General features: G+C 44.0%; 2 protein-coding genes and 1 pseudogene across 3 annotated transcripts; all 3 read right to left on the reverse strand.

The window, feature by feature from the left end:
* Positions 1–7,042: 7,042 nt before the first annotated feature.
* LOC307055642 (spermatogenesis-associated protein 31A6-like) lies at positions 7,043–11,132 on the reverse strand (the record flags this gene model as incomplete). The annotated part of the gene is given in 5 exon segments (XM_079707835.1): positions 7,043–7,549; positions 7,553–9,062; positions 9,291–9,351; positions 9,794–9,986; positions 10,950–11,132. Coding segments are annotated over 5 exon segments (2,454 nt in total).
* A 12,405-nt stretch (positions 11,133–23,537) lies between these two features.
* Positions 23,538–51,227, reverse strand: LOC307055643 (centrosomal protein of 78 kDa-like; annotated as a pseudogene). Its single transcript has 14 exons — positions 51,204–51,227; positions 50,807–50,879; positions 49,640–49,749; positions 47,234–47,408; positions 45,122–45,235; positions 43,019–43,132; positions 40,020–40,214; positions 38,782–38,831; positions 37,238–37,368; positions 27,900–27,977; positions 26,264–26,430; positions 25,032–25,203; positions 24,662–24,709; positions 23,538–24,123 (listed from the first exon to the last, which is right to left on the reverse strand). The product of its transcript is annotated as a centrosomal protein of 78 kDa-like (transcript).
* Positions 51,079–93,744, reverse strand: LOC307055467 (BCL-6 corepressor-like). Its single transcript, XM_079707704.1, is given in 23 exon segments — positions 51,079–51,571; positions 53,002–53,158; positions 53,317–53,394; positions 53,838–53,983; positions 55,134–55,300; positions 60,191–60,445; positions 60,673–60,854; positions 61,435–61,698; positions 61,701–61,778; positions 62,101–62,346; positions 67,729–67,915; positions 68,387–68,440; positions 69,090–69,604; positions 69,607–69,724; positions 69,728–69,834; positions 69,837–71,862; positions 71,864–71,920; positions 72,872–72,950; positions 74,272–74,400; positions 76,548–76,611; positions 76,885–76,962; positions 77,480–77,611; positions 93,300–93,744. Coding segments are annotated over 19 exon segments (5,058 nt in total). The 5' UTR covers positions 74,361–74,400; positions 76,548–76,611; positions 76,885–76,962; positions 77,480–77,611; positions 93,300–93,744; the 3' UTR covers positions 51,079–51,318.
* Positions 93,745–144,179: the final 50,435 nt, after the last annotated feature.

Here is a 144,179-nt window from a genome sequence, read left to right on the forward strand (position 1 = left end):
TTTAATTATCTCTGTATCCTCTCCCTGGTCTCCCTGTGAAATCCAGTCACCTCTTTGCATTAAAGCATTTCTGTGAGAAGCCCTGTAAGGTGCTGGCTATTCTCAATTCTGTCCTGCTGGTTTCTCTGAAGTGCCTAGAAGCTGTCCTCTCCACACACAAACTGTTCTGACAAACTTCATTTGAATGATTTGGATTTTAATTCTCAATTTGCTTCTGTTCCTAAGCCTTAAGGCTTTTTTTTTTTTTTTTTTTTACCAATTCAGAAAAAAGCATCATTAAAAAAAAGACAAGGTTGGGCTTCCCTGGTGGCGCAGTGGTTGAGAGTCCGCCTGCCGATGCAGGGGACACGGGTTCGTGCCCCGGTCCGGGAAGATCCCACATGCCGTGGAGCGGCTGGAGCCGTGAGCCATGACCGCTGAGCCTGCGTGTCCGGAGCCTGTGCTCTGCAACGGGAGAGGCCACAACAGTGAGAGGCCTGCGTACCGAAAAAAAAAAAAAAAAAGACAGGGCTACTCGCAGATCTAACATGTTAAGCTTTAACTTAGTACGTTCTTAGGACTGATGTTTTCCAAGGAACAAACTTTCTTGTTTCCTGTGCAATAATAAAGGTTTGTTATAAAAGTTAAGTACAAAAAGTGAGAAAAAATAAAAATAGTGGTATCTTCACAGTTGAGTTCTTAACATATTTTCTGATATATGTAAAAAGAGAAAAATTGGCAAAATGAGTACCAACATTTTTAAAAATAATAATTAAGCCTAAATCCCTGGATTTACCAATTTTATAAAATAAGAAAGTAACATTTTATAAAATACAATTTTATGAAATATGATTTTATAAAATTTGTTTAGCTAAGTAACAAATGATTTGCCCAAAAAACAGATTTAGCAGGTGGAGTCCAGGGGGCACATTCTACAAAATAAATTTATTGACACTGTAAAGGGTTACTAGCATAAAATTGTGATGGGAATAAAAAGGGCAGTGACCTTCTTCCTGAAGTTTAGGAGTGATCCCTGAATTGAGAGAGATCTGAGTTGAAGTGGTCACTGGAAACAAATGGTAGAGACAAATCACAGAGAGCAGACTGTATCAATTCCAGCTTCTGGACTCAGAGAAGGAAAGAAGAGCTTCAGATTTCATTGCAGAGAATGAGGCTGAGAAACTTTAAAATCAGATGCTTTTTCCCAGATCCAGGGGGCCAGTTAATGCACAAAAATGCTTAAAGCCACATAGGTATGTCACCTTTATTTCCTAGAGAAGATGTTAGCATTTTCTAAATCCTCATCTACCGTGCCTGGCATGCATTATTTTATAGCTTTCTGGGAGTTTCATCAGCACCACTGGTATATCTGTAGTACGATGTGTCTGTGGAGAGTACAGAATGCAGGTCCGGGCTGGGGGCAACGGACTCTTCTAGCTACCACAGTGAGTGGTGCCCCTGCAAACCTGAGTAAGGAAGACAACTTGACTTTGGGTGGGTAGTGTTACAATCTGCATGTCTAGGGGCACAAATGTAAAGACCGACCCTGTTCTGGGAATGATTATGATTCTGACTGACCTCAAAGGGGTAATTATGAAACCCCTGGATCATCAGGATCTGGATGTTCCCTACTTTTTCCATGGTGTGATCATGACAGAAAGTGTGGCTGTAGATATCTGGGAACATTTCCAGAAATGTCCTCCTGTAGGAGTTAATTATAAAGTAAATGTGTATAAAAGAGAAAATAATATTGAAACCTATCAAGGGGAGTAGATCTTAAGGGTTAATATTGTAGATGGATTACTTTGGAAAAAATCTTTTTCCCTTGGAGTATTAAGAAGTCATCGCATAATTGCCATCTCTCCACATTTTGTTCTAGAGTGCCTAGTTTATTGATATCAGTGTGAGACCTGTTTTAAATAAAAATCTATTTGTAAAAATCCAGATCTGTAATATGTTCTAAATATCATTATAGTATCTTTTAACTATAGATTAAAAATCACTTCATTTTCAATAAAATATTTTGATGTAAACATCAAATGTTTTGAAAACAAAAGGGATCTGTTTTTGTTGTTTTCTCTTTTATCTAATTTTTGTATCCATTTTGTCTGGGCATATTAAATGGTAAAAATATTTATAAGATTTGCACTAGGTGAATCTTCTTAAAAAGAAAATACTGAAGGCCACAGAGTCTGGGAATATTAATATCTTTTTAATAGATTGATCCCCCTTGATTTCTTATTCTGGAGTAAAGGTACAAGTTTGTTTTGTTTTTTGTTTTTTGTTTTTTTTTGGCGGTATGTGGGCCTCTCACTGTTGTGGCCTCTCCCGTTGCGGAGCACAGGCTCCGGACGCGCAGGCTCAACGGCCATGGCTCACGGGCCCAGCCGCTCCGCGGCATGTGGGATCCTCCCAGACCGGGGCACGAACCCGTGTCCCCTGCATCGGCAGGCGGACTCTCAACCACTGCGCCACCAGGGAAGCCCAAGGTACAAGTTTTTCCATGAAAATTAGACACACAAATCATCTGACAGAATGTATGACAGATGGAAAATGATTGATGGGAATTTTGCTTTAATGCACATTGTTCATTGTAATTTTGCCCAGCTTAATGAACAGTGAATTAATAATGAGGAGCAACACATTCAACGTATTATAGTAATAAAGTGCTTTTATGGACATTTTTCATGTTTCCAGACTTTCTTGGCCACCCTGAACAATTTTAACTCAAAGGATTAAAAAATAATTGCTTATTTAACTGTGTTAAAATAGTCAACTTTGAAAAGGATATTTTCCTGTATGAACTTTTTCCTAATTGATTCCATTTTGTTCTGATCAGTAAACTTACCTGAGTAAGCTGCACTATTTAAAAAAAAGTGACCTGATAGAGTATTAGATGACATAAATGACCATAGTCCATTGTTTTCTGATTCAATGACATAAGAGAGTAAAGTGAAAAATGAATAATTGTACATTTTTTAATTAGGAGAATAGAAAAACTAAATTTCTTGTAGAAATAAGCCCAAAGAGTCCTCGTGTCAGCCCTGCTCCTCTTAAAAGACCGCGACGCTGTAATACCAATGGATAATCTGGGAGAGAACCAGCTGTCATTAAAATAGATTTTACCAAGGCAAGGACAATAGGTTGCTTATTAGCAGTGAGAAATCAGTAGTCTTTTAGAAGTGTACACTTTGGAAAGTGTGAGCTATATAATAAATGAAAGCCTTTCATTATTCATTGTTATAAGCCAAATGTAGATTAAATGTACACTACCTTCAATTCAGATATTAAGATATCCTTCCCTCAGTAATTTTATGAGGTAACATGTATAATGTCAAGCATAGGCTAAGTCATATATTTTATAATCTTTCAAAAATTTTTAAAGCAATGTGTTAACCCTATAATGAATATAAAATGGATCCTAACTGCATGTCTTAGAAAATGTGCATTTCATAGAATTATTGAAGAATGAGTCCTTAATAGCCCATCTTTTTAAGTATGTTAGCTGAACGTTATGATTGTGTAATATCATTTTAGGGCATTACCACATTTTAAGAAATAAAATAATATTCAGAAGCATAATTTTGCCAGAATGTAAAATTTAAAACCAGAAATTTGACTTGTGAAAAATCCTCACATGATTATTGGCCTGTTAAAAAATAAAGCAAACCCCACAAACCTGATGCAAGCTATTATGTGCAAAATAATGTGCTAGTTACACAGCCCTCTGGGAAGTGAATGTGAGTCCGGATGCTTCTTTCTTGGTTTATTTCATTCCTAGAGTACCTTTGTTGCAGGTTTTTCTTATGTTTCCAAAGGAAACAAGTAAGCCATCTCAAGTTTAAGTTCTGTCCTCAATAAAGTAAAAAATGTGCCAGGTACCATTTGACTGGATGATAACTAAACTGGACAAATATTTTCTCTCACTGGAGACTGACAGTGTTTTAGTTGTGCTTAAAATTTGTGATTATCCTCAAAAAAGGGTACAAATGAAAACTTATGGTTACCAGGAGATAAGGGGGGAAGCATAAATTGGGAGATTGGGATTGACATATACACACTACTATATACAAAATAGGTAATAATAACCTACTGTATAGCACGGGGAACTCTACTCAATACTCTGTAATGGCCTCTATGGGAAAAGAATCTTTAAAAAAAGTGGACATATGTATATGTATAACTGGCTCCCTTTGCTGTACACCTGAAACTAACACAAATTTGTAAATCAACTATACTCCAATAAAAATCTTTTAAAATAAAAAAATAGAGTACTACATGCATTTCTAAGAAATAAACATTATTTTCTTCATTCTTCTCAAATAAATAAAAATAAAATAATGTAATATGTGATTTTCAAGCTAATGAACACCTAAGAATGAAATTTGAAAATCTACATTTGGAATGTATAATTCTTTTGTTCAGAGGCAGTGACATTCCAAAAGAACAAAACTTCTCAAACATTTCCCCATTTAGAGTAATGCTGACAGTGAGTGCCTGGTGGATCTCAGAGGGGCACAACTGATAATATATTTATCATGCTGCCAGTTTGCTAAGTGGTTTCATATTCACTAAGAAAGACTTGTCAATGGATACTGAAGAATAGATGTGAGGTCTCTGTGTGTTGTCTCTGGGTGAGATCTCTGTGTGAAGTCTCTGTATGAGGTCCCTTTGGAAGGTATCTCTGGGAAATCTGTTAAATCTGTGCTAGGTTTCTGTCTGAGGGTCTGTGAAGCAACATGAGGTCCCTGTGTGAGGTCTCAGTATGTGATCTCTGAGAAAGGTGTTTGCGTGAGAAGTCTCTCTTGAGAGGTGTGTCCGTGAAGTCTTTGTGTATTGTCTCTGGGTCTCTCCATTTCTTTTTTTCTTTTGGTCTCTCAATTTCTTGTCTTACTGTACCTTATGGAAGACGGAGCAGCAAGAGAAGGGCAAAGGGACTTGCTTCTTTCTGTTTTCTTGCTGTTCCATCAGCATCACCTGTCTGTGGCACTCTCCCAGCAGGAGCCAGGGGGGTCCAAGTCCAGCTTCCCCATATTCCCAGAACTCACTTCTGGGTGCCCCTGAGAGGACCCAGCAGCAGCCAGGCTCAGGTCCCAGCCCTGTCAACTCTTTCCTCTGGGTACCGACCCCTCCCACAAGTCCTGGCTCCACTCTCACTGCTCTGCCCATTCTGGAGGCTGCCTTGGGAATCGGGGCCCAGAGGTAGGGCCTGGCTCCAGGGAGAAACCAGGGGTGTGAGCAGTCCTGTGCTCACTCTGCCCCCTCCACCCCAGGTCACAGCATTTCCACATGTTGAGGGGCCTGACAGGGATGGGGGATGGGGTCCATTTCTGTTGTCATCTGGATCAGGGGCATCAGCTGGAACAGAAATCTCCACAATGAGAAAGACACCACCTGGAGCTGTGTCCACCATGTGCCCTGCACATGGCAGAAAGCACCAAATCACTCTAGAGGAATTCTTCCTCATCTCCCTGCTTTTCCATATGGATGGGGGTCAGGAGACAAGAAAAGCTGTGCCAGAAGCAGATCAGTGGAACACTCCTGGATTGCACCCTGCCCCATCCACTTTGCACAGGTCACCTCCACACCACCACAAATCCTGTCTGATTGCTTCTTCACCTGCCAGGCTCTGGGGTGATCAAGGACTGGGAGACAGGCAAGGCTTACTACACAATCACAAGCCAGTCCCCACCTCTCTCCTGGAGCAGTCCTTTGGCCATGTGTTTATGTGAAGGTCACCAGACTAGGAGTCACATCCCAAGTTCCCTAGTCCTGGCTTTTACACCTATTGTTAAGTTATCCTTTCTAAAAGTCAAGAGGTGATGATGTGTAAGCTTATTAAATATAGTATTAAGAGATTAACCTTCCCTGATTTGCTTTACTTCTATAAGTTTGACCTTCTGTTTTGACCTAAAGGTGGTTTCTCTAGGTCTGTGATCTTAGAGTTGGAATAGGGTAGAGACCCTGGCGTGGGGCCATGGTGAGCTACTGGACCCTTAACTTTTCCTCCCCTTTAGGCCTTTAGATGGTGGTTGTATGTCAGGGGGCTGCTCTTTCAGAACTGCAATTTATGGGAATCTGGTACCACTTTGCCTCCTTCCTTGGATCCAATGATTTTTCTACACCTACATCCCACCCTAAATTCACAGTGTTTGACCATCAGATAGTTACTACCCACAGTCACACCCCTATTCCATTCATCCAAAACTCCTTCTCTGGGGTTAACATAGAGTGGAAGGTAGGTGACCCATGAACGCAGCCATTCATTTATATGGGACTGGACTCAACACAGCCCTCAGCAGCCTCCCTGATACTCCCCCCACCTACACACACAGAGCTGGAAATGCCATCCTTGCTGCTGCTCTAAAGTGTAGGAAAAACAGAGGTGGGGGAGGGTGATGCTGTACATTTTCTTATGGCTAAGCTAAAAGGGGTTCATAGGGCATATCTCAATCCCAACCTTCATCAGAGAGAGAAGGAACTCTTAAGAGCAGATGTTGTATATTCCCTACCAAGAGATCCAGGGGCAAGATTTCTCCTGTTTCTGAACTCACGAGCCCATACTCTATTCCCCCCAAACTTCCATCCACTTGGCTCTGACACTTCCTGGAGCCTGAATTGGAATGTCCGGCCCTATCGAGTAAACCTATCCACTACAGTTGCATAAAGTTCAAAGTAGCATAGAAGAAGGAGAAAGACTGGTTGAACCAGATCCTTGGGTGTGGGTTTCATAGGTTTTTCCCATCTCATTGTTAGAGTAATTTTGGTTTGTGTAATGACAGTATTATAAGGTGCAATGAAGGGACACGAGACAAGGAGCAAGCTTGTGATGCTACTGTCAACCTCCCTCCATGCCCCTCCCTTCTAGAAGACAAAGTGCACAGCACAGACAGCAGCCATTACACTATGCTTTTATTAGAAAAAAAAAATATATATATATATATATGTATTGGGGAACATTAAATATCTTGGATGTGCTAATGAGAAAATCATTTTCTCTACATGGACTGAATTTTTACTTGGAGACATGTCTTCCTACTAAAGGGAAGACTAAAGAAGGATTTTACTGTCGACCAGGCAAGACACCTCCCCAAAGATGACAATGCCTTGGACAGTGTTGATGGCGGGCTGGGGCACCTGGAATCGTTGGCCCATACTGGCAGGTACTAACTGGAAACAAACTCTTCTTGGGGGGCAAGGATGGGAGGCACCTTAGGCCCAGCTGCTCATCGTCAAACCTTACACTTTTCAAACTATGTTTGTGTCTGACTTTCCTTTCCCTGATAGAACAGCTCTGGCCCTTGGAGGTGGCTTTATGACTGCAGGCTGTATAACCCATCATTCTCCGTTGCTCTGGGTAGGAGGTAAGCCTATGGCCGCAGAAACACCCACATACTGGGACTTGGAATTCCAGTTTGTGTTCATTTAACTTTGTGGCATGAAGTCCATGGTGAATTGCTCTTTTTTCTTCTGGGATCTGTCCAACAGCTGTCATGCGTGCCTGACCCTCAGCAGTCTCACTCTTCAAGATTGATCTGCTTTTGACTGATCCGTGACTCTGGGCAGTGGCTTATATGGGCTTGAATTTTTGCAGAGCATCTCGACCATTGACTTTTTTATTGGGGAAAATCCACTTTAAAAATAGCCTCATCCTTTTTCTGAAGAGGCTTTCTGGAGGGCTATGTTTCTTCTCTGGCATGAGCTGGAGACATCTGCTCCCAATAGAGTCTGTTATTCCCCTGACCTGGGCAGGGTGGCTCATACTTCCAGCTTGAGAGGTCCCTAATTCTTTAAACCTTTCTTCGTGCTCTCCTGGTTTATGCCTCCTACAGTCCTCTCTTTTGTAAGTAGGGGCAATCATCTTGCTCTGGCTCTTCCATGAGTCTTGGAGTTTTGAAGTTTTGGGCTCCTGCTGCCCTAGGTTGCTCCTTTGGGCTTCCATAAGGCCACTTGGCTCCTGGGAAGCTAAACTGTCTCTGGTGGGGACTCTCTGGGGATGGCACTGAGGCACCTGAGAAGCCAAGTTGTCTGCAGCAAGGAACATGTGTTTGGGAAAGTCCTGAATCTGGTTGTCTGACTGTACCTTTACTTTGGAGTTAAACTCACTAGCAACCTCCATGTTAAGGCATGGCTCACCTGGATGTTGGAAAACAGACATTCTAGGTAGTAGGAAACTTTTACTGGCCGCTGGCACCTCTAAACTCCTCATATGTACATTTGTGGTTTGGGATTTTGTCAACCCTTTGGTTTCCAAGATAACACTAGACTGTGGTTGAAGAGCAGGAGACTCCTTGGCCTCCACAGCCTCCCTGGCCTCTTCACCTCTCAAAGATTGGGATCCTAAGTTCACCTCCATCACTGTTACCCTATGGCAGGGGTCTCCTGAGGCCTGACCACCACTCTCCTCTGTTGGCTCATTCCTGACCATTGCTGAACTTGGACCTGGCTCTAGGCTGTCCCTCTTGACCCATTCCCCAGTCTCACTCTTCCAGGTTCTGCCCACAAGGCTGAGTGTGAGGGACTGAGAAGGTGGCCTGCCCTCCTGTCCAGTCAGAGAAGCCTTTGAGGGCCCATGGTAGTCAGCAGATGGAATCGCTCCCAGGGCACTCTGGATTTCCTTACACACAGTTGAGGGGACAAGGAGAGGCCTCTTCAGGGTAGGAACTGACTCTTCTGTTATCACCTTCTCTCCTGAATGAGCCTGAGGAGGTTTCTCCAGGAACTCAGCACACTTGACTGTTGAGTGGGACCCAGACACACAGGTGGCTGAAGGGGAAGAGGCAAACTGCAGGACGGTGGAGGGTTGGAGCTTTTTCAGCTTCAAGAGATTTATGGGCTTGAGGACCTTGAGGGGGAGGGTCCACCTGTGCTTTACCCAAAACCTTCTAATATGTGCTTCCAGCAGCTCTCGAGTGTCTGGATCAAGGAAGGAAGCCCTACAGGAGGTGTTCATGCAGGGTTCCCAACCCTTCAAGCAGTATCTTCCACAGGCTCCAGCAGGCACTGCTTTGCACATCTCACCAGGAGGGTCTTGACATGAGAGCTGATGAAAGTTGCCCTTGCCAGGAAGCCTCCCCAGGCAGCTGTAAGAGAGCAGATGGGGCCAGGATGGCTGGACAGGACAGGCAGGGGTGGGCACCTGTATCCCAAGAACCCTCCTCTGCCCCCACACTGACTTCATAATGCTCCTGCTCTCCCTCACCCTAGGGCTTTAGCCACGCCCTCCCATGGCTCCCCCTCCCAGGGCTGGGGTCACATTATAGGCTCTGGGAGGAAGGACGACCCAGGAGAGAAGGGGAAAGATTCTTTACCTTTGCAGAAGTGAAACCAGGTTGTGAGTCCCCTCCAGTTCTTCCAGGCAATCTCTGCAAGCTGGAAATCAGGAGACTGGGTCATGGTGGTGAAGGCAGAGGCCTAAGAGTCTTTCAGGAGGCTGAGTGCAATGGCCCTTTAAGGGAAATCTTTGGAGGATTAGACTCTGGAGCCCAAGTATCAGTGTCCAAGGCCACATGTCCCTGACAGTGATGGTAAGTCTCACTTGAAAAGAGTTTGTGCTTTGCAAAGTGCCTCCACGTTAATTAACCCCTGTAGCCCTTACAACTGCCGTGTAGGGGAGAAAGGTCAGTGGTCATCACACAGAGGAATCTGAGCAAAGTTAAACAACTTGTCCACAGTTGGACTTGGAGGTCCCACTTCCCAACCCAGGCACCAATGGTCCACCACAGTCCACACACCCCATTTCTAGGTCCTCATGGCTTCATTCTAAGCACAAATTTCTGGGAAGTATCTGGGCTCTGATCTCCTTCCAACGAGCCTTCCCAAGGCTCTGTTTCCTGAAGAATAAGCTCTGCCACTGGCATCCTCAGAGACCGTGAAGCTGGGCCCTCAGGATTAGGAGAGATGGAAGCTAACTCTCGGGGGCGCGCAGGGCTGAACGGCAAAGGCTGACCTTTCAAAGATCCACTTTTCTTCCTACTCCTGCTCCTCCCCTTCAGCTCTACTTGATGCTGAGAGAGAAGAAAAAATGAGGGGCTAACACCCAACTCTCACTGTCATCTATCTAGGCAAGCTGTGTTCATGAACAACATGACTTTCTACATTTAACTAAAACTCTGTGGGTTTTTTTCCCCTTTTACTTATTTTTAAAGTGGATAAAAATATTTTCAGTTTTTCTTCTTTGAAGAGTGCAAAGAAGGATTTTTTTTTTTTTTTTTTGCGGTACGCGGGCCTCTCACTGTTGTGGCCTCTCCCATTGTGGGGCACAGGCTCCGGACGCACAGGCCCAGCGGCCATGGCTCATGGGCCCAGCCGCGCCGCGGCATGTGGGATCCTTCCGGACCGGGGCACGAACCCGCGTCCCCTGCATTGGCAGGCGGACTCTCAACCACTGCACCACCAGGGAAGCCCAAGAAGGATTTTTTAAGTTTTAATCACTATAGATTTCTTCTGTCACTGTTCCTCTGATCAAGAAACACACACATTCTCAGACCTAAATGCCCACGTGAGCTTTGTCAGATAGGATTCTGCTTCCCAAGGCCAGACCTCCACTCCAGCCTCTTCTCTCAGGCTCTCAGGGGCTCAGCATTGCCCTTAGATCAACCCCAACACAGAGGAAGGTCTCACTTGAGACACCCGCTGTGGGAAGGTGGCTGGTGAACCAGGGCTCAGGGGTCAGCCTTCCTGCAGAGATTGAACTCTTAGTAATCCAGTCCTTAACCATTAGTCACTGCACTGGGGACTTGCCCTGGAGCCCTCTACCATACCTGAACTCCTGGTCTACGATCTTAGGCTAGAAATCCTCATGCCCACTCTAACCCCTCTCTGGCCTGGCTTTTCCCTAGAAGGATGATGTTCTATACTTTTCTGAGAGTTCCCATCTCAGGAGTCTCTCTAGGTGGTTTAGAAAAGTGGAAATAAGAATAAGAAAAAAAGAGAGAATCTCTGCTGGGATTAAGCCAAAGGTTTCTTACCTTCCTGATGTTTCTATGTTTCCTAGGTGGTGTTAAGAATGGATTACTCTGGAAGCAGGGGAGTAACATTAGGAAGAGCCCCAGTCCACACAGGAACCCAAGGATGATATCAATCACCCAGGAAGTTGGGCTGGATCTCAGCCAGATAGCACCAATGTTTTTCAAAGAAAAGAGATTCTCCATCTTCTGAACTGCATTGCTGCCCTCAGGCAACAGAGCACTGGGAGTTCACTTGATGGCAGAACCCCAGGCCTGCATCACAGAGCTGTGGCCTTGTCACAAAGGGCTCCTGAGTGTGGGGGAGGGGCAATAAGAGAAAGAGGCTGAATCACTGCCCCTCCTTCCCATCCAGACCCACAGACACCTGCACCCTCCTGGGGCTTCCAGATCCCTCCTTCCAACTACTCTCATCCTGTCAGAGAGACCTTAGCCAATTTTCTGTTCATTCCATCTGGAACCTGGTTCCTTCATCCATTAGAGACCTTTACTTGAGGCCCACCAACTTGATAACTCTTGAACATCTTAAGCTGACCCTGGAAGACTGGCTGTTTCACAGATATTTTTACTCAGGATTTCCTTTGTCCTCAGCTCCAACTTTCCCACATCATGTTTGTGTCTTGTGTAAACCCAGGGATAGAACTTGAATTTTAGTTTTGTGAATTTTGAATAGTGTATGTTTTGCCTCATTTTCTATCAGAGGGAACTACACACAAAAATTAAAATAATTTATTTTTCAAAATTCATAAGTATGAAAGAATTATAAATAGTTATGTAATAGGGAAGAACAAATCTGACTCCACATCAGATCTTTTTTACTTTAATCTTTATGCTTTGTTGCCTGAGCTAACTCTGTCCATCCCTGTGACCCAGGCTGGCTCTGCACTTTTTGTAAAACAATGTTGCCTAGAGCCTGAAATACACAGGATAGCCTATTTCTAAGGCTCTGACTTTTAAGAGCCCATTCATGGAGATAAAAAGCTGCAGAACAGAGAATAATAATTGTTTTGTTGGAGGTTTACGGGAACACGTGACCTGACCAGGATCTGACCCATCTGGCCAGCTGCTAGAACAAAGGATCCAACACCAAGATATTTGCAGCAATTAGCCATGCCCCTCCCTCACCTTGCCTTTAAAAAGGCTTTGCTGAAAGCCTTCAGGGAGTTTGGGGTTTTTCCTGGGCATGAGCCACGTGTCTTCTTGCATGGTACTGTGTAAACCTTTCTCTGCTCCACACTCTGATGTTTCAGTATTTAGCCTCACTGTGCATCAGGCACACAGACTTGCATCTGGTAACAGTTAAACCTTCAAATGATATTTTTGTAAGTTTGTAGTGTTTATAATTCTGGAGTTAGTAAATCTTTAAACTGCACAAAAACTTTTGGGACACACTGCAAACACGCACACACACACGTACTCATTTTCCTTAACCAATCTAGTACTTTCAAATCCAGTAATCCATAATTTTCTACTTAAAAAAAATCTTTCATATGTTGTCTCAACCCAACTTCTTAGTTTGCAACGATAAGACAGTCCCCACTCTCCAGATAAATTTTGAAGTACGTGGTCTTAATCCATTAGGGCTGCTATAACAATATACCATAGACTGGGTAGATGAAAGACAACAGACATTTATTATCACAGTTCTGGAGGCTGGGAAGCCCAAGATCAAGTCACCAGTATGGCCACCTCATAGTGAGAGCTCTCTTCTTGGTTCACAGCTGGAGCCTTCTCTCTGTATCCTCATATGATGGGAGGAGGCTAGAGATATCTCTGGAGTCTCTTTTATAAGGCACTAATCCCATTCATGAAAGCTCATAAGCACTTTTGCATGGCCCCGCCTCCTATCTTTAAGAGGTAGGATTTCAACATGTCAATTTTGAGAGAACATTAACATTCAGACATGTGCACTCATTCTATACCCGGAAGCTAGGAATGGGTTAGGGTGAGCCAAGGTCCTGACCCCAAAGGGCTGTAGGGTGAAGAGTAGGACTAGGGGTCAAACCCTTGGGGCTGAGCCAGGTCTTGAGCAGCCTCTTCAGATATCCCTAGTGTGTTATGTATGTATTCTCTTTTCTGAGTGCGCCTTGCCTTTCCTGCCCCATCCTCCCAGGCCCCTGAAGCTTCAAGTCCAGCCTGAACCATATAGAAAAGGAGCTTTGAGTCTTACACAAAATTCCCTTATGACACCACTTCCTATCCCTTAGCAGTAACACAAGATTCACTGAAGGATTCACATGGTAAATATGTCTTAATGCCCCATGAAGGCTTTAAAATAATGTGTATTCTCTGCTTGTTAGTCATAATTTTATACAGTTTTAGTGGGAACGTGGGCATGTGAGTTTATTTGGCTATATTGCCATGAACGTGCACTTTCACAAACATATCTCCTACATCTACTATTTTTCCTACAGTCTTTTCCTCCCATATGATAGTCTCACCTTAATTCAACCTTTTATCAAAATTTAGACTTAGGTCTGTCACCATGTGGACATGCTTTGTAACAAAATAGCTTCAACCGAGGAGGTCAGTGGAAGGCCTGGACCAGCTATCTTGGTTCCATGATAGTAAGCAAAGGATCGCAAACTCCCATGTTAAGCTTAAGCAGAAAGCAAAGTTTAGTTAAGCATAGGTACACTCTCAGAGAGGGAGAGAGAGAAGGAGAGAGAAAGAGCAGGCTGTTTCTGAGAACAGGCTATTTCAGCGAAGTGAAGCAAGCCCAAAGCAAAGTATATGGAAGCAAAGGTACACTCTCGGGGTGGGGGGGGATGGGTGTACTGTTTCTGCAAATTGAAAGCAGCATTCCTATAAAGGCTTCCGGGCGCTTTTAAGGAGCATTTTGCAGAGAGGTGGGGGTGAGTGACAAGGATCATTATTTGATTGACAGTCCTGAGCTATGGAACAAGTTTTCTGCTGCGCATGCTCTCATCCTTGAATCCCCAAGAAATGCCTACTGGGTGGGGGGAGGGGCAAAACCGCATGTAATTTATTGTAATTATGGTCTAATGAGTCTGGATTTACTATAGGTCATACGCCTGTCTGGTCTGGGCATGCACAGCCTGGAGAAGTCGCCTTGTGTTACTGTGCCTCTCTTTATCAGGATAAGCTGCCCACCACCCGTCCATAGTTTCTCCCGTTCTGGGTGGAGTCAAGGGAGAGTCCCCAGATGGCTGGGTGTGACTCAATTTCTTCTTCTTGTCTTTCTCACCACTGTCACCTCCTTGCTGCTAATGTCTGACTTAACTACCTAACAGGTCTTCTTTGCATTCATATTTGCTCTCTAAATTTTCTCTATTACTTTATTTTCAATATGTTTTGTTTGATGGGGTTTTTTTTTGAAATTTAAAAATCTTATGATAACATTTACCTTGATTTATTTAATTATTGTTCTACTGTTATTGATTTTTGCCATCTTATTTTATGCTTTATTTTCTACATTTTCTTTATTGTTTCTTTTTTTCCCTTCTTTGGCATCTTCCATTTTACAGGTCAAGGGTACTTATGTTTGTTTGACATTTGGGAATTTTAGTATTGTAATGGTTTTATATCTTGAATTATGTTAATTTTCTCCTCAATTTCTTACCCGTGGATGAAAAATGTTCCCTGCCATATCAGTAGACAAAGGATGTTGCAGTCATCAAGTCAGACGTCAAAGCAGGAACCCTCAACTGTGCACCTTGAGGGGATTTGGGATGGAGAAAAACAGGGTACTGGTTCTAGAGTTAAGGTGCATATCAAAGGAATGATTTCACGGAGCCCAGATTCTTTCATCTTTTCATACATAGAAAAGTGCTAAAGTCCTTAACTTGAGAGGTCTAGTTTTCTTTAATTAATAATAATCTTTTGATGTTCTGACTACCTGGTTTTTGTTGACTCCTCCCTTAGGTCTTCTGAGCAGTTCCTCAGAGTGATCTGACAGGCTGTGTTCTGGGCTTAAGTCCTCAGAAAATCTGCCAAATAAAACATAATTCTCCTTTTGGGTTGTGCATATTTTTCAGTCAGCAGTCTTGGCAACCAATGAAGGGGCCCAGAGCAGACTTTTCTTCTTTGCCTGAACTCTATGAGGATCCAGAGTCCTGGCACCAGCAGAGGCTTCTTGGGCCTGTCCGCTTTCTCAGAGAGTCCAGACGAATTTGGGTGAGTATCTCCTGGTTCTTGGATCTCCAGTTTTGGTTGATGATCCTAAGTTTTATTCAGTGGTGTTAAACTCTTCTCTTGAGTAGTAGGTTATCCTTGAAACTTGGTTTCAAGAAGAAGTACCTGGGTCATCCTCAGTGAAAGACACTGGGAAGATTTTTACTCAGTTTAAACACTGAGAGCTTAACCTCGGTAGAAAAACACTGGGAAGACTTTTGCTCAAGTGGGTTAGCCTCACTTAAAAGACACTGGGAAGATCTTGCTCAGTTTAGACACTGCGTGGTTTATCCTCAGTTGAAAGACTGGGGAGACTTTGCTCAGGTGAAAGACACTGAGTAAAAGTTGGACTGGGTAATTAGGTGGAAGACTAACCTGTCTTCCTTGAATTGGCTACTTTAATAGAGTTTGTCAAAATAAAAGTGATCTTCACAAATTGAACTCAGAATGGGGAACTTAGCTTTCAATACAAAAAGAAAAGGAACAACAACAGATTTCCAGCCTCCAACGGATATCCTGGCCAGGTTTATGTCCATACAAAATTTACATTTACAAGTGCTTACTTTCTTGGGACTTAAAGAAAATCTTGCCCTAAAAATGACTAAGATAGGACTCTTTTATTGCATATGCAGTTAAGTTAGAAAAAGCTGGCTTGATAAAAACATCTTTTCAGAATTCTGACTTCAAAAAAACAAAAGGCTTTCTAGGGGAAACTTGCATTTCTCTTCCTGTGTCTTTGAAATGTTAAGTGTTCTGATATTCTTCAGTGTGTGTGTGAGTGTGTGTGTGTGTGTGTGTGTGTGTTTTGAGAACTTGGTCACTACCATCCAAAAGTACTTATATGGTGTACATTTGCCAATTTCCTCACTTCCATTGTGAAAGGAGTTCCCTATTCCTAAGAAAATGGACCTATGTCCGACTGACACAGAAGATGGAGATTTATCCCAGTGCATTTATATATGTATATCTATTAAATTTATGTATATATATATATAATGCCTAATGGAAACATCTCAGATGTTCTCTTTGGTATTTTTCTTTAATTTTACTTATAAAATTGTGACCGTTTTTTAACTCAAAAGAGGAGAACCTTAAAAATTAATTAAGAAGACATCCTCAGTAGTCTAAGGTTCAGAGTGACTTGGCAGAGAAAATTGCTGAATGGTTAGATAATAGTGCTGGTATGCTTGGCTATTGTAACACTTTACATTTGAGTTTCTCTTCCTTGAAATTACAAGAACTATATGACTCAAGACAAAGAATGATAATTAGGAATATTCTGCTTGCTTTATTTTATTTAATTTATTTTTTTTGTTGTTGCGGTACGTGGGCCTCTCACTGCTGCGGCCTCTCCCGTTGCAGAGCACAGGCTCCGGACACGCAGGCCCAGCGGCCATGGCCCACGGGCCCAGCCGCTCCGCGGCATGTGGGATCCTCCCGGACGGGGGCACGAACCCGTGTCCCCTGCATCGGCAGGCGGACTCCCAACCACTGTGCCACCAGGGAAGCCCCTCTGCTTGCTTTTTATATAGCCTATTGAAGAACATTTTAATTATTTGGAGGTCATAGGAAGGAACCTTCATGATCTAAGTTTTGAACAAGTAGTGTTGCAACACAAAGCTATGACTTAAAAAGGAAATTTGAAATGACCTATTTCTTTTGGCATCTCAATCCAGATATCTGTCAGTAAAATGAGTCACTTTTCGGTCAAATGGGTGCTCAGCAATATAATTTTTTATTGGGAAGCTGAAAGGAACCATTGCCAAGCAGAGCACCTGCAGTGTTAACATCTATATTTGAGCATCTTTCGTTTTCCCAAGGGGTGCAAGTGAAGAGAAGGCAGGCAGAGAAATGCACTTGAATAAAGCTTTTCAAGATGGATAGAACAGAGAGCATTCCCAGAGGCAGGTCAAGTTCAACCCAAGAACAACTCTCTCAGTGCTTTCACAACTAGGTAAAATACAAGACCAGTAGTAACTCAGCTCTCAAATGAGTGCTGAAATCCAGCAGAAGGTTGTTAATATTGATACGGTTAACATACATCAAATAGGATTACTGAATTTTCTGAATCCAACTGAACTCCCAGGATTGTTTGGTTTCAAAGGCTGTTGGGCTCAAGATGCATTTGCTTTTAAATAATCCTTCCTAAAATGTTCAGCTTTCAGTCTAATATGATTGAAACCCAGCTTGAGTGTGTCTTATAATACACTGAACTGGAAAGACTATGGGCATTGAATTATTCAAAACATGGCAGGTGAAGGAGTGATATGTGGGGAGGATGTGATCATAGAAATGAGTGAGACTTGATATGTCTTGTTATCTCATTTGATTTACCTGTTAGAATTCTTCCAAATATTAGAGGAAAGAAATCAATATCAATTTTCACCTGTCACGTTCCACACTTCAATGATTAATGAATGTCAAATTTGACCACAGTTTTCTGTACCACCTGCTCTGAAATAATATTTCTGGGCCTTTATTAAAAATGTAAAATTTTCATTGAATTTCCAAATATGATTCTGCAGTGGCTAATTCAGCTTGTTTTATTAGTAAGCAAGTTCTGATGAGTAATACTAATTTAATAAGCCTGCATGTGAGGTTAAAGTGTAAACTATTCCTGCCGAAGGTGATGAGATATGACTGTGATGTGGTGGTAGGGCACTCACCTTCCTGAACGAACCCTGCGAGCACACAGGTCTTGGGAGAAACCAGTACAAATCTGATATCATTTTGCATGTCTCCTGTAGCAGTGGAATGCACACACATACAAACATGATCATGGGTGAAAAAACACACATGCGCACCTTAGAGGCTTACATTAATTTCTGAATATAGTTCTCCGGAAAGAAAAAGCTTTACTGATGATTTGTATTTTTATAGTTTATTGTTTTATCCATACTAAAACACTTCATGAAATCACTTCCTGTTTTGTTGTCCATGGAATCCTTTCAATTTTGAGATGCTAAATATAAATCGAAATAATGATTATAGTCCTTGGCCATGAAAGACTAAGTTACAGAGAACCCGGTGACTGGAGGTCAGAGCTGACACGGAATTATTCTCTGCTCCAGAGGCCATCAGAATATCACTGTGTACCCACTTAAGGATAGAATGCTGCTATTGAGAAACGAGCTCTCTTTTATTTCTACTAAAAGGAGAGAACAGTAGGGGACCTTGGCTGCGCGAGTGTATGAGACTTTCTCTGTTTTAGACAATAAGCCAAAAACAATACATGAAATAGCCTCACGCCTTTTGTCTTTTGTACCCAGCTCCTTCCTGTATTGCTCCTGATCAATTACACTTACATCAACAAGAGTTGCTTGAACATTTTGACAGTTATGTTCCCCATACCCTGAAGCATTTTTAAAGGGTTACTGAGATAAAGCTATTTCAAAAATACTCCCTCCAAATTTTTTCAGGGTGGCATCAATGAAAGTAACTTCTGAGAGGAAAAAAACTTGAGTTCCTGGCCTACCACTCTAAGGCCAGGCAAGCATAAACCTTCATAGCAAAACCTAAGTTTGCTCCCAGTTGAGAATTTGGTTTCCACGGTCTTATATAAAAAGTATATGGAGACTTTAATTCCCTATAAGCCCTTTCCAAAGAGTGAATACAGTTCATCATTCGTAAGAGATGATGGAAGTTACAATTTTGTTGAATAGGTGGAATATATATTACATATAATATACATATTTATTTTTAATATATACATAATATATATATAAAGTTACTATTCAGAGTCCTAAAACGTGGATTTTTCTTACTTATCAAGAATGAACAGTAACTTGATCTCTAAACAATAAAGCACCTGGTCATAACAAAATCATAACAAATATTTGATATCAGAATGAATTCACTGTTCAGGTGTAAAGAGGGAATAGCTTCAGTTTTCCTCTTTCGTGCACCCCATTATTGCATCCTGGACAGAGGGGATTTTCTTGATTTTAATCTAAAGGAGAAATGGTCACTTTTGTTGAGATGGAAATTGACAACCTCAGTAGGCAGAGGCACTTTTTATTTGGCTGAATTCATGTTTCTAGTGATAATGCAAGGTGTAATAGGGTTTTCTCAGCCACTCCAAAATCTGAAAATGATAAGCATCTCACCAGAGTTTCAGGATGGCCCATTACCTATTCTGTGGAAAGGATATTCAAAATACCATGCTTCATCAATGTCTTCTTTGACTTATTAATGAATGGACAACTACTGAGTTAAGACAGTGTCTTATCCTTGCTTCAAAAAAATAAAAACAAAAAACCCCCACAAACACAAAGAAACTGTTAACAATGAAAACTTATTATGCCAGGCCTTAGTATGGCCTGACTTGGAAATTTAGTTTCAGAGGCTTTTGTGAATATACCAAGGAAAGAGGACCTAGGTGTACCTTATTCTCACAGGCCGCCAATAAATATTTGCTTAACGGACAAAAAATTAATATATAGTATAGGAGAGAACCTGACAGATGCTTAACATTATTGAGTGATAGCAATGCCCAAACTCATCTGTGATCAAACACTATGAAAGTATCCTCCTAAGGATAAACTTATTACAAATAAGAAGTGAAAGTTCAATTATGCAGATACTTTCAATGTCAGCTCTGATATGCAAAAAGCATGGAAGTTGTCACTGTATCTTGTCCTTACACGATAATGCTGTACAAAATGAAAATCAGTGACTTTTCTCAGACGTGATTAATAAAACATGTAAGTATGACAGAATTTTCAAACGGTAATTATGTATGTGTATATATGTGTCTCTGAAAAATCTGTGTCAAAGAAAACTGAGGCTATCAGTATAAACTTATTTAACTTCTATCTCTTCTTACCTTTATTTCCTCCCGAACTTACCAGTATCCATCCAGCTCAAAGGATACAAGTGATTTTTATATACTGTGCAAGGTTTTTTTTCTTATTCATATGTCCATGTTTCCCCAATTCTCTAAATTATTATCTACATCTTCAGGATCTCCTTTATTGGTTCCTTCATTTCAACATATAAGTCCTTCTCATTCTAAAAAATTCTTTTTTGCTAATTATTTTCTCTTTTCATCCAAACTCCTTGAGAGTAGCCTATTCCCACTGTCCTCACTAGCCCCGCCTGGCCTGACAGGCAGCCCTACACCCTCAGTTTATTGCCATCTGGCTTTTTGTCCACCACTTCACTGAACTGCTCTAAGGTCACTGGGGACCTAACTGCCCAAATCCAATGGACACTCACATTCTCTGAAGGATGATACTGTCATCTACTTCCTCCTGCTTGAAACTCTATCACCTCTCTCCTTCCCAGAATTCTTTCTCTGCTTATTACTTAAACGTTGTCAGTACTCACAATTCTCTGAAATCTCATCCATTTTCATGATTTTAATGACTGCTGCTATGTGCTGATGACATTCAAATTTTTATCTTTCCATGTCTTCACGTGCATGTCCAGTTATCTACCAGTTTGTCTTCTGAATTCTACAGGTGCTTTAAAATTCTACATGTCCAGAACTAAAGTCTTTTCCCCACTTCAGTTCTTTATCCCCTATTTCCAAACTCAATGATACCACCACCCAACCTTAGTCACACAGATGGGGGTTCAGCCTCCGCCTCCTACTTCTTCCTTACTTCCCAAGGTCAAGTCTTGCTGCTAATTTCCTAAATACAGTTAGAACTTATTTCCTCCCTTCATCTATACCTTATTTCAGACCCCTTTCTTCTTGCTATTACCTGGTCTAGAAGTTACGAAATTGCTGTTTGGTGGAACCACTTGTTAGACATTCTATTAAAAAAGGACTCTAGGGTCAAATAGCTTTGAGGAGGGCTGTGTACCATACGCCTGCTGTGACGATCCAGAATGAACATTAGCCTACAGCAGCCCCGAGAAGCTGTACAGTAAAGGAACCTGATTAACTTTACTTAAGCCAGGTTCTCCCTTCTGCCGGTCTATAAACCTTTCATTAGGGACAGGAGAGGAGGTGGCAGCGTGAAAATCCCACTTGAAAATATAAAGCACTGCTCCTCAGAAGAGTGGGGCATAATTATCTCCAGGCTTCTTCAGATTCCTCATCCATTCTGACGTCAGTGGTCTAAAATGCCACCTGAACTTGTCCTTTCCATTCTTAGCTATTTTCTGAGGAAACCAGCTCCACGCACATGGATGGTTAAGACCTGCTCTCCTCCTCCTCGCTGCCTCCTTTAGGGGCACTTGCCGCTGCCTGGGGACACTGCACTGATCCTCCAGAGCCTGTGCCTGTGGCTCTGTAACACACCCCTCGCACACTCACGGCTCTGGACTTCCGCTGTCCACTCTGCCTTGAGTATCCTTGCCTTTCACCAGCTGACTCACCAGTTTCTCACGAGTCCTTTAAGACTTAGCTTAGGGACTGCCTCTTTTGACGACTTTTCTTTGCCTCACGGCTCCCCCTCTTCTTCCACAAACACTGACTAAACGCCCTGAATATGCCCGTCACAGCATGTCACGTGCAGGATGAGACATCTGCTGTGCGTCTTCCCCTCTCACTCCACTGCTAAAGGGCCAACACTACATCTTGCTCGTTGTTTCACTCCTCTAACACTCAACCCATGACTAAGGAACTAACTAGTACTGTAGTAGCCCTCTTAGTAACAATCAGGCAGGACCTTCTACAAGAAATCTGACACTCCAGCTTTTCTCTGATCTCACCTTTCACTCTGATTGAACTAAAGACTTATCTGTACATGTTTTACCAGGGAGACATCATTTAATCCAGAGATGTGTCATCACATACTCTTACATACTCTGCCATTTAAAAATTCTGCTCACGATGGGGGAAGGGGAAGGAGACAGGTGTGCTTTCTGACAGCCCCACTGTTCTTGCACTTCTAGTGGTCACTGGCTTCTCTCTCAGTGCCTTCCTTAAACCCTTCTTCTCTTAACAAGGAAACAGGATAACAAAGTAATTAAGAGCCTGGTTACAGCCTATGTGTGAACAGAAACATAACCAAGGACATAGAGAATAGACTGGCGGTTGCCAAGGAGGAGGGGGTGGGAGAGGGTTGGATTGGGAGTTTGGGATTAGCAGATGCAAACTGGTGTATATACAGGATGGATAAACAAAAAGGTCCTACATGGGACTTCCCTGGTGGCGCAGTGGTTAAGAATACGCCTGCCAATGCAGAGGACATGGGTTCAAGCCCTGGTCCGGGAAGATCCCACATGCCAGAGAGCAACTAAGCCGGATGTCACAACTACTGAAGTCCAGGCACCTAGAGCCCGTGCTCTGCAACAAGAGAAGCCACCACAATGAGAAGCATGTGCACCTCAACTAGAGGAAGCCCGCGTGCAGCAACAAAGGCCAAACACAGCCAAAAATACATACATACATACATACATACATTTATTTTAAAAGAGTGCATGTATTTAAAAAAAACCCAAAAAGGTCCTACTGTAGAGCACAGGGAACTATATTCTATATCCTGTGATAAACCGTAATGGAAAAGAATATAAAAAAGAATGTACATAAATGTGTAACTGAGTCACTTTCCTGTACAGCAGTAATTAACACAACACTGTAATTCAAGTGTATGTCAATAAAAAATAAAATTAAAAAAAATTGCCAGAAAAATAGTCACATAAGGGGAACTTCCCTGGTGGTCCAGTGGTTAAGACTTTGCCTTCCAATGGAGGGGGTGAGGGTTCAATCCCTGGTCGGGGAGCTAAGATCCCACATGCCTTGAGGCCAAAAAACCAAAATATAAAACAGAAGCAATACTGTAACAAATGCAATAAACACTTTAAAAATGGTTGACATCAGAAAAAATCTTTAAAGAAAAAATTCACATAAATCAGAAACAAATGAAAGATAATAAAGTCCATACATTAAAAAAAAAAAAAAGAGCATGGGTTGGGGTCACATTGCAACTTCCCACTTACTTATAGCTGTGTAATTCTGGGAAACTCACATGTCTCCTCAGACTGTTCATCTATAAAATGGGGATGGTAAGAGTTCCCTACCTCAGAGCGTTGCTGTAATCCATAAACACGGTTAAGTGCCTTGGTAAATGTTTGAGGCTCTCTGGTTATTATGAATTAAAATATGTCAATGGCTTCTGGCCGTGTGATTTATAATAGTTTGATGTTTAACCAAATGGTAAAACTATTCCATTTATTATTCCCATCTCTTTTTAACCCTTAGCCTGCTTTGTTGTTTATGTTTTCTCCCACCACAGAGTGCTAGTTCCAGGAGAGTAAAGGCTTTATTTTGTTCACTGCTGAAAGCAACAGCACCCAGAGAAGTCCTGTACATATGAAGCCCTCAGTAAACACTAGCTGAATGAATGGTGCAAAGTGTTACAAGGAAAAGTACACCCAAACTTTCATTACAATAAAAAAGTGTAGATAAAAAAATCTTTCTCTAATGGCTTCCAGTCAAGTAACTGAAAACACCATATGCTATAATAAAAACATAAGTAATTTATTAAAATTTGAAGGCAAAAACATAATTTTAAAAGATTTAGACCTATGTTAGGCGTGATAGAGTATGGATGCTTTCTTGAAATTCACAATCAGATCCAAGAGTAGCACTTTCAGACTGTTCTAGTAGACTGAGTTTACTTTTAGTTGTCTTTGATGAAACAGTCACTATTCTACTCTCTTTCTTAACAGAAATGTGTTTTTTCGAAGACTCACTTTTAATTGGTTTATTAACCAAAGAATTATTTTGCCCAATTCCTTTGCTTTTCTGCTTTACAGGTGAGTCAGAGCAGGAATGCAGGTCCTTCCCAGGTTGTTTCTTAGCAGAGTAGTTTTTGGTCTATTCACCTGCTTTGCTCATTTTCTCTGAAGAAGACCTGCTATTTCTAGATAATTCCTCGTCTTTTCTTTGACTTCCAGTTCCAGAAATGACGTCTGCTGAAGGAGAACATGTTCTAGCAATGAAATCTTCAAAAGACTCCTGCCGCTGCTCTGTGACTGGGACCCCCAGGTTGTCTTTGGAAGTTTCTAAGGCCTCCTGAGTAGACGCTGGGACACGGAAGGAGTCGAGAGGCAAAGGAATCCTAGCATCACCTGTAATTTTCGGAAAGTGGAGGGGAAGACAAAAGACAAGACAAAAATTCAGTGATGAACAAAGCCAACCATTAAAAAGTAGAGTTCAAAACTTCAATGTTACTCTGTAATCTTATTATTAACACAGTCAATTGATTAATCAGAAGATTTCAGAGCCAGTTTTTTTTGTAATTATATCTTGCCAAGTGATTCTCAGCTTAACCTAGCTATAACCAAGGCTATGTCCGCTACGTTTTCAGACTTTGGTGATTGGGGTAGTTATTACCCATTTCCTTTCCCTCACTAAAAATAAAACCCTATTCTGTAAGATAATTAACTTCTTTTCTATCCTACAGGCACATGTAAACCGTATATAGTTTGTGACCAGACTGTGTTCTCAAGCTGTCAGTTCCCAAGACCACTCTGAGATTGGCTGATGGGGGCTCCAAGTAAGGCTAGAGGAAAAGCTGACAGGTTTTCCCCTCCCATTCCCATAACCAGGTGATTCACTCTAATATGTTACCTATTAGCTATGTCTGGATTACTTATTTTAAAAATTATATCAGTATGTGTACCTTCATTAGTGTTCCTTCATTGTAAGCTGACTGCATACAAATAGAAACCTAGATAAAATATGAACAGAATAGACATTTATACAATTTAAAATCTGGAATATTTTCTCTAATGTCTTCTTTCTTCATTAAGGATAGTTTGCTTTAACTCATAAATTTTCTAAAGAACTTCCAGTCTCCTTATTTACAAAAGTACAGTATCATGAAATGGGCACACATTTACTAATCTCAGATTTGGAAAGGACTCCAGAGTCTTCTAGCTCCCGAGCATGTGAACCATTAGAGACTGATCATTATTGTTTTCTCCCTGACTTGGTCATTTCCTTTTTGCTAATCACTCTTAGAATCATTAAGTGCTGTTCTGTCCATTTACTTGGCTATTTTGCATTTGTTATGGGGCACCCTGTTTTGATTCTGATTTTCCTTCTTCAAGTGCCTTCTTTTCTTCTTTAGGTGGACTACTAACAGTAGAATTCATCTGGGGACGACCTAGTAAATGAAAATCTGACTGATCTATACCAGCCATTGTGGCCAACTGCCCAAGCCTAGACGAGAGGAGGAAAGGAGAAAAGACAAAGGTTATTATAATCACAGAAGAGCAGTTTAGATTTCCCCAGACCTACAATCATGAAATACTTCTACAATCTTTTTTTTTTTTTTTTTTTTTTTGTGGTACGTGGGCCTCTCACTCCTGTGGCCTCTCCCGTTGCGGAGCACAGGCTCCGGACGCGCAGGCTCAGCGGCCATGGCTCACAGGCCCAGCTGCTCCGCGCCATGCAGGATCCTCCCAGACTGGGGCACGAACCCGTAGCCCCTGCATCGGCAGGCGGACTCTCAACCACTCCGCCACCCGGGAAGCCCTACTTCTAAAATCTTAAAAGCCAACATCCTACTCCAGACTACAAGCCTCTCTCTCCCCCAAATCCTCAGCCCTTTCCAGATTCATCCTCTAGGAGACATCCCACTGTCTCACTAGCAGCTTCAATATGTATCATGCACCCTGTCCACTGCCTGTCACACCTCCATTCCCACACTTCTTTACCACCTTTCCTCCAGTTTCCAAGAATGTGTTTGTTCCTTCCTTCCCAACACCAACACCAATTCATTCACTGACAAAACACCACTCCATCAACTATCAATCTCCACTTCCCTCTTTCAGCAAAATTGCTCCCGGTTGAGAACCACTGACCTATATATCTCCCCTGCAGATTAATAATCATTTTTATGTCTAAGGCAAAGATAACTTTAATTCAAACTTATCAAACAAGCAAAATAAGTGAAAGATAGGAAAATTCGTATGCATTCCCGACTATTTTCAATGAAAACTGCCTTTAATTTAGTCTTTACAAAACAACTATACCTACTAATCACTCTGTCTACAGGTTACTCTTTTATAATGGGCTCCCCACTCTACCAAAGCAGGCTTCCCTATTTGCATTTCTTAAAAAATTTAATTCCTCATTTTAAAACGTCAACTATATTACCTATAATTACACTAAATTTGGCTAAATATAGCCACGTAAGTGATGAAAATTGCTCCAGTTCCTCAGCAAACTACCATTATAGTCGCAAAGAGAAGAATGCCATGAAGAGAAATGAACTAACCCAGCATCTTTAAGGAGAACCAGGAAAGCATGGAACTTCTGAAAAGAATTCTCAGTGCTGCCCAAAACACCTTCATCACCCAGGATCATGCTTGTCAATGAGTGGGCATGAAGGGCTTCAGACAAAGAGAAAGTTGAGTTTCTTAACTGGGCATTTTCATGTTCCAGCTATACAAGAAGACTGAAAACGTCTGACATGATTTTTTCTCATTGTCATCAAAAGTAGTCTTGCCTTGGGCTTCCCTGGTGGCACAGTGGTTGCGAGTCCGCCTGCCGATGCAGGGGACACGGGTTCGTGCCCCAGTCCGGGAAGATCCCACATGCTGCGTAGCGGCTGGGCCCGTGAGCCATGGCCGCTGAGCCTGCGCGTCTGGAGCCTGTGCTCCGCAACGGGAGAGGCCACAACAGTGAGAGGCTCACATACCGCAAAAAAAAAACCCAAAAAAACAAAAAACAAACAAACAAAAAGTAGTCTTGCCTAGTTTCAAGGAACAAAACTAAAACACTCAAAATGTAATTAATTTATAATTAATGTAACCCTCCGCCAGTAAAGACAGAGACCATATCACATAATAACCAAAACCCACAGGCACCCAACAAAGTTTCCTATATAACACTTAGGTGGTATATAAATAAACCAAAGTTACCGTTTTATTAATGATCTTTCACAAAAGATCACATTTCTAACTGGTTCAATTCATAATGGAGCCTCATTCCACATTAGAAAATGACCTGCTTTAAGTTTCCCTTAAATTAGAAAGTGAATTATAGAATCTGATTTGAACAAAACATATTACAACTCTGCTGAATGTTAAGAATTAACTTTAGTGAGTAAAATATCTAATGCTTACGTTTAAAAGTCCTAAATCATACCCAACCCAATTTATTAAATGTACGATCACCAGTATTTTCTTTGGCTTCTTGAAAATATTCACCCCCGTGCACTCTTCCCCTTCCGCTCATCATCTACGCACTTAAAACCCCCTGTAAGCTCAACTCTCGTATTTCTCAGAAAGGCCGTTAATGTTCATGATGCCCCTTTTGCCTTACATGAGCAGGTGCTCAACGTTTATTGAATGAGTGTCTGCCAATCCAATGGATGCACTTTCAAAAATTCCTCCCTACACTCACCCTGTGATAAATATTTAGATAGAACTTTTTAGATTATGCCCTGCTTTCATGCACATTACCTAATGTAATTCTCATAGTATATATTTTTATCTTTCATTGCATTCTTGGAAGTTTTCCAATATCTTAAATTTATTTAAATGATTCACTTTCCTAATTCATTGCCAGGAGAGTCTCATCATGTCTTTTATGTTACTGTATATACAATATATGCACAGAAAGTGCCTTCTTGAATCAAAGAATCATGAACAGGAAATAAGCTAATGTCATATAAAAGCACACACACACACACACACACACATACACAAAACCAGATTTTCACATCTTTAAAAACATGCTTTCTGGAATATAGATCATATGATCACTAAATACCAGTAAATGCAAAAGTCCATATGATACAACCAATTTGCATCATATTACAGTTTTAAAGCTTACAAAATATGTGTATATGGCTTAAAATCAAATCAAAATAAAACCAAAACACTCAAAAGCAGATGAAACGTGTTTACCTCACTGACTCGTCTATCAGCCTTCAGTCTTATTACTCTTTCCTCCTTTAACTGCTTTAGGCACTCCTCCAGGGTTTCCTAAACAAACAGAGTCAATATTATAAGTAATTCATAGTATAATATCCAAAAGCCTTTCCAGCTATTGGTCTCATCAGGATTTAGGGGCAGAGCTAGAAGTGAACTCAGATTTTAGTCTGCTACTGGTCATAGCATACCATGCCAGTGAAATGAATGATCAAAATCTATCAAATTTGCAAAGATTTATTTAAATTCCACTCTTTCCAACATAAATCTGTGGCAGCCCACCATAAAAGGCATATGCATATAACATAGTAAGTCAGAAATAAGAAGTTACAACCAAGAAAGAAAAATTCTATTTTTCTTTGTGGGTCTCTTTATAGCAGGAAGTCCTATTAACGAACCTACTTAGCATACCTGAACTGCATAATTGCAGATTCAAAAGCATGTTTTAAAAAAGTAATCACTTTTAAAGCAATTTACAGTCAAGCACTGTTCCTGGAGTTCCCTGGGTATTAAATAATCGAATCATCAAAACCCTAAGAGGGGGCTTCCCTACTGGCACAGTGGTTAAGAATCCGCCTGCCAGTGCAGGGGACACGGGTTCGAGCCCTAGTCCAGGAAGAACCCACATGCCGCAGAGCAACTAAGCCTGTGCGTCACGACTACTGAGCCTACACTCTAGAACCCACGTGCCACAACTACTGAAGCCTGCGCGCCTAGAGCCTGTGCTCCGCAATAAGAGAAGCCACCGCACCGCAATGAAGAGTAGCACCCCGCTCGACGCAACTGGAGAAAGCTGGCCAGCAGCAACGAAGACCCAATGCAGCCAAAAATAAATTTATAAAACAAAAAACCCTACGAGGAAAGAACGATCACTAACTCCATGTTATTTTACAGATGAGGGAAACAGAGGCAGAGAAGTAGAGTAAGTAGAGCAGCACAGCCAAGGTCACACCACTAAGTAGCAGAGCCACACTGTGGACTCAGGAAGCTGGCTGCCATTCCTGCTCACGGAGGTGGTAGTCTTCCCTTCACCAAGGTCACTGAAATAAAATGAACACTGATAAACTATCTTAGGAGTTTTAGGAACTAAGACACTTCGGTCCTTGAAGTGGGGACACTGCTTGCAATAGGCAGAATTCTGACAGAGCCCCCAAGATGACCACTTACTGAAGTACACAAACCTTCACCTTCCACTTATCCAATCAAATTCTAAATGTAGGTGCTGTAGTGAAGGGATTTTGCACATGGAATTAAGGTTCAAAATCAGTTGATCTTTTAAGATAGGGAGATTATTTTAGGTGGATGTGGCCTACTCAGGCACCCCATGAAAAGGACCTGAACTCTTCCTGAATTGAAGTACAAAAGGGACAAGAGGGAGACTCTCCATTGCTGGCTCTGAAGAAGTCCAATGCTGCGGCAGGGAAGGCAAGCGAGAGGCCTCTAGGAGCTGAAACTCTGCCCCGACTGACAGCCAGCAAGGAAATGGGGACCTCTGTCCTGCAACTGCAGAATCTGAATTATGCCAACAAGCCGGAAGAAGCCTGTAGGCATTCTTTCCCAGAGCCTCTGGACGCTAACACAGCCAGACTGACATCTTGATTTCACCTCTGCGGCCCACACAAACTATGGTGAACATCCAACGTTTGGGGCTCAATATCTTACACTTAAACTTCACGTGCTTTAACACTCTCAGGAGGGAACCCACATGTTCCCGTGTGTATCTGAGCAGGAAGCCCAGTCACGCTGTGCCTGGACTTCTGACCTACAGAACTCTGAGCTAGTCAAATAGGTATTGTTTTCAGTCAGTAAGAGTGTAGTAAAAGAATTAATATTCTACTCAACCTCCAGGTTCGTGAACAAAATAAATGATTGTCATTGTTTTAGGCCACTGTTTTGGGGTGGTTTCTTATGCAGTGATAAACAATCATAATACCTATACTTATGAAAACAGTAAGGTATATTTATACATGTTAACTGCTTTGAACAATCACTTAAAGAATGAGGAACTCTATTACCTGCCATCATTGGGAGAGGAGCTGGTATCACTTTCTGGACAGTAGCTTTTGGTACCTAACAACGATCCTACATCAGGAGTTTACCCTAAGGAAATCAAAGATGTGGGCAAAGATTTATCTACCAACATGATGTCATAAGATTGTTGATAACCAAACCCTAGAAGAAAGCTAAGAGCCTCCGAATTGGGACTGGTTTAAATAAAAACAGCTCATCGTCTGAAGGAATGCGCTATGAAGCCACTAAGAATGACAAGAGGTCTCAACCAGAGTTCATGAATGGGCTTCAGGAGTGCTACATTCAAAATGTATCTGTGCGTTTTTCCTGGGAGATGATGCATAAGCTTAATCAAATTCTCTGATGTAGAAGAGTAGTTAGTGACATGGCAAAATATTTCGGATACTTTTTTAAGACAAAAGAGCAGATTAGGTGTGTGTACATGCAGAGGTGGCTTTTATTTCCTTCAAGAAGTTGTTCATTGTTTTCAAACATTTGCTCAATGAACATATATTTTTATATTCAGAACATGTTTAAAAAACTGAGAGTCTAAGAACTTCAAATTCTTTAATGTTTCATTACTAAAGCCAGTCAAGTTTTCAATGGGGAAAAAGGGAAAAAAATTGCAAAATTCCTCTACTTGTTTTTTTTCTTTTTTTTTGGTGGTACGCGGGCCTCTCACTGTTGTGGCCTTTCCCATTGCAGAGCACAGGCTCCAGATGCGCAGGCTCAGCAGCCATGGCTCACGGGCCCAGCCGCTCCGCTGCATGTGGGATCCTCCCGGACCGGGGCACGAACCCGTGTCCCCTGCACCGGCAGGCGGACTCTCAACCACTGCGCCACCAGGGAAGCCCCCCCTCTACTTTTAATATAATGGTTTAATCAATCTTCTAAAACTGATTTCAAAGAAATTCTAAACAAATAAACAAAAAAACAAAAAACCCTCAGCATGGTCAGAGGAAAGTAGACTAAAATTCCTGACTGGTTCTAAATAGCACATCAAAGTGCAATTACATGCAACAGTTTCTCCCTCTAATGGAGGGAATTAGAACACAGTGTTCAATTTTTGTGAAAAAGTGTACCCTCCTCCTACAAAGTATTCACAATTCATGTCCCTTACATGGAAATATGGAACCAAAAACGTTAGAAAGTAAAATTGTTTGATATTCTATTACTTAAGTAAGACTAATGATAAGGCTTTGGAATAATTTTCCTTCCTGCCATCTGCTCTCCTTCCTCCCTTCTGTACACTGGCTAGGGTGATTTTTATGGGACAAAGCTCCCATCATATTGGATATCAAATTTTATGTTCAACTTTTCTCCATTTAACATTGAAATCAATCATTTCTCATATAATCAGGGGATTCATAACCTTGATTTTTTGTGTGGGCTACAAAATATTCCACTGAGTGGGTTTACTGGTTAACCATTTTACACACTTAAATTCTTTCCAACTTTTCAATATTATCAGACAAAATAACCGTTTTTATGCATGAAGGCTTTTTTCCATATTGAGAATAACATTCTTACAATAAATCCATAAAAATGAGTTTGAGATCAAAGCAAATGAACATTTTTAAGGCTCTGAGGTACCTATCTCCAGACTTCTTTCCAAAAGATTTCTGAGATTTTACACTGCCATCAGCGATGTATCACTTGGTATATAACCTCTACTATAACTGTTGGCTTACTTCCTCACTTAGAGTGCAAGTTATTTGAAGATAGGGGGTGTATTTTATTAAGTGTTTATCCCCAGCACCTGTGCCTAGCACAATGTAGACGGTCAATAAATAATTGCTTAATAAGGAAAATCCCTGCCACACACGTACATATAAGATGTACGTGTGTGAAAGACAGACTGTGTGTTTTTCTCTAACTGGATAGATGAAAACTTGTCATCTTCTTTAATGTGCAATTTTTTTGCTTATAATTAGTAATTAAATTTCTCTTTTAGATTATATTGTAAATATTCAGATTCTCTGAGGCAAATGGGCCTGGCACTACCCATTAGCTACATAACCTTGGACAAGTTCTATAACTCTAGGCCTCAACTTCCTCATCTATAAAATGGAGATAAGCTCCCATATTACAGAGCTCTTGTGAGAATTACATGAGTTAAAACACATATAAAATTAAAAGAGTGCTTGGTACATAGAATATGTGCAATTAATGCTGAATGAATGAACATGCGAATGCAAACAGTAGTGAAGGGCTTAAAATGAAACGGTCTCAGCCCACTCCCACATCCAGCACTCAAGAAGCGACCGATTCTTTACGCAGTTTTTAATTGTAAAATACGATATGTGTACTGAGAAGTGCACAGAACAAAACTGTCAATGTGACAAATAAAAAGAGAATACTTACATAAGCACTACTCGAATCTGTCAGCATCGCAAAAACCCCCCATATCCTTTTCTCATCACAAGCTCCTTCCCCTCTTCCCGGTTAAACACCAACCTCACTTCTTGACAGTCATTTCCTTTAACCTGCATGCATCCCTAACAAAAGAGTTTAGTTGTGTCAACATCTAACTTTATGTACAGGATCATAGTATATGAAGTCTTTTCTATCTTATTTCTTTCTCTCAACCTTGGTTTAAAAAATTCATCCACATTGCTGCCTGTAGCTCTAGTTCATTCCATTTTATTGCTGGATAGTTTTCCCACTGTACAAATACACATCATTTATTTAATTTTTGACTCTTAATGGACATTTGGTTTGTTTTCAGTTTGTGCTAATGCAAATCATGGACAGGAATCCTGCTGTACCCATTATTCTGGTGCATTTACATAGGGCAGGGGTGAGGGCTGCTGGCTCACAGGCTATTTATATACCTTCAGTTGATGGAGAGGGCTAAATGCTTTCCAAAGTAGTTGTGTCGATTTATACTCCAGTATAAACAGGGTAGAAGATTCCCATAGTACTTCAGGTCTACAATACCTGATACTACCAGACTTTTTATTTATGTATTTGTCAATCTGATTGACATGTAGTTTCCTTGGTTTTGACTCACTTTTCACTTATTACTTAATGAAGTCGTACACTTTTCTGTGTTTACTGGCTGTATGGATTTCCTTTTTTATGAGGTTTACGTCAAATATTGTTATTTTTTATTATTTTATTATTATTATTTACTTTTGGCTGTATTGGGTCTTCGTTGCTGCGTGCAGGTTTTCGCTAGTTGCGGCGAGCGGGGGCTACTCTTCATTGCGGTGGCTTCTCTTGTTATGAAGCACAGGATCTAGGCGCGCAGGCTTCAGTAGTTGTGGCACATGGGCTCAGTAGTTGTGGCTCACGGGCTCTAGAGCACAGGCTCCATAGTTCTGGTGCACGGGCTTCGCTGCTCCGTGGCATGTGGGATCTTCCCGGACAAGGGCTCGAACCCGTGTCCCCTGCCTTGGGAGGCAGTTTCTTAACCACTGCGCCATCAGGGAGGTCCAACTATTGTTATTTTGAATTCTTCTCCATTTCCAAGTAATACTCTTACATGACTATTTTCTCACTAAATTGGAGGCATTATCTGTTCACTTTCTAACTTACTAATAAGTAAGGGTTTAGTTCCTCTACACTCTTTCCTATGTCCACACTGCTCAGTAAAGTTATGTCAGCATGAGTTATTCCACCGCTCATGATCTCTTTGACTTGTAGTGATATACTTAGAAACCTACATTGTTGATCAACTAGAAACTCTCTCAACGTCACGCTTTGTAAAATGAGGACATTCATACCATCTTCCCTTTTTTCTACCTCCTGTCTACCTTCCAAACCTAGCCGTTACGTTGTCAAAGTTGAAATTTATATTCTGTTCTATGTGCAGTTAAGTCTTCTGTTATTTGAGAGTCAGTACGGAGTAAGGTTTAAGAGAACAGGCAGAGAGCCTAAACTCAAAGCCTTGATCCAACCTTAAATTAGGTACAGCCTGGGCAAGTTCCTTCCCTGTATTAGCTTCCTGTTCTCAAAAGTGGGAATGATATTAGCACCAACCTCATAAGGCTATTCAGAGGATTAAATGAGTTAATATATGCAAAAACACTTAGAGACTAATATATACTAAGTACATACTAGTACACAATACATTTCAGTACATACCAAGTTAATACTAACACATACTAAGTATAGTTTACATTAGATATTTGTGATTACATGCACGTTGACAATAAAAGCTGCAAACCAAGACAGTATTGCCATTATTACAATGAAATTAATATTGCCCACTGCAGATGTACTGTGTGTCTGTGTATAGACTACACCTCGTTCCATACTGTGCCAGTGTCACTGCCCTTGTGCAGGGTGACCACATACCCCAAGCCGCCTTGGGCTGTTCCAGTTTATACCTGTTGTCCTGATGTTACAGCATTAGAGTGCCTCCTTACACTATTGAAGTGTAAGGAGTTTGGACAAGTTCTGGTTTGGACAACAAATTAGATACGTGGTCATTACCCCTGTGTGTCACTGAAAAGGGGGCCATCTACAGTGTCAAGTTGAAGTGGATTCTTCCCTTCCTCACCAATAGTAGCTTAAAAATCAACCATAGTTTAGTGTGCTTCAGGTTTATGTCCGTATAGCCTTTTCTCCTCTGGAGTTCAAGTTCCTTCTCCTCTTCCTCTCCCTCCTCCCTTCCAACAGTGCCTAACACCTAGTAAGTACAATATGCCTCAAGGTGTTTCTATGCTCTCAATCACACAATCAATAGAAGCCTCTCCACTCTAGACTAGCTGCAATCTGCACTGAATCCCCTATTACCTTCCTTCTTGGTTTATTGCCTCATTTGGCTGGATTATGTCTATAAATAGCTTAAGGTGTAGCACAGGAGGTCAATTTTTCAAATTTCTTTCTGTACGAAATATCTTCTTCAGCCTCCACTTATGACTCATAGTTTGGCTGGATACAAACCCCTAGGGTGAAAATTATGTGCCTGAGAAACTTTGGAGGTATCTTTCTAATGCCTTCCAGGATCCATGGTGCTCATGACAAGTATGATAAAGTCAGGTTTTAACCTTTTTTTTTAGGTGACCAGTATTTTTCTCTCTGGAATGGATGTATCCTCTCAGTATTTTATTCTAATTTATTTTTTCAGTATTTTAAAGTTTCACAATGAAGGGTGCCTAGGTATGAGTCTATTCTTGCTCATCTTGCATAACTTTTTTCAATCTGAGGCCTGATGTCTACTTTCAGCTGTGGGGAATTTTGTTGCCCTTTGACAGCTTCCCTCCATTTTTTTTCTGGGTCTGGACTTTCTAATAGTAACATGTGGGATCTCCCAGATGCAGCCTCTCTAACATATTTCTATCACATTTTCCATTGTGTCTTTCTTTTTTATATACTGAGAAATTTTTAAAATTCCTACTGAATTTATTTCAGCAACCATATTTGCATTTCCAGGAGATCTCTCTTGCTTTCTGACCATTCTCCTTTTCATTAATACCCTAGTCTTATTTTATAGTTGCTAGCTCTTTTTAAACCTCTCTCAAGATACTAATTAGGGTTTTTTCTTAAATTATTCTGTTCCCTAAATTGTCCCTGGTCCTACTAGGATATGTTTGCACTCTTTCCCCCTCTCTCATGTTGTAAGCTTTACTCAACTAACAGGCAAATGACAGTTATTTTCTATTTAAGAATGAGCGCAGAAAGCTCCCTGAACTCAACGATTGATTGGCTTCTTATGCAGGAAGAAGCGGGGAGTAACTGTAACAGGATCTCCCCCAAACACAGTTTTCTAGGGTGTAAAAACTCATACGAGCTGCCCCAGTTCTCGCCAGTTTCACTGTTTTCAAAATGAAAGCATCTCATTTCAGGAGCGTGAGGGCGGGGCTGGGAGTCCACTCCCCCAAACACATCCCTTCAATGAGCTCCCCTATTTGTCACACTTTTAACTAACTCCACCCTCTCTCCTACATGCGCACCTGAGCATGGGGCTACTTTTTCAGGTGGGGTCAGAATCCTCCTCAGTTGCACGTGGTCCCTGTGCATATTCTAGGTGATGCTTTTCCTCTGTTCTACTGCTTCAGTTTCACACTCTTCCACCTGTCTTCTGTCTTTCAAAACTATGTTGAAATCTCTTGATTGTTGTGGGCATATATACTTAAACACTTTGATACCATCATTGTAGTGCCCTGTCAAAACAGAGAAGAGCTAAAAGGGTTCTCAGTGCATTCTGAATCTGCTATTCTGTGGTCCCAGTGTTTAAACTTCTTGGACTTCCCCAGTGTCTATTACTGCTTTTACAAATACAATCTCGTGGTCTATTCGTGAAGGAAATGAATACACCACATCTAAAATAACAAAGAATGGGGGTTAGATGCTCTAGGATCTTGTCATACTCTGCCATTTACTAATAAACCACTTACGTTCTACAAATTGTAGGTGCTCATTTATAAAACGAAAGGGAGTAACTCTACATGAACTATAGACTTCTCCTACTCTAACATTTCATAATTTTCTAAGTTCTTTTCTTAAATTTTCTCTATATTATCATTAATTTTAATTAAAAAATAAAAATCTAACTTTCTCTTTTGAAAATCAAAGAGTAATTCCCGTAGTCCTACAATAATGGGATAATCAGTTCTGAAACCTGTCAAGTGTCATGTTTCATATGAAGAGAAAGTCATATTAAATAATTTTAAAAAATTAAACATGGACTTTGTAGCACAAAGACAAGGTCCCCCCCAAATGGAGTTCCTTTATTTACTAGAAATGTTCAGCTCTGCATTAAAGTTGAAATAAAATAAATATATTAATTTTGAGGTGCAAAAATTTCTTATAAAAATCAATTTTTCTTTTCTGTCCATACAAACAAAAGTATGGAATGACATTAGAGGTCAGGTTTATTTGGTAATAGAATGTAGCTTCTTGATATTTTTGATTTTAGGAAAGGAGAATATCAACATCAAAACTTTTTTCAACTTTACTTTTATTTAAAATGAGGCCATATTTTCCTCTTATAAAAAGAGAGTTCAACTAGAACTGTCAATTTTCTCATCTGTAGAACAAGAGCACTGAATCAGCTGACTGTATTCAATCAGAACTCAATTTCCTTATCTTATGATCACTAAGCTTCTCCCTAAATCTAATATACTAAGGTTCTAAGGAAAGGAAAATATATTACTAACGACATGTTTTGATTTTAGTTTCTTAGAGTTCAAATGTCCACCATTCACCTTGGTCTAAGCTTAAGGAACCATTCAAGGGGATACAATGCAGGTGGGAGGAGAAAACAGAACCCTCACACAAGCTGTGCTGTGTTGCAATCAGCCTTCCGTTTGAAAAATAATCTTCTCTATAGCTTTAAAGTGATAACTCTGTACCTGCAATGCTTCTTGTTTCAAACGGATTTTCTCTGGCTCTTCCTGAACACGTTCTGAGGAATCATTGACCTCTTCGATTTCTGAGGAGGAAGGACTCTCTACTCTCACAGTCACAGGAAATTCTGATGGACCTGAGTGTCACAAGAAGAAGATAGGAAACCACAGAGTTGTTAAACTAAAGTGCAAAAAAAGAAGACAAGATTGTATAAAAAACAACACAAGCCAGATACCAAATATCCAAATATTAGAGGACACTTAACAAAAGTGATCTGAGGTATCATTATTTATAAATGTCTCTCACTGCTCTTTAGTGTAAAACAGGCAATGACTAAGTAAAAGTACAGTAACTTATTTTTGCTATGTTACTGTACAGACCTCTGTTGTACGTGGTTAGGATTAGTAATGGGAATTGCCCATATTATTTTATTAAGTTTCTTTCACAGAAGCCAAGTGAAGATCCAAGGTAAACATTTTTTCTCAGATCAACTTTATACTGCAAATGAAAAATTTATTCTTCACCATCAGACAAAAACAGTCTGGAAGAAAATGTAGTTTTTCAGAGGAAAATACATCAGTAAAGGGACTGATGAATAATCAGAAAGTCAACATATCTAAGCTGTGAATAATAGACATTAGAATTTTAAAAAATAAATCACATACACATACACAACTAAAACTGACCCATCAAAAATTTCATCTTCTCACCACCCTTAAGCCAAAACTAGGGCAACAATTCTCCCAGCAAGCTTCACTGCCACTGCAATGTTGTTCAATAGGGCATTTCCAAACATTTAAAAACTGACCTGGCCACAACCCCATAAAAGTCTACAGATCATAAAGAACTGTGCTGGGATTACATAACCACGCAGAAGACAAGTCACTAGGACATAATTTTGACAACAAGCAGCAAACCCTGCAGCATAGGAAAACCCTAACAGGAGAACAAGGTGCACACCCCTCTCTCTGGGAATGCAAGGCCAGGACTGACACCCAAGATGCTCTTCTCTCAACCTCAGCAGTGGTGCCTTTCACAGAGCAACTATGCAGTCTCCCAAGACCACTGGGAAGGAGAATCTGATACTGACAGTATTAGCTTGCCACGAGGCCATAAGCGAGGGAATGTGTGTGGCCTTGGTGAGAGAGCAGAGGTTTGGGAGATGTTGCTTTATATTGGCTTTCAGATCAGGAATTTGTACATATAGCCCGCAAACAACGTTTCTTGAAAACATGTGAACATTCTTGAGTATGACAGCTCCATGTGAGGGGTCAGAAATGGCAGTCAAGTTCGTTTCACTGGGTAACAGCTGATTTGCGGACTGGAAAACAGGCTTCCTTGTTTACAGACATAGCCACAAGGCTGCCAGTTGTGTGCCAAATCCACACAACTACACAGTTGCATTGGGAGAGCGACCAAACATGTTTTACATGGATTTATTTCAGAGAGGGAAATGCTTCTTGTAAGGCTCTGTCAGTTTAAAAAGCAAGAAGAATGACCATCCACCTTTCCCAATTCAAGCCCTATATATCGTAAATATGATAGCTACACACCACCAACTGATTACATACATCAGGAGCTTTGATGAATGGAAAGCCCCTAAAGAGATATCAACAAAACGAAGTTAGATCTTCATGTAAATACATCACCAGTTAAACCCAGTTAATACAACTATTTAGTATTATGTACAGTATCCATACAGAATTGTGTATAAAAATAAATAAGCTCAAAACAAGGACCTGGAGGGCTCTGCTACGGAGAAAACAGAACAGAGTTCAGCCTACTGGCTTGGTAATAACTCTCTGAACTGCTGAGAGGCCCCTTCAGCTCCTATGTTCAGGATGGTTGAGATTTCAGTCTCTCTTCTTTAAATGGTGATATTAATCGTTCTCTAATTTACCCCCCTGTGTGACGAGGATGGACCTGCGATTAAGTGTCTCAGGAAGAAGACAGGAAACCACAGAGCTGTGAAACTCAAGTGCAAACACTGGGGATTCAACACTATAGTTTATGCAACAGCAATTCACATTACCATTTGCAAAAAAGTAGTCGGTTGTCCAGTGGGGATTAGAAACATCCATTTAACATGAGCAACTGAACAGATATTTTACACAGTAACTACTTCAAGTACTATTTAAAATCAATTCTTTGTTTTCTTAAGCAATTGTTAATCCCCAATTTCGTGATTACTGCCAAGTAAGTCACCTGAAGATCATCTAGAGCCATCTATTTCACTTAGCAAGCCTAAAGCTATAATTCAACCATTTTATTTACTGTTCTGTGACAAAAATTACTATGAACAGCTATCCCCTGGATAAGAAATCAGGTAATGCTAGTTTGACTCACTAAATCTGATTTACTGAGTTAATAAGCCAGTTGATTTAGAATAGGTCTAATGCATATTTTTCATGCATTCTGCATTAAACTATTTCCCATGCCTAAAATGTCTTTTTTCCCATTCGTACGTATCCAAATTCCTACTTCTGTGCTGTAGGGCTTCGCTCAACTACACCTGCCTTTAATCAAACTTTTCTCACATGCACAATTGGTGATCATTTTAGTCTCCTCAAGACTCCCACGGAGTTACCTCTGTTGTGACACTTGAGAAACAACTTGAAACTCCCAATTACTTTTAATTTTTCTTCCTTAGAGGGCTCATTAGGCAGAAGCCATGTGTGAGTTACCTTTTTTCCTCTACACAAAGCACCAGAGACCACCCACATAATACAAGGTCCAAAATAAAGAACTCTAAATGACTGAAAAAGACAGGGAATGCAAACAGGTTACCTGTTGCTTTTTGCACTTTCTGCAGGACACAATGGCCGGAAACCAGACACTCCAGGTGGTAGCGGTTCAGGAGGGCAACATTCTTTACCAGCAGAGTGTTTCCTTCCATTACTTACAGGCTTCTTTGAGGCCAAGACTACGTTTGACAAAGCATGAAAAGAAGGAATCAAGATGCACCAAAGGTCTACAGAGCAACTGTCACACGTGCACACGTCGAAAGGAATCAAAAAGGCACTTGACAATGATGCCAAGCCCATTAAAAAGAGGATCGGTTTTGTACAAAGATTGTACATAAGCCAGCATTTTTAAAAAATATAAGTTCTCTACAGTAACAAGTTCTTTTAACTAAAACAAAAGTATTGAGATGTGCAGAAATGCAAAAATAAAGTTTAAAAAAAAATCCCAAAGTATGATACATTTTATGTATCATGCAGAAACACTCAAGTTTCCTGAATCTTAGAACACCTTTGGCATTTCAGAATCTCAAGGACACAGAAACACAGATATACCCATGACTTCTGCCAAACAGAATCTTCAGAAGTAGACCAAAAGTTAAATTGAAGATGAATTTTTCTATGTAAAAACAATACAAGTTATAAGGCTGCAAGTTGCTGGGGGGTAGGTGAGTCAATTTCACCCTCCTATAAGCCTGTCAACCTTCACTGCTCCTTTGATTTCATATAGAAAACACACAAAAAAACAAATGAAACCCACTGGATGAAAGAGTGAAATGTGGAGACTTACCCTATATTTCAGTAGTAAAGAGGCAAGTATCTTTATATGAAACATTTGGTTGCAAACACTAGACCTACGTGTTAATATTTTACTTAGAACAAGCCATATATTAAAATTCACATTTAAATATTTAATTTGAACTTACTGAAAACAAACATCATAGGTTAAAATGGTTATATTTATCCTTCAAAGCTACTATATTTTGTTATTTTATTTATTTATTTTAATAGACCTTGATTGGAGTATAATTGCTTCACAATTCTGTGTTAGTTTCTGTTACACAACAAAGCGAATCAGCCATATGCATACACATGTCCCCATATCCCACCCTCTTGAGCCTCCCTCCCACCCTCCCTATCCCACCCCTCTAGGTCATCGCAAAGCACCAGGCTGATCTCCCTGTGCTATGCTGCTGCTTTCTACTATATTTTAGCAGCATTAGGATGCAGGGTAAAATGGAGTGTATGCGGTAATACAGGACAAATATTTCATAGAGTGTAGCTTATTGATAATCACCACACGATCCTCTGTGATTTACATGCCTCTTAAAAATATATAGGAGCTCAGTTCATTTTGTGCTATTTTATTGTGTTTTTTAACTTAATTGCCATCAAAAAAAATGTTTGTATGCATATGGTTTGTATGTGTATACCCTTCCTTTACTTTCAGAAACTAATGCAAATACATTTGTATTAAAATTTTTTAAAATTACACTTTTCTTGTTAGGAGATTAAAAAATTTCTAATAAAAGTTCCCATCTTTTATTAGGCATACATAAGTACAATATAAATGTGACACAATTCACACCATTATTTCACCCCTATACTCACCTGGATCTAGGTATATACCCAGATACTGATTTGGCTTACCTCTATGTCTCCAAATAACTGAGGCAAATACAAAAAAAAGCCCAAGAAATAAAATTACTCTTAAAACAGCTCAATGAGCTTGTATACTTCAGTTACATTTCCACTTTGTTTAATCATGCTAACTAAAAAAAAATGTTTAACTGTTCTCATTCCGTGATGCCCTATTATTCTGTACAAATTTTACAGAATTCCTAATATGTTTGACATATACATGTTTTATTTATATATATTTCCATTTCTAATATCATAGCAAAAGTCAATGTAGCTATTTTAAGAATGCTTTACATATGATATAAATTTTTAATAATATCTAATTAGTGTGATATCACAAATCTTAACTTCTTTGAATGTACTATTTGATTATTAAAATATCACTCTCTTGAAATAACAATTGGCAGACGATCATAAGCTTTTTTTTGACTTCATAAACACTCTTAACAACTTATTTAATACACTATTGTCCAAGCAAGTTGATGAATAGAGAATCAAAAACATACAACTTTAAGTAGAAAAAAAAAGCTGTATTTATGAAGATGTTTACAATAGTTTATTCGAGGTTATTTCCAATTTTTCACCAATTTAAAAAATTGACCTACTCAATGAAACCTTGTGAATGCAATGTTAAAGTATAACTATGAATCACAGAATTTAAATTTAGTATGAAAAGAATGGCAAATTATATTGAAGCTATGTGGAATTATGTTTATAGACAGCAGAAAGAGAAAATTAAAATGTAAATATTGCTTGATAGGATAATGGGATTAGAGGTGGTCTTTTAAATTTTTCATTTTTATGCTAATACAATACCTTTATAAAACCCAAAAATCTTCAAACAACACATTTTTTAAAAATTGTGGTAAACGACACAAAACAGAAAATTTATAATTTTAACCATTTTAAAGTGGACCGTTCAGTGATATGAAGTCAACAAAGTTTTAAAACTTTCAGAGGGCACCTGAATAAAAGATGTGTTGTCCACTGGTGATTTTAATGTATCTGGTATATAACTAAAGTCACCACAAAACTCTTTCTGGGAAATTGGCAGATCATAAACATAAAAAATTTATTTTGCTTTTTATTAAACCTTATTGTTTTGCTGTTTCAAAATTCAAATTTACTCACAAGAAAGAGTCAGTTTCATATTACATTTGGTTTCACAAATGCTGCTCCTGCTATTCATTCTTATCACCAAAAAAAAAAGACTATTTGTGACTAACGATAATATGTTACAGAAAATAAAAAGTTAAAAGGTTTTCAGTCTGCATATCTGGGAACCTAAATTAAAGCATTACACAACATTTTCAAAAACAGAAAAGCCATTTGATTTGACTAAAATCTTAGTTTTAAGATGGCAGAAAGTACCTTGATAATTTTCTTTTAAGAAAGAAAGAAAACCAAGCCATTAAAGAGAAATTCTTCCGAGAGAACTGAAACATGTTATATACCTCTGACTTGGCACTCCTTCCACCTGGAGAACTTTTTTGGTAACTGTTTTCATCACAGAATGATCTAAAGTAAAATGAATTGAAATTAGAGTAATTATTTTCCAATGAGTGGCTATTTCCATTTAAAACCAAAAGCCAACTAATTATTGCTTTTCCCATACATTTAAATATGAAATCTACATTATATAATTATACACTTATTTCCCCCTTTGTGTATTCTAATTTCTTCCTCAGAAACCTAAGATGCCATCTTGCAGACTGCCCACAGTGGCTACTATTTTGGCAGCAGCAAAGGTCAACTTTAAATATTTTGCATCTAAAGTGGCTTTGGATACCTTTGGATACAAAGTACAGTCTGAGCACCGTCCAGATGCTTAGATACATAAAGAGCATCTAAGATATCAAACCAGGGCATCCAAGATAACAAACCAAGTCCTGATATTCCCTCAAAAGCTGCTCCTCCCATCAGCCCCCTTCTTCTAAGTGATACTACCCAGTTGCACACATAATCATCAACGACTTGTCTCCTTGGTACTATTTCCTTCATACCTCACATCTATCTGCAGGTCTTGATAGCTACACCCTCAAAACACAACCTGAATTCAACCACTTTTCACTTGCTGCAAACTTCCAACCTAACCTAGGCCATAAACATCTCTTATTTGGAGCACTGTGATAGTCTCCTAACTGGTCTCCCTGTTCCTCTTCTTTTTTTTTTTTTTTTATTGCGGTACACGGGCCTCTCACTGTTGTGGCCTCTCCCGTTGCGGAGCACAGGCTCCGGACGCGCAGGCTCAGCGGCCATGGCTCACGGGCCCAGTCGCTCCGCGGCATGTGGGATCTTCCCGGACCGGGGCACGAACCCGCGTCCCCTGCATCGGCAGGCGGATTCTCAACCACTGCGCCACCAGGGAAGCCCCCTGTTCCTCTTCTTGATCCTCCCAAGTCCCTTCTCTATACCAGGTCACCTTATTCAGATACGATTTGGATCATGCCTTGTTCCAGTTCAAACCCCTCTACTCATTTAGAATAATCCACATCTTTACTCTGGCCTTCAAGACTTTACAAGAGCAGACTCCTGGCTAGCTCCTTGACCTCATGTCATACCACACTCTTCTTCACTCGGTACTCTGCCCAGATTGGCCTCCTTGCTTTTCCTTAAATACTCTACCCACCTACATGCCTACATACTCATTGCCTCCTTGTCCTGGAATGTGCTTACTCCACATCTTCCATGGCTTGCTCCTCTCTTCATTCAGGTCTCCGTTCAAATGCCCCTTCTCCAGTGAAGCTGTCCCCTAACAAACCTATCCAATGGAGTCCTACCTGCTCTCCCTCACTCTCCTTACATTAAGATAGTTTTGCACTTCCTACTCTCTAAAATTATATTACTTCTCTGTTTACTCATTTCTATCGGATCTCCTTCACTAGAATGTAAGCTCCATGAGGGCAAGACTTTTGTCTGTCTGGTTCACTGCTTTATCCCTAGTCCCTAAACCCGTATCTGGCACACAGAAGATGATTACAAAATTACTTGTGAATCTGACAAATGAATAAAGTACTCCTGGCAAGAATTCAGAGGTTGCACAGGAAAGAAATAATGCTCTTGGTGGAAGCAGGCTTAGTATCTAGGTTCACCTCTATTCAGAGTAGAGATAAGAAAAATTTACAAGTATAATTCACTTTAATTAGTACATTAGCTGCTAAAAACATAAGGGAAGTGCAACACTAGAAAAGTACAGTTGAAGCTTGAACAACATGGGCTTGAACCTCGCGGGTCCACTGACACACGCATAGTTTTCAGTACATATGTACTATCGTCCTACATGATCCAAGGTTGGTTGAATCCACAGATGTGGAACCACTGACTATAAACTTATACCCAGATCTTCAACTGCGTAGGAGTCGACACCCCTAACCCCACGTTGTTCAAGGGCCAACTGGATATGATGAGGAAAGTTAAACACATTAAGTTTTAAAAAACTGTCAATACCTGAACAAATTCTTTTTGTTTTGCTATGTGTTCATCAATTTAAAAAAAGTGACCACATACCAACAAGCAGATTTTTTCTTATATCCAGAACGAGCAGAGTTCTGTTGGTTTCAAGGGCCTTTAGTAAAGCCTTTGCTCCTTCACTGGTGAGGCCGCACTGCTGCAGGTCAAGTGCTTTCGATGAAACACAAAAGGTCACTTGCTAACTCTACAGATTTAACATATAGACAACTCTCATTTTCTCACGTGTGGAAGAGTCCTGCACAAGACAAGTCATGGCAGGTTTGTAATTTGGGGTATGGAAAAAAACAGAAACATATACGCACACACATAATGCATAATCCAATTTAAAAACCTCTTCTTGGATGTGCAATGATAACCCTGGCTTTAGTACCAATAAATCAGACAACATATTTTACAATTACAGAACTGAAGAATAACTGTATATAACCTATGAGCAAAAAGCATCACAAAATGAATCTCAGTTCATAATTAGCAAGGGCGGCAGGGGCATGTAAACCTCACAAGCAAAACCTGGTGGAGCTCAGAAATGCACTGCATTCTTTTGATCATGATCTTCAGCTCCAAATCACACTTGAAACTAGTTCAAAGGGGAAAACAAAATAGAAGAAATGTAATAACTGTTAGTTTTAGAGGAAAAAAAGACAAGTCTAAGAGGATACAAATAATAAAAACTTTCAACAATGTGTGAATAGAGAATACATACTAAAAACCTATCATGAAAGTATGATGGTCAAGAACCCTCGCAGTAAAAGGTCAGACAAAAACCAGAAAAACTGATCATGAATTCTAGTAGTTCTGGGGCTGAACAACCTATTCATTTAAACCAAAGGGATCATCACTAAAGCACAAGTATTAAAAACGATTACATGAAAGGAAACTATCATGAGTCTTTCGTTTAAGTGTTGTGTGGACCATCACATTAAAATAACTGGAGTCTTTCAACACCCCCATGACACACAGAAATAGCAAGTCAGACATACGGATCTGACAGGATGTGATACAACCCTTACAAACTCTCACTACAGAAGAATGGACACAGGGTATAATTAACCAAATAGCCAAATTAATACAAACAGCCAGTAAACTGCACCAGTCAATCAAATGAATACAAAATAAAACAAAATGTGGTTATTCTCCTATCAGATGAAGCCAAGATTCTGTAAGAAAAGCCTTTAAATAATGTCTATACCCTTTGGATCCAACAATTCTCTTTCTAAGAATTTAACCCAAAGAAATAGTCAGAGATATAGGTAAGGATATATATCAGAGTACTATTTGTAACTGAAAAACTGGACAAAGCTTATATACAAGAATGGATAAGCTATGTGCACTGTGCCATATTCATATAATGGAATACTGAACAATCACAAAAAATGATGTAGGAGATGAAAATTTACTGACTTGCTAAAATGCTCATACTAAATTAATTGAAAAAAGTTATAAAATTTGGAGTAATCCCACTTGCATAGAAAATGGAGAGGTACTCATTTTTGTAGTTTTACATTTTTTTACAAGTGCTACAGGCCAGTGTTTGTGAGAAGCAGGCTTCACATCTACTGTTGGGGTGGACTACAAATTGGCATAGCCTTTCTGGGTGGTAATTTGGCCATGTGTATCAAATGTCTTAAAAATATGTCACAGTCATTCCACTTGTAGTACCTTATTCTACAGAAGTAATCCCGATGGACACAGAGATGTATATACAACGTATTCACATTGTTTCTGACAGGGAAAAGCAAACTGTCTAAATAGAATTGCAAAGAATTGATTAAACTATGGGACATCAATACGACGCAATACTACATGATACATCATTAAGTGAAAAAAGCAGGAATATGAAATAGCAAGTATACTACAATTCTACTTTTGTAATCCCTAAGTGTACATATGTATTTCTAGAAAAAAAAAGAAAGTATATACACCAAAATGAACAGTGATTATATCTGGGTATTAAAATTATAGGTAATTGTTCTCTTGTTACTCTGTATTTTCTATAAAGGATATATGCAACTCTTAGAGAAAGTTTAAAAGCAAAATAAAAGCTATCAGTACAATGAGGCTTTAAAAAAATCCTATCACAATAGTATCATGCCAAAAGCTAAGCATATTTCATATTAAAAATTCAATATTTTCAATTTTAGAATTTCCCTCTAAGCCATAAATCCTCACTAAGAGATTCTGCCAAAGCACTTGCACCCAGGTCACCAATGAGCGTGTTGCAGTTCAGAGTGATGCGCCTCAAACCAGCTATGCAGTCAAGATCAGGTCTCCTGGAATGAAGACTCTCAGCCCAGGTTTCTTCATGCCTTCTGGTAGTCGGATACTTCAAAGATTTAATGGGATGAAATTAAGATGCTTGAATAAGGAAACAGGGTGTGCCTGAGTATGGCTTATTATGTCAGAGATTTACACACACACACAGATCAAGCATATATGCCAGGAGCATCAACCTGAGAAATTCAATAGTCACTTCTGGTTTACGAGTCCAGTGAGTGACCCAGATTCTGCTCGGTCAGTGATTAGATTCTAGCCACTGCATTTCCTGTTTCTGAACACTTATGTAAAGTTGGACAACTCAATTACAGTCTATGAATTATTTTCCTTATCTTCTAAGTCAGGGAATTGGTTCTAAATTCTATCTTTGCTGAGGCCCTATATTTCATCATCCTGTCCTCCAATGGCCTCCAAACACCTGACTGGGCAAACCATAAGCAAACTTTTTAATATGCATCTTATTTATTAACAAATTATATACACAAAGTTCCATACATATAATTTATGTACATGATAAACTACACAGATTTTTTAAAATAATACAAAGGTAAAAATGTTCTAATATTTTCTTTTCCTAACTCCTAAGGCATTATTTTATTTTACTTATTTTTTATAAAGATTTATTTACTTATTTGTTTGTTTGTTTGTTTGGCTGTGCCGGGTCTTTAGTTGCAGCATGCCGGATCTTTTAGTTGTGGCATGTGGGCTCTTAGTTATGGCAGGCACGTGGGATCTAGTTCCTTGAGCAGGGATCGAACCCAAGCCCCCTACATTGGGAGCACATAGTGTTAACTGCTGGACCGCCAGGGAAGTCTCAAGCATTATTTTAAAAACTATATTTACAAAATGTCTCTCACCTGCTACCTAGGGTGTGCACACCAGCTTTAGAGGCCTGGACTCTGCAGAGCCAGTTTGATGTGACTTGGGAAAATAATGGTTTGACATTTAAGCAAAAGTGCTGTCTTGAAGACATTCAATTCTTTATATTCATAAAGTAAATTTTGGTAACAGGGAACACTGACTGTAAATGAAAAAAGTCTTATTACATTCCTGAAAAAGTAAAAGACTCAAAGTGCCTTTGTTACTCTAAAAGGAAAATCATTCGTGTCATTTTTCTATTAACAATAACTTATTAAAGTTCCAAGCAGAAACAACAGCAATCACTTACACAGTGCTTAGTATGTGCCAGGCACTATTTATACAAATAAGTGCATTTAAATCTCATAATGAGGCATAGAGGTTAAGTGATTTGCCCATGGTCACTAGCTATGAAATGGGAGAAAGGGAATTTGAACCTAGGCCATTTGGCTTCCGCACCCAAGTTCCTGACTGTTTTCTACCTCAGGGGTCAATGGACTTGCCCTGTATAGGCTCAAAGAAGTTTTCACTTTTTAAAATCTAAATTTAAACATTTCCAGATTTGTGGGCTATACAGTTCCTGTTGCAACTACTCTGCCCCACTGGTGTAGGGTGAAAGGAGCCATAACTACCATGTAAACAACAGGTGCGACTATGTTCCAGAAAAACTTCCTTTACAAAGCCAGGCGACGGGCTGGATCTGGCCCACCAGCCAGAGTTTACCTATCCCTGATCTGCACCATCAAACTATTAAAAAGCCTCATGTCAAATTATTAACTAACTTTAGGCCTAAATACAGTCATTATAACCACTGTAAAGTTGTTAAGGCATTATTTTAAAAACTGTATTTACAAATTGCTGATGTACTGACTTTTATTAGTTTAAAAACTACAACAGCTAATAAACACTTGATTCATTTAAGTCTTGAAGACTAGAATGGCATAGTTTCTTCACAGTATTACAATAAAAGTTTTCAGTAAAAAAACATACATAAAAGTATTATTAGGTATTATATATTAAATCTCTTATTTCTAAAATTAAGTGGACTATCATTACTAAATGGTAGAATCCCAAACTGAAAACTGGTCATATTCTTTCAGCAAAATGAAAGCTGCGCTCACATGTATCAAAAGACAAAAATTAGGGCTTCCCTGGTGGCGCAGTGGTTGAGAGTCCGCCTGACAATGCAGGGGACATGGGTTCGTGCCCCGGTCCAGGAAGATCCCACATGCCGCGGAGGGGCTAGGCCCGTGAGCCATGGCCGCTGAGCCTGCGCGTCCAGAGCCTGTGCTCCGCAACGGGAGAGGCCACAACAGTACCACACACACACAGAAAAAAGACAAAAATTAACTGCCTTCTGTATCAATATATTAATGTGTTTCAATCACATATGTTTTCATGAAAGTTTAAACATAAAATCACCTTTAAGATCTAGGCCATGTGATGTGCTCCTTGCCATGTCAGAATATACCCCGTGACGTTTACTTAACTTGTCTTAAGTGTGATAGAATTCTTTATACCTTGACAAATAACTAAAAGGAAAAAAAAAAAAAACCCCACACACAATAAGATGAAGAGCCTATACATTTGTCAATCTTGACTTATTTGCTTTTCTTGAGTCAGTTGGAAGTTTATAGCCACATTCTCAAAATCATTAACTACAATCTTCCCAAACAGGTAATTGACGAACAGATGCATTCTAAAACTTGTCAGTAACAAAGTGCTATTCCAGTTTACAGCAACAGTTTAATTCTATTTAGATACTAAAACTGAATACACTGAATACTGCAAACTTGATTCCCAACCACTCAGCAAAGTATTACATACCTTTTCAGATATAGGGAAAAAAAGAAAAAAGAGAAAAAGCATACGATTCTTCCTATTTTCATTTCCAAAGATACATCCCAATCTTAATGATCAATCAGAGATTTAAACGTCAACTATAAACCCAGTATACTGCTGCTATGCAGTGTACTAGAGCAATAGAAGAGAGAGGACCTCAAACCCTCTGTTCCCTCAAATTCAAAGGCAGGCTTCCTGACCCCTCCAGACCACTACTGGACACAGGGAAGGCACACTAATGTTTCAGGACCCCAACCAACAGTCACCTGCTTTGTGATTACTTCCATGACACACCCTCACCAACACCACTGAGTTTGCTGCTCCTACGGGACGTTACATGTATTTCCTATTTTAACACATACCACAGTGCATCATAATTATGATTGCAGATAGATGATCTAACAATTGAAAGAGAATGATGACTTTTTTGCTCTTTACATCTTGCTATTTCCCGTCCCATAATATTTCTTGAAGCGAAACCATAAAATATAGACAAACACAAAAAACAGAAAATATACAAAACGTGTGCTTTGCACCTTAACGCAAACTTAAGTAAAATTAGTTCTGACAGTATCCAGCATGACAAACTTCCATGGTACAAATGAGAATGGACCAAGGTTTGAGCAGGTACAGGAGACAATCCAGGCATGAACACCACCAAGGAAAGGTAGACAGGAAGTAACATGGTGTGTAGGAAATCACGAGACCAGTCTGATGGGAAGAGACTTAAACAAGACTGAAACTCACTTTCTAAACCTCCATCTCCAACTGGAGAATTCGCAGGACACAGGTGCACCAAAGTGGCCAATTTATTCAATCCCTTTAATATGGAGGAAGAGTTTAAAATTTTACTGGTTTAATTTGCCCCAAAAGCAACTCTCAACAGTTATGGCCTCTGTCGTCGGAGCTTTGTATGAAATTAAGTCAAAGTGTGGAGCTCCTTGGCCTTTTTTTTTTCTCCTTAAAAAAGAAAAGAAACAATTGTTCCGAGTAAAAACAAACATATTCCAAAGCATGTGTACATTGAAAAGTAAAGAAACTTTATTAACAACTTCATAAAAACTGACTTAAAATTTTAAAAAGAAAAAAACATGTTTTGAAGCCCTTCCGACTGGAGTCGTGTCTCATAGTGTCCTTTCTTTACAGAAATAGTCGTATTATGACACATATGCACAAGGATTAACACCATGACACACTGTACACGGCGGGCCCCAGCGAGCTCACCAGTCGTCGTCTGAGTCCAGGTCTCTGGGGAGGATTCACTCCACGGATGAGCCCAGCAGAGTCTGAAGCTCGTTCGTGAACTCCACCAGATCTAAGAGCTCCTTACTTTCTGGATTACAGGACTCTAGGTCTTTGGGGCAAGAGAATAAGAGACTTGCTGACACTTGCCGGCAGAACTCGGCCTCCGCGATGGTGACAATTTCCACATTTGGGAAATTGCAGCGGAATATGCAGGAGGACATTTGCAGTTTCTTGAGCAGGTCTGAGAGCAACAGCCAGTTACGAGGCCTACACCAGAGAAAGGACAGTGGTTTGAGTTTCCGGCAAAATTAGAGGCGCTCCCAACTATGAACTACCCGTCTCCTGGCGGTGAAAGGGCCTGCTACTTCCACTTTGATTACCCCACCCCCACCCCACTTCTCACTGTCCTTAGAAGATCTACTTCTTCTTTTTTTTTTTTTTTTAAATTTTATTTATTTATTTATTTTCGGCTGCACTGGGCCTGTTGCGGCGCACAGGCTTTCTCTAGTTGTGGCTCGCGGGCTCTAGAGCGCAGGCTCAGTAGCTGTGGCGCACGGGCTTAGTTGCTCCGTGGCATGTGGGATCTTCCCGGACCAGGGCTCGAACCTGTGTCCCCTGAACTGGCAGGCGGATCCTTAACCACTGTGCCACCAGGGAAGCCCGGAAGATCTACTTCTAGCAGGGGAACTCTGGACTCATGTGCATGTGTTAAGAGACCACCTAGGGCGGATCAGCCAACTTAGACAAAAGCAGGAGCAGCGCCCCTGAACGAGCCTCGTTGCAGGCCACCCCAGTGCTGCCTTGGCTCTGGTCACAACTCAGGTCACCCCTCTCCAAGTAAGTGCACCCCGTTCTAGTCACTGGGGAAAACCAGTCTGTATGCCAACCCAAGGGAGATGGCAAACACCTCTTTGACCTCTCCTCTCCTCCGGCCCTCACGGAGAGAGCATGAGAAACACTCGAGGTCACCTGGCTTTCCTTTCCTTTCCCACACCTCCAACCCGCCCCTCAATGCTGCCGGGAGTGAGGCTTTTTCGAGAAGGGAGGTGGTACAATCCTTCCTGATACCCTGCCACGCTTTATGATCTCTATCCCGAATACAGTGTCACCACAAAGGCAGACACGTTCCCAGCCTCAGAGTCCAAGGAGGATGCTACTCCTTAAGCACCGGGGTCAACACACAGCAGAGCAAGGTCTCCTGATGTGTTCACTCCGAAGGGCTGGTCATGGGGCACAGTGGCCCGACCGTGGGGACAAGACTCGATCTAAGCAAATCTGAAGACACATAAGATGCCAGGTGCCACATACGGCTTTCTCTAATCTTATACGAGAAGAGGGTACACATCAGTATCGTCCCGTGGACCTCACGCGCCTTGGAAGGCCCCTATGGTAGCCGTTTGGGGAGGATCCCTTCCCCAAGAGTTTAGTGACTGAAACTGTGCAATTGCAGTCGCTGACTCCCGTGTCCTTTGGGCTCTAGGGGTGTGTTCCAATGAGGGCAGTTGGCTGGGGAGCCCTCCCACCCCCCAAACTTTTCTGGAAAAGTTCCACTGCATTATGTGAGGTCGGTGGACACTTGGTGAGGAATTCACTCACCCCCCAACCCATCCACCCTCATCTGCTGAAGGGGACTTCTAACTCCTGCCACCCCACAGAGCAGCTGGGCTGGCTCTCGACCACACGCTGGCCACGCTCACCCCTCAGCGACGGACACCTGGACGTTATAACACGGCAAAAGGGGGTCTTCGGAAAATTCAGATTCCAATAGGTCACCATAGGCCTCGTTGCTGCCATCCTGGTCCTCTGGTCCTGGGGGATTTGCTAAAACATCGTAACCACTTTCATCATCTGGTTCTAAACGGGGGGGCAAACAAGAGAGAGGTCAGTAAGCTGGAGCAAGATTCCAGCTGTTCGCCAAAAAGGACCCTGGAAAAATTCTTTCCCAAGCAAGTCCTGCTCACAGCACCACCCCCACCTCCACAAGCCCAACTGAAACGAACAAGGCTGCTCACCACACACACAGCTGCCAGAGAACTCCGAAGAGCAACCGGGACTACCATCGTCAGGAGCCTGCAGGTTATTTAAACAGTCTGGAGAGAGAGACGGGGAGAGAGAGAGAGAGAGAGAGAGAGAAACAAGATAACGCCTGCTGGTAAGAGGCAAATGCTGCTGGAGTTCGGGAACATCTCACGCTGGGGCTGGTGTCACCTCCTGATAAGTCCCACTGCACACGCCTCCAGGTATCTGACTGAAACCTCCCCACGCGTCCACCCGCCTTCCTGAGGGACTGCCCGCCTCACCACCCCAGCCTTCCGAACAAAAGCTGGCCTGGCTAGCTAAGAGTTTTCCAGCCCCCCACCTCGCAAAACTCAAAGTATGTATCTCTTCTTTGACAGACTAACGTTGGGCCGCTTTTCCCAGTAAAGGGTCACTTAGAGTAAACGGGGGGTGGGGGTAGGGGGAACCCAGGTGAAAGGCTGTGAAGTCACCGTCTAGATGCTTGAACAAGACCATGTCTTGACCTCTGCTGTACCTGTTAAGAACTTCTCCAGAAGTTCGCTGTGGTTCACTTTCTTGATGGTTCTACCTGAGTATGTAGCCAGGGTAGGATCAGCACCGTAGGAGAGGAGCAAGCGGACAATTTCGAGATGATCATTCTTGACAGCATCGTGGAGAGGCCTAGGAGAGGTGCGGGGGATTACACCCGTGCACGCGACGCTTGCTTCTAAGGACACGGGGCAAAATCGAGCGTGTGCGGCCAAGCCTCAGAGGCGCGCTATTTCACCGAGGAGGTGAGTGTACGGTCGCTGCGACAAATTACTCTGTTATTTCAACACATAACCCTTTACGGGACAGGTGAAGGGACCATCTCAGGCTTAATTCTTCAATGCACATCTCTCTTAATGCATGGCCCAAGGAGGAACTCAGGCCACGATGAAAACGTTTCCAATGAACTTAAATAGTGACAGACTGTAAGAAGGTAACGTACGGCGGGGTGGGGGGAAGAACCCCAGCACCACGGAAGCAGATACGACAAGCCATTGTTACACCATTACAAACAAAACCCAAAAAGTGCAGTTTGTAAAAGAAACTAGGGGCAAAGCGGAACCTCTCCTGAAACCAACTTGGAGATGCGTGATCAACCCTCTCGCCCAGAAGCAGTCGACAGGCAGGGCGAGTTCTCAGGAGGATACAGAGCCCTCCTGCCCGTGTCCGCTGGGGTCAGGAACACTGTCCGCAGTCCCATCCAGAAAGGATGCTATTTGGAAACCATGAACCACCAAATACCTTACGGTTTTGCTAATTTTATGACTGTCAGGAAAGCCCCAGTGCCCTGCCTCGTGGTGGCATCCCAGGTACAACCAGGAAGATGCTTGGGCTGACTCAGACCTGGGCCTCTGGCCAATAAACCAAGGTCAAGGACAGAGTGGGGGCCAGGCCCGGGGATGTGGGTGGACACGGCAGGTCCTATCAAGCCAGTTGCCACTGGACCTGTCTGTGCTCCTGCAACTTTCAACTCACATATATGTTCAAGATTGAGATTCAACAGACGCTGGTGAAGAGTCCAGGGTCTTAAAAGAGAACACCCCTGATTATTCATGCAGGCTCAACATTTTCAGGGACTTCTGTCCATAAGAGCGTCACAGAGTTTTAAAGTTCTATGTAAATTTGCCAGAAAGATCTGTCCGATTCCATTCTAGAGAACTCCGCCATTAGTGTGCTTACAAGGCACTCACTCTCCATCTTTCCTTCTGGGGTTCCCCGCACACCCTGAGAACCACTGCCTATGCCCCAGCAGGGCCAGGCCAAGAGCAAGACCGCCACTGACCCGGTTCCATCCTGGGCACTGCAGTTGACATTGGCGCCATATTCAAGGAGGTGTCGTACGATGTTGAGCCGACCTCTTGCACAAGCCTCGTGCAGGGCACAGTAACCCGCGTTGTCGCGGTGGTTCACATCACAAATCTTGTTCTCCAGGCAGTACAAGACCACTTCCTATGGGGAGAGGAGAGGAGAGGAGAGGAGATACCATCAGACACCATACAGTGAACCTTGTAAGCGTGACCTCCCCATAGCTTGGCGGTGCCCACTTTCAAAGGCATACATCCTTGGGGCCAAAAGCCCACCATGGCGCGGGCAGGCGGCAGGCATCCTGGTGGGGGGCGAGAGTGCGTGAGAAGGGCTTGGAGATGCAGACAGTGTTGTCTAAGGCTCTGCTGCACCAGTGGCCTGGCCATGGGCAAGTTACCCTTGAACTTCTCCAAGCTTCCACAGGGCTGCTGAGAGGACGCATTCGGATAGCGATTCGGATAGCGATGAAAGCCCTCAGCCCAGGGGCCGACATGACCAGTACAGAGGTGTCACGGCTGCTAACATCTTAGATGACACATTGCCAAGCACAGACCATTCTCACTTGATGGGTCTGTTCAGTCAGTGGCAGTGGACGATAACACAAGTTTAGATAAAAGTATGGATGACCAACACTTAAAGAGAGCTTAAATCAGCCAGAGAACATTCCCCAGCTTAGAGAAGCAGGGACACCCAGGTCAGCTACATCCTCGCACCCCTTGTTAAGACCCCAAATCAGACCCTGGGCCTCAGATGCTCTTGTCTGTACGTTAAGTGGAGTTAAAGAGAAGCTCTCTCCCTCCATCCTCGAGGAATGACACAAAATGCCTCCAATAACCCCACCCTCTATTTTGCCTCACTCCACCCTCTCGAGTAAATATGAAAATTTTAGACTGATTCTGCCCCAAGTTAATGACAGGAACCTGATACACCACAGGCTGCAACCTCCACATTTCAAGAATCAAATAAAACGTTCACCCCCGCCCCCGGAGATGTTCTGTGTCAACACTGTGCATTAGAGTCACTGTTATTAACCTTATTTCTTTGGCTTGTTAAAATATTAATATGAACCACTCTCAGTAAGCAGAGCAGGAATTTATTCAATGTTTTATTACCTTAAGAAAGTTTTCAGACACATCGAAAGCATTTGCCACCAGAAAACACGTTATACTGTTTATACTGGGTAAGTCGTGCCCAGCAGAGAGCCGTCAGGTTCTGAGAGCTGGGAGTAGGCAGAACGTGCATGTGGCCTAAAACATGGTCTGCAGGGTAAGGGGGGATGGGATGGGGTCAGAACAGGCCTCCTTGTGACATCTCTCAGGTAACTCATCTGTTAAACCTAAAACGGGGGTCATTCTAGCCGCCCATAAGTGCGAGATGGGTTCTGTAAAACCTTTTATGCCCTTTGGAGGACACGCCAATCAAAGGTGACCACTCACTTGGGAGCGAACTAGAATGTTCCATTTGCTTACCACGTGAACCCAATGGGGCATGCTGGTAAACCTGGCCATCGGTGCCCTGTTACTTCAGGTCACTGCAGCAGCTCCCTTCCAAAACAAGAGGAGGAAGAGAAAAGGCACACCCACGAATGCGTTTCTCCGTTTACATCCCAACCTGCCAGAAAGCCCACAATCCTCTGGGCTCCCAGGCCACCTGCCCCGAGCCCTGGTATCCAGGATACCGCATGAAGCTGCTGCTCTTTTAGCAGGCCCTCACTAGCCAGACTTGAGTGGACGGCTGCAAGCTAATGAGTTGTGTGCCCCAGCCAGGGAGAGGCCCTGTCACATGGCTCTGGGATCAGGTCTGAACGCCACCAACTGCTGTGCACACATCAATTTACTCAACCCAGGGTTTATTTGCTGTGACAATCATGGCCTTCACCTGGAAACCTTCATCACTACTAGGGCAGATTCAAGGGTACCTAGAAATGAAAGGCCGTCCAAGCTGATGGGTAAGTCAACTCTCTTCTCCTGGAAGATGGTAGCAAAGGCAGCAGTAGCCCCACGGCCAGGTCAGACTTTTTGCCACAGGCTGTCCTAACTCAACCACGTTGATCCCACTATTTACACAGTGCTTCTCATTTCCCCAGATGAGGACGTCTTCTGTCACCCATAGGAACCCAGGAGATAGCAGGAAAGGAAGGTAGTACTATCCTCATTCAACACTTGCAAACTGAGGCCCAGAGATATTAAACCCCAAGTTCAATTTACATGAAGTACTAGACCTATAACTCAGGTCTTTGGTACCTGGTCAGCTGGGAAGATTCAAAAGGCCCAAGAGGGCCCCAGTTAGAGGGATGCAATCCAGCTGTGACGAGCATCCCACAGGCCTTCTCTGTTGGGGGTCAAGTGGGCTAACTACACTCTCCTAGCTAGGAGGGTGAAGGCCTCTAAATGGATGGCAACCATCGCCACCAACACTTTCTCTAACTGAAAGGTGAAGAGGCGGGGCGAGTCTGTCGACGCAACACATTCCTTGGTTTCTTTTCTCCGCTAGAAATAAACGGGAGTGTCTGAAGGGCAGCCCAGCCATTCCCGAGCAAAGTCAAACTGCTTTTGTCGGACAGCTCTCTGTTCAGCGGCTATAAGCCGAATGCCATTACCCGCAAAATGTAACCATAAAGGCCATAAGCCCGCCGTTGTTAGTTAATTAAATGCCTCATTAACTTTTTAAAAAACATGACTTATTCAATTCATAGAAAATTTAACCATCACCGCTAAAGGCACAAGCATGTGGTTGCACACTGGCGTTTTAGCCTAAGAAATAGAAGCCTTTTTCCCAGGAGGGAAAGGTTTGAGGTCTTTGACCACGCAAGTGATCTATTTAACGCGGATCTGAAGCCAGAGTGTGTTTCTAAACTTCCAGAACCAGATTATCATGACATAAAGCTCAGACAGCCTTTATACTGCACATGGTATCTTTGGCTAAGCAGAAGAAAATAACCAAGAATGCTGAAGACAAAACTTCAGGAAAACCCTCCCAAACCACACCCTTATCTGGTTAAGGAAACTGTCCTTCAATTTTAAAAGGTTTAAGCTGCCGCATCTCCCAACTGGGCCATCATCCCAACATTTAACATTCTGCCCAGAGAAATCCCAGAAAGTTGGATTCAAAGTTGAAAGCGTTCATCTACTTGTCACAATGTTCAGCATCAACACTGGTGATCTGTGGAATCTACATATTGAAATTTACATTTGAAGAAAAAAACAAATCCGACCCTAAACATTCCCAAGGCTTCCTGTGCAATCAAAGGCCAGGTAGCCTAAAAAAGTATGGATCAAGTGCCCCTTGGTCCAGGCCTCAGAGCCACCAAACCAAAATGGAAACTGTCTTAGAGGACCAACGAGGGTCTTTTGACGTCTCTGGTCCCAAAGGGAGGCTGCTGGAAATGATGCCAAGTTCACAGGTGGGGCTCGGAGCCCCGCCCTCCACGGCGGGTGCAGCAGCACCCCGCCCCCCATCTCCAGCATTTGCTGGAAGCGGGAGTCTACTTTCTCAACCCTAACCCAAAAGTTGGGGTTAGGGGTCTCCCCCCCACCTCCAGCGTTTGCTGGAAGCAAGGAGACTATCTTCTCAACCACGGGGGGTCTAGCTCAACACTATGTGCAACATCTGCTCTGTCCTCCTAGGCGCCCGCTCTCAGCTCTTGGGAAACCAACTGGGTGCTCCTTGGACTTCACCTGCAAGTAACTGCGCTAACTCCCAGAAAGTGCTCTCTAGCTAATGGAGAGGTCTCCAAGAGACGTGTAGATATAAACAACAGCACATTCAACCCACAACAACAACAACAAAACACCCCCAAACTAAGCATAGCCCTAGTGCTTCCAACTTCCCACCCACAGTCATGACTTAGGGCCAAGGCAGGCACACTTCCAAGGGCTCACGGCACTATGGACCGGGGTGGGGGGACACGACGGGAGACGGGGTACAGGGGCACAGAGCTGGCTGAGGGTGTGGGCGCCAGGGCTCTGGGCCAGCCTGGGTCCTGCCACCCCAGTGCTCAGCCACACCTCCACGCTCAGCCTGCTGAACCGCGTTTTACTGTCACCATTCAACTCCCAGAGGGCTGATGCCAGCACAGAAAAATGCCTTTGCCCTATGGGCTATTACATCACAATTGCTACTGACAAGTATGGTGGGGGAACTGCACAGGGCAGAGAGAGTCATCTGTCTCACAGAGGTTTTGAACTGTAAAAAGGGCAATTCCAGTGTGAGCCAGTCTTGCTGAGGAGCATAGTGGGCTGTGGAGCACTTCTGGATTGCTACCTGTACGGGTATCAGCTAACCCCTCTGAGGCTCAGTTTCCTCATCCGAGAGTGGGCTAGTACTCGTTACTCCCAAGTGAAGATGTTAAAAGGGTGAAAGGAGTTACTACAGATCACACGGGCTTAGGCAGACATCAGCTATCTTTCTATGTTGCTCTAGCAATAGAGGCTATCACTGTCATCAGCCGTGCTGGGTTGGGATACAGCAGTGTGGACAGGGAGTTTTGGGCAAGGCTCAAGCCCTGCTCCCCGCCCATCAGCCCTCGGCTCCCATGCCCTCTCAGAAAGAGACTGCTCAGGTCTGCCCCACTCCCACCCCTACTCTGCACAGACACTTCCCACCCGCTACCCCACAGGGGCATCACTCTGCCCCAAACAGCACAAGTTAGTAGAGCTAATAACTACTCTCCTTCTTGCTAGTCAGAATCCAAAAGGGCTCATTAAAATTCCCCTGGTCGCCAAGCCCTGGGTAAGGTCAGATTTTATATCAGAGATAAGTGAGCCGGACTGGCCGAAGCAGCCTACCTGCCTGAACGGGAACGGAACATCAGAGAGGCCTGCCTTTCTTTTCACACCACGACTGAACAAGCCACCAAAGAGCCCGCAGTGTGAGCGGGGCCAACGCAAACACCCTGCTGGAACACCCAGCCCAGCCCGCCACGTGGAGGGGGCTGGGCTCTGAGACCCGCCCCCCATCCCCAGCCAGTGTGTCCTCCACCCAAGGAGCAGCAGCCGGCGGATCCTGATCTGGGGCACCCACAAGGATGCTCACCTCGTAGCCAAGCCGGGAGGCCTGCTGTAGGAGGGTCTCGCCCGCGTTCTTATTGACAATAAGTCTCCGCGCTTCCGGTGGCATCGGGCGGGACTGGGTGGTCTCTGGAGGGGAGCTTGAGCATGTCCGCTGCGAGGCCTGGGAAGATGGTAACAATTGCTTCAAACGGTCCAAGGGCTTCTGGTCCTGCTTGGCCGGCGAAAGATCATAGTCGGAACTGGGCTCAGGCCGCTCCTGAGTGGAGGAAAGCACTTTTCCTCCTCTCTGTCTGAGGGAGGCGGGGCGCGAGGAAGGGGCTGCATTTTTACTCGCTGGAAACTTCACCGCCACCCAGGAGACAGGTCCCCTAGGAAGGGGCAGGGACGTTTTGGGGGGAGGGGTTCAGGAAAAGGAAAGCTTTGTCCCCAGAAGCAGAGAAGTAGGCAGGCGGGATGTGCCTGCACAGGCCCGGGGGGCGGGGGAGAGCCAGGGGCAAGAGGTACCTTGCCATCCGCATTGTCCACGTAGGAGTCCCCTGGCAGCGGCAAGCCCCGCCTGGGCTCCTGAGGGATCAAATGCTTGGTTTTGCACGGTCGCTTCCTGGATGGTTTCTCGCTGTTGTCGGTGTATTTCTGCGGCAGGGGCGAAGGCTGCCGATCCATTTCTTCGTCCATGCACAGCACATCTGTCAGGGGGAGAAGAAGCGGGCGTTACACAGTTGTAGCCGGTGAGGAAAGAAAAGCCCATTGTTAGCACTGATCGTTGGAGCAGCTTCAGTTTTTAAAGATATACCAATTATGTTTTCAAAGCACTAATATTTTAATTATCCCACATCAACCGGCAAATAGGCTAACCCACGAAACGCCAAATGGCAAGTCGCTTCAGAGGGCCGCAAGACAGGGCAGAAGCCAGCCCTTCGTGCGCTCCCGTCCCCACCCGTGGGGGGCCTGGGTGCTCGGGACAGGGCGACTGGGGACAGCCTGAGGCTGGAATGAGGGCACTGACAAGCGCCCGGGGTCACCCAAGACTTCCCTTCCTGCCCAGCCGCGGGCTGGGTGATGAGGAGCAGCCCAGGAAGTCGAGCTCCCGCCTCATTGTCCATTCCATAAGGAAGTGTGCAGGCTGAAAGGACCTCATGAAGAAAACTCCCCGCTCGCCACACGCTACTCTTGTCAACTTGGATGGCGCTCAGGTCCCCTCCAGGGCCGTTTCCCACAGAGGGCGGGTGATCCACCCTCCAGGAGCGCCCCCCGCCCCGTGCGTACCTTGTTCATTGTCACTGCATTTAAGGGACTCCTCCAACCAGCTGCTGTTGCTTTTGGCCTCTGCCCTTTTCCTGCCAGGTTTCTCTTCGGAGATGCTATTGCCCTGGGGGGTGACCGCAGGCTGAACCGCCTGGGTCACTTCCTTCCTGCCCTGCCGGCCAGGTTTGCTCTCTGCTGCCGACACCTGCTGCTCCCGCCGTTCTCTAAGGTGCAGCAAGCGGCGCTGCTTTCTGGGATGGAGCCCTGTTAATTCAATGCACACCTCAGGTTGGTCAGCTCACTATAATGTGGCTCTTCTAAGTGGTTAGAGGAACTGTTTGTCATTTCCCTCTCAGGCCAGTCAGCTAATGGAGAAATAACTACAAATTAATGAAGAAGCCCCCCGGGGCGGGGAACGAACTGTCTTACACATCACTAACAGGGGTGGGGGAGGGGAGGGGTGTGGTCACTGTGTTGGCTGGAACTTGTCACCAAGTCTCGGGAGGGGGCCTATTTGCCTTTGGCCACCTTTGGGCTCCAGCCCCGGCACCTGGCTTTGGGGGGGTGGGGGGTGGGGAGGTGTGAGTGGCTCCCCCCAGGGCTCCAGGGTGGGACTGGAACTTTCCACTGCTCCGCTCCAGGACTTCCGTAGGGTGCCCTGCGGTCCCGAAGCGAAACCGAGCTCACCTTTGGAGACCCGTCTCCGCTTGGCTTTCAGCAGAGAGTCCTCCGGGAGCACAGTGGTCTCAGTGTGGTTCCTATCGCCAGACACCTTGCGCTTTCTGTTCAGCCGGAGGGTGGGGCTGCGTGACGCGTCCGGGGCCGCCTGGTCGGCGGGAGACTCTCTGGGGGGCTCCGTGTCCATGTCCTCAGGAAGATCACTGTCTTCTGGGGCTTCGAAGGGGTCAGGTTTGCTTCCATCATAGCACTCCCCTAGGGGAGGGGAGACAACCCGGAAAGGAGGGAACAAAGGTCACCAGGAGCAGGCAGGACCCCCATGCCCAAGGCAAACTGCTACCAACAGACCACCCCCCTTTGGAGACCAGGGGCCTCACACGCTGGAAGCACAAAACCCTCAGAAAGACGTCCCAAAGGAAGGACAGCTGAACACAACCAGCAAAGAAAGCAGAAGATGAGGCGTGTAGCCCACTCACAATCCATCCTTCAAGGGTCAAGGTGAGGCATCTACACCATCCCTCTACAGGCATGTGAGATAACTGCCTAACTGCTTAACTCTCCAAGGTGGCTTACTTTTAAAGGGGGGGTGAGTGACCTCACAGTAAGATCCAACCAATCAGGGCAGAGCTACAAATGACTATGGAAACAGCTGCTAGTCAACAAAAAAGGCTGATGTCATCAAGAGACCAAATAGCCCCCAACTGCCATCTACACAGACATGGCACCAATGTTCACTTGGGTCAGCAGGGGCGAGGGTGAAGAACAAGGGTAGGGAAAGAATGGTGGGAGGCTGGGAAGCTGGGGAGACCAAGGCAAGAGGAGCCTGGCAAAGGGAAAGGAAAGGCTTCCTGGTGCACACACAAGGGTCAAGGGCAATTTCAAAGAACTCAACCAGATTGCTACAAGTCCGTCTGTCCTCTTTCCACACCCGTGGGGGGAAAAGCATTTCACTGCCATCGAGGGGCTGCTCCTATTTCCTGTCTAGGAAGAGGGCCCTCAGTGACACGAGTCACCCACCTGGCACGTCTCCACGCCTTCCTTCCCAGGCAACAAGCATCTAAAGACATTTCAAAGACAAGACTCCAACCCCCTTCATGGTGGGTGGGGGGTGGGGGTGCGGCGGGCAGGGCTGAACTGCTCACACCCCAGCTCCGCCTGTGTCTCTCCTGCCCCCTCTGCTCAATCTAGCATCCACTTGGGGCTTTTCCTCCAATCACCCCAGCCTAACATCACTCCTCACTTTTGCTCTAGCCAAAGAAACAGTTCAACTGCTTTGCTAGTCACATTGTTTCTAACACACAAATAATTCCATAATGATCACTGTGCTGTTAAAGAGTTCCCCGAAGATGACCCTGTGTCCATCACCGGCCGGGGGTGGGGGTGGGTGTATGAGTTTGGTATTTCGTTAACACCTGAGCTAAGCTCCCACAGCCCGTTTTTCTAGATGAAATCATGGACACACCCCTCACATGCTGCTCGCATTCCTCCTCCTCTCCCTAGACCACTTCAAGTATCACTCCCGCTTCTGCCCAGCCGGCTGGTCCCCTGATCAGCCTCTCTTGGGGGCATTCCCAGCATTTAATGGCAGCCAGTTGTGGGGATGAACCTCACCCTGGCCTGGGCTAGCCTGACCTGTGTTCTCAATGGTGGAACACACTTAGCTTTTCTCCAAGGGTATCCCAAGCTGGGACAGGTCCCCATCTACTCTTGCCGGAATGGTGGAATCACCCCAACCGCGAGGGTCTCCTGCCATGGCAGCAGGAGAAACCCCAAACTCCTGGCCTGTGCTTACAGGTGATGCAGCCCAGGCTACTGCAGGCCCGGTGAAGACGGCGTGCTGCAACTCTCACTCTGGCTTCTCTGTGACCCTCTTAAACACTCGGGCAGGAATGGCGCCGCTTTACAACTCGGCCCCCTTCACTTGTAAAGTGGGAATGTTACTGCTAGCCTCCCTCCAGGGTGGGCTTCATAATCACGGGCCGGGCTCAGCACAGAGAAAGGCTGGAAAAATCCCTTTAACCAAAAGATGCCAAGACTTTCAGACCAGCCTGAATCTCAGGCCTGAAATGTAGGAAATTTTAAGAGGTGAGCCCTGCTGGTTACACCATTGGACTTCTCTGGTCCAATCAGCCTTCCCTAAAAGCTCCGTGGGAGGGGATCCATGGAGGAATGGAAGGGCTACCTTAAGAACCCCCATGTCCAATTTGAAAGTTTCTTTTTCCAAACTAGGTCCATCCACCCTTCCCCCAACCCCGGAGCCTTTTAGGGCAAAGATCTCAATTCCCCTCAGCTAAGGCCCCCCAAGACCTTACGCTAGTGTGACCTTACCCAGGCCAGTAATAACCCTGAAGGACACCCACCCCGACTGCCCAAGATGCCCATGGCCACCAGCTATGGGGTAGAGGCTCCGTGTCACTTGGAGCTTCTCAAAGACTGTTCTAACCACGACCCACAGGAGGATTACCCTTGAGGGCAGAAGAGATGGGGAGATAAATAGATACACGGGGATCCTAACCATCAGGCTTTGCCATCATTGCTACTTTTGGCCCTTCTAAAAGTGGGAAGCCATGTGCCCTTGGTCACTCAGTCTAAGCAAGATGTGAACGTGGTCCCTGCAGCATGGTCCTATGACTCACAGCACCTATATCCCAAATTCATTATGGTTGTACCATAGCATCACCTCACAGAAGCATCACCACAGCAACATTTACAAGTCACTGTGGCAACAAAGCACCCTCACCACTGTTGAGCCATGCCCAGTGAGGCCTAAACAAGGTGAGAGGGTTCTGAGTTGCTGGAAGGCTCCCCAGGATTAAAATCCCCTTCTCTGTAGCTTAACTATAGCACCTCCAGTCAGGGCTAACCTTGTTAAAAGTTACACCCGCTACACAAGGAGTGCAGGGGATCTCTGTTCCAAAGTAGTTTACAAACGTGCAGGTGCTCAGCTGGAAGAGAAGTTCCCTGAGCAAAGAAGTTTCATGAAGCCCCTCGACTGAGGCTTCCTCCAGCTCCTGGCCAGGCACTGCCACTGAGCAAGTCCTAGGCCTGTCCCAGCCAAGTGGTTGGCAAGGGAGATGGTTACTCCAAGTTTGAGAAGGAAGGGACCAATGCCTCCTTGCCCCACCCCATCTTCAAATGCCACTGAGGGTTCCTAGTGATGAACTTCCAAGTCTGAGGAACCTCCAAACTCATTTGGTCAACTTCCAAAATAAAAATTTCACTCAGCCACCCATGTGATCATAAAGAATAAATGAGTATCTCGGCCACTGTGTTTTCAAGTTAATTCCTTTTTTTAAACAAGCCCCTAGCAACAAGATGCACCCGCACCAGGACAACCAGGGCCGCGCAAACAGCACCCACCACCTTGGAATCTCCTGGTCCCTCCATGGGTAGGGGCTGCCTCAGAAGGGGGAAGGCATCTTGAAGGCGTCCTGGACCCTCTCTGTGACCCCTGCCCGGCCCAAATCCCCGCCCCAGCTCCCATGTGCTCACAGCTCGGCTCTCGGCCACACCGACACCCATGAGAAGGACCTGAGCCCATATCAGCTGAAGACATCATGGCCCAAGAACAAGAAGGCCCATTCATATCCAGCTGAATGGAATGAACACCTGCTGTGCCTTGGATGTGGAGGCCGCAGTAAGAACAGTGGCCCCTTCAGGTCACCTTTCCTGACCAGCTATTTGCAAACCCCACGTCTGTACAAGACAGAGGGTGGATGGGGAACCCACCTCCGTTGCCCCAATCTTTCAAACGGAGCCCCTCACCTTCCCCAACCCTTCTCCTGCCCTCCCATGGTGGCGATTCATGGCTCACTGGGCCATGTCCCAGGTGCTCCAGGAAGAGACCCGTCGGTCGGTCTGAGATGGGAGGCAGGCGGTGGGGGGAGGGGGCTTTCGGAATCATCTGGGGCTCAGGCCCTGCTCCCCATCAGCCACACCGAGTTCTCGTCTCCACGCTCAGCAGGAAAGACTGGGAAGGACGCACACAAACGTCTCTGGGAAGAAGGGCGGGTGAGGCCACTGAGACGTGAAGGGCAGCGGCCACCCTGGGTTTGGCCACGTTGCTGGAGAAAAGGGCGAGAAGACTCGAGGCCGGTTAACTGCCCGCTCCCTTCCTCCAGCCTCCCTCACCGTCCACCCACAACAGGCAGATCCCCTCCTCAGAAAAGTGCGTCCCCGTGAACTTGGCCTTGCCCACTTTCATCACATCTCTCTGAGAAACTTCCCCAGGAGCTGAGTTATGAGGCCACTCAGGAGGGTAAGGGCTGCGTGTCCGCTGTGAGCACAGGCAAGGAGGGAGGCCTTCTTGCTGCTTCACTCCAGGGTGGCCTGGACCCTCCGTTTTTCACTCCAATCCCGAGGGGGAGGAGCTCGGAATCGTCTACTCCAGGCACATCAAGAGCCCCATCCCTCGGGTAAGGCCGCCACTGACTAGCCCCAGAAATCCCCTTCTACGGGAGCCATGTAGGACAAACCGGTCCCGGTGTGGCTTACCCAGAACCCTGGCCACAGGCCTTTGTCTGACCCCAAAGATGAGCTGGGGGAGGGCAGTGCTCCAAGCAGCAGAGAGATGCACACGCTGTTGCTGACCACAATTTTCCCGAACTGCATCAGGCACCCACGACCTAAGCGTGCGGGCGAATGCCGACCCTACGACTGGGTCCAAGGGCCTGGGCCTCCCAAACGTGCCCACCACCCCCGACTGTCCCGTCTCAGGAGGATTTCACGCCCACCCTGTCCTCGACGTTCACCTAGGTGCCCTCACTCACCATCACCGGTGAGGTTTCTGGGGTCCGGAGCAGGCTGCAGGCCACAAGCACGCACACTGAAGAAAGAGGGAGAAAGACCTCCACTTGCTGCCAACACATCTCATTAGCCCAGGAAGTCTCGAGGGCAAAGCCCGAAGTCAACCCCAGTGGGGGAGCAGCTGATGGGACCGCAGAGTGTGACTCGAGGCAAACACTAGCTTTCTCTCCAATTTGGCCTCCAAAACATAATACACCCCGTCTGGTAGGAAGAACGCCCTCGTTTATCCCACGCCCTTGGAGCGTGCTGTCAACTCCTAATGACTGCAAACAAGCCTGCCACAGAAAATAATTATGCTCATCTCTCTGGTGCCTTCATCAGCCCTCAATCTCATTTTAACGAAACCTCTGCCTTTGGAGGGAGAATCCGAGTACTCTCCACTCCCTCCCACAGGAGACTGTCACTCTGGAGGGTCTGGCTCTGGCTGCAAGTGTCATTCCACTGCTACCAAAAACCCGTATCCGTACCTGCTACAAAACAGAACACATACCTGCTACGCTGGAGGTCTTGCACTGCCATTCCTCTGCTCTACTGTATCAGACTATTACTAACTACAGGACTAGCATTTCTCCGGAAAAAGGAGATGCGTGCCAGGAAACAACATTTCATAGGTGCTTCACTCCTGGATGCCGCAACGCTCAAAAGGACAACCAGCCTTGCAATCCACAGCTGGGAAGGATGGCCAGAGCAGCCCGTTCTCCGAACAGCCAGCACCCAGACGCTGGGCCGTCGGAAGCGTACTGTTTCCTCTCACCTCCCTCGGCACTGGGAGCGGAACCGCCCCGTTCCCACCGACGTGGTACCACACGCGAGCCGCCTGGGTTCACTTACATGTCTCACTGTCGTTCTGGTCGGCAATGGCCTCCTCCGGGGCGACCGACTTTGGCTTTTTGTCCTGACTTCCTTTCAGCCTTTCCCAGTCAGCGGGGCTGAATTTGCGCACCTCGGAGTCTTTGGTCGTGGGGTGGCCACCTTCTCGCTCTTTCATCTCCACCTCTGAGAAGCGCATCACTGCACGCTAGAAAGAGAACAGAGATGGAAAAAAGACACACCTTACCACCAAAGCTATTTCACTGCCCTTACCTTAAAGGAAAGTATCTTCAAAGAAAAGTTTGCCCAAAACCAACCACAATTTATGATACAACTGAGATATTTTAAAATTGAACGATAAAAATGTAAGAGTGTCTATGTGTAACTAGTCACACACTCTTTCTTCGTAAAGCCATATGTATGTAGAGATATATGTGGTGTGTATGTATAGCCATACATACACCGTGGCATAGAGACAGACATTCTCTTTCGAAGGTAAATAAAACAAAACAAAAACACAACGCAAAGAAAGCGAAACAAAAACACAACAGAAAAGAAAACAAATGCACAATGAATAAAGACGACCATCGCCCACAAACTTCCCTTTGTATATTTGGAAATGAAATTTAACTCAAAAGGTTTATGGAAGATTCTAGTAATAAAAATTTGAACAACTGACCTCACAGTAAGCAGCGGGTAGACATAAAATACTGTCCTCTTGTAATCCTTCCATCTATGTAATTAAAATGGGCACTCAATGCATCATTTAAATAACTTCATCCATTTTTATATGCATAAACCAATTTTTTTCTTAACATTGCAAAACAATTTGGCTTTATTTGTCTTCTAATTAAAAGTAAAATATCTTAAGGAAATTCCTATACAACATCTATCATTCACTAGCAAGTTAAATACATACTCTATCCCTTTAAGCAAGGTTTGCTTTGTTTTTTTTTGTTTGTTTGGTGGAAAAAAAAATTGCACGAATCTCACAGACAGGCGGCCGCTACACACCTCCACCAAGTATCACATAAGGCATTCTAAGCAGCGCTTTTAGGTATATTTGTTAACGTACAGTAACGGCAGAGAAATCAAAGCGATTGATAGGTAAATGTCATGCAGTCTTTTAGACATCCTTCGCAATAATTAAAACTTCCGTTATCAGCATTCGAGTGGAGTTCGCTTAAAATCTACAGAATAACTTAAAGTATCCACTTACGTCCCCTTACTGGACACATTTCAAACATTTAAATTATCCTAAGCTTCATTAACCAAATCAGCCCGGTGTCCTGCCCTATCATACCCCCGGCCCCCTCCTCTTCACACATTAAAAAAACCTGACAACTGGTCAGGCTCCTGAAATTCGGGTGGGGGGCGCTCACCTGCAATGCCCGCTGCTCCCGGCCGAGCTGACTGGAGTCTGCGTACAGTCCGGTAGCGACACACTTGAACCGGTCACCCACGTAACCAGCGGAGTTTGCGATTCTCTTTGCCAGCTTAGATGGCTTCGGGTTCAGAACTTTGCCATCGGTTGATCCTGCCTCGTCAGCTCCGTCTTTGGTGTAGGTGGGGGTGACGTCCACACTCGGTGGGGCACCGCCCACGCAAAATGGTTTGGGATCCTCTTGGGTTTTCCCGAAAGCGACCGCAGAGCCGTCGCTCCCCAGGGTCGGCTCCAGGAATGGAGTCGAGACCGGCGTCGCCAGGTTCTCCTTGTTGGTTACCGCTGGAACATTCTTCTTGCTTAAGACGGAGACTGGCTGGCCCGGAGCCTGTTTGAAAGTATAGGCTTCGTGGAAGTCACTGATGCGCCCCAACTCCTCTCTCAGGGCAATGAAATTCCGGTGTGGCTGTAGAGCCGGGTCAGGCGGGGGCTTGGTGGGCTCGGCACTCTGCTGACACTCTCAGCCGTGAAGCCGGGTTTGGACACGTTAGCGTCGGTTTTCGCATCTGGCTCTTCCCGGAGGAGGTCTACATAGACAAGCTTGTCACTCTTGACGACGGTCTTCCTTTGATTTCAGCTGGGGCTGGGCTTTAGGTTCTTGTCCGCAGGGACTTCTGGATGTAACTTGGTGCTGCCGGCTTCCAGCATCTCAGAAAACCGGTTCCGGAGGCTTGGATCCTCTCGTGGGACCGGTACCTCCTCTCCGGTTTCTCCTCTTTAGTGATCTCGATGGGCGTGTGAGGTATCAACATGGGATGCACCATGCCCAACCCCAACGCGTCCTGGTAGGTCACAAACTCCGGCCTGCCCGTGGGTAGCCCGTAGGGCAGTCCCGGCTTTGGGGCGAGGTGCCCAGGAAAGAGACTGCCATTGGCCAACAACACCGGGTGACGGTAGACAGGGCCTTTGCCGTGTAAGGAGAGGGGACTTATGGCAATGCCCTCGGGTGCTGGGTAAGGCTGGTAACTCCTGGGGTAGGGGATTGGTGGGGACCTGAACGCCTCGTTTGGTGAGAGAAATACTGAGCTCGGCGGGAGGCCATTCTCATTCGCTTTGAAGCTCGGCTCTGGGTTGCTGGCTTTGGCGCCCTTGCTGCCGGTGCCGCCGCTGTGCTTGGCAGGTGTGGTCGGGGGCTGGCCCACGTGCTGGATGACGGATGGCGTGGTATCCACGGAGCTCCTGCTGGTCTTGCTGCCCTCGGCGGTGGCATTTGGGGCCGGCGACGCAGAGGCTGGGCGGCCGGCGCTCGACACCGACCCCGAAACCTTAGTGACCACGGCGTCGGCGGCACCCATGCGGGGACGCGAAGAACTGCGCTGCTGCGGGATGGCCCAGTCCAAGGCCTTGTTTTTCAGCGGCAGGCCTTTGCCATTGTTCTCTTCGTTAGGACTTGGCCCGGGCACCACCCAGGACGAGGGAGCCGTGCTAATGATCTCAGATCTATAGAGAGCACAGCCATTTCCTGGAGGAGATAGAGTTTCTTTCAGAATCTCACTTCCGGAGAGCACTAGGCCGCTTCCAGCTCTGCTGTGAACCAGGACGGTGGGAGCCATCTTTTTCATGTGGTCAGCTTTGGAAGCATCTACATCCACCACTTTAGAGGACAAGTCTAGTGGCTTATCGGTGACGTCTTTGGTAACCGTCTGCTTCTCCAAGAGAGGAGGTGAGCTGCCATCTTTTCTGTCTTCACCTGCTGTTTTCCGGGTGTGCCTGGGAGCTGGCTGGGTGCTTTCGGCTCCTTCGGGAGCCTTTGGATACTTGCTGCTGCAGAGCCTGGCCACGGGGAACTCGCTGCTGACCGTCATGTATGGCTTCGACAGGGTGACCGAGGGTGAGGTGGAGATCCTGGCACAGTGCTTATGGAACTCGGAGTAGGTGTCCGCAGCGGGCTGGGAGGGCAGGTGGACACGGGGTGAAGGCCGAGGCGAGGCGGGCAACAGGAGAGCCGTGTCCCCCGGCAGGCCGCTGGTGACCGCCTTGGCCGAGGGCACCCTAGGCTGCTTACTGCTCTGGATGTGGGGATACGAGCGGGAATCGACCGGGTTCCCAGGACGGATGCCCATCTTCCAGGGCAGGCTTTTGTCTGCGCAGTGGACCAGAGGCGGGATGGCTGGTGAGGCCGAAGGCGTCGAGAGTCTCATGGGCGAGGCCAGGGATGATGGGATGTGGGGACTGATGTGGTGAGGTGGCGGCAGGTAGAGAAATCGCTCCCCATTGGTACAGACCGGAGAATACAGCGGCTGGGCCACGCCGCAGGACTGCTGAGGTAGCAAGGCCTTGTACGTGTTCAGGGAATACTTCTTTGGCGAGTCGACGAAAGGGTAGATGGCTGGCGTGGCCCCCTCCATGTAGGGATTGACCCAGGGCAGCCGCAGGTAACTAGCACCATTGATGTTGAGCGGGCTCTGTTTGTCGCTGGCAGGTCTGTCCAAGCCCAGTGTTTCTGCCGTGGGGACAGCACTTTTTTGTATTCCGGGTGGCGTTTTGTATATAGCACTGAAGCCATTTGGGGGTTTTCCGGAGACAGCGGAGGTCTCCACCGTCTCGGGTGTATTCGGTTTGAACTGCATCTCTGGGTTTCTTTTGGAAGAAAACCCCAGACCACCTATGGTTGTGGCAGCCTCCCGCCCTTTCTCTGAGCCCAGTCCACACGAGCGAGAATAGACGATGTTTCCGGGGACACGCAGCCCTTCCCGGATCAGACCGGTGCGTGCGGTCCAGGCTCAGCGCTGCCAGGCCATCGATCCGATGGGCCGTGGTCGCGTCCACCTTCGCAGAAGAAGAATATGGGTATTACCGAGGACATGCCTTCAAAGCAGCCCATCCCAAAGAGAAACCGCCGACTAGCTCAATAGGACATCAGCCTCAACATCTGAGCCGAAACGGTTAAAAAATAAAGGATTCACAAGGTCTTTGGCCCCCTCCTCGCTTATCCAGAACCCTCCTCTGCCTGCCGCCTCACCTTTGTCCAACTAGTATCCTCAAAGCACGGAAAACGTTGGTCCCTTTAGACTTGAGGCCCCTGCATTAATTCAGTCATCTATTAACTCTGGAAGATCCACCTTCTCAGCAAAAATTCTTTGCTGCAACTGAGGTGATACCAACTCCACTGCTCTCAGAACCACCCTCGTGGGGTACAGAACTCGGACTCACCCTCCCCAGGCCCCAGTCAGGTTGGGGCGGGGCGATGTGCACTGCGTTTTTCCCGGATGGAGCTGGAGCGGGGAGGCGTTCTTTAACATAACAAAAACCAATCTTCAGGGGACAGCAAGGAATGAAGGACTTGAGCCGTCTCATTTCTAAATCAATACAGAGGCCACGGGTCAAACTGCAGTTGTGTCTTTTGACTTCCTCTCCCTGGTATCTGAAGACAGCTCTGTTTCATATTTTACTGGGAAGGTAAACCCTAAGGGTCTACTTGGAGGCTACACATTTATCCAGCTGGGAGCACTGATGTGGCACGTAGCTTATCGAAGAAAAGGCGGCACGTATCCCACCAGTCACCAGGGGACGAGGACGTAAATGGCGAGCACAGCCAAGAAAGCGAGCCAGGAAGAAATTGGGTGAGGCTTCCTCCTGCGGCCTAGGCTTTCTACTCAGCCCTGCCCTGAAACACCCCGCCCCGCCCCCAAAAGGCCCTTTAATGGTATGCAAATGAATGCACGATTGATTACAGATCACTGATACTCAGCACATCAACAGAAGCCATTCATCTCTTACCACGTTGTGATTCAAGGGATTTTCTTCCCTTAGTTCCAGTCTGGCCTTTGAAGTGTCACCTTCGTTTACAGGAATTTTCCTATTTAGAAGGACACACCAACTTCATGAAAGCATTCCTCACTTAATCCATCTTTCATAGATTGCCCCAGAATAGACCAGTTTCTAATAACTCCGTTTTTCCAACTGCCCTTAAAAAAAAAAAAAATCCTCCCCAATGGCCCATATTGAAAGTTGTCCCCGAATGGTGATTCAACGGGACTGGGAAAAACAAAGGAAAGGCAGGGCAACAGGGATGTGAAATCACAGATGCTACGTCCTCGAGGTGGGTAAGGCAGAAATTCTGCACAACCACGTCACCCTCACAATTTTTTCTCCAGAGAGGCCGGGCAGGACAGTCCGGGCTCTGCTGTCCTAGCAGACCCTTATAAGCTCTACCTGAGGACAGGAATGAAGTAATACAATGTCCAAAGCCAAAGTGGGGACCTCAAGGCTGGAGTCTGCGAGCTGGCTACATCAATCACTTCTGTGTTACCCGTGAGGACAGTCTTTCAAAACTTTTCCCCAAACAAAGTTAGGTACCATGTCCTATGAAACTGGTTTCCATGGTGATAATGAAGCCATATTTGACTGCCTCTATCAAAATGATGGGGGATAACACACTAATATCGTACAAATGTCAGCTGCTCCAGGGGATGCCGCACATCTGTGCCAGGCTGCTTGCGGCTGCCCCTGGAACTTGTTATCAGAGAGCATCGATAATGAAAGTGCTTGGTGCCAACTTCCAAATCCCCAGGATAAAATCACTGACAAGCGGCAGAGAGAAGTTTCATCATTACCCGGAAGAGCAGCTTCAATTATCTACTGCTTAGCTGCCTCTACCCCGCACTCCAAAATTACTGATGAGGAAGCATAACAGAGCTGCCGGGTGACTGAAACCAGGAGCCAGTGGCCTCGCTTAACAGGTGGCGGAGGACGCAGAGAAACCCTGGGCTTCAATGGTGTGAAGGGTGGCTATCGTCCCATTTATTACTGAGCAAACTATTTGTTTTAAAAGCACATCGAAGGCCGATCCACCTGGGCCCACACTCCTGACATTTAGAGTTAAAGCAGCATATAGACTGGGATTAATTCTCCTTCGTAAATATGAAATAATAAATTAAGGACGAGAGTGCACTGAAAGGCCGTTTTAGGGGCTAACCTCTTAAAGGGCGGCAATGCTTCGCTGAGCCAGGTTGCCTGTTAAAACTGTAAATCAAGGGCCACCAGCTAGGCAGGAGATCTCCCCCCTACCCCCTTAGGGCCCACTCCGGCTGTGAGGACATGAAGGGGGAGGCTCTGCTCAGGAGCCCTGGGGAAGGACCCACGCTCTCCCCAGGCCTCAGCCGGACACGCGCATTTACCTGTCGTCGCTGATCCCACACATGCGGACCCTCTCGCTGTTCATCCAGCTGTGAACGTTCCCATACGGGGGGGGCGGTGCTGAAAGCATGTCGTCTTCTTGGATGGCAGCTTTTCTTCAAGCGTCTAGTCTGTTTAAAACAAAAAGAAGCCCAGGAGGTTGAATAAAAAAGGAGCCAAAGAGGGAACAAGAGAAACCCTCCTTCTAGGCACTTCATACGAATGCACTTGGGAAGGCAGACCCTGCTCCACGTTCTACAGATGGCCAGAAGCAAAGGAACACACCTGAGCCAGAGGTTCAAGGAGGGAGGTGGAACTTCCCTGGCAGGAGGCGCTGGGGATGCAGAGTTCAAGAGCCACAGGCCACACCATTCAAGGTCCAGCACGTGACACCCTTAACCTGCCCTTCTCCCTTCTCCCTTCCCCTTTCCCAGCCTTTTGGAGAACACACTTGGATCGAAAGTGGACGGTGCTGGATTCCAGGGAGCCCCACATTGACTCTTCTTGTGGCTGAAAGGATTGGGGACGGGGGTGGGGTGTGGGATAAAAGGCACAACAGTCCGGTGTGGCAGCCCAAACTACGACTCACTTCCACGGCTGCGGTGCGTGTGACTTACAGATGGAGGGGTAAAAAGAGTCAGTGGGCTGGAGAGCCACCCCACCCGAGCCCTAGATTGGATTAAGCCCCAGACCTGGGTGGTTTGGCCTGGGAGCTGCAGAGGGAGGCGGCTGAGTAATTCAATGACGCCTGCTCGCTGGGGACCAGCGATCAGGAGCGAGTGCAGAAATCGTAGCAGCCCAGGCTGCCGGGCTGGGCCTGGGGCTGCAAGATTCCGGCCCACGGGGAGCAAGCAGAAGCCACCCGTTTTCCGTCTACCGGGAGGAGGGGGGAGGCTGCTGAGGCACAGGGGAGAGCCCCGCCCCCTCCTTAACTTCCCGGCCCACCAGCCCCACCCACACCACATTCTAGTTTGCTGCATGAGTGAAGGGTCAGGACAAGCTGCATTTCATTCACAGGATTATCACGGTGCAGTGATTCATCCTCGTGCAGGATTTTAATTGCTCTTTGGAGGTTGAGCCGTTTCTTTTGACTGCGCTTCAGCTCCATATCCTGCTGTTAAATGCTGGGTTAATAATAAATAAGTAGGGGAGCCTTTAATGCCTGGGACCGATGGCCCTAGGCAATTCCCCTGCTCACAGACTCCCTTGTCCGGGGCGGGGTGGCCGGGGAGGGCCCCCCCCCCAGCCACGGCCTCTTTACACAGGACCCAAACCTGAGTGTGAAATCACTGGTGTGCAGCTCATGGGGGCAACCTTTCTTTCTCCTCCCTCACACACCCACCCACACAGCTTCCGAAAGCCCAAATGTTCCCCAAGTCGACACATTTCCTTTGTTAGCAGGAAAAAATACGCAAATGCTTGCTTTTACACTTTAGCACACGGAGCTGACCTCCAGGTCTGTTGGGTGGGAGCCACCAAGGACTGGGGACTCTTTTTCCGAGAGTGACTAGGGGTGGGGTCGGGGAGCACCTGGGAGACCTGAATCCCAAAGCCAGCCAGGCTATCCCTCTGCATTTCTTTGTCCTAACACAGGCTTTTGTCCACCAGCATCCCCCATCGGCCCCTATACAGAAGAGAACACTGTCTGTTCATCAAGAGCCCCACGCCGCAGACACACGGCGCGTAGTTAGAGCTCAACGATGAAGCTGGAGGAGAGGCAGGGATCTCCCAGTTGTGTCCGGCCTGGTGGGATTCTAGAGAAGCTATTTCTTTAGGAAGCGTCCCTTTCTTTAGACAGACTGGGGCATTTCCAGTGGCTGGCCACAGTGCCCCGAAAAGGTGGACTCAGATGGACTTGGGCATCAAGGAAGGTTCTGTGGGGGGCTCACGGGCTGTTCTTCCATGTTTCGAACATACAGATCAAGTTGGGGGCAGGCCACCACTAGTGCAGGGCCGACCAGAAGGCACGTTCAACAAAGTGTCCCCTCCCTAACCCCTGCAGCCCCTTCTACAAAAGGAAGACCAAAAGGAAGATGTCCAGGGAAGCCTCATCTAAAAGGTGGAGGAGCAACATTCCTCGGTGCAAGTGTCCTGGCCGTGGCTGCAGCGGGAGGACCACACCATGCCACCCCCTGGCTGGGTGTCATGATGAAATTTGGACATTATACCAGAAGCCAAAGGGTCACTCCATCAAACCCTTAAGAAAAGGATGAGGGACGAAGCGTGTGTGCCCTCGAAGCCCCAATCTCCTTCTGGTGCTCCAGTCTTCAAAACTTACACAAGCTGCCTCTTACATGTCTCCTTTAGTTGTCACCTTGGGACAAGGACCTCTGAGCACCTGACTGAGGAAACAGAAAGGCCCCTGCCACAATCATCCTACTGAACCCTCTCCCCTCCCCTCAAAAAGGGCCAGCAGCCCCCTTCCCTTGAAAGGGCTTTTCTTTAGAAAGGGCGGCCTGGACTTAGCATGAGAGGGGAATGCAGTTTAGAGACACCTGGGACCATGGGGTGCTTTCAAAGCCTCTCCCCGCCCTTCCAGGTCTTGACTGGTGGGGTTTTCAATATTAACGCCGCACAGATAAATAACACCCAGTGTCAGGATGAAGTGTTCTTACGTGCACAGGGTCAGATGGAGGGTTGAGGCCCCGAGCGTGGTCCGGTGTCACGGGAGTGGGGGCGGGGCGGGGGGCTGGCTGTGAAGAAACAAGAGGAGGAGGGGCAAGGCTCAGTACTGGATCCTGCTGACTACACCCCACACACACCCACACACACACACCCACACACCCACACCCACACACACACACACACACCCACACACACACACTTATAAACTTTAGCTGCCCCATGAACTTTTTGTGAACTGTTTAAAAGTGGAGGTCTGTTGAACAAACAGGGGCGCCACTGCCAGCCATAATTTCATTGCAACGAGCTAAAGACTTTTAACTCTTCAGGTTCCGGGCCAAAGATGGACCTGAGCGGAAAGGGCCATGGAGCCGGGGGCCCTGCCTGGCGTGAGGCCCTTCTCCAGAGTGACAGCCCAAATCCTGGGCAGGAACACCCTCATCCTGGGCAAAGGCCATACTGCGTACACCCCACCATCCCTGAAGAATGGGCCCACCCCCATCTCTCTGGGATGTAGGACTAAACTAACTAAGGGGATCTTGGGCGCAAGGGACACAGAGATAGGGTCAGAGACACCGCCACGCTCACCCCATTCCTCTTCTAGAAGCGGCTATTGAAATAGTTCGGGGTCTTTCTTACTTTCTTCTTCTTCTTTTTTTTTTAACCTCCAAGGAAAAGTTCTTCAAAAGTGACTTCCCTGGCCCTTGGCTGTGGGTCATGCTGCAGGGGGCAAATGACGTGATTTAGATGGCAGACAGAGCAGGCGCTTTGCTGCTGTATGTAAGAGGCTCATCTGCCCTTATTTCTCAACGACCCCCCCCTTTTCTTCCACAGGTGGGTGATGCTTCTGGAAGTGCCAAGATGTGTGAAGTCAGTCATGAAAAGCACTTTACAAGCACCAACCTGTTTCCAGTGGGAGCTGCTAAGCTACACCTTGGCTCTGGGTTTTAACCCTTTTTTCCAGCAGTGGAGAGAAGGGGGCAAGGATGTGGGATAGGGATGAAGAGGGAAGGTGGCCAAGAGAAGGGGTCAGCCGGGGAGACGGAAGAGCGTCTGGTTTCTGAAGAACAGACCAGGAATTGTGGTGGCTGCCCGCTGAACACCCAGTTCTGGGAGAGACCCGGCTTGCAAAACGCAGACTTGCAAGCGTGGTCTCCGGCTTTCGGTCTGGCCCTAGGGCAAGCACAGGAGAGCTTGAGTCTCCCTCCACAGACTTGGGCAGTCATCTGGTCCGGGAGCCAGGAGATATGATTAGCATCCGAGCTTGGCCTGGACGCTGGGGAGAAGAGCCTGATTGGCAGAAAGAGGTCAGAGGGACCAAGATTAGGAGCTGTCCCCCCAGCCTCGGCATCCCTGAGCGAGGGCACCTTGGCCCTCTGTGAAAAGACACGAGGGGGCACACGGGTCCCCAGCTGCACCCACCACCGTTCTGCCGATTCCTGCCATGAAGACACCATTATGGAATGAGGAGCAGGAGAGAACGTTTGTTTTGTTTTGTTTCTTTAAAGGCGACTTCCCTTGGCAGGCAACACACAGGTTGCAAAGGAAGGAGCAGTGGCCGTGAGAGGCTGGCGTGAGCGCAGGGAGGAAGGCAGCACCAGGCCACTCCCGCCACCTCTCCTTTCTCTCCACCCCAGCTTCTCCTGGCACCGGGCCACTTTCCACTGCCTCCGCCCTTGAGGCGCTGATGGATTGGTTCAAGTCTGCACAGCACGCGTGTCAAGTGACAGCGACGGAATGGGAAGCAGTGCCACCAAACCATCCCAACTCCACTCCAATACGAACGGTGCCCCTTCCTAGGGCCTCACTCTCTAGGCACCCCATGCCGCATCAGGCACTTATCCAGTTAGTGACCAAGAAGACCTGGACAGGTTTTGGGGAGCTTCCGGCTCAGAAGGCCGGGCAGACGGCAGGGCTCCCAGCCAGCATGCCATGTGCCACGGTCCTCCGTAGGCTGAGGACCTCTTCGCGGAAGGGGTGTCTCTCACTGCACCGGCATGGCTGGTTCTCTGTGGAGGACACGCGCGCGCGCGCAGTCACCACAGCCTCCCAGCTCCCACTCTCATCCACGGCGTGTCTCTGGGCAGGTGGCCGGACCTCTTCAACTCTGGCCCCCTCATCTGTAAATATCTGGCACCGTGTTTTCCAGAGGATTAAACTGCACTATGGACTTGAGTTCTGCCTGGCAATAGCTGGTGCAGGCCACATCTAACCCATTAAACAGCATCTGACTCCACTAAACAGTCTACGTAACAAACAAACCCCAGAATGGCTATACAGTTTTCTTGCGTCAGAGGGAAGGCTGAGGCAGGGACACAGAGGGGGCCAGGGAGGGGTGACCTTCTGCAGAGTGTGTGGCTTTCATGGAAGCCCAAAGCTCATGGCGCGGGAGCCCTTCCTGGGACTGCTCCAAGCGCAGACTGAGTCACACACAGACACTTCTCTACTGGCGTCAAGGAAGGGAGGGATGAAGTTCCTATCTTAGCAATGGGGGCCGCGAGGAGGTGGGAGATGAGAAAAAGCGGTCCAGGGTGTGCAGCGTTGGGGCAAGTCCTCCTGGGATGTTTTCCCCAGTATGTGTAGCAGTGGGGAGAAGGGAACCCCAAGGATGCCCCCAGGTCGGGGCGAGGGTCGCAGGCTTCCTGGGGTGTGGCTGAAGGAGGTCGCCCGACGGGTCCTGCAGCCGGGCATGGGTGCTGGGGGGGAGTGGGGGGTGGGAGGAGTGATCCAGCCTGCCCAGGCGCTGTCTCTTGGCACACTCCAAGTCATGGCTGTCGCCGCCTCCAGAGGCGTCCCCACTCACGACCCAAGTTTTGCATTAGTAACAGAGCTGCGGAGCAGGAGTGCGGGGGTGACGGGGTGGGGGACGGGAAACTCACGCGGCTGGCCCTGACCTTTTGAGCAACCAGAACCTTCCCTGCCTCCTCCCAGGGCGCCAGGATAGCGCCGCGAGCCACTCGGGTCAGTCGGGAGTGAACTTGGCCCGCAGCGGCAGCGGCGCGGTGGCGGCGGCTGCGGCGGCGGCGGCGGCGAGTGGGGGAGGGGCGCCCCCTCCCCCGCCTCAGCCCTGAGCACGGATCGGTCGGCAACAAAGGGATTTGCTCTCCCACCACACACCCCCGCGCTGCCGCAGGCTCCGCGCCCCTCCTACGCCAGGTCCCCGCGCGGGGCCGCCCGCCCCACACGCACCCCCCCCGCCCGACCGTCCAGGACGGTCTCTCGGCCAGCCCCCGACCCCAGCTCACCCCGCCCGCGCGCTCCTCTGGGCTCCCCCTTCCCAGGCGCCTGCCGCTGAATCTCTGACAAAAAGCAACTTTGGGTGGGCGCACGGAGAACCCAGGATGCGCGGCGGCGCGCCCCAGGGGAGTGGGCACTGACTGGAGACCGCTCCGGCCCATCATCCTGCGCTCCCTTCGGCCAGTCTGGAGTGTTCTCTCCGTGGAAGCCTCCCCCACCTTCCCCGATTCAAAGATGCAAGCCAGGTGTAGCCAGCTGTAAAAGGGGGCTCGGGGGCTTGGGGAGGGGGGCACCAGCAAGGATCGACCGGGAGAGCCGCTGCCAAACCGGGGCTGCCCGCCACACACCCCCTTTCCCAAAAACAGAGCCGTGGCCCCCCGTCAGCTCTTGGACCAACCTCAGACACTTCCCCTTCCCCCCGCCAACCCGCCCCCCACCCCGACGCCAGGCCTCGGCTTTTTGTTCCTTTCACTTTCTTTCACGGTTGTGCCACACACAACCACGCGTGTATGCAAGAGGGGGCCCCATTTGGAAGCTGGTGTCCCTCAACAGGAGGCAGCAGCCCAGGACAGGAAACCGAGGTTGAATGCAATTCATCAACCTTACTCCTCTCCTCCCCGCCAACCCACCCTCCACACCCCCTCGGGTCTGGTCCCTACAGGCTGGGTTCCCACTTGGAGTCTACACAACCTGGAGGCAAATCCAGAATAAACGATCCATAGACCACGACTCTAGAGGGGGTGTCACTGCACTGCAGCCTCCATCAGGGCTTTGTAGAAATAAAGTGAACTCACTGCAAACTCCTACCCCCACAAGGAACAAGCTAGACCAGAAAGCTATTAACGACAGCTATCATTAGTACACACAGGAAGCACAAAGGAACTTTTTACGAATAAAAGATGCATAAAACATAGGGTCCTGTGATCTGCACCCGGCTTCCCTGCTGATTGTGTGCAGCCTGGGAGTCCTGGGAAGGCTGGGGATGAGGGTCAGAGGAGGACAGGGGCTCCCACTTTCTTTACGAGGAACAATAGGAACCCCACGTCTGTTCATCTTGGAACCCGGAACACCACAAACAAAGCTGTGGGAAAACTGCGGTAGACGTGGGGGCCCGTGAATTTTTCTAGCTGTTCAGAGCTTAATTACTCCTCCTTGATCCGTGGGACCAGACACGACACCACCAAGGTTAAAATGCCCCAAACAGCGCCGAGCAGATGTGAGCGAGCTGGCAGACGCGCAAATGAGGCCTGCCTCGGAGCACGATAACAAGTGACTAATACGTTGCATATCGTTGAAAGAAAATTATTTTTCTCTAATTTGCATTTGCTTCGGGGGAAAAAAAAAGCCAACCAGAGTCCCTCTTCACAAGCACGAGTCTAATCCTGGAAATGCAGCCCGGCTGCTTTAAGAGAGCTGGAAGGAGGGCAAGACTGCCAGCGCTTTGGCGTTGCAGGCTTGTTTATCTTTCCGCCTTTCCTCCAAGGCGAAACTCGTTTTGCAAGCAACATTCCTACAGAAAATGGCACACGTCCTAAAAAGAGACCAATTTATAGAACCGGCACCGAAGTTCATGTATCATTCCAGAAGCATCTCCCAGCTCCCCACTAGGGAACCCAACTAGATGTACAAGTCCACATTATAACTCAGAGAGTAGATGTGGGGGCGGGGGGGAGCGGAGGTGGACCCGTAATTTGCAGATATCCTGCAAGCTGTACACTCAGGGGCCGGAATCACACAGAAGGGCAGGATATAGAATTAAGTCAGCTCTAAATGATCCTCCAAAGCCCGGGGGCCAGGGCTGCGGAAGCCTTCAACCTTGAGGTTGGGGGGAGTGGTGCTTACACCCAGCTTGCCCCAGGACAGCCCAGGGGCAGGCCCAGCTTCTGGACCATCCTGAGGACCATCCTGAGCCCGCCAGCTTGGACCGGCCCAGCGGGGTATTGCTGCCACCCACCAACTGTTCTCCCTCCCACCCTGGCGCCTCCCCGCACTGCCTGGCAGAGGACCAGGAACTCAGAGAAGGCCGGGCTGTGGGCATCTAGTTGATTAAGTCACAGAGTGGGTGGCGCTGTGGGCAGACCTCAAGACAGCACCGCTGGTCCTGCAGCTGAAAGGCAAGCGCGCTCTTAAAAACCGGGAAGGCAAAGGGAGGCGGGTGATCAAAAGCCGACTTGCACCCCTCCCCACCCCCATTCACCCCCCTTCGGGTCCTGAACCTACACACTTGTGTTTCCAATCCAGGAAACAGGGCCGAGGGCATAGAACACAGCGGCCGCCTGTCTCTTGAACTTGTCTGAATAACAGGGCCATTTCAGAGGAAGAACAACGGCCTTCAGAGCCTCTGCAATTTCCAGAAAGCCTTCAGTTAATACATTCTTTCCAACAGGCTTGCTTTAGGGTGGAAAGTTACTTTCCCAAATCTTAACAACCCGGTCACAAGCCACTGAGGCCCCAGGTCAACAGATCCCGGCCAAACCCCTCCAGACAGTTGACACTCATGACCCCGCAGGCCTTCTCCTGCCACCTCTGCCTAACAAGTTCCCTAAACCACAACACACCAACCAGCGCGCACGTCCACCACGATCCCAGGAGCCAGAAAGATGCGTGTCGCGGGGTGCGGGGGTGCGGGTGCCGCCGCCGGAGGGCTCTCTCGCAGCGCATCCGAGGGCTCCCGGGCCAGCAAGGGGCGGCCACCTCTGCAGCTCTCCGTGGGCCTGCACAGTGCGCGCATTGTGTGAGCGCCGAGGAGGCACAGCGCTGCTCCTGCACCAACAGCTGTCACATTCTTTGCACTCGCTGTAAACAGCCTTCACATTCCCCCCTTACCACACAGTTAAAGCCAGACTAACAATCCAGTTGGAGATCAAACCAACGACAGCAGCATTGTGTCTGCCTTCGCACCAAGCCCAGCAGCTGGCAGGTTTCTCCGGAACAAGAGACCCCCCCCCCCCACCCCTCCAGGCTCCAGCCAAGGCTGGCCGAGGCAGCAACGCGTGTGTCGCTGCTGAGTGTTAAAGCAAGAGAACACAGCCATGTCGCGCAGAGTTCTGTGCGGTTCATCAGCTCTCCCAGAGTGTCCTCCTCTCAGGCCCCCTCCCCCATTTCCTCAGCTGGGAATAAAGGTTGTTCAGACTCCCAGGGTCGCTTTCTCTGCTCAGCAAAGCGTGGGTCGGCCTGCCCCGGCCAAGCCTGGGGTCCTGCAGCCCTCTCTACCGTGGTCCCAGAGGCTAGGCAGCTCGGCACTTTCTGCAGCCCAAAGCCTCGTGTTTCGGAAAACCGTCCAACTCCCTGAATCCCTCCTGGTCGCCCCACTGATCAAAATGTCTCCTTTTATGATTTTTGGTTAAGTCGAACATTTCCATCATCGTCATTATTAGCGCAAATTACACGCCTAATCGGTCCTTAGATTTTAATTAAATAATCATACAGGCTCATTTTATGACTTAAGAAAGGCATTAGTTTTCGTTATAACCTTTCCACCAGGATATAGAATAATGATAACAGACAAATACTTATTCTTTGAAAAGCAAACTGATGGGCAGAGTATTGGGAAAGCAGACCCTGCTTCACACCTTCTGGAATCCAAGTGGAGACCAGACAGACCACATCCGCACGACTTTCCTCCGGAGCAGGGAGAGGGGATTTCTTCCTCCAAAGCATCACTTTTGTCTTCTCTTCGGGGCCAGGAGAAAGGAACCCCAAATGTTCCTTTTCCTTGCCCATCTGAAGAGACTTCTCCAGCTTAGAAGTCTCTCCTAGAGACCACTCCTCGCCACCCCCATCTGTTTTCCACCCCTCAGTCTGCTGAGAGCCGTGGTGGAAAGCAGGCAGGCTGTGCTTGTTAAATGCTCTGTAAAATGCTGTTAATAAAATAATAAATACAAAGGATGGAGGCTGCTGGTTCATGGGTGTTTTGACTGGAAATGCCTCGGCACTTGTCATGTGTTTATGGGAGGGCAGACAACTCTAGGAATTACATAGTTTGGACATCTCTGTACTTCATTTATTCTTTCCTAATTGACGTAGGCCTAGAGCTATGTCAAGTTTGCATTTGTACAGAACTGTTAAATGCCTAAGAGTTTCTCCAACTAAACCAAGTTTTAAATCAGACCCAAGGCTGGAACGTACTCTCGGCCTCGCCCCACTCCACCCCTCTGCCTCTGTGGCTGGAGAAAACAAACAGACCCTCAACAACGATCCCCTGTCCTTGCTCTCCCCACCTTCACCACCCCCACCCCCGGGGGGGGCACCTAGGGCAAAGGTTAAGGTGTCTTCAGATTACAGGCAAGGCCCTGGCTACACACACTGGAAAGCACTGCAGTTGGGCGCATCCTGGGCATACTCGAACCTCTAAAATAGTGAGCTAAGATGGGGGGAAAACTGCTGGCCTGGTAAAACCCGCCGTTCACAAAACAATGTCAGCAAAGGCTGGAAGGCATTCTTTAGAGAGGTACCAGGGACTCATGCCTACTGAAGCTCTTTCAGCACAAAGGCTTTTAGGGGAAGAAGGGAAAAGGGGGGTGGGGGGGAGGAGAGAAAGGGAGGGCTCCTGTTTCACAGCAGGCATCCCCAGAGAGTCAAGAACCAAGTGTAGCTTCAATCAAACGCTCACTTCCCCTCTGGGAGTCTAGTAGGAAACCTGATCACAGTAGCTTACTACCGGCCTGGATCCATACAGGTCTGGTTTTCTTCTCATGCTAGTAAATTTTTTTAAATACATATCCATAGAAAAGAAGCAATCCCTGACAGACTTTTATTGAAAACCACACTGAGACCTCATAACATCCGGACTTAATCCCTATCAGACAAACCACAGCACCTCTGGCCTCTGCAGCGGGCCAGACCCTTTCACCTCTTCCCACCAGCTCTCTCCCCTCCAGCCGCTGCTGTTCCCTCCCCCCGAAAGAATGACGGGAGGACTTGCCAAAGAGCACCTACATACCGGTTCTGGAATCAATTCCTAACCATATAAATGATCCCACTTAGGGGGAGAAAAAAAAAAATCCCAGCCTTTTCATATGGATTCCTTTAAAGCCCAGAATGCAAAGAACTGTAACAAAGGGAAAGAAAGAGGAACCCACGGAGGCAGACCTGGAGGAATAGCCTCAGGAATACCCTTGGAGGGGAGCTTAACCTGCAGGTTGGTCCCCAGACACTGGCCTACGCAGGTCTTGGGCGGGGGGGAGGTGGGCATCTCAGGGGCAGCAGGGAACGGAGAAGCAACCTATAGGAATCTGACCAGTCATTCAAAGCAATTACTAATCCTCCAGACCTACTATGTGCCAAGTATTCTTTGATCCTAAAGGTGGAAAATTATACCCAGTCTTACAAATGAAGAAACTTACTGAGGCTCAGAGGCCATAAATAACCTGCCCCCAAGGTCACACAGCTAGTAAAAATGGGCCACGGTCAAACTCAGTCCTGGAGTTGCGGAGAGGAGCCAATGATCGGTCAAATTGTGCCATCCAGAATCCCCAAGAAGTTCGGAAGGCTTCCTTAGCCCTTGTACTCCAATACAGAGTAAAAGGATAGCACTTAACACCTATGAAATTCGGTCCACAAGGAGCCCGCATCCTAGTTTCTCCTACACCCAGAAATCTCTTGGTCCATGTGAAGTCTTTCGAAATTTCTGCCAACATCCTACCCATCTCCCTACACTGGAACACCCTGCTGTGAGGCCAGGGATTCCCAACAAGCCTCCACTTTCCCCTCCTCCAGGAGCCCAGAACAGGCAGTGGGAGGTGGGTGCTACTCTTAGGTCTCTGGAAAAAGTGCTGACACCTGGAACTACAAGAAGGCTTGCCACACTAGTTTTGCCACATAAAGCAATCAATCAAATTATCTAGACAGAGCAAAAGCCCTTTGGAAAGACTGCCTACATCTACCTTTCCTAGGACTTTAATGAAAAACCCAGGGACCAAAGTGGGCTGGGGAGGCAACTGAGGGGGAAGCGGCTTGCAAGATGCTGGACCCTCCTGGACTCCTGGGGGTCCCCACAAAAAGCCAAGTCCCGAGACAAGCCGGAGGTTGGGGTTCTCTCTCCTCTCCCCAACTTCTCATCCCAGCAGCGCAGGGTCAGCGCTCAACATCCCCTCCCCACCCCATCTTCAATTTCCTGCTCTGCCCCGGGCTTTCAGAAGCTCCGGGAACCATCCACACCTGATGCCACAGACGCCACAGGCTCCACGACCCAGGGCCGTCTCCAGCTCAGCTCGGTGGGAAGGGCAACGGGCAGGAGCGCCGGACACTCAGCCGCCCCTGCGGCTTCCCGGCCCCGGGCGGGTGGCTCCTCCAGTGGCCGAGGCTCCGGATGCGTGAAATGGCTCCAGGAGCGCCTGGGGCAGGCCAGGGCCTCCGCAGCGGGACGGACCGAGGCGATGGCGGAGCCGGGTCCTCACCCCTCTAGTCAGCCAAACACGCCCCGGCGGCCCGGCAGCCCCTGCCTTGCAGCCAGTGGCTTTCTCTCTTTTTTAAACTTTCCGGCCTTGGCGATCACCGCCGATTGGGACAGGATTTCCAGCCCCCGCCTTCCCTCCTCCACACCCTCCATGCAGGCCCTTCCAACCTCCAGGGAGGTGACCCCCGCCCCCGGGCACCGTGAGTCCCTGGCCCCGCCAGACCCTCCCCCGCCCCCGCCACTTGGGCCACCTGGAACGAGCCGCTTCCCAAAGCGATCGGCGTCCGGCCGAGTCTGGGGCTGCTGCTGCGTCTGGGGAGGAACTCCCGCAGCCTCCAAAGGGTCCAGGCCTGCCCGCAGCGGCATGCAGAACCGCCCCCTACTCGCGCTCTCTTCGAGACCAGACGCGGGGGGAGGGGGGGCGGGGAAAGTTTACGGCCCGTCTTTAAAAAACAATTTAACTCTTCAGATGCAAGAGTTTGGGTGCCCGTGGCACGGTTATGAGCGCTCGGGTAGAACAACAGAAATGGGGGGTGCCGGAAATGGTGCAGGAAGACCCCTATAACCCTATAAACCTCTCCTCCCCCCTCGCAGTTACTATTAGCATTAAAAGATCCCAGTGCCTTCAATGCAATAGTGCCTGTTTATAACTTTTCCCTGCTGGGTCCCCATACCCTAAACAAGCCCCCTCCTCACGTTTTGAAATCACCAGGGCAAAGATCGCTCCCAAATCTGTGACCTCCCGGAGCTCTTGGGCCTCTCACCTGCTCTGCCCCTGGCACCCTGACCTCACTCACCCTCTTCCCCCCAGTACTTCCTCTGGTTTGCACCTAGACAATAAATTTAGTTTCATTTAGCTTCCGGTCTTTAATTTTAGCAGGTCTCCTTTCTGCATGCAAATCAATATGGCAATTACCATCTAAAAGCTCGCCCAGCCCCGGGTCAATGTAAATTGATCATTGTCCGCCTTCCACAAAGTAACACCGGGAGTCTGTGATGCATAACGAGATTATACTGGAAACTGTCTTTTAGATCAAATTCTATTTAATGCTGTCAGGATCTTCTCCTAGCGGACTTCCCCGCTAGTCTAATCACGGGGCGCCGGAGCCCATGGGTGCTGAGGGGCGATGGCTGGCCGGGGAGACACGGTTCTAAGAAATAACAAAGTGCGGGGACGCCCCCCCCCAATTCCAACACCCTCGACTAGGGGCCGGCGGAAATGAGCCTGCGCTGGTAAAGGGGGCCTGCTACAGAAACGTTGCGGGGGCGGGGAAGCGCGTTGGTTAATTCCCATCCAACAGAAAGTCAGCTATCCCTTCCGGAGGAACACATGGGGGGCAACCAGCGAAAGCCGACGGGCCGGGCTGGAGGTTGGGAGACGTCCCCGGCCAAGTGCTCGGGGCACAGGCGGCTTGGCTGCCACGGGGGTGGCCTGAGAAGACCTTCCACTCCTGCCCCGGCTGCTTCTCAAGCCAGCGCCACCATCTAGGCCCCGGCAGCGCAGCCAGCCTTGCAAACAGACGGAATCCTGCCGGCCGTTCACTCGGGCGAGGCAGCCCGGTCGGGACGGGCCTCCCCTCCCCTGACTGGGCGAGGCCCCTCCAGGCCGAGGCCCCTGTGAGCCGAGGGCTGGAGGCCTCCAGCCAGGAGAAGGTCCTCCCGCCCCTGCGCGGCCCCCAGGGCACGGGTGTGACCCTGGAGCTTAACAAAGGGCCTTCAGAGCTCCTTTCGGCCTCGGGCTGGCGGGGGAGCGGTGGGGCCAGCGGGGAGAGGGGCGGTACGGCGGCCCAAGTGGACCCGTGAGGCCCCACGCCCCGCCGGGCTGGGTCTGCCGGGCCCGCCGCCCTCGAGGAAACCACCGAGGTGGCATTGCCGGGGCCGCTGGGCACCCCCGAGGACCGTCCTGGGGTTCGGGCGGCTCGGAGGCCGGCGAGCCTCCTGCCCAGCCCCGGCTGTCGTGCCCAACCCAGCGCGGGCTCCACCCGAGTGCGGTCTTCCCAATAAAAGCTGGAATTCCCGGCTGGGCTCAGACAAAGAGGCACCGCGGCAAACCGACGCCACGCGCAAACCAAACCCAAGCCGAGTTTACGCGCGCGTCTGGGGTCACAGAGGCGCCCTCCCTACGCTGGCCGTCCCCGCACGGTCTCCTCAAGGGGGGGAAAAAAAGGGAAAGTAAGCATACCTCCCCTCGATTCCGCCCAGAGGCCGAGCTTCGCACTTCTTTCGGTTCAGTCTCTCTCAGTTCACTAGGCCCTGCGCCACCTTAGCAAACAGGGCTTAGAGGAGCGCAACATCCCTTGCTTCCGACCCAGAATGCAAAGCTACTCCTCTTTTTCCTCCACCATCCATCCTCTCAGGGTCCAGAACTCAAAAATCTTTCAGAAATCCTCCTACCTGCTCAAGACATACTCTCTTCCCCACTCTAGATGGGAAGAAACTATAACCAGAAGCAATCTTAGTAACCAAGGGCCATCCACCCTTAGCTAGGCACCGTCGCCCTCACTTTCCCTCTAGCCGAAGACACAGTATTTCCCAGTGAATGAGTGTGCGAATGTGGTTGTGTGGCCCACACTTCCGTGCCCTGCTCTGTCTCACTGGGCAGGAAAATCTTCATCAGGCACTGAGGAGTTTTTGTCATTCAGCCTGTGTATCTAAGCATGGATGTATGCATGTGAATGCTTTTTGTGTTTCCAAGTGACCCTCTTCACACCTTTAAATGGGCTTTTGTCTCTCGAACGAACTTACAGAAATCCTGCTCCAGTTTCCAGCTCAACAAAGTCTGGGATTTTCTCCTAGGATCTCGCTCTAGGTCTCAGTATTTGCATACCCATGTTTACATTCCTCGCGGCCAGTTCTTTCTCTCTTCTCTATCTCTTGTTCCATGTGGGCACCAGAGCCCAAGGGTCTTGATTTGTCTCAGCACATGTCATTCAGGCGCACATCTTAATCTGTGCATTCCTGTCTAACACGTACACCTCCCCACGACTTACATTCTTGCTTTGCCTATAATGGGGCTCGTTCCCAGACCAATATGGGTTTGCAGTTTAAGGTAACTAGAGGATCCCCTAAGACTACAAACCCTAAAAGGAAGAGGAGGGGGAAGGAGAGAGGAGTGTGACTAATGATTCATTTCTCTATAGGGTAACCCACCTACCTCAGGGGTCTACCTCAGGGAAAGAACGAGACCAATGCCTGCAGAGTTGTATTAAATTTTTAGACCCATTCAATGTTGACCCCATGGATGTGTATACAAATGATCGATCTTGTACACATCACTGTCCGACTCCTGTTTGGAGGCTGCCTCCCTGCACATATCTTATTTGAACTCTCCACAAGTTCATGGTTAAAAGTGTTTTTATTTACATAGACAACTCAAGGACCCCTTTGCTCTCTCCGACGCATACCTGTACGCACTGGACAGGCATTTCAGGCTTGGGTCTTTGGTAGGCAACACTCTCGGTCAGAGGCCCCACTGACTAAAGCTCTGAGTAGACCTTCACATACTGGGCCGCTGGGAACAGTAAGGTCTAACCTCTGCATCTCCCCAACTCACTTCCTTAAGTGAGGGTGCCCACTGTGTGTGTTCACACCTTCCCCATTGAGAAGTATCGGGTCAAATTAGATCACCTAGCAGCTGCGTTTGGTTCGTCGAAGAATCGAGCCCAACGTACCAGGATGTGAGATTGCATACACAGAAGAGAAAGGAAAACCCTAAGCCCAGACTCCCGCCTCCTCTCCCCAGGGGGCTACTTTGCCTCCAGGAATTTCGACTACACTCCCCACCTCCACTCTCCCTATCGTCTTTAAAGGGTTAAGAGAAACCCTTGCAGCCTTCCCTCCACCCTGGTCGCTGGGCCCGAAGGCTCGCTCGCTCACGGGAGTCTGCCGCCGCCTCCGCGGCCCGCCCCCAGACAGACAGAACGCTGGAGCGTGACCGCGCCTGCAGGGTCGGGGTGGGACTCTACGGGCTCGGGCTGCCCCGAGCGCACAGCGGGTCCGCCCCGGCCCCGGCCCACAGCGCTCCCGCCAGCCCGGCTGCCGGGGCACAGTCACAGCTCTGCGCGCTGGGCAGTCCGATTTTTATCTTGTCTAATCCCAAACTGGGCGGGGAGCACAGGCGTCGTGCTTAGAGAACAAGAGATAGGCGAGGGAGGCGGGGAGGAGCAGCCAGGCAGCGACGAGCGGGAGCGAGTTAAAGACACAGTCGAGGCGACCGAGAGCAGGAAGAAAGAGCGGGCTGCGCGGGCCTCGAGGCGCCGCACGCAACGCGCCGCCCGGCCAAGTTACACTCACCTCCCGGTCGCCCCTCGCCGCCCATCCCTCCCCACTTCCCAGAGGCGCTCTCCGCAGCCCGGGCCGCGGGGCCCCGGCCTGTGTGGGAGGCACAGGCCCGGCCGGCCCTGCAAAGGGCTGGAGAGAATCGCTAATGAGCTGTGCGGCCCATTGATCCGGAGAACACTTCCTAATTAACTCTCAGTCACCTACTGGTGACAGTGCCCCAAAGGACAGCGCTGGGGCCGTCCGAGCCCCAACCCCGACCTGCCCGCGGAGCGCCTGGCGCCCGAACCCCGCGCCCCCCCCCCGCCACTACCCCAGGCAATCCCGGTGAGTGGCGGCGTAAACCCGCACACTAAAGGCCAGCCTCGGATTAAACCTGGACGGCATATTAATCACCGCCATCTCCCCGCTTCCTCCTCGCGGTGAAATCATGCCCAAAATAAACACGGGAACCGACACTGCAAAGCCCAGACCAGATAACGGGTCGGGGGTGGAGTGGGAAGGGTCGAGAAGCAAATGTGTTTTCCAAGTGTCCACGTACAGGAGTCTCGGAGGCCGACAATTAAAATGCCTTCCACACAAGCAATTCTGTTGGCCAAACCGAATCCAACACCTCCTAAGGATTGATTTCGGCCCGCGGTGTCTGTTTCCAGTGCCACAGCAAGTGTCACATGGCTACAAATACCCAAGTCTGCCTGCGTTCACCACCCACCACCTTCTGGGGTGGGCCATTTCCTCCTCGTTTTTATTCCTGAGTCATTTTAAGGATTTTTCTCCAGAGACTACCCCTAGAAGCAAATACCACTACCCCTCCTCTGGCCTTCTCTCAAAAAAGAACAAAACAAACAAAAAACCAGCTAAAACCCTGAGCTGTCTACTCTAGACACAAGAGGCTGTACGAATACCTATTTGAAGCGCGCTGGTTTCTTTTTTTAAGGTTTGTTTTTAAATACACATAACCCTCCCCCCTCCTTCGCTCTTCCATCCCCGCAACCCCCCAACCCTTTAGACGCCGGCGGCGCGCGCCCTCGCGCGCGGGCACTCACAGCCTCTAGCTGGAGATCGCGGACTTTCTGGAAAAGATTCGTTAACTGCAAATTAAGCCTCGCCCCGGCTTCGGCCTACACGCGGCCAGGCGCAGCCGTCTCAGGGACCCGGGGACGTGCCCACTCAAGAGTGCAGGCGGCGGGAAGCCCGCCGGGACCACGCGTGCCTCGAGCCGCCCTACTCCGCACACGGCGCCCCGGGGCTTGCTTGGTAAACAGCAGGAGCACGTCGCCGCCGCCCCGAGACCCCTAGTTGGCGGAGGCTCTGCAGCGCAGCCGCCCGCCTGCTCCGAGCGCGGGCCCCAAGGCGCAGCGGCGCCTCGCCCTCCCCGCCTCGGCCGAGGATCGCGCCCGGGTGCGCAAGTTCCTCTTCGCCCTCAGCCTCTGCGCCGCACGCCCTCCGAGTGGGACCAACTTCCTCCGGCCGCAGACTCGCACACGCCCTACAGGGCTTTCCACCAGACTCCACGCTACCCAGAGGAGGACCCAGGTCTCGCCCCCCCGCCCGCCGCCGCCCCCGCCCCCGCACGATCTACCCCCACCCCTAGGGTCTCACAACTTAAAACCAACCCCACGACGTCGCGGGGAAGGTGGGGGTGGACCAGGGTGGCAGATTAAAATTTTAAAAGAACTTTTAGAAAACAAAGCGTCTGACCTGACTGGCTGGCGGGCGGGCGGGCAGAGTCGGAACCCCTCGCTCTGCTCCATTTCCTAGTATTTTTTTTTTAATCCACGTGATTCACGCTTTGGAGCAAGCCAAAAAAAGCCAAAAAACCGGGACTCCCCTCCCGAGTCGCGCGGCAGCGGCGGCAGGTCGAGCTCGGCTCGGCCCGGGGCGCCCGCCACACACACCCTCGCGCACGCACACGCCGTCGTTCCACGAGCAAGAACGAGCTGCCCCCGGAGAGGCGAGACGAGGCAGCGGCGGCTGGGCGTTTTTACAGTTCTTTCCCGAGTCGAAAAAGAAAGCAGACGGGAACCCGCCGCCCTCCCCTTCCTGCTAGCGACCTAACGCCGAGCCGAGCTTCCCAACTTCCAGCCCAGCTCACCCCCTCCGCCCCCCACGCCCGACTCACTCAGCGACGACCGCGCTCCCGCGCACACAGGCACACACTGTCTGCAAACTTCCACTCCGCGAACTCCCTGCTCTCCTCCCAGCCCCCAGGGAGGCGGCAGCCCGCCCCCGCCGCGCCCCTCCCTCCCCGAAGCCCACGCCGGGCCGCTTAGGTTGGCTGCATTTTTAATAACTTACAGCTAGGAAATAAAAACAAAAGCGAGCAAAGCAGCCAAAGTGAAGCGCGAGGCACAAGCTTCGAGGGGTACGCGAGAGAGTCAGAGGAGCCACCCGCCGTTAGTCTGGGCCCCGAGGGAGGGGGCCGACTGCAGCCCGCCGCACGCACGCCCTCCAGCCCGCGCGGCCTCCGCGGGGAAAGGTGTTCCGGGCACTGACCTGAAGTCCCCAGCCGGGGAGTAAGCAGGGAGCCTGCGATCCGGCGCTTTGAAGTTTTCCCCGGAGCAGAGTCGAGGCGGCGAGGAGGAGCGACGGGAGGCGGGGTGGGTGGGGAGAGGTGTGCGGGGTTGGAGGAAAGTGGGGTGGCGACGTTGGCGATGGGAGAAGGGGCCGGGCCGGGGAAGCGCGGCGAACAGCAAAGTTTGCCGTCCCCCGCTGCCCGCAACCCGCTCGCGTCGCCGCGCCCGCTCGCCTCCCTCGCCGTCTGCTGCCAGCCGGCTGCCTTCGGGGTCGGCCCCGCCGAGGGGTGGGCTCTGGGCCGGGTGGGGGCGGGGCAGGGCGGGGCGGGCTCAAAGCTTCCGGGCAGATGGCGACAGCCCCGCGCGATCCTCCGGGCTCCGGCGGCTGGGCCGGGCTCGGCCGGGCTCAGCAGCTCTCGCGTCGCCGCTGCTGCCGCCCGCGCTCGGGCAGGAGCCCCAGCGCCATATTGACGATTAGCCGCGAGCGCCAGCTCGGGCTGGGTTTGTGAACGTGTGTGTGTGAGTGTGTTGGCCAAGTCTTCCTTGCGCGGCGACAGCGCGGCTTGGGCTCCCCGCCCGGCAGCTTGCGGGCTCCCCCTCCGCCGCCGCTGCCGCCTCGCTCCCGCTCCCGCTCTCGGTCGCGGTCTGGGCTCCGGCGCGTCTTCCCCGCTGCCGCCGAGCTCGGTTCGCGTTCAGCAAGGAGCGTAGCTCCGCCTCACCTCGCCGCTGGGAGCCCAGGCTCCGTCTGACGCCGCGCGCCGCGATCCCAACGCGTCCCCCCTCCCTGGTTCCCTCCTCTTCCTCCTCCCCCTCCCTCCCTCCGCCCTCTAGCTCGCCCTCCCTCCCTCCCTCCCTCCCAGCAGCCGCCTCCCCTCCCCCCGCAGGCGCAGCGCTCGGGCGACAGCCGCCTGCCCGACGCCTCCTCCAGCTCTCGCAAGTTTGAGCTCCCCCAGCCTCCGCTCACCCTCCGCTCACCCTCCGTTGCAGCGCCTGGGCGGTGGGGTGTCGGAGGGGTGATTCCCCAAGAAAGGTTTGCCCGAGTTTCCCCAGCCGTCATCGATTCCCGGCGCGTTTCGCCTATCTGGGTCCGAACCCCAGACCACTTGGGTGGCGTCCTCCTCGCCCCATGTCCTCCCCTCCCCCGCTTGGACCGAGTTGGCTGCGCACACCCCGCCCGGGCGCGCGTCCTGGGCGAGTGAGAGAGCGACTTGGGCGGCGGCGGCGGCGCGGGCGGCCCGTTGATCCTGAGCCGAGGGGATGGGGGGCGGCGGGGGCGGCTCTCCCAGCCGCGCGCCGAGACCCGGAGAGTTACAGAGCAGGCGTACATTGGAGAGAGCTTTCCTATATAGGAGAGCCAAGAATTTGTTACTTCTTGAGGGGGGAGCATGAAGGTAGGGGACCCTATAATGAGAATCCTAGGATTGCTTCTAGATTTCTAACTTGGATAAATGACAGGACGGTACTCTTTGGTGAATACTAAAGGAACAGTAACAGCAGCAAAAGTCTAAGAATGGAACTTTAACATATCACAATGCCACCTTTAAAGTAAATTTGGCATTCTCCTCCTTTTTGAATAAAAGAAAATGCATTAATTCAAGACATACACATTCACACACCTGCTAATATCTGCTCTTCTGCAATCATGTGTTTTCTGTATAGTGTCTAAATATCTATTCCAGTTGAAGTAGTGCTTAAACACTTCAATATGCCTCTTTCCATCCAAAAAGAAAAACTGTCTATGACTGTTTCAACGTATTTTAAATATATGTATAATCATTGCCAACTTATCTGCTTTGCAGATTCTCGTTTCCTATACCATATTTAATATATCCCTTTATTGAAAATGTCATTGCTCAGTATTATGATTGTTTTTCATTTTTATTATATGTCTGAATGTTAGAATTATTGATTAATCTCTTTACTAATGGAATAATCTCAGCACAATGTTAAATACACTTCTTCTCTACCATTATTATATGTTATTTTAACGATTTTCCATACAGTTACTTTAAATGGGATTTTCAGAGTTTTCAGGCTTTTTGAAGTCAGTGGGATAGGCTCCAGTGAGTAAAAGAAATGCTGAAGAACAACAATATGAATTAAACAAATTTAAGTAGTTAAGAAAGCACTAATCTAGTCATTGAGAAATATATACTACTATTTACATAGTATGTATATATAAATCAATAGTTTCAAAATGAGATAATCTACTGAACAAAATATCTTAAAATGTGAATGAAAAGATGTTGTAAAATCGCTATATGATTAAAGTATAAAAATTTTTATAAGCTTGGAATATCAATAATAAGTGCATTTTTGTCTGGGAGACAAGTTGTTATCTGGGAAACCTCAAGACATTTTGTAGATTATCGAAATCACTTTACTATCAATCTTGAGCATTTCTCCTATCAACTCTATAATTAGTATTGGAAATTAGCATGATGACTCTATTTCACCATCAGGAACATTGAAGAAACTATTTAAAGTGCTAAACATTGGTTTTAACAAATAAAAAACAATTCATCTGAAGAAGATGTTACAATGAACTGAGGAATTAAAAGATCTCAAAGTAGAGAAATTTCACTGACTGCAGTATAAACAACTTGAGGGTAGAGAGTGTCTGTTTTTCCTGTTTGCCCTCCAAATTTGGCAACAGTGTTATATGCACGGTGCAGGGTAATAAGCAAATATTTAACAAATGAAAAGTACTGAATTCATTACCTTGTGGTACAAATTAGGATTTCCTTTGTACTGTAACTAGAAGATTTTAACTTCAGCATTATGCATTATTAATGTCTTTTCTGATTCCCAGTTCTGTCAACCAAACTTATTTGAGTGATAATTAGAGGACTTCATGTTTATCCTATCTTCTAGAATTTCACTTTTGCATATCTGTTAATTCATAATTTTGACATTTTTATAGCACAACCAAAGACTATAAAAACACAGAGCAAGCACTTGCCAAAGAACTCTAAATAAAACAGGTCTCAGATATGAAATTAGAGCCAAGCTCGGTTATACTTCTAAGTGCTTCATCTAAAGAGAAACGTGCAACACTGCTGCATGAATTAATCACCTAGGGTGACTTTTAAACCTATCAATAGCTGGTCCCTCTATCGTATCTGATTTTATTCAATAGTCTAAGTGATAATAATTTTTTGATCAAGAACTTTATTTTACTGGTTGTAAAGGTGCGCGCATGCACGCGCACACAATCCCCAGTGCTTTTAAAAATTGTGGGACAGAATTAATAATAACTATTGAGTTTAAATGTCATTTATCAACTTATTAAAGTGCAAGCATGCAGGGAAAATAAGCTAAAGACAAGACTTTCGTTTTTCAGTTTATTTTTAAAAAGTCTTGTAGAAATCTTTATGAAATTAACACAAAATGGTGGTACCAAAAATGTCTTTGCTTTGTTTATTCCCTAGTCTGTGGCAATGTAAACAGTGGAAGTTAACCCGGAATTTAAGTTAAGGAAAGCTATATTGTATTAAGTTTAGCCAAAATTCTCTAACTTGCCATCATATTTTTTCAAATAAATAAAATTTCTATTCTCTTCCCTCTCTCCTCATCTCCCTTAAGGTATGTCAACTCTAACCCCGACCCCCCCCATACACACACCTTGTTGCCTCTGACATTATCTCTTCTACTAGACGCGCTTTTGTACTTATTGCTACACAATAGTTCAAAATAAAATGTGATAAATGCAGGCAAAGGTGTTTCAAGAAAGAAGGTAAATGTCCTTACACATTTTCAACATAGAAACAGAATTTTTCAAAAATGAGTTACAAAACAGCAAAATTTAAAAAAAATAGTTATAGATAAAGTTTGCAGATAATGTTGTCATCCCTCTTAAAAGAAGAGGGATAAGGCAGAGAAGAAATGTAGTGTTGAGGACAATGAAAATCAGCAGTTATTGCAATCTATTTATGCTGCATTCAATGGATTTAGAAGACAGAGGCTTGAGTGCTGTCGTTATTGCTTGTTTGCCATTTGATGGTGGGCAAAATATTTAATTTCATTGGGTTTCTCTTTCTATGCCTCTAAAATGTGGATTCCCAGGCTAAGAAAATATTTCAAATCTTTTCTAGGTCTAAAAGTCACAGACCTTAGTGTACCCTTTATAAAGGCCACATTTTCACAAAAGATAGCATTCTTGTAAAACACCTTTATAGAAAGAAAAAGCTATATTTAGAAAGTCCACTCAGTGTTCAGGGTTTTCTGAAGTCGTACTGCTGTTTATAACCAGGTGTAGGCCAGTAGGACAACACATTTGCTTTAATAGCTGTCCAGATTTCTTGGAGTTAAAGATAAGTTTTTCATTATTCTAAGTGTTGACCTAAGAAATTATTGAAAATAAGAATTGTTCTAATTTACTTCTTGAATTGCCCAGTTCTTACATGGCCTGACATGAAAGGTGATTTAAAAGATTGCATTTAAGTTTGGACATATAGCCTTCATCCTGCTGTTTCATCACAGACCTCTTACAGGATAAACACGTGCAACTATTTTGAGTTTCTGAATGGGAGTGCTCCTTATAGTATTTTCCCCTTATAAATTTCTTGCCAACTTACTCCAATTTGAATGCAGGTAGAAATTTATAAATTTCTCCAAGAACTTATTTTTATTTTTATGAATCTTACTGATTTTGTGTTAATACCGAGGACTTTATCAAATTCATAGACATTTGATAGAATAAAAAGCAAAAGCATAATTAGGAAAAATCCAAAAACCTCAAATAGAAAATAAGATGCTATGTTGTTAGTAACAGAAATTAGCACAAATAGACTGAAAAACTGACCACCATTGTAAACTGAGCTTTTAACTATGGGAGTCGCCAGGAAATGGAGGGTTACCTGACTCAGGGGTCTTCTCCTTTGTTTGCCTTCTTTTAACAATCTCAAAAATTAAAGAAAGGTTGAAATGACAATAAAAATAATTTATTTCCCAAACCATTTGAGAGTAGTTGCCAACACAATGCAATGTCTCCCCCAAATCCTCTAGTATTTCCTACAAACATATATCCAAATATAATCAGGAAAATCAGGAAATTAACACTGACACATGACTACAGAGCTACTAATCCTCAGACCCCTTTCAAGTTTTGTCAATTATCCCAATCATGTCCTTCATAATGAAAGGATCAGCCCAGTGTCGCATGTTGCATTTAGTTGTCCTGTCTCTTTAGTTTTTTAATCTGGAAAATTTTCTCAGGCTTCCCTTGAATTTCATAAACTAGAAAATTTTAAAGAATATGGATCAGCTATTTTGTAGGATTTAGCTGTTTGTATTTGTCTCATGATTATTCAGGATATGTGTAGTTGGCAGGAATAACACAGTGGTGAAGCTCTGTTCTTCTCACTGCTTCCTATCAAACAATTTCGGCAAACTTTTAACTTGTAACCTTACTGGAATATTATTTTACTCATTTGATTAAGGTGTATATCACCCAGTCTTCTCCATTGTAAAGTTATTTTTTTCTCCTTCATTATTAATAATTTTTGTGGTAAGGCACTTTGTAATTATGTAAATATCCTGTTCCTCATCAAACATAATTTATTCAATTTAATGATTTAAATCAGTATGAACTCATAGACTCCTCTTTTATTCAATTGACTATAATACGTTTCTACCATTATTTATTTTGAGGCTTAGATTGTTCAAGATTTGTCCAGTGGAAACCCCTTCAGTTTGGCTTCTATATCCTTTGATGTTTCCCAATTATTCTTTGATATCTCCCTTCTTCTTCTTTTTTTTAACATCTTTATTGGAGTATAATTGCTTTACAATGGTGTGTTAGTTTCTGCTTTAGAACAAAGTGAATCAGCTATACATATACATACATCCCCATATCCCCTCCCTCTTGCGTCTCCCTCCCTCCCACCCTCCTTACCCCAACCCTCTAGGTGGTCACAAAGCACCGAGCTGATCTCTCTGTGCTATGCGGCTGCTTCCCACTAGCTATCTATTTTACGTTTGGTAGCGTATATATGTCCATGCCGCTCTCTCACTTTGTCACAGCTTATCCTTCCCCCTCCCCATATCCTCAAGTCCATTCTCTAGTAGGTCTGTGTCTTTATTCCTGTCTTACCCCTAGGTTCTTCATGACATTTTTTTTTTTAGATTCCATATATATGTGTTAGCATACGGTATTTGTCTTTCTCTTTCTGACTTAATTCACTCTGTATGACAGACTCTAGGTCCATCCACTTCACTACAAATAACTCAATTGCGTTTCTTTTTATGGCTGATCCCTTACTTCTTGAAACAATAGTATGTTCTAGGGTCATCTTATATTTTCCCTGTAGTGGTTCTAGAATCAGCCATTTCTCCAAAGACCTTTAGTTCCTTCAGTTGGAGAGCTGTATTTAGAAACCAAGATCTGGACACTAGGTGTATTCATTGCTCTTGGGAAGCAGTGGTCCCAGGTACTCTCAATAGGCAGAGCTAGGGGATTTATGTACATATATACATACACACATATGAAAACACATATTCATAACCATTTACACATATTCACAAACACATTCATAAACATATGCATACATATAGTCTATGTTTATTTCTATAATGTCTCTATATTGAAAATCATGTGTTCACATTAACATCCTCCATTCCCTTTCAACACCCTTTCATTCTAGTTTTTGCCCTTTTCATATTTTAACTCCCTCCACAGATATTAAAATAACACTGATTACCATATTCTTAATATCCTTAATTATTTGATCAATCTTCCTGTATTTAAGTAAATTCTTGTAGCTGCCACTTTCCCATCCACACATTTTCTCCACCTGGCACGGGTTATGACAATCTGTACAGAGTGGTTGCCAAGGCCACTTCCTCATGTGGATGCCCTTTCACACGAATCAGACTTCAGCAGTCAACTCCAGGCTCCCGTATGCAGACATCCTCTCCCCTTTCTCAGACTCTGAGACCCAATGCCAAGTCATGTGGTTCCTTGAATGCCCACCTCCCCCATGCTGACAAAGGGTTATTTTACCTCACTTAATGGACTAATTTGTTCAAGAAGGGAAGGGATCACAACACTATAAAGCAGTTATACTCCAATAAAGATATAAAAAAAAAGAAGGGAAGGGACAAGGAAGGGGATGAAGAAAGGGAGGTGGACAGGGATGAACAGGCATCTTTTCTTTCTAAACAATATTTGAAGAGGTCCTTCATTTAGAAGTTGCAAAGACATTATGAAGTATCAGCTGAAGAACTGAAACAACGACATATATTTACACATCTGTATCCCTACATCTATGACACACAATGTACACCTAATTTTATAGCAACCAAAATATAATTTAACAAAACTTATGATGCTTAGCCATACACTTTAATACTCAGCAACTTAAAAAAGTATGCAGTGCCATTTGGCTGTTAACTATCATCCATTTATATGAATGGATTTGTAAAACTCCTAGCCAAGAGTGCTTGGGATAGCGTCTCTACTGGTCCTTACTGGATCCTCTTCTTCTTGTGTCACTCTTTTCAGTCATTTGTTGATTCTCGATTGTATCTCATTGGTGACTTGCATGACCATTGGTAATCATATCTGGGCAAATACCCCAGCTTGGTGTCTCTCAAAGGGCTGACTGAAAACCATCTGCAACAGAATCAACTGTGGTACTAGATAAAATTCAGGTCCACAGGCCCTGTTCTGATTTCCTGCTCAGAAGCTCTTTAGAGAGTAATGAGTATTTGGAAAATACCTTAGCTAATTCTCACACATTAACACTGAAACCATGGTGTAGTGTGCATGTCTACAATTCCTCAAAGTTCACGGTTTAAAACACATAGGTCTCACCAACTACAGTTCTTTTATTTTAGCTTCATCAATTCACATTTGTTATTTAACCAACTTGGCAATTGCCAGATGTGTGAATAGCCGCCAAAGTAAAACGTATCTATCTTCTGCAAAAATGTCTTCTACCAAATGTCTCTACAAAATGAAATGTAAATACCTTCTAAGATCTTGCTTGGAGGAATCTTACAGATTTTTAAAATCTTCCAGGTTTTAGGGAATAGCAAGTGCAAAGGCCCCGATGTTGGGAAAGCCACTGCAGAAAGAAAATCTGGATGTGTGTGTGAGAGAATAGTAGTAGTAAACGAGCTTAGAGAGTAGGGCAGAAGAAATACTGAATAAAGCATGTGGGACAGGTAAAAAGTTTAATTTTTATTCTAAAGTGATGGGAACAGGTTTTGGGAAATAATGTAATATGATTCACGTTTTTTTTGTGATTATTCTGGCTATTGTATTGGTTATAGACTATAAGGATTGGGGCAAGAGGGGAGGAAGCAAGGAGGTTGTGGAAGAGGCTGCCTATTGCATTAGATGAGGCAAGCAATGATGGCTTGGAGTAAGTAAAGACGGCAAGAGTAAGGTGAGAGGTAGGTGGATTCAGGATGTATTTTCAAGTTAGACTGGCAAGAATTTCTGATGGACTGGACATAGGAATTGTGGCAAAGTGAGAGTTTAAGGATGAATCTAACATTTTTGGCCTGAGCAACTGGATGAGTTATGGAGCCAGGGAAAACTGGAGTGCAACGGATGGATCAAAGCAAAATATTTAATTTTATTCGCTAAGTTTGAGATGTCTGTTATGCATAGATTGGAGATATTTAGTGGGAAATTGGAATTAGGAGTCTGGAGGTTAGGTGAGTGCTTAGGGCTAGAAGTATGAATTGGGGAGTCATAAGTCATCTTCCCATTAAAGTAATGGGACTAGATTAAAACTCATGAGTAGTTAAGGTAGATGGAGAGTGAAGGGGGCCAGGAATGAGCCTTAGGGCATTCTAACAGACGTTGAGGGATGGGAGGCATCACCAAGGGAGACTGCCAAGGAATGGTGAGTGAGAGGGGAGAAATCTAGGAGAGGATGGTGTCCTGGTAGCCAGTGAAACAACATATTCATTCTGGAAATTATGAGGTTCATTTCCCAAAGTTTCTTGAATTGATGATCATTTGAAACTTGGTATTTTAAAAAGAGCTTTAGCAAACAGAAAAGAGAATAATTTTCTATCATGAGTGATTGATTGCAGTAGCATGGGGAATGGAAAAGTTGTGAAAAGGGAATCAAGAATCTATGTAAAAGACAATTTTAAACAAAAGTATTCATTTAAAAAACAAGTACACAATATTTAGACATTATATTTTGTCTTTGTGTCAACAGCAGCTACAGCATGCTGTAAGTGAAAGATGAAGGATTACAGTTTAATATCAAATCAGGGAAAAAGGTGAAATAGTTGAATTCTTTGTAGATTTTTAATAGATTTCAAACCTCTATTGGTTTTGAATAATGTCATATTTCAAACATAATTTTCTAAATAATCATAACAATTTTAGAATCAGAATAAACCTTATATAACCTTATATAAAACTTATTTAAATGCACATGTAGTTCATTTTTATGGGTAAAACTAGGACTCTGGTCTTCTGATTACCAGTACTATTTCTTATTGCAACACACTGTTTAAATGTATAGATGATTGAAAAAAAGAGCATACCAGTGATCTCTTAAATGTTTTACAAAATATTAAGTAATTAAAATTAGGGGAACTAAAGCTCATGAGGATTAAATTACAGGAAGAGTTTATAAGAGGGCAAACAAGTAGGAGATGTATTTCCACACAGATAAATATGAGGTTTTAGTAGAAAATGACCAAAACTGCATTTATAAGGTCACGATACTAGCTAAATGAAATAAAGACAACCATCATGGGAATAACATATAATTTTGAAGGTGAATTTTGAATATGGAGACTGATACAGATTAACATCTGATTATAATAAAAATCAGATAGGCAGGGTAACAAGGTCTTCTTCATCCAATCACAGCTTATCAGGAATAAGGGAACCTCTTGATACTTTAGTATGTGCCATTTTAGGACAATGAACTTGCTACAAAGTGAACACATGACATAAGAAATAGTTTAGAAACATAAATATGATTCAAGAAATTCATGGATGGTGAAAGCTATGTTGGATTATTTCAAAAAGTTAGGGATGACTAGGTTAAGTAACTTCTCTTTTTAATAACAGAATAACTGTCACATGAAAGATCTCACTATGCCATTGACAAAGATAAAATCCCGGGACGCCATGGCTTCACAGTCTAATAGTCTAGAGATACAATGTCCAGTATAGTGTCCATTAGTCACAAGTGGCTATTAAATACTTGAAATGTGGGCAAGTTTGACTTAGGAACTGAAATTTTAATTTTATTGAACTTACCTTTAAAAATTTAAAAACACATGTGACTAATGGCTGTCGTTTTTGACAGCACTAAGAACATTTCCATTATCATGGAAAGTTCTATTGACCAGAGCTGACCCATAACCTTTTTATTTAATTTTACATTTATTCCTCTTTGCTAAGAAAATCCTCTCTTACTAAAAAACAATATTAGCAAGATGGCTAGATATAAGCTCAAGATGCAAAAATCTATTGGATTTCTATAATCCAGGAACAAAGAGAGAGCTTAAAAATTATTTAAAATGGAAAAAAAAAACTACCTAGGAATAAATCTAAATAAAAATGTGCAAGACATTTATGGAGAAAATAAAACCTTATTGAAAGATAGTAAAGAAGTCTTAAATAAATGGAGAGGTACATCTTGTTTATGGATAGAAAAGACTCATCATAATGGTGTAAGTTTCCCCCAACTTAATTTATATAGTCAATACAATTACAATAAAAATACTTAATAGAGGTTTTACAGGATTGCCAATTCTGAAATTTATGTGAATGGTCAAGGACAGCTCAGACACACCTAAAAAATCCATTCATTCCAAAATGGTCCTGGAAAACTTAATTATTCATAAGAAAACAAAGAAATTGGATAATACAGACAAGTCGATTGTAAGTGCATTAATGGCTTGAATATAAAACAAAGATACACTAGAACTTTCAGAAGAAAATATACTATATCTGGGTAGCATTAAACTAGGGAAGGACATTTTAAGTAGAACAAAAAGACACTAAGCTAAAAGATAAATTTGATTTCATTAAAATTGAGAGCCGCTATTTATCAAAAGACAAGATTAAAAAAGTTAGAAGGTATGAAATAACTTATTTGTGTCATATATAGCTGACCAAAGATTATTTGCTTGTATTTAAAAAACAATACAAATAAGTAAGAAAAAGATAAACAGTAGAAAAATGGACAAAAGATATTCTCTGGACTTCACAGAATAAGAAACATAGGCCACTATTAAACAAATGAAAGGATTCTCAGCCTATCAGTAATTAGGGAAATACAAATTAAAATTGTTATGGACTGAATTGTGTTCCCTAAAATTCGTATGTTGATGCCCCATCTCCCAATGTGGCTGTTTGGAGACAGGGACTTTAAAAACATAATTATGGTTAAATGAGGTCATAATGGTGGGGCCCTAACTGATATGACTGGTGTCCTTGTAAGAAGAGAAAGAGATAAGAGGGATGTATACACACAGAGAAAAGGCCATGTGAGGACATAGCAAGAAAGCAGTGGTCATCTGCAAGTCAAGGAAAGAGGCCTCAGGAGGACCCAAAACTGCCAACATCTTGAGCCTGGACTTCCAGCCTCCAGAACTGTGAGAAGATAAATCTCTTGTTTTTTAAGCCACTGAATCTGAGGCATTTTGCTAGGACAACCTGAGCAGACTAATACAAGGAACAAAAGACTAGAATGGTCATTCTAACTGATGAAGCTATAGAGCAAAAGGGCTGAAAATTGATTCCATAACTTTGGAAAACATTTTGACATGAATTTTTAAAGTTGAATATTTGAATTCCCTACAACTCAACAATTCTACTCTTAGTATGTCTACTCTTTTACTTTTGTTAAATCTTGCACATGTGTACCAGGAAACATTAAAATAAATGTTCATGGAAGTACTGTCCGTAATAGGCCCCAAACAACCCAAATATCATTAATAGAATAATAAACACATTTTCTTGTATTTATACAATAAAATATTATACAGTAGTACAAATGAATGAACACTAGTTAAAGTGGATGATCCTTAGAAACATAATGTTGAGTAAAAAAAGCAAGCACAGAAGACTAAAGTATGATATCAATTTTATAAATCTCAATAATAAGCAAAATCAGATAAAAATTATGTGGATGTTGAACATAAAGCCAAGATCAGAGTGATTTCTGTGGTGAAAGCAGGAAGGTGGGATCAGGGTAGAGAACAGAGAGAAGACTCAGCAGTTTTGATTCTACTTCTTAGTTTTGGTGGTGTGTTTGCAGGAGTTTTTATTATTTCTCATAACTTACATACAATTAAAGATATTCTTCTATATATTATCTAATAATATTTAAAAAATCAAAATCCATTATATACCAAAGATAACCCCTAGACATTAATTATAGAGAGTCCACTTTGAAACAACATACATAGTTACTCATAAATCTTCTGTAGTTGAAAGCTTTTAGCTATGAAATTCTTCCCCCTTCATATGAGGACTTTATGTTCCATAATGAAGGGAAACTGTTCCTACTTTGGGACAATTTGCCTTCTTTATTTAAGTGATACTAGTCCTTTAGCTGCCTAGAAATTTTAAAAACAACTGATAACTACATCTACTGCCTGCAAGAGAATAAAGGAAAAGGAGCATAGGAGGCAATCTCATACATTATTGATAAACACATACAAAGACAATATTTGTACAAAGCTATTTCTCCATATAGCAACTCTGAATTTTATTAATAAATACATATATATATATATCAAACATTAATAAAAGAATAAAATCCAATATGAGTACATTTGCTCTTTTTTTGCAATCAGTTCCAGGATTCTATTTTAGATTATTACTTCATATCTGCGAGAGTTGGGTGTGTGTTTGTGTGTTTGGTTTTGTGGAAGTTGCATTGTGCTAAAGTTTACATTTCTTTCTTCAATTAAATGGCTTTTCTTATCCCTTGGGAATACTGAAGCTAGCAACAGCAGATTACTACCTACTGGTGGAAAAGTATAAATAGCAACTTTAGCTGCTAGTGATTCTGAAATTGCCCTTAACTTTGTCCTTCTAAAAATGCTCCAAGAATTACGTTTTGCAAATCCACAGATTTACTATCCATATTCAAGTCATTTACGTGGACAAAGAATGTAGCCTGCGGTATCAGTAACAAAGGATGTTATAGCCATCAAGCCATCAGCCACTGAAGCCACCCCCAATGCTGCACCCTGAGGGGATTCAGGATGGAGAAAACAGGATACTGGCCCTAGATAATTAAAGTGCATATCAAGGGAATGATTTCCATGAGACCAGATTCTTGCAACTCACCATATATAGAAAAGTACTAAATTTATTAACTTAAGATGTCTAGTTTCTTTAATTAACAGTAATCTTTTGATGTTCCAACTACCTGGGGTTTTTTTTGCAAGAACCCCTAAATATCCTGTGCCCTCCCTTACCTCTTCAGAACAGTCCCTCAGAGCTATCTGAGAGGCTGTCTCCTGATTTAAGTCCTCAGTATGTCCTCCAAATAAAACATAATTCTCAACTTTTAGGTTGTGCACTTTTTTTCAGTCAACATTTAATTGTATGGCTCACGTAGGTACTATGCCTAGATGTAATGGGATGAGCTGTAAATTATTAAAACTAGATAAATTCTGTCAGCTCTACCACTAGCTGAGATCAGGCTTTCTTCTCTGGATACTTCTGTCATAGACCTTGGCAGATATGGGGTCTGTGTTGGTCTTCAAATTCTTCTTAGAATTGTGGGGACTCATTCATTCTTTCAGCAAATTTTACTGCTTATATTCTGTGTGTCAGTTACAGTGCTGGGTCTTGAAATACAGAAGTCAACACACAAAAATACAAGGATAAAACACATTTTCTACCATATTAACTTTTTCCATTCATTAATTCATCCCTAAGTCATTCAACACGCATCTTCTTATTGAATATTGATGAGGGGTCAAATGCTATGCTAAACACTGAGTATATAACTGCAAATGAGATGGATAGGCCCTGATTTTGATGTCACTACTATCTTTTGTCCTGCCATATAATGGGACAGCTTCATTATTCCCTTTACCCTAAGTTTTTATCACAAATTGCTAATGAAAATAAAACTGTTAGTGGAGTTTCAACATGCATAGGTAAATGAGAACACAGAACTCCCCTTTTGCATGCCCCATTCTCCTCCTTCTAACTCCCTATGTGAACTCACTTTGTCCCAAGACCAAGAATTTGTGCCCCAATAAGAACCAAGCTGATTTCCTCACACTGACTGGGGCTATTGCTCACTTAGAAGACTTGATGCTTAATTTTGATAAGCAACTAGAAGACCATGGAGACAACCTATAAAAATGATTTGTCTTGGGAGAAAATACTAAAAAGGGTTAATGTGCTGTTCCACATGTCTAACCTCCTGGGATTAAACCACAGGCACCAAGATCACCAAGTGTACGTGGCAACAATGAGCTAAAAATGAAAAGAAAAGCATCATACTGTTATTGTATTCATCTTCCCCCAAGGCACTCTCGGATAAACACCACAACCACTAAGGGAATTGAGAACAGCTTCCTTGTGGGGTAGGTTATATATGCATCATTTTCCAAGAAGTTAAATCATATCCAGCTATCAGCACACCTTACTTAAGGTGATTGTAATGTACGAGATTAAATGTTCCTGACTGGAAACCTTCTTGTCCTCAATTCATTGGCTATACTGGATTTTTTTTCTTGGGCCAGACCTTCAGACTTCTACCAGAAATCGTTCCTTTGGGGAAACCAGGCCTTCCCAGAAACTCAGGAAACTGAAATGGAGACAGCAAGAGAGAAGGAAATTATTTGGACATATAGACCTCAATTGTTTGGTTTTAAGTAAACGTCCAAGCAAACATCTTCTAAATGGTATAATAACTTTAGGGAAATTCACGGTTTATAAGTTTGTGTACTGATAAACTGAACATATTATAAGAGTACAGGTGGCATTTTGTGTCTTCAACTCAAGCAAAGACTTCAAAAGAGGCCCAGTTATCCTTTGTTCATTAAGACACAAAGAGAGGGCCCCGCGCCCCCGCCGCCGCTGTCGCCGCCTCGGCGTCCCCCGGCTCCAGTACCTCTCCTAGGACAGCGCCGCCGCCACCGCTCGGCCCTGCCCGCCGCCTGCGCCGCGCAGCCCTTACGCGCTCCCGGATGGCGCCTTCCTCCCCGGACCGGTTTATAATGTAATAATTCCAGAATTTTATCATACAGTGGAGTAGCTTAACAACTGTCTATGTGCTTCCCATGATATGTTCTCTACATTATGAAAAGCTCTTGGTGCTGCAGCCAGGAGTCAGTGCTGTGCCTCTGAAGTGGGAGAGCCAACTTCAGGACACGGGTCCACAAGAGACCTCCCAGCTCCACATAATATCAAGCAGCGAAAATCTCCCAGAGATCTCCATCTCAACACCAGCACCCAGCTTCAGTCAACGACCAGCAGGCTACAGTGCTGGCCACCCTATGCCAAGCAACTAGCAAGACAGGAACACAACCCCACCCATTAGCAGAGAGGCTGCCTAAAAACATAATAAGGCCACAGGCACCCCAAAACACACCACCAGACGTGGACCTGTCCACCAGAAAGACAAGATCGAGCCTCAACCACCAGAACACAGGCACTAGTCCCCCCGCCACCAGGAAGCCTACACAACCTACTGAAACAACCTGAGCCACTGGGGACAGCCACCAAAAACAACGGGAACGACGAACCTGCAGCCTGCAAAAAGGAGACCCCAAACACAGTAACATAAGCAAAATGAGAAAACAGAAAAACACACAGCAGGTGAAGGAGCAAGATAAAAACCTACCAGACCTAACGAATGAAGAGGTAATAGGCAGTCTACCTGAAAAAGAATTCAGAATAATGAGAGTAAAGCTGATCCAAGATTCTATTTCCAAGATCCAAAATCTTGGAAATAGAATAGACAAAATGCAAGAAACAGTTAACAAGGACCTAGAAGAACTAAAGATGAATCAAGCATCGATTAAAAACACAATAAATGACATGAAAAATACTCTAGATGGGATCAATAGCAGAATAACTGAGGCAGAAGAACGGATAAGTGAGGTGGAAGATAAAAGAGTGGAAATAACTGATGCAGAGAAAAATAAAGAAAAGAGAATGAAAAGAACAGAGGACAGTCTCAGAGACCTCTGGGACAACATTAAACGCACCAACATTCGAATTATAGGGGTTCCAGAAGAAGAAGAGAAAAAGAAAGGGACTGAGAAAATATTTGAAGAGATTATAGTTGAAAACTTCCCTAATATGGGAAAGGAAATAGTTAATCAAGTCCAGGAGGCACAGAGAGTCCCATACAGAATAAATCCAAGGAGAAATATGCCAAGACACATATTAATCAAACTGTCAAAAATTAAACACAAAGAAATCATATTAAAAGCAGCAAGGGAAAAACAACAAATAACACACAAGGGAATCCCCATCAGGTTAACAGCTGATCTCTCAGCAGAAACTCTACAAGCCAGAAGGGAGTGGCAGGACATAATTAAAGTGATGAAGGAGAGAAACCTGCAACCAAGATTACTCTACCCAGCAAGGATCTCATTCAGATTTGATGGAGAAATTAAAACCTTTACAGACAAGCAAAAGCTGAGAGAGTTCAGCACCACCAAACCAGCTTTACAACAAATGCTAAAGGAACTTCTCTAGGCAAGAAACACAACAGAAGGAAAATACCTACAATAACGAACCCAAAACAATTAAGGAAATGGGAATAGGAACATATATATCAATAATTACCTTAAATGTAAATGGACTAAATGCTCCCACCAAAAGACACAGATTGGCTGAATGGATACAAAAACAAGACCCATATATATGCTGTCTACAAGAGACCCACTTCAGACCTAGAGACACATACAGATTGAAAGTAAGGGGATGGAAAAAGATATTCCATGCAAATGGAAATCAAAAGAAAGCTGGAGTAGCAATTCTTATATCAGACAAAATAGACTTTAAAATAAAGACTATTAGAAGAGACAAAGAAGGACACTACATAATGATCAAGGGATCGATCCAAGAAGAAGATATAACAATTGTAAATATTTATGCACCCAACATAGGAGCACCTCAATACATAAGGCAAATACTAACAGCCATAAAAGGGGAAATTGACAGTAACACACTCATAGTACGGGACTTTAACACCCCACTTTCACCAATGGACAGATCATCCAAAATGAAAATAAATAAGGAAACACAAGCTTTAAATGATACATTAAACAAGATGGACTTAATTGATATTTATAGGACATTCCATCCAAAAACAACAAAATACACATTTTTCTCAAGTGCTCATGGAACATTCTCCAGGATAGATCATATCTTGGGTCACAAATCAAGCCTTGGTAAATTTAAGAAAATTGAAATTGTATCAAGTATCTTTTCCGACCACAATGCTATGAGACTAGACATCAATTACACAAAAAGATCTGTAAAAAATACAAACACATGGAGGCTAAACAATACACTACTCAATAACGAAGTGATCACTGCAGAAATCAAAGAGGAAATAAAAAAATACCTAGAAACAAATGACAATGGACACACGATTACCCAAAACCTATGGGACGCAGCAAAAGCAGTTCTAAGGGGGAAGTTTATAGCAATACAATCCCACCTTAAGAAACAGGAAACATCTTGAGTAAACAACCTGACCTTGCACCTAAAGCAATTAGAGAAAGAAGAATAAAAAACCCCCAAAGTTAGCAGAAGGAAAGAAATCATAAAGATCAGATCAGAAATAAATGAAAAAGAAATGAAGGAAACGATAGCAAAGATCAATAAAACTAAAAGCTGGTTGTTTGAGAAGATAAACAAAATTGATAAACCATTAGCCAGACTCATCAAGAAAAAAAGGGAGAAGACTCAAATCAATAGAATTAGAAATGAAAAAGGAGAGGTAACAACTGACACTGCAGAAATACAAAAGATCATGAGAGATTACTACAAGAAACTCTATGCTAATAAAATGGACAACCTGGAAGAAATGGACAAATTCTTAGAAATGCACAACCTGCCAAGACTGAATCAGGAAGAAATAGAAAATATGAATAGAACAATCACAAGCACTGAAATTGAAACTGTGATTAAAAATCTTCCAACAAACAAAAGCCCAGGACCAGATGGCTTCACAGGCGAATTCTATCAAACATTTAGAGAAGAGCTAACACCTATGCTTCTCAAACTCTTCCAAAATATAGCAGAGGGAGGAGCACTCCCAAACTCATTCTACGAGGCCACCATCACCTTGATACCAAAACCAGGCAAGGATGTCACAAAGAAAGAAAACTACAGGCCAATATCACTGATGAACATAGATGCAAAAATCCTCAACAAAATACTAGCAAACAGAATCCAACAGCACATTAAAAAGATCATACACCATGATCAAGTGGGATTTATTCCAGGAATGCAAGGATTCTTCAATATACGCAAATCAATCAATGTGATACACCATATTAACAAATTGAAGAAGAAAAACGATATCATCATCTCAATAGATGCAGAGAAAGCTTTTGACAAAATTCAACACCCATTTATGATAAAAACCCTGCAGAAAGTAGGCATAGAGGGAACTTTCCTCAACATAATAAAGGCCATACATGACAAACCCACAGCCAACATCGTCCTCAATGGTGAAAAACTGAAACCATTTCCACTAAGATCAGGAACAAGACAAGGCTGCCCACTCTCACCACTCTTATTCAACTTAGTTTTGGAAGTTTTAGCCACAGCAATCAGAGAAGAAAAGGAAATAAAAGGAATCCAAATTGGAAAAGAAGAAGTAAAGCTGTCACTGTTTGCAGATGACATGATACTATACATAGAGAATCCTAAAGAGGCTACCAGAAAATTACTAGAGCTAATCAATGAATTTGGTAAAGTAGCAGGATACAAAATTAATGCACAGAAATCTCTGGCATTCCTGTACACTGATGATGAAAAATCTGAAAGTGAAATCAAGAAAACACTCCCATTTACCACTGCAACAAAAAGAATAAAATTTCTAGGAATAAACCTACCTAAGGAGACAAAAGACCTGTATGCAGAAAATTATAAGACACTGATGAAAGAAATTAAAGAAGATACAAACAGATGGAGAGATATACCATGCTCCTGGATTGGAAGAATCAATATTGTGAAAATGACTCTACTACCCAAAGCAATCTACAGATTCAATGCAATCCCTATCAAACTACCACTGGCATTTTTCACAGAACTAGAACCAAAAATTTCAAAATTTGTTTGGAAAAACAAAAGACCCCGAATAGACAAAGCAATCTTGAGAACAAAACACGGAGCTGGAGGAATCAGGCTCCCTGACTTCAGACTATACTACAAAGCTACAGTAATCAAGACAGTGTGGTACTGGCACAAAAACAGAAAGATAGATCAATGGAACAGGATAGAAAGCCCAGAGATAAACCCACGCACATATGGTCAACTTGTCTTTGATAAAGGAGGCAGGAATGTGCAGTGGAGAAAGGACAGCCTCTTCAATAAGTGGTGCTGGGAAAACTGGACAGGGACATGTAAAAGTATGAGATTAGATCATTCCCTAACACCATACACGAAAATAAGCTCAAAATGGGTTAAAGACCTAAATGTAAGGCCAGAAACTATCAAAATCTTAGAGGAAAACATAGGCAGAACACTCTATGACATAAATCACAGCAAGATCCTTTTGGACCCACCTCCTACAGAAATGGAAATCAAAACAAAGATAAACAAATGGGACCTAATGAAACTGCAAAGCTTTTGCACAGCAAAGGAAACCATAAACAAGACCAAAAGACAACCCTCAGAATGGGAGAAAATATTTGCAAATGAAGCAACTGACAGAGGATTAATCTCCAAAATTTATAAGCAGCTCATGCAGCTCAATAGCAAAAAAACAAACAACCCAATCCAAAAATGGGCAGAAGACTTAAATAGGCATTTCTCCAAAGAAGATATACAGACTGCCAACAAACACATGAAAGAATGCTCAACATCATTAATCATTAGAGAAATGCAACTCAAAACTACAATGAGATATCATCTGACACCAGTCAGAATGGCCATCATCAAGAAATCTAGAAACAATAAATGCTGGAGAGGGTGTGGAGAAAAGGGAACACTCTTGCACTGCTGGTAGGAATGTGAATTGGTACAGCCGCTATGGAGAATGGTATGGAGGTTCCTTAAAAAACTAAAAATAGAACTACCATATGAGCCAGCAATCCCACTACTAGGCATATACCCTGAGAAAACCATAATTCAAAAAGAGACATGTACCAAAATGTTCATTGCAGCTCTATTCACAATAGTCCGGAGCTGGAAACAATCTAAATGTCCATCATCGGATGAATGGATAAAGAAGATGTGGCACATATATACAATGGAATATTACTCAGCCATAAAAAGAAACGAAACTGAGCTATTTGTAATGAGGTGGATAGACCTAGAGTCTGTCATACAGAGTGAAGTAAGTCAGAAAGAGAAAGACAAATACCGTATGCTAACACATATATATGGAATTAAAAAAAAATGTCATGAAGAACCTAGGGGTAAAACGGGAATAAACACACAGACCTACTTGAGAATGGACTTGAGGATAAGGAGAGGGGGAAGTGTAAGCTGTGACAAAGCGAAAGAGAGGCATGGACATGTATACACTACCAAACGTGAGGTAGATAGATAGTGGGAAGCAGCCGCATAGCACAGGGAGATCAGCTCGGTGCTTTGTGACCGCCTGGAGGGGTGGGATGGGGAGGGTGGGAGGGAGGGAGATGCATGAGGGAAGGGATGTGGGAATGGATGTATATGTATGACTGATTCACTTTGTTATAAAGCAGAAACTAAAAAAAAAAAAAAAAGAAATCTAAAAACAATAAATGCTGGAGAGGGTGTGGAGAACAGGGAACACTCTTGCACTGCTGGTGGGAATGTGAATTAGTACAGCCGCTATGGAGAACCGTATGGAGGTTCCTTAAAAAACTAAAAATGGGCTTCCCTGGTGGCGCAGTGGTTGAGAGTCCGCCTGCCGATGCAGGGGACACGGGTTCGTGCCCCGGTCCGGGAGGATCCCACATGCCGTGGAGCGGCTAGGCCCGTGAGCCATGGCGGCTGAGCCTGCGCGTCCGGAGCCTGTGCTCCGCAAGGGGAGAGACCACAACAGTGAGAGGCCCGCGTACAGCAAAAAAACAAAAAAACAAAAAAACAACTAAAAATAGAACTACCATATGACCCAGCAATCCCACTACTAGGCATATACTCTGAGAAAACCATTATTCAAAAAGAGACATGTACCAAAATGTTCATTGCAGCTCTATTCACAATAGCCCGGAGATGGAAACAACCTAAGTGTCCATCATCGGATGAATGGATAAAGAAGATGTGGCACATATATACAATGGAATATTACTCAGCCATAAAAAGAAACGAAACTGAGCTATTTGTAATGAGGTGGATAGACCTAGAGTCTGTCATACAGAGTGAAGTAAATCAGAAAGAGAAAGACAAATACCGTATGCTAACACATATATATGGAATTTAAGAAAAAAAAATGTCATGAAGAACCTAGGGGTAAAACAGGAATAAAGACACAGACCTACTGAGAATGGACTTGAGGATATGGGGAGGGGGAAGGGTAAGCTGTGACAAAGCGAAAGAGAGGCATGGACATATATACACTACCAAACGTAAGGTAGATAGCTAGTGGGAAGCAGCTGCATAGCACAGGGAGATCAGCTTGGCGCTTTGTGACCACCTGGAGGGGTGGGATAGGGAGGGTGGGAGGGAGGGAGACGCAAGAGGGAAGGGGTGTGGGAACAGATGTATATGTATGACTGATTCACTTTGTTATAAAGAAGAAACTAATAAAAAAAAAAGACACAAAGAGAGGGCCAAAAGGGCAAGTTTCTAAGTCTTTTTCTTTGAAATTCACTTCCTTTCTTCAGCCTTCATCAAGATCTTCAGGAAATTAACTTTACTAAAGTTAATTATTCATAAAATAATCATACGAACCTGCAGAAGACTATTTCACAGAGACCTGTAATGTACAATACCCATTGCATACATGCACCATGAGCTTGTCTTTTCTAGCACTGGCATACACAAAACTCTCTGTGTGTGTGTGTGTGTGTGTGTGTGCACATGTGTGTCTTTTTTTGTGATGGAGCCATAGGGAGAAAATAAATCTATTGGCTGCAATTCAGTGATGTAGAAAGATTTAAGGGTAAAGGAAAAGGCTACATCAAGTGAAGCAATAAAGTCATGAGGTTGTGCTTCCATAATAATAACAATAGCAGTCTTCTGTAACCAAGGGAGCAGGCTCCTCAAATTATAGTCACACCTGTTAGACCATCTGCCCATAAATTTCACACTATCATTAATGGAAAACAAATGGCACTGTCTCTCCTTCCCTTTATCCATTGGCCATTCTCATATAAACGATTTTTCTCTTCAAGGTCATGCTCTTTCCTATCTGTTTAAAAACATTAGGATTTAGGAGGAGAGATACATAATGTGCCATGCCTTGGTACCTGTACCAGTGATGGCTCTGTAAGGACCACTGGATTGTTAGGAGGCTATAAATTGAATTCCCCTAGAAGCAGAACCTGAGGCAATAATTTGAATGCAAACTGTTCATCTGGGAGGTGCTTCCAGAAAACTCAGAAGTGGAGTGGGAATTGAGAATGGAGGCATGGAAGGAAGCCAACAGAGGTGCATTACTGAATAAATTACTCCTGCAGGAAACTGCTGCCAGTATTTCAGGGGAGTTCTGTGAAACTCTATAGAACATGTCTCAGAGCTATCCCAAGAATTGGTGAGAAACTTGAAGTACTTATCTTCCAGTCCCCTCTGTCCTTGGTTGAAAGCTACACCCAGATACATTAATTCCTGTACATTTCTGGCCTGCCCTAAGGTGGATAATTGCAGGTGGTAGCATGAGTCTATCAGCATATACTGGAATGATGGGTGCTGGGGAGATATGAGTGGAGCATTGAAACCATCTAATACAGTCGGGGCAGGAGATATTAATTATTGGCTTGCAAGTCCAAATGGGTAAGCTTAAATTCCTGGGTTAATGGTTTTACTTTGAGGTATTTAAGCATGATGTATGAGTAAAAATTTCCTCTATTAAATCAAGTTGAAGATCCTAAGTCCCTAATCTTCTGGAAAACTGTGGGTATCTTTTTAACAGATTTTTGAAAAGTAACATGATTAAGATTTCAAACTGACCATTCATTCATTCATTCATTCACTCATTCAACAAACATTTATTGAACACAGAAAGTAGGCCGTGGGTTAAACTAGACACCAGTGTTACTGTTACTAAAATCATTATCGTGCCACCTAGAAGTCAATGTATTGTGACACTCAAATAAGAAAATCCATAGTTACCGTAAAAATTATTACAGAGTGATATAGGAAGACACGGTAAGACTTTAATTCATGCTGCGGAGAGTAGTATATGGGGGATATCAGTAGGGCTTCCTGTAGAAGGCAATTGAAATGGATATGTAACATGAAGGAAGGGTGAATTTTTGAGGAAAAGAGAAGATAAATTCATGTTTGCCAGAAAACGAATGGTTAAGGATCAGTCCAGAAAGGAGTTCCATTCATAATCAGTATAAGAAATGTCACTGGGGCTTCCCTGGTGGCGCAGTGGTTGAGAGTCCGCCTGCCGATGCTGGGGACATGGGTTCGTGCCCCAGTCTGGGAAGATCCCACATGCCACGGAGCGGCTGGGCCCGTGAGCCATGGCTGCTGAGCCTGCGCGTCCGGAGCCTGCGCTCCGCAATGGGAGACGCCACAACAGGGAGAGGCCTGCGTACCGCAAAAAAAAAAAAAAAAAAAGAAATGCTCACTGGAGTGTAAGAAAAGAAGACGATGGAGAGGGTGGTAGAAGCCAGACCATGAATGGTCCATGTATGTATAATAAGTGCTATGGTGTAGTCTTTGTGTTCCCCTCCAAATTTATACGTTGAAATCTTAATTTCTGGAGGTGATAGTATTAGTAGGTGGGGCCTTTGGGAAATGATTATGGTATTAGCAAAACCTGTAGGTTGTAAATAAAGCTGTGGTCACAGAGAAGTTTATGTATTCAAATTAGATTCTCTAAATGTAAAAGGGACAGGAATAAAGCAACTAGAAGATAACCTATCACCCTGAGGTAGGCAGCTCCTGGACTGTACCTGGTGGTGAAGGCAGGGCAGAACTTCAGGAGGCCAGCTGAGAGCACGGTGAACGCCACGTCAGGAGCAGTCTCCAAGAAAGAGCACTTGATGTACAAAGGGATGACTAAAATATATTTAAGAGCTAGCACCTGACTCCTCTTAAGGATGACTTAACGCTGCTGGGGAAAAAATAAGAAGTGCTTGGTGTAGAAGGTGAATAGCTTTATAATTCCCAGGAGAATCTTGGTACCAAGACCACACAAGGAAGAACTTGGAGTCCCCGTGGCTAATCCAGCAGAGAGAAAAGGAGAAACAGAGATGCGAGAGAAAATAAAGGGAACTCTTGGTGCAATTTGGTGCTGCTGCAGGCCCAAGTCCAGGTATGTGCTCTCTAGCTCCCCATCTTAAATAAAAGCCACCATGTTCCTCAGTCCTTCAGGTACTTAGAATTTCTCTTTACAACCTGAAAATGGGGTCAGGTTTCCTGTCTGCATTGCTACAGTACAAAATAGAGGCAGGATGTTTGAAATAGTTCTCCATCTGGCAGAGGAGGCCTTGAAGCTGTGAGCCACTCACTGCAAACCAGCAGGACATGAAGGATTCTTGAGCAGATCTGAAGCTGCTGGGAGGCCTTTCAGGAGTTAAATCCCATAGTAAATACTGTACCTTCAATTCTCCCTCTCTTTCCAGTCTTCCTCCACTCCCATGGGGGCCCAAAGGGGCTAAATGAGCACTCTTTGACTTGTACTTGGTGGTCCCAGAACTTTACTTGGGCTTGGAGACTTCCATGAAATGTCTGCCTTCCACCTACTGGCTTGGGTTTCTTGGTCTCTCTGCTCCAGGCTAATCCCTTCAACCTGATTTTTCCATTTCTGCCAATAATCCCCCTCTCCAGACCTTCCTAATGCTCTTCTGGGGCGGGAGGAGACTTACTGAGGGCAATGTTTATTTCTAGAGGGAGAGGTGACCACATGACTTCACAGTCGTCATCCCCTTGATTCCTCAGTTTCTGTCTAGATTAGTCGTGCGTGTCTGTGCACCCCAGCCTCACCCCAGGAGGCTGTAGAACACTGTCCTTATCTCAGCCCTGAGCCGCTCTCTAGCCTCCTTCCCTCTCTCTCCTTACCCTTCTTTACCCACAGACTCGCAGGCTTTCTGGACCTCTGAGGAAGATAAGCACGTCACAGAACCTCTGCTACAGAACAAAACATACTGAAACAAAGCTATTGAAACAACAGAAAAAGAATACATGACGATTGTTTCTCCTGAGCGTTCAATTACCTAGGGGGCCTTTAGCAAACTTGGATTGATAAATCTAACCTTTCTTTCCTTGGCAATAGTTGATCACACTGTGAGGAAAACAAGTTAGAGAATGGAAAAATAATATTTGGATTTCAAGGAAATAATAAAGATGCAGGGACTATCTTTGACTTTTGCAAGGTGAGAAGAGAGTTTACATTTTGATTATTGATGGCAGGAATCCCTTTTAAAACAGGGCCAGTCTGCATGATGCATTTAAAAATCAACCTTTTCAAATATAGCCATAGCCCCCACAAGATTTCTTGATTTCTCTGGGGTCAGATAAACCATCACATTTCACAGTGGTGCCCTGTATATGAAAGTGATAAACATAATCTGGAAGCATGGCAGTGGCTAAAAATATGGAGCTGGCAGCCACACGTTGGAAGGATTTTTTGCTTTTAATTCATTGCATAAAATGCTAATGTCCAAATTCAGGCAGGTAGATCTTACCAACCATCAAGAGCTTCAACCCTGCTAACAGCTAAGTATGCACTTTTTTTTTTTTTTTTTTTTTTTTTTTTTGCGGTACGCGGGCCTCTCACTGTTGTGGCCTCTCCCGTTGCGGAGCACAGGCTCCGGACGCTCAAGCTCAGCGGCCATGGCTCAAGGGCCCAGCCACTCCGCGGCATGTGGGATCTTCCCGAACTGGGGCACGAACCCGTGTCCCCTGCATCGGCAGGCGGACTCTCAACCACTGCGCCACCAGGGAAGCCCTAAGTATGCACTTTTAAACCCTACTTTGACTGCTCCAGAAACTTACTGGGTTTCTTTAATGCCTCTGTTACTATTTCCTTTGTGTCATTTTGTTTTTCTTTAAAAACATAGCTGTGTGACCTTGGGGAAGTTAGATTATTTCCTTGAGACTTGGTTGCCTTCTCTGTGACTATCTGGGTATAATTTTAGTATTGCTCAATAGAATTTTGGGTGATAATGAAAATATTCTATATCTGTACTATGCAAAGCAGTATTCAATAGCTACATGGAGCTAATAAACATCTTTGAAATATGGCAAATGCAACTGAGGAACTGAATTTTTAATCTTATTTTTAAATTTGTTTACATATAAATAATGCCACGTAGCTAGCATCTGCTGACAGTACAGATCTACATAGTATTTTAAGGACACTCTCCACTCAAAAACTCTACCATTCATTAACTCAATCTAAATATTTTTGCCCTCTGACAAACAGAAAATAATTTATGCTTCCCTTGAAATTATCTGTCAAGACCTTTATCAGTTTGGGGACATTATACTCTCAAAATTGACTTTGCTTTATGAAACTTTAATAATGTTGGAGTTCCCTGCCCTTGGTATCACCTTTGTGATGATGGGAAATATTGTGGATGATCAAGGACCATTTCAAGAGATCATGGAGAGAAACCTCCTTCTGGATTTAATTTCATTATGAGGATGTCAAAATGCTTAATTACTTAAAATAAAACCCATACCGTTTTTATGCTGTTATATTCTACATGTAGCTGGAAAAATGTTAAAAATATTTTTAAAGAACTGCACATCTATTTTTGAAGCTGATTTGGCCGTTCAAGGCTTGCTAGCACTTTATCCATCTCAGTACTATTTCACTTAGTAAACAAATGCAGTTGCCATAATTGCTGCACATCTGTCTGTGTTCCCTTCTAGGTTATATGTTTTTGAAGTTAGAAACTATATTTATATCACAGCCCCTATATATAGCACAATATCCATTGCTAATTCAGATTGTGTTTTAAGATATGAGACAAAATTTAAGACTTTTATTATAGTCATAAACATCTAGCAAACCAACCAGAAAATAAAAGCTAATTTTCAATTGGTTGGCCAAGAACAAAAAAGAGAGGAATACCTAGTGCAAAACCATATCTCTAATAACTACTGTTGGATTTAGAGTATGCAGATGCTAAACTTCTTTTAAAATATCTTCTTATCAAAGATTTGAGGTTGGACCTGAAAAAATTATATCAAAAGTGAAAATAATCATGTGGTCTGACCAGCCTGGATCACACAAAGTAAGTGTATACTATATATAAAGTAGATAAACTACGAGGTCCTACTCTATAGCACAGGCAACTATATTCAATGCCTTGTAATAACCTATAATGGAAAAGGATCTGAAAAAGAAATATATAAATCTGAATCACTTGGCTGTACACCTGAAACACAACATTGTCAATCAACTATACTTCGAGTAAAACAAAACAAAACAAAACAAAACAAAGTAAGTGGAAAGGGAAGTATAGTTTTATAAATTCACCTCTGATATCCAATGGACCAACTTAAAGACAACAGAAACTACAACTTTCTAGGAGACAGGACATGGCCAGCAAACCAGGCCGTTACCCTCGGCCATACCTGCCCAAAAATATACAGACTAGTCTGCATTCATGAATACATAGGAATTCTTCATTTATCTGGCATTATTAGGCAATGAGGTATTGTATGTTAGGAGAAGTTTTTTTAAAATGACAAATTTAAGAGGAGTTATTTTAACCTTCACTCGGTAATATTTTTCTAAAATTAAGAAATGTATCCACTGGTGTATCTAATGTTTCTGTGATAACTCGGGGTCATCAGTTCAATCAACGTTTACATGAATAATGCAAATGGAAACAAGACAGGCATGTTTACTGAAACTGAAAATGACATATCACTGGCTGGAATAACTGATGAGAGAGCAAGAAAACAAAAATGAAAACAAACCGTCATCAAGAAACAATCAGTCAAGTTCTGACTTTCTGTACTTACTTTCAAAAAGAGATACCACAAATCCCAGCGAGAGACTCCAGCAGCATTAGCTGTCTTTCTCCTTTGTTGCCACCTTCCTTTCCTTTTCCTTCTACCCTAGATTGTTCCAGGAAATGTTTATAGCTGCTTCCAAGACAAATTCTAATACTTTCTCTCACACAAACTTCACAATATTTCCATGGGATAAGTAGTGTGGAGGTAGAAGACAATTCATCACAGGGACATCTCCTATGAAAATAAAATTAGAAACTAGCTTCTAAACATGCAGAGAGAAGGGCGTGGTGTCAGGCACTAATTTCCTTGAGAATTCCTCTCCATTTCTAATAGACCTTCTTATTTACCAAGATCCCTTTTTATTGGTGTCCTATTCCAGACTGTTCCACTCTGCCCATCCTCATCCTGTCAAATACATTCACACTCTTTTGTGACCCTACTTATTTGCCCATTAAATAATCAATCATAGAACTGTCGGAATTAAATATAGAGTGAAATTAAAATACTGGAGTCACTTGGAGGGTTTAAGCAGCTCCACCAGAAAATACTGGGCATGGATTTAAAGAGGCTGAGCGGGACTTGCTCTTGTCCAAGTTCTTTCTCAAGAAGTATCTGAAATAAGCCTAAATTCAGAGTTAATCAGATTGGCCTGCTTTCTCAGGTGGACTGGAATTCACTGCTCTTTCCCCTCAACTCCCTGATGTCAGTGGCACTTTCCGGAGATGAGGTGGACTTCTCTGCCTACTGCAGAAGCTCAGTTCCCCCCGGGCCCACTCCCTGTCTGAATCCCACACTTGAGGCCAGATGCCAGCCTTCCCAGAACATTCGTGGTCTCATTTCAGTTTTTGACCTGCTCAGATTGAGTCCCTGTAGACTCTTTCTCAGCTTGAAACCTGATCTTCAACCCCTTTCCCTGACCTCGATGGTTACCTTCCTACATTAGGCCTCAGGTGCTTTAGCTATAAAATGATATAGTTGCCCTTAATTCTAAAGTCTTCTTCCTAAAGCTCTACAATGTGCTGGCTCCTTGAAAATGTTTCTCTTTGCTGGTTTTAATTTTGTAGAGAATTAAAACCACAGCTACTCTAAAAGACAGTAAGTTACACTGGATAAGGAAAGTGTGCTTTTGTAGTTAGATTAACAGGGATGGAAGACGACTTAGTATGTTTTAACATACTCATGATCCATTCTCGTGAGAGTCAGGGGAAGAAGGGCAAGAGAGTTAATAAAATACCAAACGATTGTGACAAATTAAGTAATAAAGATGTAGCTGATTAGTTACTACTTGAATAAGCCACACATATCCAATTCAAGTTTTCCTTTATTTTTCTAAGAAGGGATCCCAGTGAACTGAGTCCCATGTTCAGGAACTCCACGTTCAATGGCTTAGTCTTTAAAAACTGTTCTGTTGCTGGAAGGTGAAATATTGCCCATCAGTCCTAATTGATGTTTAGCTATCACGCACATTTGAAATAAATTTATTACTTTGCCTGATCTCAGTGTAATACATTCCAAAGGGGCAAAGAGAACACGAAAATGTATGGAGTCTCCATCTTCTACAATAAAGTGCGCCATAGATTACATATTATTTGGCCATGAAATTCACAAGCCATAGAAACCACACCATTAGCAATGTATACAGTGGTAAACAGCAGGTAATGATAATGATATAAAACAAAATAGACTGTGCATGTTGGCACTGCTGCCAATAAAGCAATCATTAAATACATTCATATGCATCTACGCTAGGTAAGCTCTTTGAGGGCAATTGCTATGAATTCTACATACCTGTCAGGATACTATATATAGCCCACTTTCTATGGCCCTTATTCAGAGACGCTGAGAAAGGGTTACTGTGGGTAAATTCAGACCTTTTCTCAATATAGAATTTGGTCAACATGCATTCTGAACAGCAAAATTTCACACTGCTTTCAATTTTCCTACAGTAATTGCCACCTCAACAAATGCAGGATTAAGTAGAATGGATTATAAGAAGTTAGAAAGGAAAGATGGAAGAAAAGAAGGAAGGTAGAAAAAAGGTGGGTATGGAGTACTTCAACATTTACATAAAGAGTGGACCTAAAACGAACCTGAGGTTACCCTAAACTATTAGCATATGCTATAGAAACTTAAATGAAAAAAATTTAAAAACCCAGCAAGGGAAACTCAAAGATTCTTTGTTTTTTTCACTCTATTGCATATACACGTCCAACTTAAACAATCTATATGCTCATGTCGAATAAGAGAGCATTGTTTTGCAAGGCTATTTGGGTTCTATCAGCATGTAAAGGTCGGACAACTCAACTTTAGCAGAGCTAGCCTTCAGGTGAATAACTGCTTCTTTCAGGTTGTGAGCATCTGAATTTTCCGGAAATATTTCCCAAAAAATGAAAACTAAAAGAGTCCTAGGACAGCGTCCTTTAGAAGTTTTATAGTATCAAAGTTTTTGGAGGAAGAGTATCTTTGTCGATTATCAACACGATGATTCCAAGCAGGTCAATTTATGCTGAGAATATTATATAACAGAACCCACTTCACCTCCATTATACTGACAATGGTCTTCCTTACTTCAACCTTGTGCTTCTTAGTAAAGTTGAAAATACTAAGCCAAGAACAGACAGTGACAATGCCAGAGACTCAGATGTACCTATAGGTGCCTTCAGACAACATCGCCACCCAGGCTAAAGTCCTGGTTTAAAACATCCCAACATGAATGACTCTCAAAAACCGTATGCTGAGCAAGTGAAGCCAGATCAAAAGGGCACCTACTGTATTATTCAACTTACACGAAATTCTAAACTGGGCAAAATTCATCTCTAATGATAAAAAACAGATCTGTGGTTGCCTTGGGTTGGGAGATGGGGATACTTTTGCAAAAGCCTAGGAGGAAACTTTCTAGGGTTTTAGAATTGTTATCGATCTTTATGGGGGTGGTAGTTATTCAAATGTATACATTAATTAAAAGTCACTGGACCATTGAGTAAAGATGTCTGCATTTTATTGTATGTAAATGATACCTTACTAAGGTTGATTACAAAATGAACCAAAACCAAAACAAAGCAGAAGAAAAACCTCTCAAGACCTCAAAGGAAATACACTGTTTTCTTGCAGGGTACCAGATTGGAAATGAGGCATTGGTCTGTTCGACCTCAGATTATCCCTAGGATTATCTAGTCTATTTTAAAGCACTAGAGTCCCGTATCAGAAAAACTCACCCCATGTTTTATTACTTTGATTTCTTCTCTGCCTCTTCTCCCAACATGGTGAAGTCATTTACGGAAGAAAAACCAGCTTTTTCCAACTTTGCATCATCACATATTCTTTCCAAAGCTATTATTATGGAATAAAATTTGGCTACACTTTGTAAAAATCTAGCTTTTTGAGCCTTACAAATCTTAACAGTTAACCTATTGCCTCCATTGGAATTTGGAAAAAAAATATTTTGAAAATGAATAGCTGAGATTTGACATTTTTGTTTTTTGTGATTTTCTCTTCCCCTAAGTGACAAGTGAGTAGGAATGAGAAACACATACATAAAGAAAAAAAATTATCTTGCTGCCTTTGCATGGTTATAATTTATAGGAGGCCCTTTTCAACAATAATCTATTATCAGAATCAATAAACTATAATCTCCATGAAGCCCAGGCCAGGATATTTGTCTCTTTTTCAGCAGATTGCAATACAAACCACATTCATGGATTTGCTTCTCGATGATCTTTGTAATACTGTAACAGCTGACCATTTCCTCATGCCTCTTCACCTTAACTTAAACCTGGTTTTTCACTAATGACCTCACATTTCCTTCTCTATCACTTGGTTGTCGGCCTCTTTTCCAACTCCAACTGCAACTCACATTTCACTATGGAACCAAAGGAAGACTTCCACCTTCCTGCTTTTTAGTGATACCTCAAGGTCATTACCATATTGTGATCACCCTGAAGAATAGCCAGACAATTGCTATTGCAGAGCCATCTGACAGTTTGTAGCTCTAAAAATTAACGAAGGACCACATTTGTCCAAAATATCCTAGTTTAAGATTTTGGGAATACAGCAACAGTAATTCCGAAGTCGTTTATGACAATCACTGTGGGAAGCACCCTCCCTCAGGAAGATCCTTTGCCATACAATACTCTTTCGCTGTCAGGTAATAAGGAAGCACGGCCGTGGAAAGTAACCTCTTGTGGAAAGAAATACTTGGCTTCGAGACGGCTTGAAGTTCATACATTTTTCTTGAATTAGATTCCCCATTAGTTACTTTATCCACAAAGAGGTAATTATCAGAATTCTGTAAGCAATTAAGGAGATGCTACTGCACATTCTTTCAGCTTGTTGACCTTTCTCACTTTATTTCATGTGGCTATCTGAAACATCAGTGATTTACATGTCTTTCTTTTTTTTTTTTTTAGCAGATTTCTGTGTGTGTGTGTCCCCATGATGAAAACATCATTAAAATAAGATATCATGAACAGACTCTTAAGAAGTAGAGTCTAATATATACACTACCAAACGTAAGGTAGATAGCTAGTGGGAAGCAGCCACATAGCACAGGGAGATCAGCTCGGTGCTTTGTGACCGCCTGGAGGGGTGGGATAGGGAGGGTGGGAGGGAGACGCAAAAGGGAGGGGATATGGGAACATATGTATACATATAACTGATTAAATTTGTGATAAAGCAAAAAATAAAAAAAAAAAAAAAAAAAAAAAAAAAAAAAGAAGTAGAGTCTACTTAAAGTCCCAGAAAATGTGAAAGCACTAACATTCATGGACAACTCTACATTCTGAAAGTTACTCCAAATTTTATTGATCTCTATTTTGTCTAGGAGTTTTTCAAATTTTCTACCATGATCATTTGTTAGTTTTATAATTACATAATAAAGGCATTACATCATACAATCTTTTGTAATCCATTGCCGTTTTAAAACTATTTGTTTCCTTGTCCTCAGCAGATATGTCATAGATTATTAGTACACAAGCAAAGACTTTCAACATAACAGTACTTTAGAGTGAGAAGAACTATACTGAGCTATCTCTATCCTAAGACAATGCACTAGGAAAGCACTAGGAATTCTTAAGCACTAGGAATACAGACACGATCAAGGGGCAAGTTCCTTGCCTTCGAGTATACATAATCATTATAGCAAATGCTTAAATAGCACTTAGTAGATAACTCACCACAGCAGTCTTATTATACTCCTTTTTAATAGGTGAGCAGAGGAAGCCACAGGGAAGTCATAGGGTAAAGCCAGAATTTGAACCTAGGTAGACTATAGTACACTCTCCACTGCTTTAACTATTACGTTAAAATATGTATATATAAAAGTTATATATATATATATAACTCCAAGTATTTGAAAGTTACAAAACACTTATCTACCAAAACTCAAAAAGGAGCACACAAACTTGCATAGAAAATAAACATGTAAAATTTCATGAATAAACCACAATATAACCTGCTCCACATAATATATGACTGCAGTGTCCTAGGCCTCTCCCATCCTTAGGTAGCCGGAAATTACAACAAAATAATACTTTTCACCTTTGGAAGCCACACCATCTCTCATACCGACCAACCAATTACTTCCTTAGAGAGAATAGGAAATTAACCTGAATATCATATATATATATATATATATATATATATATATATATGTATATATATATATATATATATATATATATAGCATTACTGATGTAGAATCTTTGTTTAAAGACAATAACTTCAATAGCAGAGGGAACTTTACCATTGCAGGCTTCAGATAACCTCTATATTTCTCAGGTTTTATGCTAAATCATAAAATGCCATATTGTGTCTGAAGCTATTTTTTCAATAGTCCATTTTCTTAAATGGATTAGCAAAGCAGTAAATACTGAGGAACATTTTGGCTCCCAAATCCTAACAAACAATAGAGCAGGGGTCAGTAAATTATGGCTAGTGGGCCAAATCTAGTCCTCTACCAGCTTTTATAAATGAAGCTTTATTGGAACACAGCCATGTTCCTCAGTATATGTATTGTTTGTGTCTGTTTTCACATCACAGCAGCAGAGCTAAGTAGTTGCAAAAGAGATTGTATGGCTTGTAAAGCCTAAAATATTGACTGTCTGACACTTTATGGAAAAAGGTCTCCAACGCCTGCAATAGTATACAATGAAAGTGATGCTACGTAACATCTAAGACTAGGTCATAAAAGGTCATGCAGCTTTTGCATGATTCTCATGGAATGCTTGAACCCTGGACACTCATTCTTGGGATACTCTACCTTGAATCCTAACTACCACATTATGAGAAGTCCAAGCCACATGGGCAGCCATCTATAGGCACTCCAGTCAACAGTCCTTGTTGGGCCCAGTCTTCAAGTCATCCCATCTCAAGGGCCAGAAATGGGAATTAAAATTATCTAGATGATTCCAGCCCCAGCCATTTCAATCCTCATGAGCTGAGGTTTCAGACATCAGTCATGGAGTAGAGACAAGCCATCTCCTCTGTGTACTGTTTGAATTGCTGACCCACAGAATCTGGGCACATATTAACAGTTTTTTTGGTTTCAACACTAAGTTTGGACTTCTTAATTATGTAGCAGTACATAACTGTGTTATCTATTAGATAACACAGTTAGATATCTATTATCTAATAGATAATATAGCACTGTGTCTGTACACAGGAGATCTACATTTCACAGAGCACATACTTTTAGATGTGAATGTTGACTGCTCAATTTCTAAGAAGAACATATACACACATATAGGTACAAAATGTTTATGTATATGTAAATATTAGACCTATATAAACTAATCTATATTATCCATAAAATGAGGGGCCCTTGATAATGGCTAACGTTTCTTTCTGGTATTTATTGTGTTCCAAGAACTGATAAATTCTTTCATTGTATGAATTTTCTCTTTTAACCCTCATAGTAACTCGCTGAGAGAAGTAATGTTATCTCTATTTTATAGATGAGAAAACGGAGGCAAAAACAGATAACATGCTCAAGAGTACTCAACAAGTAAATTTGAGAGTCAAGATTTGAACCCAAGTTCTCAAGTTCTAGATCCCTTACTCATAGTCACTAAGCTATATACTGAGGAAGGGGATGAAAGCTGAAGCCATTACCTCCTGCTCAAGAAGTTAGACAGAAACTTAGCAGGTATGGTTGAAAGAAGACAGGACTTGGAGTCGTAAGTCCAGAGCCTGAGTGATGACATGACTTCTCCTCTCCTCTAGATACAGGTTTGTGTTCAGACAATGAAGAAGAGCACTGCACGTTTTGATGGTTGATTTCTGGACTTAATGACGACCAGAGAGTGGAAGTTCACCAGGGAGCTATTCTGCAATGACATAAATTATTGATTCAAAATCAAACCTGTAGTATAAATTACTGATTCAAAATCAAATCTTTATCATGTCTCCCTTGCATCAGAAGTCTTTCCCACTCTTCATTTCTTTTTAAACCCTTTCCTGTCTACTCTTGGCCAAAGCTTGAAGCCTGATTTAACATTTGGAAATAAAATAATGAAATAGTCATAACACAGCAATTCCAATGCCTACTGAAACAGAAGCTCTAAATAATTTTTCAGATAATTTAGGAAATTAAAAATATTTACATCATAGATGCAAAGACAGAAGTTACTTGTGTAATAAAATAAATGGTGAGACAAAAGGTTTCTGGTCAAGTAGATTTGTTTAAATAGGAACACTAATCTGAGTTCTACCCCTGTGCTAAAACCCAGTGACAGGTTGCATACAGCTTCTAAAGGGATAGTTCAGTGCACTGGGTCAAATTGATGCCCTAAAAGGTGGTATTATTAGTAGTACTAGAAGACAGAGTGTGACTGTCTTCTTTGGGACATAGATGAAGACCCCAAGATAGACAATATCAAGGACAAGTTATGTAGAATATTATCTCAGTCCTTGGGACATGTCATCCAGGATAGAACAAGAAGTAGATTTATTATCAAGTACATGAAGCCAGAGACAGTAAGCAATGAGTGGTAGTTGGTTAAAATAGACAGGTTTTAGAAGTAGAGGCACGGAGGTAGAAAACAAACTTAGGGTTACCAGGGGATTGTGGAGGGGAGGTTAAAATGGGAGATTGGGACTGAAATATACACACTACTCTACATAAAATAGATAACTAATAAGAACCTGCTCTTCTTATTAGCACAGGGAACTCCACTCAATACTCTGTAATGGGCTATTTGGAAACGACTCTGAAAAAAATACAAGTGGGGCTTCCCTGGTGGCGCAGTGGTTGAGAGTCCACCTGCCGATGCAGGGGACACGGGTTTGTGCCCCAGTCCGGGAAGATCTCACATGCCGCAGAGCGGCTGGGCCCGTGAGCCATGGCCACCGAGCCTGCACGTCCGGAGCCTGTGCTCCACAACAGGAGAGGCCACAACAGTGAGATGCCCACGTGCCGCAAAAAAAAAAAAAAAAAAAAAAGTGGGTATACGTATATGTATAACTGTTTCACTTTTCTGTACACCTGAAACTAACACAACACTGTAAATCAACTATACTCCAATAAAATTGTTTTCAAAAATAGGTTTTAAGAACCATAGTCAGGGAGCAGTGTGGATTGGAAAGACCTGACAAGAAATATTTCTGCATCCTCAGGCAGTGCTCCCCAAGCTGGCTATTGCAAGGGTGAGCATTTAAGAGATCTTTGACATAAGGAGGACATGAGATTAACAATCTATCCCAATGTGCATGAATTATTCTCCTCGGGGCTATCAGAAATCAGATGGCATCCTAGAGCAAGGGTCAGCAGATCTTTTCTGTAAAGGGTCAGATAGTAAATATTTTGGATTTTGTGTACCATACGTATCCATTGCAATTGCCTGTCTGCTGCTGTAGCACAGAAACAGCCATGCACAATACCTTAATGAATGGGTGTGGCTGTATTCAGGCAAAACGTTATGCACAAAACCAGGAGTCAAGCGAGATCTGATCAGTGGGCCAGAGTTTGCGGACCCCAGTTCTGGGTCAGTGTTCACAGCTGAATGAGTCATGAGGCCTTAAGTTCCAGTTCTCATTGTACTACTTTCTACCTGGGTGAACTTGGGTTCATCCTTTTATTTATATGGCCCACTATGTTAGTCAAGTTTCTCCAGAAAAACAGAACCAACAGCAGGTGTATACAATGTGCCCATATATATTGATAGATCTAGATATAGATATCAATATTGATACGTAGATCTATATCCGTATCTATATAAAGATAGAGAAAGAGAGAGAGATTTTAAACAATTGGTTCACACAATAATAGAGGCTTGGTAAATTCATAATCTGCAGGTTAGGCTGTCTAGAGACTCTAGGAAGAGTTGCAGTTCAATTTCTGTAAGTCTTCTGGCAGAATTCCTTTTTGCCACAGGGAAGTCAGTCTTTGTTTTATTAGAACTTTAACTGATTGGATGAGGCCCACCCATATTATGGAGGATAATCTGCTTTACTCAAAGTCCACCACCAATTTAAATATGAATTTCATCCAAAAACACCATCACAGGGACTACCCTGGTGGCACAGTGGTTAAGGATCTGCCTGCAAATGCAGGGGACACGGGTTTGAGCCCTGGTCTGGGAAGATCCCACATGCCGTGGACCAACTAAGCCCATGCACCACAGCTACTGAGCCTGTGCACCTAGAGCCCACGCTCTGCAACAAGAGAAGGCACCGCAATGAGAAGACCGTGCGCCACAACGAAGAGTAGCCCTCGCTTGCTGCAAATAGAGAAAGCCCACGGGCAGCAACGAAGACCCAATGCAGCCAAAAATATAAAGAAAGAAAGAAAGAAAGAATTTAAAAAACACAAAAATGCCATCACAGAAATATCCAGAATAATATTTGACCAAATAACTGGGCATGGTGGCCCAGACAAATTGACATGGAAAATTTACCACCTAAGCCATAGTTTTGGCATCTTTTACTGAGAAATTTGACTTATCTGAACTATTTTCATACCTAGAAGATACCTTCTACAGGTAACATGATTTGGCGCCAAAAGCCATAAGCTAGAACATTTCATTCCAGGTCCCTCCTCAAATATCCATGATAGGTAGAAATTTGACATCAGTAGTTCTTGAAATCTCCCCAGTGAATATAATATGCAACCAGGGCTGAGAATCTGGAGATGTAGAGAGAATTTAAATTGAACTTTAGTTAAACAGTAAAACAAGCTCTGACTCTACTGGCTGGAGCTAGACAAGGGATATTCATTTAGTGGGATGAGAAGATAAAGAACACTAGGGAGTAAATCAAATGCTTTACACCTGTGCTTAGCTAATTGTTACTCAGATAATTCAGACAATCTTACAGCATCGGAACCCTGAAATTCCTTAGTTCTGTTTAAAAAAAAGTAACTCTTCAAGTAACTGAACTCTGAGAATCATGTAAATCATAAAGAAAAAGAAAAAATCTTATTTTCTGAATTAGTTGATTTCATATATACTGTTTCACTTTCATGATATTAACTAGTTATCTTTCTTTCCATGTTATGTTTGAGGAAAGTAAGGCTTTAAAAATCTCAGTCATTTTCTCAAGGTCACTTGTTAAGGGTGTGGTAGGCAGCATAATGGCTCCTAAAAATGCCCTCACCCTAATCCCTGGAACCTATTAATATGTTACCTTACATGGTGAAGAGGACTCTGCAGATATGACTGAAGTTATAGACCTTGAGATAGAAAGATTATCCTGGATTACCTCATGGAACAAATCTAATTGCATGAGTCCTTAAAAGCAGAAAACCATTCCCAACTGTAGAAAGAGAAAGATAGAGATGACTTAATAGAAGCAGAATCACAGCGATGCAACATTTTGGGTTTTGTAGGTGGAGAAAGGGGACTCTGAGTCAAAGACTATAAGTGACCGCTGGCAGCAGATAAAGTCCAGGGAACAGAAACACCCCTAAGAGCCTCCAGAAAAGAATGTAGCTCTGCCAACACTTTTTTTTCTTTTTTAACCATCTATATTGGACTATAATTGCTTTACAATGGTGTGTTAGCTTCTGCTTCATAACAAAGTCAATCAGCTATACATATACATATATTTCCACATCCTCTCCCTCTTGCGTCTCCCTACCACCCTCCCTTCCCTATCCCACCCCTCTAGGTGGACACAGAGCATAGAGCTGATCTCCCTGTGCTTTGTGGCTGCTTCCCACTAGCTATCTATTTTACATTTGGTAGTGTATATATGTCCATGCCACTCTCTCACTTCATCCCAGATAACCCTTCCCCCTCCCTGTGTCCTCAAGTCCACTCTCTATGGCTGCATCTTTATTCCTGCCCTGCCCCTAGGTTCTTCATAACCATTGTTTCTTTTTTTTTTATATTCCATATATATGTGTTAGCATATGGTATTTGTTTTTCCCTTTCTGACTTACTTCACTCTGTATGACAGTCTCTAGGTCAATCCACCTCACTACAAAAAACTCAATTTCATTTCTTTTTATGGCTGAGTAATATTCCATTGTATATATGGGCCACATTTTTTTTTTTTTTTTGTGGTACGTGGGCTTCTCACTGTTGCGGCCTCTCCCGTTGCGGAGCACAGGCTCCGGACGCGCCGGCTCAGCAGCCGTGGATTATGGGCTCAGCCACTCCGCAGCATGTGGTATCTTCCTGGAGGGGGGCATGACCCGTGTCCCCTGCATCAGCAGGCGGACTCCCAACCACTGCGCCACCAGGGAATCCCTGTGCCACATCTTTATCCATTCGTCTGTCGATCCTGCCAACACTTTTACTTTACTCAATTGAGACCAGTGTCAGACTTGTAAAGTAATAAATTTACCTTGTTTTGAGTCACTAAGTGTTTGGTAATTTGTATGAAAGCAATAAAAAACAAATACAGAGGTTCTACAAGAGCCAGGCTATATATTTATACTTAAGTATTTCTGAAATGAATTTAACATTGTGATTGACAGCAACAGCAGCAGCTTCCATGGGATCCCATCACACACCTGAGGAAAAGCAGCCTAATACAAAGCAGTGACAGCAGCAGGTCATTGCCCCACATTTGGAGTAGAGGGGCACTTGTTCTACTGTAGCAGCAGCATAGCCTGAATGGGAACCCATCCTCCTGTGGCACTAGTCCCATCAACATTAGTGTAATCTGCTAGCATCTGCTGAGCCAACAGGCCCCACATACACAAACCCTCCAACTCAGCAGCATTAAGTGAGCCAGGCTCAGGGTTTCCTGAAACTCATATCCAATGGCACTGGAAAGACCAGATATCACCTACAGTTAGGAAAACATAAAAAAACAAAAACAGAACACTGGGAACTTCAGAAAGAAAAGGGGAACAATGGAATGGGTGAAAACAAATGGGGTAAATAGAAGAGACTATCATTAGTCTCATGAGTTTCTTAAATACTATATGATGGTCAAAGCAAAAATTATGACACCATCTGATGTGGTTCTCAATGTAGAGAAAGGAAATACTACAGAAAATCATACTTTAAAACTGGGGAATATTAAGAGACCTAAATGGAAGTAAAATTTTGAAACTTCACTTGAAGTCATAAAACACTGATTCCAGTAGACTATGATAAGTTACATATGTATACTGTAATGCCAAAAGCAACCACTAAGAAAACTATACACACAGTATACACACATGATTATAAATAAATACATTAAAATGGGCTTATTAAAAAATGTTTAAGTAACCCACAAGAAGGCAAAATAAGAGAAACACAAGATTGAGAAACTAAGGTAAAAGACAAAACAAAAAATAAAATGGTAGACCTAATCTTTAACATAGCAATAATTACATTAATGTAAATGATCTAAGTAACCAAGTCAAAGACAGAGATTGGAAGAGTAGATTAAAAAATCACAAGCATGATCCAAGCATATACTGTCTATAAGAAGCTTACTTTAAACATCATGATATAGGTAGTTCAGAGTAAAAGGATGAAAATGATATATCATGTGAACATTTATCAGAAAAAGCAGGAATGGCTAAATTAATATCAGATAAAGTAGATTTCAGTGCAAAGGAAATTATTAGGGGCAAACAGGGTCATTACATAAAGATAACAGGAATAATCCACCTAGATGACCTAGTGATACGAAATGTGTGTGCACCAAACAACAGAACTTCAAAATACATGAAGCAAACACTGAAAAAGGTAGTAAAAGGAGAAAATTTTAAATCCACAATTATTATTGGAGACTTCAACACAGCAATTTATAGAACTACCAGACAGAAAAGTCAGCAAGGATATGGAAGAGCTGAAAACATCATCAATCAACAGGACATAAGTGACATTTAAAGAACACACTCAATAAGAGCAGAATACATATTCAAGTGTCCGTGGAACATTCACTCATATACCATATACTGGGTGATAAAAAAACATTAGCAGATTTAAAAGAATTAAAATCATAGAGAGTATGTTCTCTAGCCATAATGGAATCAGACTAGAAATCAATAACAGAAAGACAACAGGAGAATCTTCAATCACATGAAAACGAAACATCACAATTCCAAAGAACTCATGGGTAAAAAAGACAGCGTCAAGGAAAAAATTTTTAATGCATAGAATAAAAGAAAATGGAGATATAACAGATCAAAGTTTGTGGAATGAAGTGGAAGTAATGCTAAAAGGGAAGTTTATAGAACTAAATTGGGAAATAAAATATTTCAAAGCAATAATCTCATTTTCTATATTACAATAGTAAAAAAGGAAGAGGAAAAAACACTAAACAGGCAGAAAGAAGGAAATAATAAAGATGAAACAGAAATCCATGAAACTGAAAACAGGAAAATGGGGGGGAAAATCAATGAAACAAAAGGCTGGTTCTTGGAAATAAACAATTTAATCAATAAAGATCTAGCAAGACTGATAAAGGTAAAAACAGAGGTGGCACAAATCACAGATATCAGATATACAACCAGGGATACCATGACATATCCTGCAGGTTAATAAGGGACAAGTTATTATGAACAAGTCTACACTCTAAATTCAAAAATGTAGATGAAATGGGCCAATTCTTCTACACCCAAAACTACTAAAACTCAGCCAAGATGAAATAGATAATCTCAATTTTCCTGTAACCATTAGAAACACTGATTTTTCATATAAAAACTCCCAAAAGAAATATTCAGGCTTAGATGTTTCACTTTTACCCAAGACTTAAAGAATTAAAACAAATTTTACATGATTTGATAAGAAATAGAAGTAGAGGGAACCGTTCCTAATTAATCTTATGAAGCCAGCATTACCTTGATACCAAAACCAGACAGGAACAGTATAAAAAGAAGAAGACTATAGACCAATATGTTTTATGAAATTGCCTGTAAAAATCTTCAGCCAGATATTAGCAAATTAAATCCAGAAATATATAAAAAGAATAATATATCATGACCAAGAGGTATTTATTCCAGTTATGGAGAGTAGGTTAAATATTTGAAAATCAAACAGTGTAATCTACCATATCCAATAGATTAAGGGGGAAAAGTCATGTGATCCTATCCATTAATGCAGAGAAAGCATTTGACAAAATCCAATCCCATTCATGATTTGGCACATATATACAATGACATATTACTCAGCCATAAAAAGAAACAAAATTGAGCTATTTGTAATGAGGTGGATAGACCTAGAGTCTGTCATACAGAGTGAAGTAAGTCAGAAAGAGAAAGACAAATACCGTATGCTAACACATATATATGGAATCTAAGAAAAAATATGTCATGAAGAACCTAGGGGTAAAACAGGAAGAAAGACACAGACCTACTTGAGAATGGACTTGAGAATATGGGGAGGGGAAAGGGTAAGCTGTGACAAAGCGAGAGAGAGGCATGGACATATATACACTACCAAACGTAAGGTAGATAGCTAGTGGGAAGCAGCCGCATAGCACAGGGAGATCAGATCAGTGTTTTGTGACTGCCTGGAGGGGTGGGATAGGGAGGGTGGGAGGGAGGGAGACGCAAGAGGGAAGAGATATGGGAACATACGTATATGTATAACTGATTCACTTTGTTATAAAACAGAAACTAACACACCATTGTGAAGCAATTATACTCCAATAAAGTTGTAAAAAATAATAATAAAATTTAAAAATTTAAAAAAAGAAGGAAAAAACCCCCAAGCAAACTAGGAATAGAAAAGGAACATACTGAAACTCATCAAGAGGATCTACAAACAACCTATACCGACATTATATTTAACTGTGAAAGACTGAATGCTTTCTCTGTAAGATCAGAAACAAGGCACCGATATCTGCCCTCACCACTTTTATTAAATATATTAATGGAGGTTCTAGTAAGAAAATAAAGCAAAAATAAATAAATACATAAATTTAAAAGTTAAATTTTTAAAACATTTATTTAAAAGATAAAAGGATTATTCCTACTACGTTGAATAGGAAGGAATATATCCTACTGAATGTTGAATAGTAATATATACTATTATATTAAATAAGGAAAAGTAAAACGGTATCTGAAGAGGAGATGATAATCTAAATGGAGAAAATACCAAGGAATCCACAAAAAACTTGAGAAATAATATGAGTTTGTAAATGTTTTAGAGTACAAATCAACACAGTTTTATCAAATTATATATTAATAACAAATGTGTAGAAGCTTAAATAAAAATATGTGATGCCATTTACAACTGACCTAAATAAATACTTAAATATAAGCCCAATAAGACATTTATAGGTCCTCTATACTGAAAATTACAAAATGCTGATGAAGAAAAATGTAAAAGTCCCAAACAAATGGTGAGACATACCTTGTTCATGGATTAGAAAACACAACATAATAAAGATGTCAATTCTCCCCAAGTTAAGAGGCTTAACAGAGTTACTCTTAAAATGCCCTCAAGGTTTTTGTGGATATAGACAAGCTTATTCTAAGATTTATATGGTAAGAAGAGGCTGAAGAATAGCTAAAACAATTTGTAAAGGAAGATTAAAATGGGAGGAATTCATCTACCCAATTTCAAGATTTTGCAGTAATGATGGAGGGTAGATACACAGATCAATGGAATGGAATAGAGAACCCAGAAACAGACTGACATAAATACATTTAACTTGTTTTTGACAGCAGTGTGAAAGCTATCAAGGAAGAATAGACTTTTCAAAAAATGGTACTGAAACAGTTGGACATCCCTCGACAAAAACAAACAAACAAAAAATGAACCTTAACCTGAACCTCCACACCTTACACAAAAAATTAAATCAAAGTGGATCATAATCTTCAATGTAAAAGCAGGACATTTTTAGAAAAAAAAATAGGAGAAAATCTTTGGCATCTAGAACTACGTGAATAATTCTTAGACTTGACACCGAAAGTATGATCAATAAAAGCAAAAACTGATAAATTGGATCTCATCAAAATGAGTTAAAAATGCTTCATAGAAGATCATTTTAAGTGGATGAAAACTCAAATTACACAGTGGGAAAACATATTTGAAAATCCCACATGAGACAAATGACTTGTATCTATAATATACAAAGAACTCTCCAAACAACTTAAAAAAACCCAACTAGAAAATAGGCAGAAGACAGGAACAGACGTTTCATGGAAGAGAATATACACATGGCAAAGAAGCACATGGAAAGATGCTCAACATCATTAGCCATTAGGGAAATGCAAATTAAGACCATAATGAGATATCAGAGAATAACTAAAATTAAAGTATAGTGACAACATCAAATGCTGGTGAGTACATAGAAAAATGATATCACATCACTGGTGGGAAAAGAAAATGGTTTAGCCACTCTGAGAAACAGCTTGACAGTCTCTTTTAATCCTAAAAGTAGATTCACCCTACAACACAGTAATTGTACTCTTGAGCATTTATCCAAAAGAAACAAAAAATTAAGTTCCCACAGAAACTTACACATAAATGTTCATAGCAGTTTTATTTATAACAGCCCCAAACTGGCCACTACCCAAATGTCTTTCAATGGATGAATGTTGAAACAAATTGTGATAAAATCTTATGATAGAATACTACCGAGCAACAAAAAGGAACAAATTATTAATATATGCAAAAATTGAAATGAACTTCAAGGGAATGATGCCGAGGGAAAAATTTTAAAAAGCCAATCTCCGAAGATTAAGTAATTCATGATGATATTTACATATTATCCTTAAAATAACAAAACTGTGGAGATGGAGAACAGATTAGAAGTTGCCAAGGGTTAGAGATGGGGGTAGAAAGTACAGCGGGGGATCTTTGTGAGGTTTTTGTGGTCCCAGTACAAATAATACAGCAATCTTGGTTTTAACCCCGAAAGATGTTTAAAAGCAATTCCTAATAAGAGGTGTCCAGATATTTAGCAATGGCAGCAGATTAGAGGTAGAGCTACCCAACATGACAGCTTCAAAACAGATGGTACTAATTCAATGCATATGTTAATTTTTAAAAGGCCAATCACAATACTTAAATGGTATATATCTTAACGATATTATTCTAAGGATCCAGCTATACCAGATGGACTAGCAGGATTTTCTGTACATTCAATCTTATTTAAGACAGTAAATCTTATAATAAGACAGTTAAAAAAAGAAAAAGAAAAAAAAGCAAACCAACTACAGTTGGATATTCTCATAGGAAGATGAGGTGGAAATATGTAGCAGTGGTTCAAAAGCTTAAGCAGTGGCACCTAAATTTGGCTGCACATTAGAATCATCTGAAGCACTTTTTAAAAACCCTCACACCAACAGTTGGTCATCCTAAACCAAGAAAATCATTTAAAATCGCCTCAGACGATGCCATTGTCTAGCCAGAAGTGAGAACCAGCGGACTAAGCAGAAGGGGATGTTTCTACAAAGATTTCTTAACAATAAGTTCTTTCACCCAATCAGATTTACCTTCCTGCAAAGGGGTAAAGAAGGCTAGATGTTGTCCATACTTGCTTAGCTTTAATTAGCACTTGTGACTTGCCCAAAACCTAGATCATGTTTCCCCTAAATTTCATGTTATTTCCTAAGTTCTTCAAATCCAGGGCTAAGGGGTTTGCCAGGATGAGATTTTAAGTGCTCACACAGGGGAAGTCCCTGGCAAACCAGGACAGAGGTCACTCTACAATGAAATATAAAGCATCCTAAATAACCCTGCCACTGCCCCCAGATACTAGTCTGTGCCAACCAGTGGAGAAAAGGCATTCTCCATTACTACCACGGCAAATGCTGCTGTACTTGCCTTGGCTACTCCCTATCTTTTCCAGGCGTCTCTCCCCTTCACCTGCTGGTGGACGCTTTGGCAGCTGCCAATGCAGATATTTTCAAACTTTAAGGTGAATAAAAATCATCTGGAGGGCCAGTTATAACAGAGATCACTGAGCCCCACTAGAGTTGCTGATTCCATAGGGCTGGGACAGGGCCCTAAAACTTGACTATCTGACACATTATCAGGGGACGCTGGTAAAGCTGGTCAGGTTGTTACCGAATGCACGTTCGTGTGTCTGAAGCACAGTGAGGCCAAACAAACCGAAAGGTTGCAGTCTGGAGCAGAGAAAGGTTTATTGCAGGATCGAGCAAGGAGAGGGGTGGCCCGTGTTCCAAAAACCCTGAAATCTCCAAAGGATTTCAGCAAAGCATTTTTAAAGGCCACGTGAGGGAGGGACGTCCCAGGGAATGTGATCAGCTCGTGCACAATTATCTGACTGGCTGATGTTGAGGCCACAGGGCAGATAACATTATCCATCCTTAGGTGCCAGAAGGTCTGGGGGCTGTGTGCTCATGATCATCAAAGAGTTAATTTCTTCCATTGGGTGGTGGTTTTTAGCATCTGAAAACTCAAGAAATATGCCTGAGATACTGTTATCTGAGGACTTCAGAGAGGAACTACAGCAGAGGCTATGGGGGATGGGTCTGTCCTAGGAAGGCCCCATAGGGTACTGCTTGCTTACAAGGTGACCATACTTTGAGAACCACTGCTCTAGTGGCTTGGAATGTTAAAGTAATGGAAGAATCCCTTCCCAGATCTAGATTCTAGTATCACCAGCTATTTTGGTGGGGGGAAGGGTAAGTTTTGTCCTTGCTTGGACTTCTTGTTCATTTATATCAAAGCCTATTTGAGGCAGTGCACTCGGCAGTCCTGCAGATCTGTCTTTTGCTTCCACAGTGTTTGGAATGAACAGACCCAGGGACGCTCCTTGCTCCAGCCCCCGACCACCCTCCAACATTTCCTCCTGTCGCAACCTTTGGAATCAGCCACTCAGCTATCCTCAGCCTCCAGGACAGGCCAACACCGTTTTTGGAGCTTAGCTCCTTATCACTGATCAACCACGAGTTCCCACGTTCGTCAGAATTATTCCATCGAGGTGGAGGCCGCCATCCACCGCCTGTTCAACATGCATCTGTGGACACTTACCTCTCTCTAAGCTTCTATTTCCACAGCAACAGTGGGGCTCTGGACAATGGGGGCCGCATTTTTCGCCAACTGGCTGAAGAGAAGTGTGAGGGCGCCCAGCGACTCTTGAAAATGCAAAACAAGTGCTGCGGCCGCGCCCTCTCCCAGGATGCGCGGAAGCCTTCTCAAGATGAGTGGGGTAAAACCCAGGACACTGTGCAAGCCGCCATTCTTAGGGAGAAGAACCTGAACCAGGCACTATCGGATCTGCGCGCCCTGGGTCCTGCCCGCGCAGACTCCCACCTCTGTGACTTCCTGGAGAGCCGCTTCCTGGAGGAGCAGCTGAAACTCATCAAGAAGATGGGCAACCACCTGACCAACCTCCGCAGGCTGGCTGGTCCGCAGGCTGTGCTGGGCAAGTATCTTTTCGAAAGGCTCACGCTCGAGCACAAACAGGAGTCTCTGACGTCCAGCGGCCTCTGAGGAGCCCCTCTGGCGTCAGAGCTTCTGCCTGAAGCCCAGCTCTGCAGCCACTAGGCAGCTTTGTAACCGCCCTGGAGCCCTCTCCCAAGCCTTGGACCAAATGGAAACAATAACGCTTTTTGCAGAAGGAAAAAAAAAGCCTATTTGAAACACAAACAGAATAAAGAGAAAAAAAGAAATATATATATATATATATATATTCACGTTCTTTTAACATATGAATTGCCCCACTTTATCTGTGTGAAATACGTTTGTTCCCGCTATTGGGCTGGTTCTCAAGCTTTGCTGCTCGTATGAATTACCTAAAGAGCTTTTTTTTTTTTTTTTAGTATTAAATATTTTTTAAAATTAGTTTCTGCTTTATAACAAACTGAATCAGTTATACATATACATCTGTTCCCATATCCCTTCCCCTAAAGAGCTTTTAAGAGAAACTTTGGTGTCTGGGTCCCAGCCCCAGAGATTTTGATTCAGTAGGTCTAGGGAGGAGCCTGGGCACGGGGAGGTCTCAGAGTTCCCCAGGTGATTCTAATATGCAGCAACTTTGTGAACCACCTCTTGGCTTCAATCCAGCTAGTGATCAGATATTAAATCTAAGACACATGGGCTAGTGCGTGACCTCTGCTGCTAGGTGTGTTCCATTTTCTTCCTCCTGGAAGATTCCTGCCAGGGAAAATGATTGATAGTTGTGTTACTTCTCTGAAATGGATAGAAATTTCCAATTAGCGTGAACAGGGGAGGGTGAATGGGTGAATGCAACAAGGTGTATCATTTATGTATTTCCCTATGTGTATGGCTAGAAGCTTTTGCAACTGACGTCTGCCCTACTTTTCATGCGAATGGTAATGCTTGTCCTCCTAATGCAGCTGTAAACTTTATAAGCCCATAGGTAGACAGCATCACAAAATATTTACCCCTCCCCACTGGCCCACTCTCAAGCTTCACTCCCCTTCCCCAATACACAAATGTACATCAATGTGCTGGAGACCAATATCAACATACTGACCTTCAATTCTTCTACTTTGCAGCTTCCCTCTTATCAGGAGATGTCAGCATTTAGTGCCCAGAGGAGGCATTTCCAGTCATCTCAGCTTAGAGGTCAAATATCCAAATATCCAAATATCCAAAGTAAAAAAGGTTAAAGAAAAGAAGAAGAAGAAGAAAGCAAGGAAGAAAAGAAGGAAACAATTTTCTTATCTCATAGTAATAAGGCAGTTTTCCTTAAAAAAAAAAAAAAGACTTAAGCCTTAAATTCTCTTTCCTAATCAAAATGTGCTTTTCCGTCTTTAGACTATTCCTCTTATATCCTGTATTATTCATGATGTTTAATTCTTGAAATAGCACATGGCTGAAAACAGAAGCTAACCTCTTGTCCACTATGAATTAAATCTTCTTTTCCTAGGACCCGTCTACAATGTACAATTTGGGGTTTGCCAACATAATTATTTTCTCTGAAATAAGGTACAGCATTTTGCCTTTTCAATATAGAGTTATACAATACATTGTTAACACAACATAGTTAATATAGTCAATATAGTCAATACAACTATAACACACATGATATGATGCCACTTTGGTGATTTTCTTCATCCATGTAATTCTGAAATTTGACAGTATAGTTTTCATATTCTAATGAGCTGAGTATTACCCTTGCAAGGATAGAAAAATAAAATAAATTCATAATATTCTTGTGTGGTTTGCCCCTGGGGTGGATTACCATAATGGGGGCATATTTGAGCCTTTCTCCAAGTCATTAAAAAGCCTCCAGCGAGTAGCCCCTTGTCCTCTCCAGGAAATTGCGGCAAAGTAGCTTTAATCACAATAATCCTGGGGGGAGAAATCTCGGAAATAAGACATCTGCTTCTGTGCCTTGTTGTTTTGCAGAATAGCAATGATTGCTTTAGCAGCTTCTATTGCCATATGTGTATAGTAAGTAAATGAACATAAAATTGAATGAACGCATAAAAGAAGGATAAACCCACCCAGTATAACAAATCCATTCTCTCACCTGCTGTGCCCTGAAACGTGAAAGAAAGAATCACGGGATCATAAGGATTCATAAAATAACAGTCTCTGTTAACAATATAGACAGGAGGTATAAGGATGGTTTGTCTGATGTGGGACCAACAGCTTAACCGCTTAATTCTTTTTTTTAAGGGCAAATCATTCATTTATTGTTTAAAGATTGCAAGACAACATCTGAATTTTTGTAGCACAATTTAAATGTTTTACTTTTTTGGTAAAGCAGAGTATAATAGACAAGCAATTAGTTTCCAGTAATATCTATATCTCTATTCAGAATTAAGTCTTCCACAGACATGTAACCTGGAAACAAAAGCCTGTTACAATAAGCAAAGCTTCAACAGAGCGGCTACTTTTTGGGCCAGGGAAAGGTTCATCCCTATAGGATGATGATGTGCTGTGTAAAATGGCTGCAAGGTCACAGCCTTGAGGGCATTGGAAGTCTGTTATCCTATTCCACATTAAGTAGTTTGGTGAACTTCAAACGACCGTTCGTCTGCAACCAAGCTGCCAACCTTTAACTGATATTTCAAACAGGTAAAAAATAAATGAAAAGAAATCCCTACACTGATGTTCCTTGATTTACACTGTTAAATGGTTCATTAATATGTAATTCTGGCTAAGAATTACATTTGAGACTCCTTGCTCAGATTTTGGTTAACAGTACTAATCTTTAGAAATTCAAGTTCTTATTAATCAATAATTTGTCAGCTAGGATACATTCAGGCATCAGCTGCAACTACAGAATAGGTGCACTGCCTCAGCGCTTTGGAAAGACATAATCACCAACACTACTAGCAGACAAAATATCCGTTAC

Source organism: Hyperoodon ampullatus, assembly GCF_949752795.1.
Source record: "Hyperoodon ampullatus genome assembly, chromosome: 7".
NCBI lineage: Eukaryota > Metazoa > Chordata > Mammalia > Artiodactyla > Ziphiidae > Hyperoodon > Hyperoodon ampullatus.